The sequence below is a fragment of the Notamacropus eugenii genome, chromosome 2, assembly GCF_028372415.1.
Source record: "Notamacropus eugenii isolate mMacEug1 chromosome 2, mMacEug1.pri_v2, whole genome shotgun sequence".
In the NCBI taxonomy this organism is placed as follows: domain Eukaryota; kingdom Metazoa; phylum Chordata; class Mammalia; order Diprotodontia; family Macropodidae; genus Notamacropus; species Notamacropus eugenii.
This window is the reverse complement of record NC_092873.1, coordinates 280,454,847-280,580,047: the sequence shown is the minus strand read 5'-3', so window position 1 is coordinate 280,580,047 and position 125,201 is coordinate 280,454,847. Positions and strand designations below refer to the sequence as shown.

The following is a 125,201-nucleotide window of genomic DNA, read 5'->3' as shown; positions in this document are numbered from 1 at the left end:
GATGAAAGTGAAAGGTGATTGAAGGGTTCAGAATGAGATGATTGTACATATGGAGGTACATGAAAATGTTGGAACTTGACTTCAGTAAGGGTGATACAAAAAAGAATAAAGTAGAAATGTTCTGGACTTCACAGGAGACAATGAATAGAAAAAAAAGTTAAGGCAGGCCTACACAACCTACAGCCTGCAGCTTATGGCCCTCAGGCCACTTATAGTAAGCAAAAGGATTTCAGGCATCCCATAAAAAGTATAGAGGAAAACATTCTTTGTATGAAGTGGAAAATCCTTTGGTGTCTGCAAAGAACCCACAGCCATAAGCAGGCAGTGAGTTGCAGGTTGTGCAGGTCTGGGGTTAAAGACTCAGACATCTGGACATTCATACCTACAGGATAGGTATGGACTCAGGATACCTGAATCCAAATCCTACCTCATAAATCTACTTACTACCTGACTCTGAACAACTCCTTTAATCTCTATTTTCCTCAGTTTCCTGATTAGTAAAATAAAGGATAATAAAAGCACTTATTTCCCTGGATTGTTGTGAATAACCAAAGATATTTGTAAAACACTTTGCAAACCTTGAAGTAGCATCAGTGCTTATAATTACTGAACCTGGGAATTCACCTCCTGTGGGCCTGTTTCCTCATTTATAAAATGAGAAGATTTACCTACATGATATTCAAGCCCTCTTCTATCTCTAAATCTGTGATCATTTAAATTCAGAGGGCAAGAGAGAAAAGCAAAAAAGGATACCTGGATACAAGACCTTCTAGGAAGTAGGTCGTGATGACACATAAATTTGAGTCTCTAAATGTTAGTCACTGTAGGACCAGAAGCACATAGCATCAACAGGCCAGCTGCTGTATCAGTAAGCACCCCAACATACACAGGGGCAACAGCTACCATAGGTTCTTAGACCAGCATTCATAAAAGGAGAGCCAGCTATTGAGGGGTTAACAATCACTTTAATCAAGCACGTGTATCATTCCTTTAAACAAGTGTATATATTCACATATACATACATACATACATATATATATAAATATATAAAATTCACCTAGTTCTTACCAGAGAGGGAAGCACCAACATGTGAGTTTTCCAAGTCCGGGGGCTCCTTAGCAGTTTCCCAAAGTCCTCATCTGGCCAAACAAACACTTCCAGTCAGTAAGCCCCAAAGTAAAACCTCACCTTAGGAGTATTTATACTTTTTTTAGAGCCAGAGGGCATCCCAACCCTTGAGAACCAGTGCTTATTAACAAAATGTGTGGGGGTTCCTACAAATCTTCCCTAATCAAACTCTCCTTAATGGGAAGGCCCATTAATGTGTGAGAAAGCTCTTTAATCACATTAACAGTACAAATGCACACACTGTTTCTACTTAAAGAAACTCTTGATTGATAAAGTCAAGATTCAGTCAGAGGCATTTGATTATACTAAAACAACAACAGCAAAAAATCCTACTTTGCTTGCCATCACAGTTGCCCACATGCCCACACCAATTTGCTTCATGCAGGAGTATGCCAGTAAGTGTTTGGCAGACAGAGTTTAAAATTGTGCACAAGACACACAAGCTTAATCTACATTAGCATTTTCCCCATCAGTTTCTTAGTCTAGAAGGTAATCAACAAAACAAGCAATCAATCAGAGAGAGGATTTTGTGAAGATGACAGAGTAGGTCAGAAAATTCCAAATTCTCAAGATTGTCCCCCACAAGAGATAAAATAGCACCTTTGGGGGGGGGGGGACAAAATGCTGGTAAAAATAAATAAGAATAGGGGGCACAACCAGGGTCTTCCTGGGACAATTTAAGAAGATCAGAAGAAAAATCCCAGGATGAGGTTTAATCTCTGTGAGGAGTAAACACCTCCATGCTAGGGTCCCCTTTAACAATGAGCAGCAAGCCACTTAAAACAAGAGGCAAGCCCAGGAATTGATTGGTTAGTTGTTTTTAGAGGCTACTTTGGCCCCAGTCACAGGAACTTTTACATCCTGAGACAGTGAGGGGAGTTGGGTGTCTGTGCCCAGGAAATCAAGGGAGCCTCTGCTGACAGGGAACTGTGCTGCAAAGAGCATACAGAAGTATGAGGGCAGAAAGCCCCTGGCTGTGGACATTTCCAGGAGGTTGGAGATTTGGCTTTAGTTACAAGCGAGAGGGAAGAACTGAAGATCTGGGGCAAGAGGCACCATCCCCCATGTCCCAAGTCTAGAGAGGATTATAAAATTTAAGCTATTACTACAAAAAAAAATGAACAGGAAATGGAGAAAGAATCCAACCATAGAAAGTTATTGCCATCTTCCCAGAAGGATAATGAAGTGAAGAAACCCTCTTCTCCCCCAAAGAGTAATGTCAAATGGTCACCTGACCAAAAAGAATTCCTAGAAGATCCTTAAAAAGACTTTAAAAATCAAATCAGAGATGGAGGAAAAACTAAAAAAAAAAAAAAAATTATGGAAGGAAAGTCAACCTATTAGAAAAGGAGATTCAGGATCTTAAGAAGATGACACCTTGAAAATTAGAATTGGACAAGATGGAGCCAGTGAAATTATAAGAGATCAAGAAATATTTAAGCAAATTATGAATAATGAAAATGTAGAAGAGAAAGTGAAACATCTTATATGAAAAACAACAGATATGAAGAATGGATCAAGAAGAGAAAACATAAAAATAGTCAGACTGAAAGCCATGATCAAAATAAGAAATTTGATATAATAGTACAAGAAATATTTTTTAAAATTGTCCTGAAGCATTAGAATAAGGGGGGAAAGTAGAAATAGAAAAAAACAAAGATCATTCACCACTTAAAAGAGATCCTACAAGAAAAACTCATAGGAATATTACAGACAAATTCTGTGTGTGTGTGTGTGTGCGTGCGTGTGTAGGATATCTAGTGTACATGTATATAGTTGTATGTACACATGTATGTATGTGTGTATGCACACGTGTGTATACATGTTTGTTTGTGTATATTGCATATGTTACAGATGTCATAAGTTTTAAAATGATATAAGATCACCGCAAATTAAAACTGATGGGGTAAAATCTGTTTTACTGTTGTTTAGTTCACCTTTCTAATTTGAAAACAGATGCTTACTCTTTTATGTCTCAGAAATAACAATTCCAAAAGCAATTACCAACATGTTTCATATTCTAAGGACATGAAGACATTTGACTAGAATTTCTTTAAGTTACTAACTACAAGATAAATGTCATTCCTTATGCTGATAATCAGGAGAAAGCAAACCTTGTCAACTGATATATATTAAGGGTTGCTAGAATCAGCTCTAACCACTTCTCCCTGATTGTTAAACTTTGAGTATGAGTATTTTCACTTTTGAAATACTCAAATGCTACAAATCAGACCCGATTTATTTGTTGTGTTGATTCAACTTTAATAAGTGATAGGGAAAATATTAATATTTCAAAGTAACTTAAATGTGTCATTTAGTTCCAAACTGGTTGTTAAACAATAATCTATATACCCTTGCATATGTGTGTACATGCATACTGATAATATTTAATATAAATTTTAGACTTTAATAAGGGCCAAAGCTTGAATTAAGAAGAGTCTGGACCTAATAGTCTCCCTTGTTAAGCAAACTCCAAAAATGTCTTTTGTCAGAAAAGCAGATAGAGTTGACTTAGTAACTTCCTTAGGAGACCCTCTCTCCTGGCATCTTAGTGATAAGGAAAAACACAGATGTCCTGAGTTGCAATTTCAATTGAAACTTTGTTTACCCTTTCCTGTGTCAGCTATTTTGAGTACCTGTTTAAGACAGGAAGCCTGGTAAGATCATATGTCACAGAGATATATGTTTACACAGCCTGGAATCTCAAGGCCCAACTGACACTACTTTGTTAATTGTCTTGTCTTACTAAATTTATGATTTGTTCAACTAAGAGAGTTCCTTTCTCACAGCAAAATGCATATAAGCCAGAAGATTTCTGTACTGGGTAGCCAGAATATTTTTCTGGGTCCATAATGCATTATGTTACCATTTTCTTTAATAGGGAATTGATTAATTAAATCACAAAATGTATGCATTTAGCCTGTTGCCTTTTCTTTAACCAGGTTTTCAGGTCAACAAGACATATACATTATATAATTCCATTATATAATTATATTATGTATTTGCAGTACTCAATATCATTGAATTTTCCAAGATAATTTGTCAATTATGGGATCACTGGGAGCAAAACAAAACTTATCAACACTTATTTTACTACTCTATTTCCCATTATATGGTGATATAAACTCCAAATCAAACTCCTGATTTAAAATGTTTTCCCCCTTTCTCTCAATACTATCCATCTCTTAAGTTTCAATTTAACACCTATTTCTCCATGCAAACTTTTGTCATCTATTTGAGGGCACAATAATCTTCTTTGTATTTAAATACTTAAGGCAATTAATCTACAGCTATGTTATATACCTACATGCACACACAGAACATATATATCTGTGATATATATATGTTCATGTATATAAATTAGACACACAGTCATCTCCCATATATGTGATTTTACTGATGTAGGGAATAGCTAGTATGGAAATTCTCTCCACAGTAGCAATTTAGTCATAAAGTTGCCTAGGAACCTTAAAAGTTGTCACTTAACCAAATTCAGGCAGCCGAATTGCATCAGAGGGAGCACTTGACCCTAGATCTTTATTCCAAGGTTAGCCACTATCTATTATGCTAGATCACCTCTCTCTCTTATGTATGTATTCAACCAATGGGAGATATTGTTATCATCATCACATCATTACATACACAAAAAGGAGGACTGTATATAATTAAGTGATAAATTGCAAAAAAAAAAAAATTATACACATACAAACAGAGCAGTTACTAATAAATGGTTAGGAATGTATCAGTAAGCACCCCAACGTGCACAGGGGGGGTCTGCTACCACAGGCTGTTTCATCTGCTTCTCTAAAAAAGAAAGGCAACCTTTAAGCAGTTAACAATCACTTTAATAAAGCACATGTATCATTCAGTTAGTTCAGGGGAAAAAGTCAGCACCCGGAACTTCAGAGGAAATACAGAGAAATCAAAAGTCAACAGACATGCTTCCAAAATGTCTGACCATACATACATCTTTAACATACATACACCTTTACCAGAGAGGGAACATCTGTGTTTCTCAAAGCTAGGGGGGCTCCTTAGCAATTTCCCAGAGTCCTCTTCTGGCCAAACACTTCTAGTCAGTAAGCCCCAAAGTAAAACCTCACCCTCAGAGTATTTATATACTTTTCAGAGCCAGAGGGCATAACCCTCTGACCCAGTGCCTTAACAGAAGAAAACTAAAGGTACTAGGGACCCTCCTAGAAAACAACTCCCCTAATCAAGCTTTCCTCAATGGGCAGGCCCATCAATGGGTGGGGAAGATCTTTAATCACATTATTCAATCAGAGGCATTTTTAGTAAAACAAAAACAGCAAAAGATCCTAATTTGATTGTCATCACAAGTAACCATATTAAAAAGAATCTATTCAAGGCACATGGATGTGATATACAAATACACATACATATATACATGTGTGTATATGTGTATATGCATGTGTATGTGTAGACACATGAATATATACACATATTTCACATGTATATAGATATGCACTCATATATATGCATATAAGCAGCTACATATGCATGTGTATGTATAGGCAAGATTCCTTTCCTTTCTCTGTGCCCTTTGAAATCTGTTCTCTCAGTTCAAGGCTATATGTCATACTCAGCCCAATTTTCCTCTCATCTATTACAAAGTCTTAAGTTAGATTTTTCCCAAAGTTTTCATCACTTCAATCGAAGCATCTAGGTTCTTCCTGTTGGTGAAAAGCAAAACTAGCATAAAATATCACTTTTTGTCACCTCTACCATTTGAGAGATGAAATTGTTAAGTCAAAAAAAGAAGTGATTAGCTGATCTGCCTTTATTACAACAAGAACTCTAACAGATTTCTAGACAATCAACATTCTCTATCACTGCTGGTACAAGCCACGGTTAATCTCATAATCTGTATCCTGAACTTCCCATTTATTTCCATGCTAAGTGCTCCTCAGTATACTCTGAGGACAATTTTGCTTCTTTCTGTATTCAATGATCCACCATGTGTCTTCACTCTGTCTCCTAGATTTTCTTTTGATTCTTCTTTTTCTTATGTACATCTCCATTCTATAACATCCCACCATTCCTGTTTCTTTTGAATAGCTATGTACTTTCAGAACCATAATCCAGTCAAAGGTCTAACCTTACCAAATGATATTTATGAAGTAAAATTTGCCATTTTATGTTAAGATCTTTAGTTTAACTTTCTTGCTAACCTTATCCATGCAAAAACAAAATAACCAAGTTTGTCACTTTGAGAGATTCTTTAGGATTAGAAGTAGAAGAAAAGCTGTGAAAACTACCCACAACTTAGAAGACCTGACTTTGGGCAGATGGATGTAGCCTATTTATAGTGGTAGTAATCATGAACAGGGATAATTTAACAGGATCCTCCACTCCCATTCAGGTGATTGACTTCCCCCACTTTTTCTCTGATCAATCTCCTCCTTCCTTCTGGCTTCTCTTACCTTCCAAGATCTTCCTAATCCTCAAAAACCTCTGTTAAGAGCCTATTATGCCCAGTAGCTAGTAGCTATCATCCTATTTTTTCTCTTGCCCTTGGAATGCCTTGAAAAAAACCCTTCTACATTCAGGGTCTTCACTTCTTCTCTCACTTCTATCCAAAACCCTCTGTAATCTGACTTGTGACTTTGTCATTTCGGTGAGAATTTTCTGAAGTCATCCGCTATCTCTTTATTAAGAAATAGATTTTTCCTCAATGCTGAACTTTCTTGACAGCAGTATTCTCCCACACATCTCTTCCACAAAGAGTTAATAAAAGCACACAAGATCAAATATAGATAGAGAAATACAAGAAAATAGAGATCCCAGCCAAACTCATAATAGGGCATATTTGGCAGGTCAGATAGTTAGAATTCAGTTCTGAGGCACAAATCTACAAGATACTGAGGAGGGGATCTTTATCTAAGGGTGTTATTCTAGGGTGAGGAGCAACCTAGGAGCACTCAGTATATGTACTGAGTGAGGAACAAATGCAGAGGTCAACAATAGCTATGGTGCTCTGATGTCAGAAGTGGAGGAGCATTTCAGCTCCAGCTTCTAATTTAGTCTGACATCAGCAATAAAATAACTAGGGCAGGAAACCTGGATTAAGGGAACCTACAGGTCTATCACTTTGAGTCAGCAGTGGTTTTCAGTGGTTTGATTGTGACTCAGTCCAGCAGCAATCTACTGGAACTTCCAACCAGGGGCAAGACAAAAGTAGTGTGATGGAGACCTAAACCCAGGTCAGAAACTTACAGAGCTCAGACCAGGAGGGCAGTAATCAGGCTTTATACTGGATCAGAATCCTTTGGAAGCAAATGTGTTTCTTGTAAACAACATATTGTAAGATTGTGGTTTTTAAACCATTCTGTTATCTGCTTCTGTTTTATATGTGGGCTCATTCCATTCACGTTTATGGTTATGATAACTAACTCTGTGTTTTCCTCCATGCTGTTTTTCACTTGTTTATCCCCCTCTCTCTCTTACTCCCTACACTTTCCCTCTTCAGGAATGTTTTACCACTGACCAACACCTTCTCCAATATACCTTCCTTTATATCAGTCTCCACCCTCTTTCTGTTACTCACATCTTTTTTTACTTCTTTATAGGGTAAAATAGATTTTTATAAGTAAGTGTGTATAGTATTCCCTCTGTGAACCAATGTTGATTTAGATTCAATTTTGCTGGTAGGCGATTCTTGGTTAAAATCCTAATTCCTTTGCCTTTTGGTGTATCAATGAGAGATTTCATATTTTCTCTACTTTTTTACTTTTTAAATTTTATTTTATCATATCTTGATATCTGATAGACTCATTATAAATTAACTCCACTTGTTATCTTCAGGGAGCATTTGTACTTCCATTTCCATCAGCCAATTCTGTTCTTAGGGAATTATTTTCTTTGGCAATTTCTTAAATATCTTTCCCCATGTTATTTACCCTTTTTCATGATTCCCTTGCAGTACTCTTATTTCTTTTCATAATTTTTATTCTACTTCTCTAATTTACGTTTTAAAACAATTTTTAAGCTCTTCCAGAAATTCTTCTTGGGCCTGAAACCAAATTACATTTTTCTTTGAGGCTTCACATCTAGCCATTTTTACACTATTCTTCTATTCTAAGTTTATGCCTTGATCCTCCCTATCTCTGTAGTAACTTTCTATAGTCAAGATCTTTTTTCATTCTTTTGCTCATTTTTTTTCTACTTTTTTTTTTCTGACTTAGTGTTTTTATGTGAAATTTGTGCTCTAATTCTGCACTCTCTCCAAACCTTTTCTTTTTTTATTTTGTCCTGGGGCTCTGGGTCTTACTGCTGGATTGTACTAGCCCTAACTGCTGGATATTGCTGGTTTACCCCAGGGGTATGACCATGCTGCTGGGTTACTGTGGAAACCGAGTCTCTCTGCTGGTAGACCCTAAGGGAGGCACCTGCTGTTGGCCAGCATTAGAGTGGGGTTTCACTACTAGTTAGCAATGGAATCAAGGCCTTACTGATGGCTTGTGCTGGGAGTGGGGTTACTGGGATGGGGCTTTGCTGCACTGCGCAAACTGCTCACTTGCCTAGAGAGCTGCTGGTTTGCAGGAGGGCGGGGTCTCCCTGGTGGATTGTCCCAGGCTCAGAGACCTGCTGCAGGACCCCTGCTGTGAGGTTGGCTACTGCTCTTGGATCTAGCTCCCCTCCAACCCCAGGGAAAGAGATCTTTCCTGTTCAGTTAGCAAGCTGCTTCTGTGCTCCCAGATCACTTCTGAGGTGGTTTTCTAATTGTTTGGAGGGGAAATTGGGAGGGCTTCAGAAGGTTCCTTCTTCCTGCCACCATCTTGACACTGGAAGTTTTTCCTATAAACTCTTCACATCAAATATTATTTCATTTTTCTCGTTCTTTTGCAATTTCTATTTCTGCATAAGTTTTATAGAACAATACATAACTGTTCAGATAATCATAGATATGTGTATACACACACATATATATATAATTTATTAAATAAGTAGTCAATGGTTATGTTCTCAGAAAAAAATTATTAACAAAACAATTTGTTTTGTTAATTTAGAAGCCACTGATTTAGGAGATCTGATCTGAATTTACCAAAGGGTCTGTTTCCAAAGGTCAATAAGGGGGGCCCACAGAATTGAGCAAGATTTGACAGAGTCTTTGAGAAGCCGTGTGACATAATGGAAAAAGAATAACACTTAGAATCAAATAAGCTGCTTTCAGAGTAGATGACCTCTAAGATCTCTTCCAGCTCTGAATTTATGATCATAGGATTCTATGCTCTGTCAACCTTTGTTGAGTTTGGTTGAATCCTTTTCCTTGCAACTTCCTTTTCTTGTTCAATGGTTTCAGTGATGTGAGACTCTTTATGACCCCATTTGGGTTTTCTTGACAAAGAACCAGACTGCTTTGACATTTCCTTCTCCAGCTCATTTTACAGAGGAGGAAACTGAAGCAAACAAGGCAAAGTGACTTGCCATGGTCACAGAACTAGTAACCTGTCTGAGATAACATTTGAACTCAGCAAGATGAGTCTTCCTGACTCCAAACCTGGCATTCTATATACTCTGCATACCACTCAAGTTTCTTAGCCTGTACCAGACTGTTTGATAATTACTACTTCATAATACAGTTTGAGATCTGGTACAGCTAGATTACCTTCCTTTGCATTTTTATTTTTTTGCTGAATAGCTTGATATCCTTGAGCTTCTGTTATTTCAGATGAATTTTGTTTTTCCCTAACTATAAAATAATTTTTGATAGTTTGATTGGTATGACACTTTATTAATTTAGGTTGAATTGTCATTTTTGTCATATTGGCTCAGCCTACCCTTGAGCAAATAATATTTTTTCAAATTGTTTAGATCTGACTTTATTTGTGTGAAAAGTGTTTTATAGTTGTTTTCATACAGTTCCCGAGTTTCTCTTCACAAGTAGACACCCAAGAATTTTATATTATCTACAGCTATTTTAAATGGAATTTCTCTTTCTATCTTTTGCTGCTGGAATTTGTTGGTAATATATAGAAATGCCAATTATTTATGTGGGTTTATTTTGTATCCTGAAATTTTGCTAAAAGTGTTAATAATTTTAAATTGTTTTTTAGTTGATTCTATACGATTTTCTGAGTATAACATATCATCTGCAAAAGAGTTATAGTTTTGATTTCCCATTGCCTATTCTAAATCCATCAATTTCTTTTTCTTCTCTTATTGCTGAAACTAATATTTCTAGTAAAATATTAAATAATAGAGATGATAATAGACATCCTTACTTCATTCCTGATTGTATTGGGAAGGTTTATATTTTATCTCTTTAAAAGATGAAGTTTGCCAATAGTTTAGTTAAATAGTGCTTACCATTTTAAGGTAAACTCCATTTATTACTATATTCTCTCGTGTTTTTAATGGAAATGGGTCCTGTATTTTATCAGAGGCTTTTTCTGCATCTATTGAGATAATCTTAGGATTTCTGTTGGTTTGATTATTGATATGGTCAGTTATGCTGATAGTTTTTGTAATATTGAACTACTCCTGCATTCCTGGTATAAATCTATTGGTCATAGTGTATGATTCTTATGATACATTGCTGTATCTTTTTTCTAGTATTTTATTTAAAATTTTTATATTAGCACTTATCAGGGAAATTGAAATATACATTTCTTTCTGGTTTGAGTATCAGCACCTCATTTGTGTCATAAAAGGAATTTGGTAGAACTCCACTTATTTTTCTAAATAGATTGAATATTATTGTGATTAATTGTTCTACAAATATTTGGTAGAATTCACTTGTGAATCCAGATGGATATATTCCATCTGGGGAATATATCTGAGGATATCTTCTTAGGAAGTTCATTAATGCCTTGTTCAATTTATTTTTCTAGTATTGAGTTATTTATTTTATTTCTCCTTTTGCTGATTTAGGTAATTTATATTTTTGTAGATATTAATCCATTTCTATTAGATTGTCATATAATTGGTCAAAATAGCTCTTAAAAATTGTCTTAATTTCCTCTTCATTTGTGTTGAATTCACTCCTTTCGTATTTGATAGTAGTAATTTGGATTTATTTCCATTTTTTAGCCAAATTAACCATGTTTTTTTTTTCTATTTTATTGGATTTCTCAATAAAAACAGTTTCTAATTTTATTAGTTCAACAGTTTTCTTGCTTTCAATTTTATTAATCTCTCCTTTGATTTTTCAGGTTTTCCACTTTGGTTTTTAAGTGGGGAATTTCAATTTATTCTTTTTCTAGCCTTTTTTTTTTTTTAGTTCCATAGTCAGTTCATTGATCTGCTTTTTCTCTACTTTACTGAGGTAAGCAATAAGAGATATAATTTTCCCCCTAATTATCTCTTCGGCTACATTCCATACATTTTGGCATGTTGCCTCATTCTCCAACTCATTTTATAGATGAAAAAAGTGAATCAGACAGGGTTAAGTGACTTGCCAGGGATACATTGCTAATGTGAGGCCAGATAAGATCTCAGGCAGATGACTTACTGACTCCAGGCCCAGCACTCTATCCACTATGTTACCCAGCCCTCCTTGCAAGTAGATTCCCTCTAAAAACCTCACTTCCTTCCTTTGTAAAGTGGAGGAGATAATGTCTACACTATCTACTATACAGTTGTAAGGGTCAAATGAAATAATATGTTAACATCCAGATAAATATAAGCTGTTACAGTTTATGTCTCTAAAATCCATGGCTATAACACTGAGCAGTGGTTCCCAAATTGTTCTTTCCAGACTGGCCATTTGTTCTCTAGGAGGATTATTTATAATGTGGAAATAATTTTGTTTTTGGTGTGAATTAATAGTTTACTTATGATAAGTTTGGGGTCAAGATGGTTACCTGTAGACTTCATGAGAGATAGTATAGGCCAGTGCACACATGTGATCAAATACTGGACCCTAATAATATTTTTTAATATTTGATACATAACAAATGATTAATAAGTATTTGTTGATTCATTCATCGTTGATATCACACTTGAGGAATGGATCTTATGATTTTTTTTACTGTTTTCTACCATGTCCTACTCAATAATGTGTATTAGGCAGTTAGACAGTACAATGAATGGAGTTCTGGACTTACAGGAATGAGTTCAAATTTGATTTCAGATATTACCAGCACTGTGACTCTGGACAGGCCACTTAATTTCTATTTGTATCACTTTACTCATCTGGACAATAGGGATAATAATACCATCTAACTCAAAGGGTTAATGTGAGGATAAAATCTGCAAAGTTGTTTAGAAACCCTAAAGCATTAAATACTAGCTATTATTATTACTGACTTAGATGTAGACATAGAAGGCATATTTATTAAATTTACATGTGACTCAAATCTGGAAGTGAGATCTAATACATCTTTGAAAGAAATAAACAGAAGCTAAAAGATCACTTGGGAAAAATTCATGTGTTGCAGAAGAATTTGGATTAGAGAGCTTTCACAATTCCATTGGACATGACGTTCATAAGTTTATACGCTGTTTCATTAAAAGCAGAACCATTCTACCTGTTAATTATAGTAATATCCCTTTGAAGATGCAAATGGAAATAATTACTTTGTATTATTCCCCGATTATACTGATCCATGAAATAAAACAAAATAAAATCCTATGTTTTCCATTAATGAGGAATAAAAACAGAAGAATAACAGAGGATTCATAATAAACTCAGAAATATTTTTGCTGTTCTCTCCATGTAACTTTTAATTGGATCTAATAAAGGATATAATGACTACATTCTAATTATGACATAACATATGCTTTAAATGTTAGGTTTATTTTTACAGTATTTTTTGACATTAGGTAACAGAGAATTTCTTGATTTTTAGAACAGTTGTGTGTCTTAAAAAGGGAATTGATCATCGTGGGATTTGATTTTGCTTATTGTTTCTGGGAATGTTGTTTATCTAGTAATTTCTTATTATTTAGCATTCAGCAGTGTTTCTAATGCTATAGCATGCAAGACCATCACTACCAACATGGATTTCAATTCCTACACAACAGTTGTCACTTTTGTCTCAGAAATGACATCACAGTAGTTTCCAGCAGGAAGACCAGTTTGCAGATTTGATGACAATGCCCTATCAAACAAATGGTAAACCACTCATATAAAGGAAGAATATGAAATGTGTTTTGAAAAACATATAAGCAGAGCCACTGTAGATGCTTAGACTACAAGTATGTCTGTTCCATAAATAAAAATCCCATAAATGGAGAGCTACCAGAATGAGAAATGTTTCTTATGAATCTGGGCAGTCTTCAAACAAGCTACCAGAGAAGGCAGAACTTCTTAGGCAATGGTGAGTGCTTGAAGATGAATATTTGAACAACAAGAATGAAGACCAGAAAATATGTTACAATAGATTTTCATAATGATCTTTTTTGATAAATGGAAACATTTCAAATCTATGCACTAGTAGCTTCCATTCAAGAAAGTCTGATCACTTTCAATAATTTAAATTTGATCATTTTTTAACCTTTTCTTGAGGAAGCAAAATTGTTTTGGATTGAAGGCTAAAAAATCATCAGGTGCTTCATTGACTGAGTGGTACTGTCATCCAATTTTCGATAATGTAGTTAATGGCCAGGATTTTACAACTTAGTGAGATAATGGAAGTAACCAGGTGGCTTTTGGCAGAGGAAATAAAGGATTCATTGTATTTAACAACACTTTTCACACAAATAAAGTCAGATCTAAGCAACTGGAAAAAATATTATTTGCTCAAGGGTAGGCTGAGGCAATATGACAAAATAGCCATCTTCCTATAAACAAAATATATAAAATATTGGTAAATGTATTTGATTTGAGTATTCTTTCTCCCTCCTTTGTGAGGATGTTTGTGTGTATGTATGTATGTAGATATGTACATAGATAATTGCATACAGACCAAAAAAGTGTTTAGGCAGTTTTAAGATATGAAAGTTTAACACTGCACTAAAAATCTTCTGGTTCTTATATAGGATTTAAGAGAATGCTGTCAGACAACTACTACCAAGCTTTCCTTCCTTATTTGATGCTAGCAGTTTTGACAAATCCAGTCTCTGCCACAAGAACCTTCTGCATTGATAATTACTGGTTTAATCATTCCATTGTCACTGGGTGATCCAACCCATTCATTAATATCCTTACTTTGTCAAAACAGAGACATGAGTATCAGTGATTTCATTTGATTCTTTCCCCTTCCTTTCAGATTGCTGAATTTAAGTCCTACTTCTGCTATTTCCAACTCATGTGAACCTGGACAAATCACTCTGGGCCACAATATCATCATTTTCTATCTTCATCCAATTTTGAAGCTCAGTTAAAATGTCACCTCCATCATGAAGCCTTCCCTGGTTCTTCCAGTAAGCTACAGACTTTGTTCTGTTTTAGACCTCACAAAGAACTTAATTTGACTCCCTCTCTCTTATACTTGTTGAGTACAATTTCATTGTATAGTTATCTGTATATTCACTGTGTATATTCTATGATTGGCTTCCATATTTATCTATCATGGAAATTCAGGCTTTGAATATGTTTTAGTAATAAATTCTCTAAGTTAAAATAAGATTTTACACATAAATTGTATAGGTAATAATAAAGAAAGTGAAATTACATCCCCATTATTAAAGTATCTGTCTGATCATTTGAAAGGCAAAAAAGCTCTTGTTATGGTTGAACCCTCATAACTTTTTAAAAAGATTTTTATATTAGGTACTGGACTTAAGTAAGGTAGCAACAACAAATAAACTAAAATTCTCTAAAGTTTCAAAATTGGAGAACTAACTTTATGTGACTGTACTAAAATATATTATGTCAGAATTATCTAGGAACCTCTAGATTTGTAACCAGAGAAGTATAGCCCCTTTTAGAGTTATCCTGAAAATAAACATATTGTCCAAGGGAAGACATATAGGGATCAGATAACTACATGACACGTCTGGGACTCAAAATATGTTGGTTAAATGGACACTAAGAATGGGTTACTAGGGTACATGTAAATCTCCATTCTCAAAAGTAGCCCATTGTGAGCCTTCCAAGTAGTTTGAGCTATACCTGACAATGATACTATGTAATTATAGGAATTGTGAGAAAACTTTATTGCATTGTTTGAACCTAGCCCTACATGGCTGGGAAACTGGTCCATCCCTCTGTGCCGTTTAGAGATCCTTAATCAAGGACCTATGTTATGCTGACCAGAAATTCAGATCAAAGTTTGATATAAGGAATTTTCTCAGAATTGTCAACCCATACGTCTTCTAAGGGCTTTTTGACTGAGAGACCACACTTAAGGACCTAGAAGGCCAATGTGGCTACCCCTGACTCGAGATCACTCCTCTTTAATAATTTTTCTTCACTGTTTCTGATAGACCACAATAATTATTTTTTTTTTGAAACAGTTAAGCCACTGTCTCTTTAGCTACAATAGAAAAGAAGGGATATTCGGTCATTTAAAACCAAACCTCCTCAGTTTCTAGATGAAGAAATCAAGGCCCATAGAAGTTAAATGACAGCCCCAGGTCATGCCAGCAGTAAGGAGTAGAGCCTGCACAGAATATACATCATCTTACTCATTCTAAATCAAGTGCCCCTCTCATTTTTAACTGTCATGGACCTTTTAATAAAGAAGTATCACCCTTTAATGTATCTTTAGATTAGGAAGATAAAGATGGTCCAGATGAAGGATTTGATAGTTTCAGGTGAGGAAACAGATGCCAGAGGTTGAGTGATTTGTCTACAATCCTGGCAGAGTCAGGATTCACACCTAGTTCCTCTCAACTCAAATACAGCAAAATTTCAAACATAGTATGCGCTCTTGATATACGGGAAAAGGAGACTCTTTTAGAGAAATGAAGGGGAAATTGAGTAGATGGACAATGGATTCCATCAAAGGTGGGGTGGGGGGACCAACAAGGGTCAGCACCCTTAAAGAATTTGACATTGCATTCTAATGAAACAATGATGATGATGATAACTATCATTCATATAGTCCATTAAGACTTGCAATACTTTATATATCATCTCATTTGATCCTCACAACTTTATGAGGCAAGTGCTCTTAATATTGTCATTTTACAGGTTAGAAAAATGAGTGTACTAGGAATTAAATGACTTGCCCAGGATTACATAGTAAGTGTCTGAGTAAGCAGTCAAACTCAGCTGTTCTTGTCTATAAGATCTGCAAGCTCTGGGGTGTAGATAGATGCTAAGGCATTTCACACCTAGTTATTTATTACTAAATATGCACAACATAGGTTTGGTGGCATATATCTGTAACCCCTACCACATGGGAGTCTGAAGATGGGGAATTGCTTGAGTTTGGGGGTTCTGAGCTGTCATAAGGGTAAAACCAATCCAGTGTCTGCTCACCAATATGATGAGCACCCAAGAGCATAGGATCTCCAGACTTTCTAAGGAGAGGCAAACAGGTCCCATGTCAGAAAAAAAAAAAAAATGGAGCAGGTCAAAGTTTCCCTTACATATTAGCTTTGGATCAGGCTGGTGAGTGCCTGCTATGTCTCTGGCCATTTTCATACATACATACCTGAATTCATACATACATACATGCATATATATATATATATAGCTTATATACAGACCTTGTGAGTTCTTACAAGACCCTGCAAAAAAAAAGTTAAATAAAAAGAGGTCTGTGTTCAGAAAGTCTATTTTTCTAAATCATCTGACTTCTATAAAATATCCTCCCAGAAAGCAGATATCTTAAACAAGTTTCTCATAATCCTCAGATTGTACTTCTGAAGTCCCTTTCCCATTTTCTTTGTAATCTGCAATACCTGGAATAGTTTCTTGTTCATATAACATTTGCTAATAAACTAAAAAGGACTTTATTTTGTGGGGCTCAGTTTGGGAGAAGGCAGGAGGAGGGGGGAGATGGAAAAAAAGAAAATATAATATTAAAACTTGAATAATCTAATATTGTTCACTAGAGAGCAAAATTTTGGTCACTCACGGTTTTATTAGAGCAATTTGAAAGGTATTAAGTAAACGAAACAGGAAAAAAAATGTCACATCTAAGTCAAGCTTGGCCACTCAATGGATAGAGCATTGAACTTGGAAATAAAATGATTTAAATTTAAATTTGTCCTCAGGCATCTACTATCTCCGTGACTGGAGAAATGTGCCTGTTTCTCTTGGCCCCTGTTTCCTCCTCTGTAAAATAAAGACGATAGCACCTACGTCATAAGTTGTGAGACTCAAATGAGCTACCATATGCAGTGTTTTGTGTTGTAAAAATACTACTTACCATTATAACTAAACAGCACAAAAGGAAGACTCCAGTGTGAATTAAGGATTGATCTTAGTGGTTATTAATATTGTGTGTTTGATTGTGGTATGTGTGTGTGTGTGGGTGTGTGTGCACGTGTGTGTGCATGTCACAGGCCCCTTTGGCAGTCTGGTGAAGCCAGTGAATCCCTTCTCAATAATATTTATTTATGCATAAAATACACAGGGTTACAAAGAAAATCAGTGATATTGAAATAGTTATAAAAAAATGTTTAAAAGAATTAATGGACCTCAGATTAAGAAGCCTATTTGACATAATACATACTATTAATTCAGAATTATTCCTCATCTTCCTTAGAAAATGAATTCTAGTATTCTAAGTTAATAAAAGAAACGTGATCCTCTCTTAGAAGACTGAAGAAAAAGTCAACAAGATAACACAAGATGTTTCTGGGAAACTTACCCTCCCTCACCCTTCCGCCCCAGGAGTATAAATTAGAACAGATAGACTCTTGATCACAGCTCCCTCCCTTAGCCCAGAAATGCCACTTCTTAACATGGTGTTTCTGTCTTCCTCTACTCCACAGCCTGGCTATGTCTTAAGTAAGACTAAGTTACAAAAATCTTTTTTAGTTTACCAATGAATTGCTCATCATTGGGCTGGAAGGATATAGACTGCCAAATTTACCCTTTACCTAGGTGAACACAGGACAGAATGATTATCTTGTCAAACTAGTGATTAGAGATGGGAATGAACTTAATCACTGCTCTTCAGACTTCTTTAGTTAGGCGATAACTTCTTCCCATCCTTTCTACCTTATTTATTGGGAGATTTTCCTGTATTAAAAAAAAAAAAGAACCATTTCATTTCATTAGGATTATAAAATGTGAGTTGCAAGACACTCTAGTCCAATTCTCTTATTTTATAGATCAGGAAATTAAAAGCCCAGAGAGATTAAGTGATGTGCTCACTGTCACACAAGTAATAGTGTCAGTGGCAGGATATAAAGGTTACTCTTCAGGGTTCTAAGTCTTGCACTTTCTCTATTCTGCCAAACTACACCTCTTTAATTCAACATGTACTAATAATGTTTTGAGCTCTTACTATGTGCTAGGCACTCTGATAGATGCTAAGAGTATTAAGACAAAAAGTGAAACACTACCAATCTTCAAGAATGTTACATTCTACTTGTGTCATCAATCCACCTATCAAAAAAAACATTTATTAAGTACCTTCTATGTGCCAGGCATTATGCTAGGCATTTTGACACAAAATAAAATGGAAAATGGTCCCTGCCCCTAGGAAGCTTTCAGTCTAAGCACAGGATAAAACATGTACATCCTACTCTATAATAACTGGTAATTTACTTTATAATACTTCATACACATAGTGCTATTAAAGTTTGTAAAATGCTTGAGGCTGAGCCAAGATGGTGGAGTAAAGGCAGGGAAAGAGCTGAACTCTCCCCCAAACTCCTCCAAATATCTTAAAATAGTGACTCCATACAATTTCTTCAGCAGCAGAACCCATAAAAAGCCAGAATGAAAGAGTTTTCCAGCCCAAAGCAATTGAGAAGGTCAGCAGGAAAAGTTCTGTCACACTTGTGTGAGAGTGGAACACAGGCCAGCACAAGCTACATCAGCACACCCCCAGCCCCAGAAAATCAGGAACAGACAGTGGGGTGACTGAAATGGCAGTAGCAGTGGCAGTTTCCAGACCTCACATCCACATATGCCAAAGAAAACTTAGAAAGTCAGCAGGAAAGGTCTGTCACACCTGTGTGACAGTGAAACAGAGTTCAACCCAGGCTATATCAGCAAAGACCCAGCCCCAGCAAATCAGGAACAGGCCTTGGGGTGACTGAATCAGTGGCAGCAGCAGTGGTGCAGGCCTGGGTTAAGGGCTCAGATATCTGGACATTCATACCTACAGGATAGGTAACAAAGACAAGGAACTAAGGAAGTTAATTTAAGAAATTGAGATAAATGAAAAGTGTGAGACAAGAGTTTCTGGGTAATTAATCATCAATTTATTAATTAGGCTAATGATAATAAATTAATACTTAGTAGATTCTCTAAGTGACCAAAGACAGCTAATGGAAACACTTAATACCTTAAATATTTTTTTGAAAGGAAATGTTCCTAAAAGGAAAAATCAACCCTGTCAGGCCTAGAGGCCTAAGGGCTACCCGAGTCTTTCCTTACCTGTCGCAGGTCTTCGGCTGGCCAAACCGGATAAACGTGTGAGAGAAGAGACTTTCCAGAGTCGAACAAGGGTTAGGCTTTATTCAGGGTCTTGGTTACATGTGCAGGGTGAATTCTTCCTCAGGAGAGAGGAATCCTCTTCCCAAGGAGGCAAAGATCTTACAGTAAGAGAATGGGAGTGGGAGAGGGGAGGGACCTTCCACCCTCTAAGAGCCCTTCAGCGCTGAGCGCCTTCAGGCTTTCCTGACCTTACTTAAGCTCTTCTGCCGCATAGTTTGCACCTGAATACCGTGCCTGCTCTCAGCCCTTAGCTAGACAACAATAGGTGTGCTCAGACCATGGATTAATCTCAAGGGTGGGATGCTCTCCCCAGCAAGTTTCCCACGGGGAAGAGGCGGAAATGCACGAGATAGCCAGGGTCTCACACCTCAATTCCCAGCTGTTCCCTGGGGGGCCTCATGAGAACTCTAAGGTTTAGAAGTCCTCACTTTTACCTGCCTGAGACTGTCCACATGAAACTGAGCTTACACCCCCAACACAACCCTGATTAGTGAACAGTTAAGGAGAGGATAAATCTTTAAATGAGGAGGTGGGGTCTTCAGTCTCTCCCATCTCCAGCAATCTGGACAAAGGAATCCATCTCTACCCAGACCTCTCTGGTTGGTTTTTTCCTCCTGACTTGAGTCACTCTAAACTCCAGTGGAGGGGTGCAAGGGCATAGGCTTAATGCCTTAGGGCTGGAATTCAGCTAGATTAGATTTTATTTACCTCTAAACAAAAATAAAGTCTCCTAGGTGGGTAAAGTCCCATCCAAGTTTGAGGAGCAATTTCCCTAAGGATTTGGGCAATCTCATCTATTATATTGGCTTTGTTCTTCATGAACTAGATCACTGACCTACAGAGTCTAGTCTCCAAATGAGGAAATAAAAAGAAAAAAGCCTTAACCTTGATTTAATAACCAGTTATTAATTTAATTTCTCTCAGAATTAAGGACTTCAGCTTACTATGAAAAACCAGTTCAAGAGAGGCAGTGGTGCTAAGAAGATAGTGTCTTCCCTTCTTCTATTTCCCTAACCTCCCTCAACACCAATCCCTAGGTGGGTGGTACAGTGGGTAGAGTACTAGACCTGCACTCAGGATACCTGAATCCAAATCCTACCTCATAAATCCACTTACTGCCTGATTCCGGACAACTCCTTTAACCTCTGTTTGCCTCAGTTTTCTTATTAGTGAAACAAGGATAATAATAGCACTTCGTTTTCTGGATTACTGTGAATAACCAATGATATTTGTAAAGCACTTTGCAAACCCTGACATAATATAAATGCTTATTATTACAGAACCTGGGACCTCCTGTGGGCCTCAGTTTTCTCATTTATAAAATGAGGGATTGACCTACATGATATTCAAATTCTCTTCTGTCTCTCTAAATCTATGGTCACTTAAATTCAGAGAACAAGAAAGAAAAGCCAAAAATCACACTTGGATAAAAGACCTGATAGGAAGTAGGTAGCAATGACACAAAAACTTGAGTTTCAACATGCCAGAAGCATGTAGTACGAAAGCATGTGGAGGTCAAAGGGCTAGCTGCTACATGGCCAGATCAATTTGCTTCATGTAGGGGTATGCCAGTAAGTGGTTAACAACCAGAGTTTTAAAATGTGCACAAGACATGCAGTTAAGTTGAATCTGCATTAACATTTTCCCCATCCCTTTCTTAGTGTAGAAGACAATCAACAGACAAACAATCAAGTACCGATTTGTAGTATATGGTGATTCCTTAGATATAAATGTTAAATGGAAAATTTTAACAATAGATTCTTCCAACACCTCCAGGATATCCCTGAAGCCTGAAGTCCTAAAGTCAATACATATTTATTAAGCACCTACTACATGTCAGAAACCATGCTAAGCATTGCAAATACAAATACAAAAATAGAGAGACAGCCCCTGCCTTCAAAGAGTTTATCTAATGTAGTGAAAAAACACACAAACAAAAAAACATAGAAAAGAAAGCTGAAAGGGAGAAGCAGGGAGGGAAATGATAGAGCTGGCAAGGTGCCTGACCCAGGCTCACGATGGAAAAGTCAGAGAAATCTGAAAATAATGCAGCCAGATGAGAAATGAAATTTTCTGAACTGAGCTGCCTTTTTAAAAAGAGATTTTGGAGTTCGTTTCCACCCTTGAAACAGAGGGGCAGAAGGTAGGAGACATCAGTAGGCAGAGCTCATTGGATCTTGCAGAATGATGAGGTTTTCTCAGGTGAAAAAATTGGAGAAACACTAAAGCAGTACTGGTGGATGGGAAGTGAGGATGTGCATTTGTCCTTTGCTGAAGAAGACCATGCCATCAGAGAAATAATGACATGACTTGCACTTGACTTTGTTTTGAGTGAGGGAGGGCTGTGCAGGTCACCAGCCTCACTTCTCCTCCAGAGCCATCTGAATCCAGTGACCAGATACTCATCAGGATGACTGGAGATGACCCAGGATGAGGCAATTGGGGTTAAGTGACTTGCCCAAGGTCACACAGCTAGTGCGTGTCAAGTGTCTGAGGTGAGATTTGAACTCAGGTCCACTTGACTCCTGCACTGGTTCTCTATCCACTGGACCACCTAACTGCCCCCCCCCCCCCCTCCCGGGAAGTGAGGATATGTCTGTGCTGAACTGCCTCTTTAAATGAAGATGGTATTGGGGGGGCCCAGATGGTGATAATGAGGTGATGAGACTTTAACCATGAACAAACTTATTGGCAGAGCTTATTCACTGACATAGCCTAGCTACTTGATGTGCTTAGGATTTCGGTGGATTTGAAGAAATACACAGAACTATAGTATCTTAAGAATTCTAAGATATTTTACTTTATATACTACAGCCTATAACTAAAAAAAGGATACCCTTCTTTGTAGGATACCTACAAGTTTCCTACAAGTCATTACTCAACCATCCCTTGTTTGAATAGTTCCTATCATGAACAACCACCTTTGAAGGCAACCCATTTTATTTTTTGGACAGTTGGAATTCTTAGACAATTTTTTCCCTAATCTACCACCTTTTACCATCCATTTATTAACCATAACTCTGTTTTCTAGTATTAAGCAAAATAATCTGTCATGAGTCATAGAAGTTTGTTGTTATTCAGTTATATCCAACTCTTCAGAATGATCCCATGTGAAGTTTTCTTGGCAAAGATGGTTTGCCATTTCCTTCTACAGCTCAATTTATAGATTGAGGAAATTGAAGCCAACAGTTGCTTGCCCAGGGTCACACAGTTAAAAAATATCTGAGGCCAGATTTGAACTCAGGAAAATGAGTCTTCCTGACTTCGGGCACTCTATTCACTGTACCACCTAACTATCCCCAAAGAGAGGGAGAAGATAAAAGCTCTTTGGAGAACATAACTAATTAGGACATCTATTATACATACACACACACATGCATATATATATATATATATATATATATATATATATATATATATATATATATATATATATATATGTATGTATGTATGTATGTATGTATATATGTAAATGTATTTATATATCTATGTATGCATATATACACACTTATATACATGTACATATACACACATACATATACACACATGTGTATGCATGCATACATGTATGTATGTCCTTCCTTCCTTCCTTCCGTCCTTCCTTCCTCCCTCCCTCCCAGTTCACTCTGAAGATCATACATTCAACCACAATGGGTCCCTGGCCAACTTCCACTTAATGGCTGTACTTTGGGCTCTTCAGTCTTTGAGTGAATTTAGAATGAATGTCAATGGTAGCTGTTTCTCTTTGGAACAACAACCCTGAGGGTCTTCCCCTACCAGCTTGATTTTTTGTTTTGTTTTGTTTTCTTCTTAATTAAAGGGGCCAACCCTTAACTCACTTCTTAAAGAGGCGAGGCCTTATTCCCTGAATGAGCATTACCTCACTTTAAGTGAGTACTGGAAAAGATCTTAGCCTAAAAGGGCAAAGGTCTCCCATCGAATCCTGGGCCATCTCCAGGAATCCAGATGAATATCTGGTCACTGGCTCCAGATGGCTCAGGAGGAGAAAGTAAAGCTGGTGACCTTGCACAGCCCTCCCTCACTCAAATCAAAGTCAACTGCAAGTCATGTCATCATTTCCCTGATATCATGGTCCTCTTTGAAAATGAAGGAGAAACACAACGATGTGTATGCATGCACATGTATACATTACAGATGTCATAAATTTTAAAATGATATAAGAACATCACAAATTGAAATTGATGAGGAAAAATCTGTTTTGCTTTTTTTTAGTACTCCATTCTAATTTGAGAACAGATGTTTACTTTTATATCTCAGAAATAACAATTCCAAAAGTAATTACCAACATGCTTCATATTCTAAGGACATAAAGATATCTGACTAGAATTCCTCTAAGTTATTAATTATAAAACAAGATAAATGTCATTCCTTATGTTGATAATCAGGAGAAAGTAAACCTTATCAGCTGGTAGATATTAAGGATTGCTAGAATCAACTCTAAGTACTTCTCCCTGATTGTTAAATTTTGAGTATGAGCACTTTCTCTTTAGAAATACTCAAATGTTACAAATAAGACCTTGATTTATTTGTTTTGTTGATTATACTTTAAAGAGTGGTGGAGAAAATATTAATAATGCAAAGTAACCTAAATGTGTCATTTCTACTTTTATCCCCAAACTGGTTGTTAAACAGTAATCTACACACTGCTGCAAATAAATTTCATTATATTGTGGAATTGCAGCACTTGTTATCGTTGATTTTTCCAAGGTAATTTGTGAATTACCAGGTTACTGAGAGCAAACCAAAACTTATCACTAGTTATTTTACTACTTTATTTCCTGTTACTTAGCAAGAAAAACCTCAAATCAAACTCCTGATTTGGAATGTTTCCCCCCTTCTCTCAATACTATCCATCTCTTAAGTTTCAATTATACACTTATTTCTCTGTGAAAACTTCCATCATCTACCTGAGGGCACAATAATCTTCCTTGTATTTAAATATTTATGGCAGGGACAGAGCCAAGATGGTGGCATGAGAGAACAGACTCACCTTAGCTCTACCACAAATTCCTTCAGATAACTTTAACAAGAGAATCTGAACAAATTTTATAGTGGCAGAATCCACTAGGAGTTAGTGTGACATATTTCCAGCCCAAGACAGCCTGGAAGGTCTATAGGAAGGATCTGTTACACGGGACTGGGAGAGCACAGAGTATACAGGCTCTATCAGTGCAGATTTCACCATAGTGGAGCAAAGCAGGAACTGCCAGAGGGAGCAAAGCAGGAACTGCGAGAGTGGACTGAATCAGAAGCAGCAGTGTGGCTTCTCAAACATATTAGCACAGGATGGAAGTCCAGCAGAACTGAGTGAGAGAGAAGTACAGGGCCTGGTAACAGCAGCAGCCACTCCTGAGACTATTAGCCCACAGATTAAACGTTTGAAAGTCCTGTACTTGAACTTCCAGAAGCCAATATGGCAAAGTAAACTGTAAGTACTCTCTCCATTCTCTTGTTGGCATTAAAAAACCTAGAGAATACTGCCCCAGGAAAAATCCTGGAATAATGGGATCAGCTGAAAGGGTAAACAGTCTCTCAAATCAGGAGGTTAAGGAGATTGCCAAGGAGAGTCCCTCTTGCTGTGGCTGAAGGGGACCAGTGCAGGACCGGAGCTGTCCCAAACATCCCTACCTCAGCAAACAAGGGGGAGATCCAGTGTCCCAGAAGGGAAGAGCTCGAAAGCACCAACACCAGGATGCCTTAGCACAGCCAGGGGAATTGGACAGACACCAGTGCAGAAGGGGTTTACCAATCACTGAGTCTGCTTTCGCTCTAGCTCAGGGGAGGAGGAAACCTCCAGGGGCCAGATCACCCCTCCCCCACACCTCATGCAGTGAACTTCAGGCTAACCCTTGGGAAACTTAGAAAGACTTCATCTGACCTCTTTTTTGGCACACCAGCCAGCTCAGCACCAGCTAAGCTGCAGCTTAGAAGCTGCCATTATAGCTTCTAGCTGAAAGAACCAGAGGCCACAACACACAAAGCCTTAAGTTCTCAGCACAAGAGATGCAGAACAGAGCCCCCGTGCCCTAGAAGCAGAGATCCACTTTAAAAGTCAGGGAAAAGGCAATCGTGATGAGCAAGAAGCAAATGAGAAAAGCAAAGAACATAAAATCTTACTCTGGGGACAAAGACCAAAATACAAATACTGAAAAGGTCAGCATTGAAACTGTACTCACATCTGAAACCTCAGAAGGGAATATGAACTGGTCTCAAGCCCAAAAAGCATTCTTGGAAGAGCTCAAGAAGGATTTTAAAAGCCAAATTAGAGAGGTAGAAGAAAAATTAACCAATGATTTTAAAAATATGAAAAAACAATTCACTGAAGAATTGAAAAGGAAAATTAGGCAAATGTATAAGGGGACACAAAACCTACCTGGAATAATTGGGCACATGGGAAAGGAGATGCAAAAGTTAACCGAAGGAAACAATCTATTAAATATTAGAATTGGGCAAGTAGAAGCTAATGACTCTAGGAGACATCAAGAATCAGTCAAATAGAATCTAAGGAATGAAAAAACCGAAGAAAATGTAAAATATCTTATTGGAAAAACAACTGTCCTGGAAAACAGATCCAGGAGAGAAAATCTAAGAATTATTGCCACGATGAAAAAACGAGCTTGGACAATATCTTCCAAGAAATCATCAAAGAAAACTGCTCTGAGGTCCTAGATCCAGAGGGCAAAAAGACATTGAAAGAATCCCTTGATCACCTCCTTAAAGATATCCCAAGCTCCCTGCCCAGACCCTGGGCTAGCTGTCCAGCATCTTCTTCCCTCCCGGCTCTTGGCCTTGTCTTGTCCCTCCTGGGCCTCTCTGGGCTGGACGGAGGCTCTGGGCTTGGGTCCTAGATGGTGCAAGGACCTGGGGGGTAGGGGTGGGGCCAGGGGCTTTTGGCGTTGGTCTGCACCCAGTAGGTCTGCACACAGCTGAGGGCCATGAGCATGCTGGTCCTCTGGTCCACACCCACCTCACTGTCTCAGCGCTTCTTTTGGCCTCTGCTCCCCAAGATGCGGTGACCGACTCCCTGGGCCCCGCCCGCGGCCTGGGGTGCTCCCGCAGTCACGTCGACTTCGTTGCTGTGCTGCGCCGGCAGATGAAGAACATCATGCACAACTATTCGAAGGGGGACATCAAGGTGCGCAAGGCCACCAGCAATGACTCCTGGGGACCCTCGAGCTCCCTCATGTCCGAGATCACTGACCTCACCTACAACCTGGTCGCCTTCTTGGAGATCATGAGCATGATCTGGAAGCGGCTCAATAACCACGGCAAGGACACGTCTCTCATGGAGTACCTGATCAAGACTGGCTCCGAGAGCGTGTCCCAGCAGTGCAAGGAGAACATGTACGGGGTGCAGACCCTGAAGGACTTCCAGTACGTGGACAGGGACGGCAAGGACCAGGGCGTCAACGTGCAGGAGAAGACCAAGCAGCTGGTGGCCCTGCTGAGGGACGAGAACTGCCTGCGGGAAGAGAGGGCCCACGCCCTCAAGACCAAGGGGAAGCTGGCCCAGATGGCCACAGCATCCTCAGCAGCCGTGGGGTCCGGGGCGCCCCCAGAGGCAGAGCAGGTCTGGCCCCAGAGTAGTGGGGGGAAGGAGCTACAGCTGCAGCTGGCCCTGGCCATGAGCAAGGAAGAGGCTGACCAGACCCCATCCTGTGGCCCTGAGGATGACGTCCAGCTCCAGCTGACCCTTAGTTTGAGCTGGGAGAAGCATGACAAGGAGGAGCAGATTCGTTGGGGCGATGACCTGAGACTGCAGATGGCCATTGAGGAAAGCAAGAGAGAGACTATGGGCAAGGAGGAGTCGTCTCTCATGGATCTGGCTGATGTCTTCACAGCCCCAGCCCCCCCCCTCCCCCCCCCCCCGATCCCTGGGGCGGTCCTGTACTTGCAGCTGTCCTCTGATCCCTGCCCCCAGGACCCCCTGTTTCACCCTCAGCTGACCCCTGGGGGGGGGGGGTCTGGCTCCCACACCTGCCTCTGTGGACCCCTGGAGACCCACTCTACCCCAGGCCCTGCAGCTGATTCCTGCTGGAAAGAGGGGGACCCCAGACCCCGGGGTGGGGAGCTGATGGCCCAAGTGGGGCACCAGTCAGCGGCCCATCCACCACCGCTGACCCATGGACACCAGCGCCATCCTTCTCAGACCTGTGGGGAAGTTCCCCAGCCAAGCCCAACACTAATGACACCCCAGTGACTGGAGGCTTCGATGCAGAGCCAGATGAATTCTCTGACTTTAATTGCCTTCGGACAGCACTGCCTACCTCAGGCAGCAGCACCAGGGAACTGGAGCCTCTGGCCAGAGAGGTCCCTGCACGAAGCCCCGGAGCATTTGACCTCAGTGGGGTTGGGGGCTCCCTGGCAGAGGCCATGGGGAACCCCGACTTACAGTGCTACCAGCCCCCATGCCCCCGACATGGAAAACGCCAGAATCTTTCCTGGGACCCAATGCTGCCCTCCTGGACCTGGACTCTTTGGTGACTCAGCCAGAGCCTGCCCCCCCCAGGACCCAAGGCCTCCAACCCCTTCCTGCCAATTGGAGCACCTGGCACAACCCCTGGTCCATCCCTCGCCAATCCTTTCCAGCCTCTACCTCCAGCCACTCACTCTGAACCAGCTACATCTCAGCCCTGTGCCCCCTGGTCCTGGGGCCCCACTGGCCTTCATCTCACCCCTAGGTGGGGGGCCTTGTCTGCCTCCCATGATGCCCCCAGGACCCTCACCCCCTAACACTAACTCCTTCCTCTTATAACCTGGCAGGGGGGGGAGGGGATGCCCCCCCTCCTCTCACCCTCCAAGAGATCAGTATTGTGAGTACATGTGAAAGAGGGGGGGACCCTTCCTCCCCTTCCCCTCAGCCTTAGCACCGACCTGACCCAGTCATACTACACCCTCTACCCAGCCTCCTTCTAAAATTGGAAACAGGAGAGAGCCTTGACAGGCAAGCAGACCCCCTGGGGCATGTGGGCACCCCCTCCCTGATTCTCCCCAGCCTTGAATCCCTACTCTCCAATCAGTGTTGGAGCCCTGATCTCCCCCTCCCCCCACAGTGACTGTCCCTGGTGATCACTCTTCTGACCTCTGTAATAAATGACATTTCTGATGGGCAAAAAAAAAACAAAACAAAAAAAAAACATATCCCAAATTGAAAATGCCAAGGAATATTGTTGCCAAATTCCAGAACTATCAAGTACAGGATAAAATACCACAAGCAGCCAGAAAGAAACAATTCAAATATCAAGGAACTACAATCAGGATCACACAGGACCTTGCAGTTTCTACGTTAAAAGATCAGAGGGATTGGAATATGATATGCCATAAGGCAAAGGAGCTGGAACTACAACCAAGAATCAATTACTCAGCAAATCTGAGCATAATATTTCAGGTAAGGAGAGGCATATTCAATGAAATAAGGGATTTCCAGACCTTCCTGATGAAAAGGACAGATCTCACTAGAAATTTTGGTCTTCAAACACAAGACTCAAGAGAGGCAAAAAAAGGTAAACGGGGGGAAAAAGAAACCCCAAAATAAACTTGTTATTCAATATGGGCAAACTGTTTACATCACTAAAAGGGAGGATGATACTTGTTAATCTTGAGAATTGTATATTTATTATGGCATTTAAAAGGAATAGATAGAGGAAGTGGATATAAATTAACTGATGTGATGATAAAAAATGTGATTTAAGGGTGCAAAAGCATCATAATGGGAGAAGAGAAAAAGAGATAGAAAAAGGTAAATTACATCCCAGGGAAAGGCACAAAAACATGTAGTAGAGGGAAAGAGGGGAGGGAGATGAGCACTATTTAAGATTTACTCTCATGTGATTTGGTTCCAGGAAGGTATAACATACTGAGTTAAATATAGAAATCTAACTTGCCCTATATGCAGTGGAACAGGAAAGGGGAAAGAAAAGGGAGGGAAGGTTAATAGGGAGGGAAGAAGTAGTAAGGGAAAAGGGAAATAAAAGGGAGGGGGGATGATAGAAGGCAGGGAAGACTGAAGGAGGCGGTTATCAAAAATAAAACTTGTGGAGGGGAAGGGAGAAGGGAGAACTAAAAGCATAAATGGAGGGGGAATAGGATGAAGGGAAAGACACAGTAATCATAAATGTGAATGGGATGAACTCTTCTATAAAACGGAGGCAGATAGCAAAATTGATTAAAAACCATAAACCTAGAATATGTTATTTACAAGAAACACATTCACAAGAAACAGGGGGATACACACAGGATAAAGATAAAAGGTTGGAGCAGATTATGCTTCAGCTGATGTAAAAAAAGCAGAGGTAGCAATCCTAATTTCAAACAAAGCAAAAGCAGAAATAGATCTAATCAAAAGAGATAAGGAAGGAAACTATATCCTGCCAGAAGGTACCATAGACCACCAAGCAATTTCATTACTAAATACTTATGCACCAAGTGGTATAACATCCATGTTCTTAGAGGAGACGTTAAGGGAGTTACAGAAAGAGATAGACAGCAAAACTATACTAGTGGGGGACCTCAAACCATTCCCCCCCCCCCCCTCTGAACTTGATAAATCCAACCTCAAAATAAAGAAGAAGGAAGTTAAGGAGGTGAATAGAACTCTGGATAAGGTAGATAAGATAGATGACTGAAGAAAATTGAATGGGGATAGAAAGGAATATACCTTTTTCTTTTTTTATGTTGCCATTACCATATACAGTGTTCTCCTGGTTCTGCTCACTTTCCTCAGCATCAGTTCATATAAATCTTTCCACGTTTTTTCTGAAATCTGCCTGCTTATCATTTCCTTCCTTCCTTCCTTCCTTCCTTCCTTCCTTCCTTCCTTCCTTCCTTCCTTCCTTCCTTCCTTTCTTTCTCTTTCTCTCTCTCTCTCTTTGTCTCTCTCTCTCTCTCTCTCTCTCTCTCTCTCTCTCTCTCTCTCTCTCTTTCTCTCTCTCCAGGGAATTCTATCAAACATTTAAAGAACAATTAATTCTAATAATATAGAGACTATTTGGGAAAATTAGCACAGAAAGAGTCCTACCAATTTCTTTTTATGATACAACTATGGTTCTGATACCTAAACCTGGAAGAGCCAAAATAGAGAAAAAAAATTATATACAATTTCCCTAATGAATATAGATGCAAAAATTTTAAATAACATTAACAAAAAGATTACAGCAGCTTATCATGAAAATAATAATTATGATCAGGTAGGATTTATACCAGGAATGTAGGGCTTGTTCAATATTAGGAAAACTATCAGCATTATTAATCATATCAGCAACAAAACTAACAGAAACCATGTGATTATCTAAATAGATGCAGAAAAAGTTTTTGACAAAATACAACACCTATTCCTATCAAAAACACCGGAGAGCATAGGAATAAATGGAACCTTCCTTAAAATTATAAGGAGTATCTACCTAAAACCATCAGCAAGTATTATATGCAATGGGGAAAGGCTAGATGCATTTTCAGTAAGATCAGGGGTGAAACAAAGATGTCCACTATCACCACTGTTATTCAATATGATACTAGAAATATTATCTTTAGTAATGAGAAGAAAAAGAAATTGAAGGAATTAGAACAGGCAAAAAAGAAGGTAAATTATCACTCTTTGCAGATGATATGATGATATACTTAGAGAATCCTAGAGAATCAAGTAAAAAAAAACTATTTGAAATAATAAACAACTTTGGCAAAGTTGCAGGATAAAAAATAAACCCACATAAATCATTAGCATTTCTATATATTACTAACAAAGTCCAACAGCAAGAGATAGAAAGAAAAATCCCACTTAAAGTTACTGTAGACGCTATATCTGGGAGCCAAAACAAACCCAAGGACTATATGAACACAATTGCAAAACATTTTTCACACAAAAAAAGTCAGATCTAAATAATTAGAGAAACATCAGTTGCTCATGGATAGACCCAAATAATATAATAAAAATGACAATTCTACCTAAATTAATTTATTTATACAGTGCCATATCAAACTACCAAAAAGTTATTTTCTAGAGCTAGAAAAAATAATATTAAAATTCATTTGGAAGAACAAAAGGTCTAGAATATCAAGGGAAATAATGAAAAGAAATGCTGGGGAAGGGAGCCTACTCCTGCCAGATCTCAAATTGTATTATAAAGCAGCAATCATCCAAACCACTTGGTACTGGCTAAGAAACAAAAGGGTAGATCAGTGGAATAGGGTAGGTACTTAAGACACAGTAATCAATGAATATAGCAGTCTCCTGTTTGATAAACCCAAGGATCCCAGGTTCTGGGATTTGTTTGACAGAAACTGCTGGGATAATTGAATAGGGTGGCAGAAACTGGGCATAGAACAATGCCTGACACTGTACACAAGAATAAAGTCCAAATGCTGACATGATCTAGGTATAAAGGCTGATACTATACACAAATTAGGGGAGCAAGGGATAGTGTATTTGTCAGATTTTTAGAGAATGGAGAAATTTATGACCAAAGAAGAGATAGAGAACATTGCGAAGTACGAAATGGATAATTTTGATTACATTAAATTGAAAAGTTTTTAAACAAACAAAGCCAATGCAACCAAGATTAGGAGGGAAGCAGGAAAGAGGAAAGAATCTTTACAACTAGTGTCTGTGATAAAGGCCTCCTTTCTAAAATATATAGAGAACTGAGTCAAATTTACAAGAATACAAGTCATTCCCCAATTGATAAATGTTCAAAGGATATGGACACGCAGTTTTCAGAGGAAGAAATTAAAGCTGTATAGTCATATAAAAAAAATGCTCTAAATCATTATCGATTAGAGAGATGCAAATCAAAACAACTCTGAGGTACCATGTCACACATATCAGACTGGCTAACATGACAAAACATGAAGATGACAAATGTTGGAGAAGATGTGGGAGATTTGGAACACATTCATTGTTGGTGGAACTGTGAGCTGATTCAACCATTTTGGAGAGCAATTTGGAACTATGCCCAAAAGGCTACAAAAATGTGTATACCCTTTGACCTGGCAATATCCCTTCCAGGACTGTATCCCAAAGAGATCTTAAAAAAGGGAAAAGATCCCACATGTACAAAAATATTTATAGCAGCTCTCTTTGTGGTGGCCAAATACTAGAAACAGAGGCAATGGTCATCAATTGGGGAATGACTGAAGAAACTGTGGTATATGCATGTAATAGAATACTATTTTGCTATCAGAAATGATGAACAGGACTTCAGAAAAGCCTGAAAAGACTTATATGAATTGACACTAAGTTAAATGAGTGGAACCAGGAGAATTATGCACAGTAACAGCCACAGTGTGCAAGGACTGTTTCTGATAGACTTAGCCCTTCAAAGCAAGGCAAGGACCTAAAACATTCCCAAAGGACTTCTGAGGCAAAATGCCATCCACATCCAGAGAAAGGACTATGGAATCAGAATACAGAATTAAGCAGACTATTTTTTTCTTGTTTTATATTTTGCTTTGGTTTTTCTCATGGTTTCTCTCATTCATTTTATGTCTTCTATGCAACATGACTAATGTGAAAATATGTTTAATATGATTGTATGTGTAGAACCCATATAAGATTGCATGCCATCTTGGGGAGGAAGGAGAGAAGGAGGGGGAGAAAATTTTAGACTTATGGAAGTGATTGCTGAAAACTGAAAACAAATAAATTAATTTTATTAGCAATTAATTTTATTAAATTATTTTATTAAAATTAAATTAATTTATTAATGAAATTTTAAATACTTATGGTAAAATCTACAACTACATTATATACCTATATGCATACACACATAGATGCACAAACACACATACATATAATACATCTGTGATATATATGTGCATGTACATATATATATAATATATATAATATAACATAACATATATATATATATATATTAGAGACCTACATCCATCTCCCCTAAATGTGATTTCACTGATGTAAGGAAGAGCTAGCATGGACATTCTCTCCACAGTAGCAATTCACTGTTGTAGAGAGAGAGTTGCTTAGGGACCTGAGAAATTGTCACTTGCCCATGGTCAAGTAGCTGAATCGTATCAAATGAAGTACTTGAGAGTAGGTTTTCTTTATTCCAAGCTAACCTCTATCTACTTTGCTAGATCACTCGCTTGCTTATGTATGTATACAAACAATGGGAACTATTATTATCATCATCACATCATTACATATGCAAAATGGAGGACTGTATATAATCAAGTGACAAATTGTAAAATATATATATATGTGTGTGTGTATGTGTATGCACACACACATACATACATACAAAAACACACTGGAGTTACTAGTAAATAGTTAGCAACTAGATTTAAAAGAATCTACTGAAGGCACATGGATGTATCCCTAATATATACACACATATATTGCATGTGTTACACACACACGCACACACACATATGTTCATAAGAAGCTATATATGGATGTGTATGTAGATTCTTTTCCTTTATCTGAGTCTTTTGAAATCTATTCTCCTAATTCAAGGCTATATATCACACACAGCCCAATTTTCCTCTCCTCTATTATCAACTCTAAGATGGAATGGTCAGTTTTCTGCAGTTTTCATCATTTCGGCCTAAGCAATTAGATCCTGTTGGTGAAAAGGAGACCCAGCATAAAATATTGCTGTTTGTCCTCTCTGCCTTTTGAAAGATGAAATTGTTATCAAGTGAAATAAAGAAGTGACTAGTTGATCTGCCTTTATTACAACAAGAACTCTAACAGATGTCTGGACAATTAACATTCCCCATGCCAGTGTTAGGCTCATAATTGATATCCTGAACTTCTCATTTATTTCCATGCTAAATGCTCTTCAGTATACTCTTATGACAATATTGTTTCTTTCTATATCCAATGATCCACCATGTGTCTTCATTCTGTCTCCCAGATTGTATATCTCCACTCTATAATACCCTACCATTCGTCTTTCTTTTGAATAGGTATATACTTTCAAAGCCATATTCCAGCCAAAGGTCTAACCTTCCAAGTGATAATTACGAGGTAATATTTGCCATTTTGTGTTAAAATCTTTTGTTTAACTTGCTTGTGGCCCATACCTGTACAAAAACAAAATAACCAAGTTTGTCACTTTTAGAGGTTTTTAAAAAGGATTAGAAGTGAAAGAAAAATTGTGAAAACTACTCACAACTTAGAAGATTTAACTTTGGGCAGATAGGTATGGCCTATTTATAGTAGTGGTAATCATAAACAAAAATAATTTAATAGGATCCTCCTCTTCCACTCATGAAGGATGGAATGAAACTAGAGAAAATTACAAAACTAGGTTGACTGGGTCTATTAAAAATGAATGCTAGTTAATCTTAACTGGGCTGTCTACATTTAGGAAGTCCTGATTTGCTATCTCACTCACCATAGCATCTGTTTGAAATTGTCTCTTTGTTCCTGCTTCCCATGTTACCCTAAGCACCCTCTCCTCCCCCATCATTAGCTGAAGAGCTTGCATCATCCTTCACTGAAAATAACTGAGACAGTTTGCCAGCACTCCTGCTTCTCCTACCCTCCTCTTCATCTAACTTTACTGATATCACCCCCCTATTATTTCCTTCACTGTGGTCTCATTACCTTCTAGTTTCTCCAGCAAACTTCCCCCCCCACTGTCATCCTCACTTTCTCTCTGATCAACCTTCTCCTACTTACTGGCTCCTCTTATATATCAAAGTCTTCCTCATCCTCAAAAATCTCTCTCAAGAGCCTGTCATGTCCAGTAGCTATCATCCTATATTTCTCTTGCCCTTGGAATACCTTGAAAAACCCTTTTAATCTAGCTTCTGACTTCATCATTTATTTGAGACCCCTTTTTATGAAGCCACCAAAGATCTCTTTATTAACAAATAGATTTTTCCTCAATCCTCAAACCTTCTTGACGGAAGAATTCTCCCACACGCCTGTTCCACAAAGATTAAAAAAAAAAAAACACACGAGATCAAATATGGATAGAGAAATAAAATAAAAAAATATTTTTTGCAGTCCAGGTCAGCATAGGGAGATGGAGAGGTTTGAGGATACTAGAGAATAGATCTGCCAGAGGCAGGCAGTGTTCTAGCACACAAGAACTAAAAGAGGACTGAAGTTATTCCCCAAAGCAAGAAGAGATCCCAGCCAGACTCATAACAGTGCACAACAGGGAGGTCAGTTACTTATGACTCAGTGCTGGGTCACAAATCTAAAAGATACTGAGGAGGGATCTTTGTCTAAGGATGTCATTCTAGGGTGAAGAGTACCCTAGGAGCATCCAGTACATGTAATGAGGAACAAATTCTGATGTCACCAATAGCTGTGTTGCTCTGACACCAGAAGTGCAGCAGTATTTCAGCTCTAGCTTCTAGTTCAGTCTGAAATCAGCAGTAAAAACCCAGGGTATGAAATTGGGATCAAGGGAACCTACAATTCTATCTGAATCAGCAGTGCTTTCCAGCTGGTTGACTGTGACTCAGACCAGCAGCAGTCTACTGGAACTTCCAACCAGGGGCAAGACAAAAGTAATGTAATGGAGACCTAAACCCAGGTCAGGAACTTATATAGCTCAGACCAGGAGGGGAGTGACCAGGCTTTTTGCTGGATCAAAACACTTTGGGAGTATTGAAAATTCACAGGGCCTCCATCCAAGTTATCTCCAAGATATTAGGATCAATACTCAACACCCCAAGAAAACAGTAGAAGCACCCAAGAGGATAAAAGCTAAATTGAGAAATTCCCCTCAGAATTTTGGAGAGCCTGACCCAATATAAAGTTTAGGGGCAGGAAGTAAACTGGAAGAATTGGGGGGAAATAATCTATCGTAAAGAGGTATTATGGTAACAGATATGCTCAAGAAAAAGAGAATGATTGAAAAATATCTATAAGCAAATATATATGTATGTATGTATGTATATCCATCTCTCTCTCTCTCTCTCTCTCTCTCTCTCTCTCTCTCTCTCTCTCTCCTCCCTCCCTCCCTCCCTCCCTCCCTCCCTCCCTCCCTCCCCAAAAGTTTGGATAGAATTCCAACCAAATTGCTAGAAGAAAGCAAGAGTTAAAAGGGAAAAAAAGCTAAAATTTTTTTTGAAGCCAAATGATGGCTAAGGGGGAAAATAAGAAAAGAAATAAGAACCATGGAAGAAAAATTAAAAAAAAAAATTTAACATCTTGGAACAAAAGGTACAGAAGGTCATCCATGACTTCACGAGATAAAAAGAAAAACAGTCTGAAAAATAGAAGAAAATATTTCATAGTAAAAATATTTCATAGTAAAAAAAATTCATACAGAAAAGAGATTAAGACAAGGTAATTTAAAAATCATTAGCCTATCTGAAAGTTATGACCAAAAAGAGGTAGATACTAAATTTGAAGAAATCTTAAGAGAAAACTGCCTGGATCTCTTAGAAACAAGACGCAAAAAAGAAATTCAAAGAATCTACCAGTAACCTTCTGAAAGTAACTCCCAAATAAAAACTCTCAGTAATATCTTATAAACAATTCATACAGTCAGAAAGTTAGAATTCTAGTACTAAAGAACCACAGTCAATCACACAAGATTCAGTAGCCACTATTATGAAGACAATTTTGGAATGATATACCACAAGGCAAAAGATCTAAGCTTAAACCCAAGACTAATTTATCCAGTGAAATGAAGTAGAATCTTATAGAAGAAAAAAAAAAACTTTAATGAAAGTCTAAGAGTCAAGAGAAATGTAAACAAATAATTATAAGAGATTAAAGAAGGGCAAACTATTCTATAGGCAGCTAGGTGGTGCAGTGGATAAAGAGTGGGGCTCAAAGTCAGGAAAACTCATTTTACTGAGTTCAAATCTGCCCTCAGAAATTTACAAGCTGTGTGACCCTGGGCAAATCACATAATCCTATTTGCCTGTCTCCTCATCTGTAAAATGAGCTTTTAAAAAATCTGTAAAAGGAGGAGAAATGACAAACTACTTCAGTGTCTTTGCCAGGAAAACCCCTAATGAAGAGTTGGACATGATGGAAATTACAACAAAAATTTATATTCTAATGGGTGGAAATGATACATGTATCCCTTCACAACTCTATTATCATCTAGGGTCATAGAGGGAATCTAATTAGACAGAGGGCTTGGGAATGGTTCTGTTATGTTTTGATAATTTTGAAAGAAAAATGGAAGCAGAAGGGAAAAGAAATACACTCAGTGTGGGGTGGGGGGGGGAAGAAGAGATGAAGGACAGGGAAAATTGTCTCAATTTGGTGCACAAAGAGAGAACTAAATAAACAAGGAGGAATGGATAGGAGTGGTGACACTTAAACTCCACTTTCATCTGAACTAGAGGGAGGAATACACACATATATTATTTCTAAATTCTAGAGAGATATTAGTCTTAAGAAACAATAAATCAGAAAAGGTTCTCTGAATCTTTTTATCCTGTATTTTTCATAACATTTTATTTACACATTTTAAAATAAAAACGAGTGGCCATAATAATAAAATGAATCATTTTTCTGTGATAAGCTTATAGTAAGATTTTCTGAGATTTTCTTTAAAAAATATATAATAAAGGCCTGGTTTATTGTAATTATTATATATATATAGTGACAATATTATTATTTCAATAACATAAAAATGACCTTTACTTAATAGATATTTGATAATAGAAAATATCAAAAGGGAACATCAACATAAGGTTCAAAAATCATTTAAAAATTAAATGACAGCACAAATATTTAATATTTTAAAGTGATCATTCTTAAAAATGAAATATTAAGCTTACTAATTTTTATAAGGACTGTTGCCTAAAGTGAATATTCAAACACGGAAATACACCAGCAAATATTATTAGGAAGTATTCAAATAAGTTAACATTTAGATATGCTAGCAAGGTTAACAGCACCACACAGAATCACATTAAACTTGACCATTTAAGGAATTATTTTACCTCTTTAACTTGGAATACCACTCACAGTATTGGTAAATTTACAAATTCTATGAGTGGTATTCCAAGTTAAAAAGGAAAAATTTTATATATATGTATATATATATATATATATATATATATATATATATATATATATATATATATATATACATGTACATATATAAAATTATTAGTATTTATGTGCAAGAATAATTCATTTTTACCAGTATATGAGATTGCAAATACATACTTATAACATGGTAACAAACATGATCAAGGCTGACTGATTAGAGACTGTGACCACCTCTTTTCCTATATGCTTCTTTCTTTGATCCTGGGAATGTTGACCTTAACCTTTGACTCTATGTGTTTTCTGCTCGTTTTCAACTCCATGTCAGTGGATTTCCCTGAAACAGTAATGTTTCTATGTTGATTGCTATAAGCTTTAATTCTCAGAGGAGAACTACCGTACTTTTTTGCTGATTTTCTTAACTGATTTTTCTTGAGATTTGATATTTAGAAAAAACCATTAACAACAACCATACATTTCCTGTGAAATACTGGGATGAATTCTCACAAGGAACACTCACAATTGAGGACAGAAATACATTTCACTCACTAGGGAAACATTAATGGAAGAGGAGGTGAGGAGAGGGAGGGGAAGTTAACAGAGAGATTTAGTCTTAAGCAAAACAAATTCATAAAGGATGTTGGGGAACAAAAGTTAAGAAAAGTATAAGAATAGGAAGGAGGAAAACACATACTTAACAGTTATATTATCTATGAATGTGAATGGGGTGAACTCACTCATAAAATGTAAGATAGCAGAACAGATTAAAAGGCAGAATCCAACAATATACTGCTTACACAAACACACTCAAAACAGACATAATTAAAATAACAGAATGGAGCAAAATCTTTTATGGTTCCAATGAAGTAAAATAAAAAGCAAGGGTAGATGTTGTGATCATGATCTTAGTCAAAAGCAAAAACATAAAAAGACTAAAAGACATAAATATGAAACTACATTTTGCTGAAAATCAGACAATGAATATAAAAATAGAACCTGCTAAAAGAACTATCTGTAGTAATAGAGGCTTTCTCAAATTATTATACTGCTTGAAATTCCATTAATTGCAGATTCATATGGCAAGAAGGGAGTTTGGTTTACATGACCAACTCTAGCCCTGTTCATGTAGCAGCTTCTATTTTCCATATAAATCAAGTCGCTCTTCCCCCAAACATTTAGCCATGAGCACACAAAGGGGAATAAATGAACAAAGCTACCATTGTCTGTTCACCTGACATTTTGACTTGCCTTGATTTTCCTGAGTCAGCCTCCAATTTCTAAAACATGTTACACATGCAACAAACAAGTTAACATTCACTCAAGGAATTCTGCTTAGTACTTTATATACTGGGGTATTCTGAATCTACAATGGGCCAGTAGCTAATTGCTAATATGCATACTTGTTCTGGTTGAGTCTAATTGGGCCAGCGTCAAGTGACTCCTTTCTCTGACCCTGATGGAAATAGACCAAAACTCTGCAGCCAAAAGTCTTGGAAATAGCTGTACTTCTAGCCCAGTGTCTGCAGTCATCATTCTAGAAATGTGGAGATGCAGCCTGGCAACTGTTTCTCAGGTGCTGTCACATCTTCTCAAACCCCATAAAAGAAAGTTCTTATCACTAGTCACTGTGAAATGACTAAACATCAGAAACTGATATGATTTTATCTGTGGGAATATATTAAGAAGAGATATTACTGTTCTATTTTGCTACTGCATTCTAAGAACCATGAGACGTTTACATTTGAAACTGAAGCCTTCCATGTTACCTACCTCATTAGAATGTGAGCTCAACAGTAGGGACTTCTTGTTTTCCTTAATGTATACTTAGTCCTTTGCATGTAGCTGATAGTTTGATATATGCTTCATTCATTCATTCATTCACTTTGTAACTAGACATTCCAGTGGACCAGACTTCCACTCCCAAGACATATGTATGCATTTTCTAATGAGCAGTATCAATGCATTTACATTCATAAAGAATGGCAATTCCAAAACTCCTAGAGTGAACGTATCCTTGTAAACATTTTGTGAAGGGTGATAACCACAAATTAGATTTTATGAAATGAATTGTAGTAGGCAAGTTCATCCAGCTGTTTCTAACAGATTATTGCATGAAAAGGATAGCTTTTTTTCTACCTCATACACTTCATGGTATTGTGTTTCTAGGAATAAGAACTCCAGCTAGTACTATTAATTCAGTTACATTAATAGGATTAGACTGGTTAGACTGGAAATTGAGCAGGACACATTTCTTTAAAAAATGTATTCTCATTCCCAAATAATTTCAGTTTAGATATCCCTGCTTATACCTCACATGGGATTTTATTTTGGACCTCTCAGATGCATGTAATTTGTATTACAGTTATATAGGTAACTGAATGTGGTTTATAACTGTACTAGAATGTAATCTTGAGGGCTTGAACCACATTTTATCTAGGTTTTTCTAGTTCCTTCACTATATATAGGACAGTGGTCTACACACCAGGTGTTTAATACTTGTTGAACAATTCCATGCAACAAGCTTTCTTAATGATTTATTTGTACCTTATTTTTTAATGTCATTTTCTGCTCTCCAAAACTGAACCTACTTTTGTAATCAATAAAAAACTGTTAGTATAAAGGAAAAACAACTACTAGTATAAAACTGTAAGACAAAATATGCAAATACTGTTTCCTCTCATAATTATACTGCTTCCTTCACAAATTTCAAAAAAGGTTTCTTTATCTGTTTTATGGGACCAAGTTTGGTCCCACTTTTGCTACCTTTTAGTATTATTGTAATTCTTGGGTTTTCTCTTAATTTTATTTCACTCTACATCAGTTCCTATAAGTTTTCCCATGCTTCTCTGAAATCTATTCAGCATTTCTTATAATAAAATGATTCCATTACATTTGCATACCATAAGATGTTCAGCCTTCCCTAGCTGATGATCATCCACTTTTTGTAGTTCTGCTTTCTACTTATCTTTTGGTATATAAGGAACTTTCATTTTTTTTACCTGAATAGTATTTTTTTTCTGCAGAAGTCCAAATTGTTATACAGAATGGGTGAATGAGTTCACAGATCCACCAATAGTGAAAGTGTACCATTTTCCCAGTGTCTATGCTCTAATCTCCATTTTTTCCACCTGTCTGTGATGTTTTTTTGGGTGTTTTGAAAATCTTATTCATATCCTTTGATGTCTTCTCTACTGGGAAATGGTTTTTGGCCGTATACAGGAATAGGAACTGGTCCTTTGATTTTACTGGTATAGGAATTGCAAGGTGAAGAAGTTCCTAATTAAGTCAGCACCTTCTAGTCTTAAAAAAAAAACAAAACAAAAACATGCCTACGGTCCTACGATGTTAAGTAATTTGCCCAAATTTTACTGGTTATACTCAATGCAAAACTTTTCCCATTTAAAAGTTTTCCTTATTATTCAACATGCATTGCTTTTATTCCTATGAAATCATTGTAATCAAAACTGTCTTTCATCTTTTACAAAACCTTCTATCCTGTTTACTTTTGATCATATTAAAGGAGATCTTAATTAGAAAAAGGATTTTCAAAATTTCACCAAGGATCATGGAGGAGCAGTTACACAGGTGATGGTAAGATGTACGGGTGTAATATGATCATCTTTGAGTGTACCTAAGGGAAAAGAGAAGCTGTAGTTTAGAAAATAGGGGGTAGAGACAAGCTGTAGGAGTTTAGGAAGCAGATGATCTCAAATGCCAATGTACTTCAAGAGGCATAAATGTATTATATACTGGTCACCCAGTATAAGTGCAGGGATTGGATTGGAGAAAAACAATAACTTAGATGACAGATACGGACAGTTGGAATTATCCCCAGAGGAGTTTGCTGAGCAACGGTAGAAGGTGGAAGGTCTGGAAGTAGCAGAGGGAAGAAAAGAGCATACCAAATATACCAATTATATGCCCAGAGTAGCAGGGAATGAGTAAATTGCAAACTAGCACTGGAGTGGGTGTGGTTTCTCAGGGGGTGTCAATTTTCTTTTGACACAAGAAAATGAGAAATTTTAAGAACTCCAACTTTGAAGGGGAGTTAGGTAATAATGGAGTAGGGATTCCATACCCCACAATGGAAAAGGAAGGCAGCAGGTGATGGGACTGTGTGGTAAAAGAGAGGTGACTAACTAAAATGAAATACAAGAGAAAAAGGATAGGAAAAGGGGTTTCTGCCTATCGTTCGAGCTCTAGGCCTGGTATTTCAGGTCCAAACTCAGGATATTAAGCCTTTGCCTGTGGTCCCTGTCTTTTTGACTCTAGATATACTACAACAAAGGGGCAGGGAGGGACAAGTAGGGATGATCTACAGAAACAAGTTCCCAGAGGAGACTGAATACAGAATCAAGATCACAAATGGAGAAGAGAATAGGAAATGATGTGTTTTGAAGTATAAAGGAGCCTTTATTTTCTCAGTAGCAAGCAAGGTAGTCTGAGAAAAAGGAGATAGAGGACTTGGAGTGGAAGGATTTAGAAGAAGAAATCAAACAGATACTGAGAGGAATAAATATTTTGCTACTCAACAGTAAAGACCTAGCTGAAATACAAAAAATTTTCTCTCTTGCACTATGGAATCAGGAAGACCCGTATTCAAACTCTGCCTTAGACATTAGCTAGGTGCCTCTTGCCAAATCAACTAATTTGCCTGTGCCTCAGTTTTCTTATTGGTTAAAATTCTGAGGTCTTAGTAACTTGAAATCTAAACTCTTTATCTACTTTTGACCACTGGATTTTTCTAACATGATTTCAAGTAATTCTGACAAAACTTGAGAGGTAACTTCTCACTATTACCTTCTCTTGAAGTCCTCCAATCTACTGCCTCTAGTTTATATAATGCTCATGCCAGATTTATATCTGCACTCACTCACTGACCCAAACTATTTTGCCTACTTAGTCAAAGGATTTTCTAGAGCTTATCACTATTTCCATAATATTTCACAATCTTGAGCAGCTTGTTATCTGCAAACAAACAAGGGAATTTTCTAACAATTCAAAATATGACTTGTTCTAACAAACTCTCATTTCCCTCTTAGAAAAAGCACTTATAAAAAGGATCTTTGTGTTCTTTCCTTTAGTTTCTATATAATCTAGTTTCCTAACAACCCACTGAGAATCTTAACTAATATTTTTCCCCAAAATTTTTTTGGTATGGGACATTATAGGATACTCCCTTACTACTCTTACTCACAAAGGCCACCCTATCACTCCTGCATTCCAGTCCCAGAGAATTAAATGCGATCACAAGACATCTTTACCTGGATGTCAAATTGGGACCTCAGACTTACCATGTCTAAAAACTAAACTCATCGTTATCCCCAACCTGCTACTCCTTATTTCTCTAATGGGACATCAAATAGTAGCCCCAAGGAATTCAATATCTTTTGCTTCTTCTCCCTCACATCCTTTCCTATCCTCATGCCTATTTTGGGCTCGACTTACCATTATTCTATATTTACTACTATTCATTCTTACATACACATACATTTGCTTATTACCATTCCTCTAATAGCACCATTCTTAGACCTTTTGCTTATAGAATTTCCTTTAATCTTTCAAAAGATAACCGGAAAACCAGCACATAAAAATTTTAGACAGTAAGGAAATTTGGTAGGAAACTCAACATTCCATTAGGGCAAGTGTTCAAATTCCCAAGCTGAAATAAGAGTTTGTGAAAAACCTCTAATAGGTTATTTTTTTCTTTAAATAGGTACCTAAATATTTTAGTAACCATGTAAAAATGACAAATTGAAAAATCTATAATAGAAGAGATCTGACTTTAGTGTCAGAAGATCTGGATTGAAGTCTTAATTCTGACACAAAATAGCTATATGACTCTGGGCAAACTATTTATGATTTTGCTTCCCAGTGCCCCAGGAAACTCTCTAAAGGCTATAAGTTGCAGAGCTGGTGTTAATCTGCATTTGTAGAAGGAGTTTCCATAATGTGATTTCCCTATAATAGTAAAGACTGACAGATTCAGTTAAAAAAAAAAAGCACAAAAAATCAAGACACATTAATGGAAAGAAAATAATTTATTGGAGGTATAGAAAGTTGACTAAAACAAATCTGCTGCATATCTTCCAATAAGATTTAAATGCATTTATTTCATTTAGTTTTTAAATTTATTCTTAAAGCTATTATGCACAATTCAAGAGTCCAGATGTTCAAGTTTCTTCTTCTCAAAGCTGGAGAATGCTTGAAAGATATGGAATTCAAAAGGAACCTAAAACACCATAAAAGCCCATCAAAAATGAAAATTATTTTAGTAGGAATATATTTTTATATATTATAAATGTAATAGACTGCTAAAATTTCAGTATTTAGAAAATTAGTGAATCATGTCAATTTGACAGTATAATTTGATTTTTATGGGTATTCATAGTTTATATGAACTAAAATTGAATCAAAGTACCAAAATTAAATATTTCCCATAAAGCAATGTAAATAAATATCATCAATTCAATTTACTCTATTGGTTTTTTTTTTTTTTACTTTATATACAAGTGTTAATGACAACTAATTAACTACAATCTAGACTGTTTATGGAAGTTATGAAGTTATCAAATGAAAAAGTTTGGTTTGATAAGAGCATTAACAATATTTTTAAGAGGTTGATGATGGAAAAAAGTGGGTTTTACTCAATAAACATTTATTAAGCAGTGTACAACAATACACTGTGCCAATCAAAACAATATGCATTTTATTAAGTGCACACTTTGTGCCAGACTGGTGCAAGGAAGGATTATACACACACCTTCTATTTGACCAGTTTTTAAGAGGTTGAGGTGATGAGGTGAAGTGTTTTGGAAACCAATAGGTTATTATACACTATGTTTTGGCAGTCATACTGGTGACATTAATCGACACAAGCAAATTAACTATATTATTTCTTTCAACAATGTATCCACTATAGAAGAATTTGGTGTTTCCAATGGTCTCTTATCCTAAGAAAGAATAATTCTACTTGCTGCCTACTTCAGAAGGGATTTAAAAAATTTAATACTCTGGGTTTGAGGTGATGAACAATCAAGACTGTCATCTGGTATTTATGTCACTAAGAAAACCATTAAGAAGACAATCTTTAGAAATCAACTTGTTTGGATTTTCTATGATATCTTTTAAAAGAATATTCCCATTCAAGTAGTACTGATATACTGCCTATACTACACTACACAAAAATATTAAGACACCAAACAGGTATTTTAAAACCACCAAGTCCATAAATTACAAAAAATAAATTTCTCAAAGAAGATAAATATAAAGAGTTAAGATCAAATTCTGAGTGAAAGCAACTGTCAGCATCTGTTTAGTAAATTTAATGACCTGATTCACTAACTTTCCCTGGAATGAATTTTCTAAAAGTACATTATAGACAAATTTAAGCAAATCTTGAAGGAACATCAAATTTTCTTCAACCTAACATCAAACAATTTTGAAAATATATTATTTCTAGAATGAAAAGTTAATCTCCAATCTACATTAGGGAAAAAAAAAAATTCTACAGAAAAGCACTGCCCCAAAAAGGATACAACAAGAAAGGATACACTTTGCATGACAGTATTACTGCAGTATTTACGCAGGAATGCTTCTAAAGAAGAACAGCAGAATGTAGTTTAATTTTCCTTATTTTTTCAGCATAAGTTTATAAAGAATTGATATTCTATCATAAATGAATATGCTTTGACTGCTAAAAGCTTAATCCCTTCACTTTAGGGTATCTGAAAATCTTCCGATTACCACAAAATTGGGATAGTAATGAAATACAAATGTTAAAGGCATTTTACTGTTATTATTAAGTAATGTTATAATTTTCATTTATTTCAGTTGAAAGCTTGGATCATTTTGGCCCATCGTTTAGTCTCCTCTTCAATCCACAAAAACAGGGTTGGTTTTTTTGCTTTGTTTTTAAAAACAAACAAAAGAACTACATTTCAATTCAGTGTTAATACTTCTAACATTTTTTCGCATTGAAAGATCAAGCAGGAAACCACTGAAATTTTCTAATTAAAAATGCTTGATGCTATTATTGAGGTAATTTTTAAAAATCTTTTATAAACCATTTTCATTCTTATTTTACTAAAATACATAAAAGTACCATGGAAGTATGAGCTTGATATATGTAAGGTTATTTTTATCAATCCCTAAATTATATCTTTCATTTTGTCAAATATTCATAATTATTTTCCACACATGACTTATTCAACTTTTTTTTTTTTTTTTACAGTGTTTTAACTGCTAGGCTCAGTGAACCTGGTTTTCTATTGGGCTACTATATGAGGTCTTAACTTGTCATTATGTAGAGAAACAATTTGCAAGAGTTCTTCACTGTGAAATTTGTTTTTGAATCTTTTCCCCTGAAAACATGTTTTCATACATGATTCTATAATTATTATTTCAAAATCAATAGTAACAGTTCTTTTCCCCCTCCCTCACAAAAAAGGTCTTTAAAAACTTGAGATACTTTAATTGCCACTCTAACATGCACATTCCCTTTATTTTGCCTTTAAACAACGATGATTTCCCTATGCTACATAAAAGATCATACTTACCTTGAGCAGTTATCTATCTTTTCCTTTTTCCATCTTTAGCATCCTGTTTTGGTCTAGCAGATCGAGCAAATTGCTAAGAGTATATTAAGGATTTCTTGGGGAAAAAACAAAAGTTACATTTGCTAATGATGTAAGTTCTATGTTCTTTGGACTATACATTCATCCAATTCTTATAAAATTGCAGCAGCAACTCTGTATTAGAGTAAGGCTGTTTCTTCCTACTTCCCCTTACAAATCATATTATTCCTTGGCCATGCCTCTCATGTTGTTTTTTTTTTGTTTTTTCCAAATCCAATTATACCATATGCTGTAGGAGGGACTGGGGATATTTAGCCTGGAGAAGAGTAAGATGGCCTGGATTCAAATCTTGATTGTTACTTAGCAATTGTGGCAACCTTAGGCAAATTACTTCATCTCCTTAGGCCTGTTTTCTCATATAAAAAAAATATAAAGGTTGAACTAGATTAAGTGTTGGCCTGAGGTTCATCAAGTTGGTTTAATATCTTGATAATGTTAACGTATATTTAAGAACACTATTCTGATACATGGCATACAATATCCCTGGATTAGTATTATTAGCATCAGTCCAAGGCTTGGACTAAATTACAGACACCTAAAGTTCCTTCTAGCTCTAAATCCCACAATCTTAGTAAGTGTTGACTTAAAAAGCAGTGATTTCTAGTATTATGATAGTTCCTCATTTTCTGTTTATAACTTTTCCCAGTCTAACACATACATGTTTTAACAGCTGAATTACCTGATAAAAGACAATGCTATACACATAACACTTTCTGCAGAATTACCCTCAACAATTTTAAGAAATATGTACTTCACTTCTACTTCAATTCTCCTACTCTCAAAAACATAAGGACTAAGGAATGGAAGGAAAATGTAAGCTCTATGCACAGTATTTCAATGGCTGTTGCCAATGTTTAGTTATGCTCCAAGAAAGAACTATACTAATTCAATAAAATAAGGTCTAAAATTCTTCAAGTTTATCCTGTTATCAGGAACACATGTAATGGAAAGAACTTTGAAGCTGTTAATTATATATTGCATCTCCAGTTATCATGCACACCAGGCGGGGATTGCTTTATCTTTCTTTGTATCCCTGGCATTTAGTACAATGCTAGGCACATAAGAGCCCTTAATATAGTTTTGACTGAATGATCCCAGCGATTCCTACTTTACTGTAGAAGCCAACATCAGTTCTATAACCTAGCACAACATGAGGAACCTGTGGCCTTTGTGCCAAAATGTGGCCTTTGGCAGAATACAAACTCCACAGATTTATTAAAATGTTAAAAGGATTCAGGATTAAAAGTTAAAAGGATTAAAATGGATTCAGAGACTGTGAATCCAATGGCTGTGGACCCAGAGGGCCACATGTGGCCTCGAGGCTGTAGGTTCCCTACCTCTGACCTAGCATATTCAGGAAATAAATGATATTTTATTGGTTATATCTATCATACAAATTATATCTAGATTAGCAGTCTGGTCACACATAAAACTAATCTTTCTCTGAGAAGTGACTGGTCTGATATTATCCTTACTATATACACCAGAGGTCACTTTAAAAAAAGAATAAATCTTAAACAGCAATTTTTTTTTCACTTTTGTCCCATGATAGAGTACCAGAGATACAACTACATAGTATCTGACCATACATTTTGACTATACTACACAAATTGGTGCCTAAACAACAAAATGTACAAAACTTTAAAAAGGATACCACCACCATGGGCTTTCCAAAAAGTACATATCCGTTAGCTTCTTTTAAAGCTTTAGCTGCAGCCTTTTCATCTGGAAACCCAATAAAAGCTTGGCCTTTCATGCGACCTTCTTTCATTAAGCGTATGTCAAACCTAGAAAAATTTATGAAGAATGTACTTTTGTTTCTAATTAACATCAACCAAAATTGTTCAATTAACTGAATTACATGGTAAAGATTCTGTTATCAACCAGCCACCCCAATAGTTCATTATCTAAAACCATATATTTATACTCCGTTCTAAAAAAGATCTTTAAAGAGAGCTAATCTAAATTTATTAGACTTTCTAAAGATTAGGAATACACGTGGAACTTTAGAAGCTATAAAAATAGTAACTAAAATGGAATGCATATGTTGTAAATGTTTTGACCCATTTTAGCAGTTTTCCATTACTAAAGTAAATGAGGTTAGATTGCTCTGATCAAGAGAGGAAACAACCTCATGCCCAAGGCAATGGGATAATGAATTTCTTAGAAGAAGGTAAGAGCCATAAAAGTACTGTATTGGATGAGACCTTACAGAGATTTAGTCTTCTTACTAAACGACTAAGGGAACAGGTTCATTAGTTAAGTAATATTCTTTTCCCAGTATCACAAGCTGGTTCCCTTGCAAATCCAATGTTTAGTTCTTGAAATTCAGTGTTCAAAATGATAATGTTAAATTCACTGAGAAGTATAGGATACTGGAAAACAGTAAAAAACTGAACTGTTATAACTCTTGGTACACATGCAAAAACTTAGCACTGCAAGTGTCTGTATTACTGTGCACTCAAGTAATACACACGTTTATATCACTGTTAAGAAAGCTGGCCTTCAGTATTATTTCAAGGATAGTAATGAAGTAAAGAGGTTGAGGTTATGTACTTTGAGAGCAAATGAGCATTTAAAACTAACTATACTGGCACAAAATCATTTCTGACACTGAGAATAAAAACCAAATTTTAACACTACATTAGCTGAGCATGTAATATCTGCTTGTGGATTCCTCCTCATTTCCTCTCTTCAGTATTACAAAGGATTATGTTTTTCTTAAGTAATATAATCATTTTTTCCCTTCTTCCTTGAAAAGAAACTGCTATCACTAGAATAGATCTCTCAAAGCAGGATTTCCTTTTTCTCCAGTTCAGATGAAATAAAGAGGGGTCAAGTTAGAAGAACAGAACAAATATTCCTTAATCTCAACAACTTCTCCCTAAATGTATCTCATAACCTCCTCCTTTTCCTTAATCCTGCCTTCTTACTACTCCAAAAGTTGGAATGTGGGGCTAATGGCCACTTGAAGGTTTCTTTCCCTGGACCAAAGAGCTTAAGTCTTAAATGTTAAACTTTAACATTGTGCAAGGTTTCATAGAAATTATGTTTCTTAACAAACACATTTATGCTTAAAAACAATTTTCTGGTAAGCCAAAAGGGCTTGCTAAGGAAATAACAGAATGTTAAATCTAGATTCCAATTAACTATGCAACTAATTTTTAAAACTTCTGGGAGTACAGTTCTTAAGTTGAAAGAAAGCTGCTTATGGTAGCAAGGGATCATGATCTCCATGGCTTGTTTGTTATACAATCCTCACTTTGTTTTAGAGGGAAATTATTAGGGAAGAAATGAGGACAAATGCAATGTAAAACCTTGCTTACAATTTACTTACATGATTCGTTCTGTTTGTGATGAAAAGTCAACATATCTTCCAAAAATAAACTTAAGGTCCTAGAATTTCATCAAAAAGGAAAAAAAGAAAAATCACAAGGAAGCCAAAAGAAAAAATTTTTAAAAGATTAACTCAGGGAATTATACTTACATTTTCTTCAACTTGCTTTGCTAAGTTCTTTACGTAAATCCTACAATTTGGATCTCCTGGTTCATAACTTTTGAAAACTGATAGTGTTTCCATTTCTTAGAGCAATGAATAAAAAAGAAAGGGGAAATTATAATGTTTTAACCAATTTCAAAACATGAATGTAACAAGTCATAAAAGAGAACTAATTCCTAGCATTCAATATTCAGTTGGAAATGTATAGTATATAGAAACTATAAAGTGTATATGGATTAGGGTGCTAGGCCTGCAGTCAAGAAAACCCGTGTTCAAATCTATCCTCAGACGTTTATTACATGTGTGACCCTGGGCAAGTCACTTAAACTGTCTGCCTCAGTTTCATCATATGTACAATAGGGATAATAACAGTATCTACTTTCCAGTATTGTTGTGAGAATTAAATGAGGTAATAACTGTAAAAGCACAGTGTCTAGAACCTAGTAATTCCTATGTAAATGTTAACTATTATTAAACTGCAGGAAATACTATGAAGTTTTAATTACTCAATATTTGAGTTTTTGTTTGTAGCTAATTCTTCTAGAACTAACTCAAAATGGGCCAATAGTGATTAAAAGATGCTGTTAAATGAAATACTTTATGAAAGAAGGTTAAGATAATTAGCAAGTCAACTATTTTTGTAAAAAAATGTATTTGAAAGCTTGCCCTCTTAGTATTGTAGACATTTCCATTGTGATCTCCTTTTTTAGTTTAGTAACTGTTAACCACATGCCAAACATTGTGATCAGCAATTCTGGCTTCATTCACAGTAATATGATCAAGAAATGAAAAAGTTTAAATGACTTGAAGGGAATGGTTCAGAGCTTCAACTACTAGCACTTCACTGCTTAACCCAATATAGTAGAGTCAAGACTTTATAATATGATTTCTTAATTTTGCTTAAAGTATATCCCCAGTATAAGTATGTATATATCATATTCAAGTTTAAGAATGTCACTGTTTCACTGAAATGATGGACTTGGGTGATTACCGATTTGGACAAACAAGTTCAAATTCACTTCCATGAACGTAAATAGCTTCATCACTGTCAAAATAAAAAATAGGCAATAATATTTTATGGAAGACTAAATAATTACCTTCTTTAGAAATTCTGCCTTTTTCCAACTCTTTTCTAGAGACAAATTCTGCTGGTATCTCATCTGAGTCTTCCTGAACCTCCTGTTTGTCATTCAGAATGGGAGCTGGAAAGATCTTTCCAAATCCTTCGTTGGTTGTATCTCCAGGAGCAGACAAATCTAAAGTAGTTTAGTATTACTATTATTCATGTAAATGCCTAATTTAGAAAAATTTCAAGTTTTAAGAGGAAAAGTGTACAGTAACATATATATGGTACCATTATCAAGCTAAATTCTAGTTCTAGATTTGTCACTGATAAAAGTTATATAAACCTGGTAAATCATTTAATATTTCTAGACCTCTATCCTTTCTGTAAAATGAATGAGAATACAGCTAATGTCCTTCAGGTGGAAAAATGGTCATTCAATGAGATAGAGAACTTTGAAGCATTCTTGATGAAAAGACCAGAGCTGAACAGAAAATCTGACTTTCAAATACAAGACTCAAGAGAAACAAAAAAAGGTAAACAGCAAAAGGAAATCATAAGGGACTTAAGGTTAAACTATTTACATTCCTACATGGAAAGAAGATATTTGTAACTCATAAGACTTTTCTCACTATTAGGGTAGTGAAAAGGAGTATATATAGAGGACATTGGTATGAGTTGGATATGAAGGGATGATATATTAAAATTAAGGAGTGAGAGGAATGCACTGGAATAAAGAAAAAGGGAGAGGTAGAATGGTGTAAATTATCTTACATAAAAAGGCAAGAAAAAGCTTTTACAGTGGAGGGGAAGGGGGGGGTGACAGTGGTAAAGGAGAGTGAACTCATCAGAACTCATCATTATTCTCATTAGAACTGGCTCAAAGAGGAAATGAGATACACAAGCAATGGAATATAGAATTCTATCTTGCCCTGCAGGAGAGCAGCAGGGGAAGGGGATAAGAAAATGGAATAGGGTGATAGAAGGGAGGGCAAATTAGGGAAAGGAGTAGTCAGAAGCAAAACACTTTTGAGGATGGACAGGGTAAAAAGAGAAAGAGAACAGGATAAATGGGGATGGGGGAACAGGATGGAGAGAAAAACAGCGAAAGTAACTGTGAAAAAAAATATTTTTGAAGCAAGTATCTCTGATAAAGGCCTCATTTCTCTAATATAGAGAACTGTGCCAAATTTATAAAAATAAGAGCCACTCCCCAATTAGTGAATGATAAAAAGATATAATGAGTTTTCAGATGAAGTAATTAAAGCGATCTACAGGCATATGAAAAAAATACTCTAATGTACTACTGACTGGATAAACACAAATTAAAAAAATTCTCAAGTGCTAACTCATACCTAGTAGATTGGCTAATAGGACGGAAAAGGTAAATGACAAATGTTGGAAGGGATGTAGGGAACACGAGACTAATGCCCTCTTTGAGTTGTGAACTGATTCAACCATTTGAGAGAGCAATGTCAAACTATGCCCAAACTATGCATACCCTTTGACATAGTAATACCGTTACTAGGTCTGTATCTCGAAAGACATAAAAAAATAAAAAAGGAAAAGGACCTATGTGTATAAAAATATTTATGCCAGCTCTTTTCTGGAGGTAAAGAATTAGAAACTGAGGAGATGTTCATTAATTGCGGAATCACTGAACAAGTTGTGAAATGTAATGCTGATGGAATACTATTGTACTATAAGAAATGATGAGCAGGATGCTCTCAGAAAAACTTGGAAAGACTTGTATGAGCTGATGCAAAGTGAAATGTACTGTGTACAAAGTAACAGCAATACTGTAGCACGATCAGTTGTGAACTTAGCTGTTCTTGCAATACAACAATCTAAGACAACTCTGAAGGACTTAGGATGAAAAACGCTATCCATCTCCAAAGAAAGAACTGATGGTGTCTGAATATTGACAGACGCATACTTTTTTTTTTACTTTGTTTTTCTTGAGGTTTTTTGTTTTTGGTCTGATTCCTTCACATCATGACCATTTTGGATATGTTTTGAATGACTACACATATATAACCTATAAGGAATTGCTTGCCTTCTCAATATGGAGGGAGGGAAGAAGAGAGTGTGAGAATTTGGAACTCAAAAGTTTTAAAAACAAATGTGAAAAATTATTTTTACATGTAACTGGATTAAAATTAAATAATAAATACAAAAAAGAAGAAAAATGACATGAATTAAAAAATAAGGAATATATCTAATGATTCTTCCAGCTCTACAATATTTTGAGTCTGTGACCTAGATGCCTAGGACTAAATATTAGCTTTAGGTGGCTTGACAATATCAGCATTCAAATCAATCTCTAGATTTGGCAGAAAGTTACGTTATACAGTTTAATGAAAAACACCAAATTATGCATATACAATACATCTTAAGTATAATAAAACATTAAGACATATATATGTATACACATTTTATCTTTCACTAAATAAAACATGTTAAAAAGAAATGTAACTTGATTTTGCATTATCATATTATATAAAAGAACTGTAAAATCTCCTTACCACTATTTTTTTCTCCCTCTAAATCTTTTACAAATGCAGCAGGTATCCCAGAAGATATGTTGAATTCTATTTTTTTATGCTCTACAGGTTGTGGCTGCTCAAACACATCTGAAGGCAATAGCGCAGGGTGTAAATTACTGTTTAAAAATAACATCAGATTAGTTTTACCGAAGTGGGGACAAGCAATTCTTCCAGTTAGTGAGGTATGATTATGCCACAGAAAAAGTCTGCCTAACTACTGATTTCTGCTATCATTTTAATTAAGATCGCACTGTACTTATTTTGGGTATTTTAAAATCAGCACTATGAAGGTTAAATAACTTCTCATATATTATTGATACTTAAGGGGAATTAAAAATGGGGGCAGAATTTCAAAGACTTATAAAGACATATAAAACATGACAACAGGATAACTTTAAGCATCAAACAAAATAAAGTTATATTTTTGAAAACAGGATTATCAAGACCTTTCCCGAACAGTAAGTATTTCTCAAACCTGCTTACTTACTTCTTTGGGGGGAATTCTAATGGAAAATTAAAACATTTAAATAAAACTTTTAGGTGAGTTAACCTAACAGAAAGGGGAAGTCTATATGAAGTGATGGAGCAATGAAGGTGTGGGGAAAAAAAGGAAAATACAACTTTTTGTCTTCACTTAAAAAAAAAGTCTTAAGAATTAAAAAATAAAAAATTACTCTGAAACCTAAACATTTCTGAATCACATTCTATTACCAACATAATGAAAAATCTAGAGTGCAATATCACAGTTTAACCAACTTTAATGAAATTTCCCTACAAAAGAATTTCATGGCTGTTTCAAGTTTAGAAGATATAACTCATATTTCATAATGCTACTTCATAACTTAAAAACTGATGAAATCACAAGTCTAAATTGAAAAACAACAAATAAAAGCTAGAAATCCTTGGAATTACCTATGAGAAGTAGATGCAGGCATATTCAACAGGTCCTTTATCTTTTGCCTTTTCCTTACTCGGCGCTGCTTTGCAGTTGTTGGTCTTTTGGGTTGAAAATTAGCTAATTCCATCAGTTTTGTCATCCTAAATTAGAAAATAATATATCTTCCTTATCTAAGACTTATTTACAAATCGTTTATAAAATGTTTAAAATTGTTCCTTCAAGATAAAACTTAAGAAAATCCCAACTAAAAATTATGCATACTATAAAAAAGTATAATTAAGTTTCCTACAATTTCAAAAGAAATTCTAATCTAAGCATTTTTTTTTTTTTTGGCAATGGCTTCAATCAGATACTTTTGTAAATCAAAAGGCAGTCCCTGCTCTCCAAGAGCTACAGTCTAAACAGGGAGACAACATGAAGGTAACTACATATAAACACACTCTCCTCTCACACTTTCCACACACACACACACACACACACACGCACGCACACACGCACACACACACACACACACACACACACACACACACATACACACGGAAGATTAGCATTAACAGGGATTAGGAAAAGCTCTTTGTAGAGGGTGAAAGATTTTAAATGGGACTTAAAGAAAGTCTGGAAAGCTAAGAGATGGAGATGAGGAAGAACAGCATGGGGGACTAAGCAGTGAAAATGCCTAACGTCGGAATATAAGAGTATTATGTTCAACAAATAGCAAGAAAATCATTATTACTGGATTGTAGAGTATGTGTGGGTGAGTAAGATGTAAGAAGACTGGAGAGGTAGGAAAGTAACAGACTATGAAGGGTTCTGTTCATCAAACAAGCTTTTATATTTCATCCTGGAGGTGACAGGGAGGTGATTAGGGTAGTGATGCCATGCTCAAATCTGTATTTTAGGAAAAATAACTTGACAAATGAGTGGAAGATGGACTGGAGTAGGCAGACCAAACCGCAGACTACTGCACAAATGCAAGAATAAAGTGATGAAGCCCACATCAGGGTGTTGACAATGTCAGAGAAGGGGACATATATGATAAATCTAAAGGATCTGGCAACAGACTGAATATGAAGAATGAGAATGAAGAGGTAAGGATAACATCTAGGTTATAAGCCTAGGTAATTGGAAAGAGAGTGTACTCTCCATAGCAACAAGATGACTTGGAAAGGGACAGGTTTGTGGGGAAAGATGAGTTCAGTTTTGAACATTCTGAGTTTAAGATGTATCTGGGACATCCAGTTTGAGATGTAGAACAGATGCTTAGGGATACAAATCTAGCTGTTTGAAGAAAGATTAGAGCAGCTAGATGCATTTCAACAAGACTGGGGATAAACAAGGATGTCCATTATCACCACTGTCATTCAATATGGTACTAGAAATGTTAGCTTTAGCAGTAAGAAAAGAAAAAGAAATTGGAAAGAATTAGAATAGGCAAAGAAGAAACTAAGTTATCACTCTTTGCAGATATGATGATATACTTAGAGAATCCTAGAGAATCAAGTAAAAAAACTATTTGAAATAATAAACAACTTTGGCAAAGTTGCAGGATAAAAAAATAAACCAACATAAATCACCTCCATTTTTATGTATTACTAACAAAGCCCAAAAGTAAGAGATAGCAAAAGAAATCTCATTTAAAAGTACTGTAGACACTATAAAATATTTGGGAGTCTACCTGCCAAAACAAACCCAGGGACTATATGAACACCATTACAAAACACTTTTCACAAGAAAAAAGTCAGATCTAAATAACTGGAAAAACATCAGTTGCTCATGGTTAGGCCCAACTAATACAATAAAAATGACAATTCTACTTAAATTAATTTACTTATACAGTGCCATACCAATCAAACTACCACAAAATTATTTTAAGGAGCTAGAAAAAAATATCAAAATTCATCTCAAAGAAGAAAAGGTCCAGAATATCAAGGGAATTAAAGAAAATGTTAGGGAAGGTAGCCTAGCCATACCAGATGTTAAATTGTATTATAAAGCAGTAATCACTTGGTACTGGCTAAGAAAGAGAGGGGGAAGAGCAGTGGAATATGTTAGGTATACAAGACACAGTAGTCAAAGATTACAGCAGTCTACTATCTCATAAACTCAAGGACCCAGCTTCTGGAATAAGAATTCATTGTTTGACAAAAACTGCTGGGAAAACTGCAAAATAGTGTGGCAGAAACTGGGTACAGACCAATGCCTGACACCACAGACAAGAATCATCAGTACACGATCCAGGTTTTTGTAAAGGCTGATACTATAAAAAAATTAGGGAAGCAAGGAATAGTTTATTTGTCAGTTTTATGAAGAATGGTGGAATTTATGACCAAACGAGATACAGAACATTATGAAATGCAAAACGGATAATTTTGATTACATTAAAGTTTTTGCAGAAACAAAGCCAATGCAACCAAGATTAGGAGGGAAGCAGAAAACTGGGAAAGAATCTTTATAAGTAGTGTCTGTGATAAAGCCTTATTTCTAAAATACATAAAGAAACGAGACAAATTTACAAGAATACAAGTCATTCCCCAATTGATAAATGGTCAAAGGATATGAACAGGCAGTTTTCAGAGGAAGAAATTAAAGCTATCTATAGTCATATAAAAAATGCTCTAAATCACTACTGATTAGAGAGATGCAAATCAAACAACTCTGAGGTACCATGTCATACCTATCAGATTGGCTAACAAGACAAAACAGGAAGATGATAAATGTTGGCAAAGATGTGGGAGAGTTGGAACACTAATTCATTGTTTGTGGAGCTGTGACCTGATCCATCCATTCTGGAGAGCAATTTGGAACTATGCCCAAAGGGTTATAAAAATGTGCATACCTTTTGACCCAGTAATATATAGGGCTGTATCCCAAAGTGATCATAAAAATGGGAAAAAGATACACATGTACAAAAATATTTGTATTAGCTCTTTTTGTGGTGGCCAAGAACTGGAAATCGAGGAGAGAATCAACTGGAGAATGGCTGAACAAGTTGTGGTACATGAATGTAATGGAATACTACTGTGCTAATAAGAAAAGACAAACAGGCAAACTTCAGAAAAACCTGGACTTATTTGAAGTGATGCTGAGTGAAGTGAGCAGAACCAGGAGAACATTATACACAGTAAGAGCCACAATGTTTGAGGACTGTTTCTGATAGATTTAGAGCCCTTCACAGCAATGAAAGGACCTAAAACATTTCCAAAAGACTCATGATGACAAAATGTCATCCACATTCAGAGAAAGAACTAGAGTCAGAACACAGAGTAAAGACTATTTTCTCTTTTGTTATGTTTTGTTTTGTTTTCTCTCATAGTTTCTCCCATTCACTTTAATTCTTCTATGCAACATGACTAATGTGAAAATGTGTTTAATAAGAACGTATGTGTAGAAACCATATAAAATTACATGCTTTTTTGGGGAGGGAGTGGGGAAGAAGCGGGAGAAAATTCAAAACTTACAGAAGTGACTGCTGAAAACAAAAAACAAACTAATTTAAAAAAAGAAAGACTAGAGCAGGACAAGTAGATCTAAGTATCATCAGCAAAAAAGATGATAATGAAATCCCTGGAGCTAATGAATGAAAAACATAATGAACCAAGTGAAACAGTACAGACAGAAAACAGGTCACGTGATAAGAGTCCTGGGGAACTACCACTGTTGACAGGAGTGACCTGGACAAAGTTTTAGTAAAGGAGACTGAGGAGCCTTGCTCAGACAAGCAGGAAAATCAGGATATAGTCACAGAAACTCAGAGACAACAGAATGTGAAGAAGAGGGTGAGTGACAGTATCAGAAGTGACAGAGTGATCAAGAATGAAGACTGAGAAAAGGCCATTTAGTTTAGCAATTAGTTTATCAATGGTAACTTGGGAAAGAACTGTTAAGGTTAAGTAAAGCTGAAAGCCAGACTGTAGAAAGTTAAGAAAGAGAAGAAAGCAAGTAGAGATACTGATTATAGATTAGGTCACAAAATGGAGAGAGTTAATTAGATGACAGCTAGCAGGTGTCAGGGATCAAGTGATGATTTTTTGAGGATGGGATACATGAGTATCGATACAAGGGGAGAGACTGAAGATAAATGAGGCAGTGGGGGTATGACAATTTGCTAGAGAAGACAGAATAGAGAGGGATTATGTGCATGTAGAGGAGTTTGCTTTGGCAAGAAAGGTCACATCATTACATGAGATAGGGTTGTGAAGGAATTTACAGTAGAAGAAAGCATCTAAGCAATGTGAAACAAGGAAGAGGGGAGAAGAGGAAGCTCTAAGGGATTTGCCTCAATTTTTTCACTGAAATATGAGGAAAAGTTCTCAGCTAAGTTAGTGGGGACAGGGGAAGGTTTGAGGGAGGAAAAGCTTTTCACAGAGTGGGATAGTGAATCAATTAGGGAGATATAAAAGAACAGCTTTGCTATTGAGATTATGTAACATAAATTCATACTAGATCCAGCCAAGTTTACCTTTCTTCAGTAGCATTTGAATAGGAATGAAGGCAAAAGATAGGCAAGAGTAATCAAGCAAGATAGGCTTGACAAGTCATTTGATAAGAGGGTAAAGTACTGGAATGAAGAATTTAGAATTGAAATAATTCACTAGAAGGTCAAAATGAGGAAGAGAAGTCAGTGGAGACAGTAGGTAATGGCCCAGGAGAAAAAAATAAACAAACAAAACTAGTAGTTATGGTAAAGACAAAGACTGGGTTTGAGGGAATGACCACAGAATAGGGAGACATAAGGGAACTGTAGAGTTCAAGAGGGAAGTGATGCATACATGGGTAATGGCAATGCAAAGGACATGACTGTGTATAGCTGGGGTGGGGTAGAGGACTGGGTTATAGGAAATGATTAAGTTGAAAAATTAGGTTAGGCTGTTTCAGGGAGTTTAATATCTGTTGAAATTTCTTCTTACGAGGTCAGGAGCTTAAGGAGAAAGACCATAAGCCAGATACTGAACTCACTGAAGAAAGAGTAGCATACTGGGGGGTCTGTAGACAATTTCCACACTATAGTCACTTTTGCTGTTGGTTCTTAATGAGTAATGTCTAAAGCTCTCATAATTATTAGTCTCTCCATAAAACTGTGTTTTAATTCTTTCTATCTAGTTACTACAGACTGAGATCCCAGACTCTTACTACCCAAGTTAACTGGCCTAGCAAACCGATCTCTATCTATTCTGACCCTATTTCAAGTCTGTCTAATTATAGTCCACAGTAGCCATCTGCTCAGGCACATGCCACTCTTATGCTACTCTCTAACCACGAATTCACTGCCTGGAATCCTAGTACTCACACATCTTTCCCTCTGTGCTATGACTGACTCCCTGTTATCCATACCCTGGATCGTGTCTGGTATAACAGCATTCCTTGTTGCTGCTTTATTCAGTTTGCCCCATTTGTTCCCACCCAACTGTTAACTTTGATACTTTTAAAAATCAAAATCAAAAATACCAAGATTTAAGTGTTTCAGTTAAAATTAGCTGAACCTTAGAGTCTTTTTTATCCTTGAATTCCTTGTCCTATCCTTTTAGAAACCCCACTCTTAGATTATTCTCACATGTTTTCTCCAGTCCTACTTACAAACTGCTAAAAACAATGGAGGAAAGTCAGATAGATAATGTGATGACTTTGTCTGCTAGAAATGTATGTTAATCGCAACTGGATCCTTATTATTACATTAATTCCTTTTGGTCCTCCTATGTTGATCCCAAATTGTGTTCTCAAGTGTCAGTTCCAAACTTTCTGTTCTTAAGCCATCTACACCAACCACTCACTCTTAACAGAGGATTTAGATGTTTTTTTAAACAGGAAAACTGAGGCTCTGTCAGAAGCTTCTCCTTTCCAATTTTTTTCTGGAGACTGGGTCTCCTTATCTCACTGAAGTTACAAGTACAGTGGACACTCGCAGGCCCAACCCAAATGATGGGACTTGCTTTGTTTTTGACCTAAACCAGTATGTCCCTCCTTAGGCAGCCTAAAAGGCTCTCTATTTCCAAAGGATCACTATGTTGGCAACAGACTTAGTATGGCCACTCCACTGGCTTCAGTCCTATTGAAGCTTAGAATTCCTTAACTCAAGCAATATACCAGCCTTAGCTGCTCCTTGTAGCACTGAATCTCTAATGCTCATCTTTCTCTATTCTCTCTTCCTTTGTGCAAATCTCAGAAGGAAGGGTCCTTCTCCTTAACTAGGTCAACTATTCTTTCTGTACCCCATATCTCATTCCCTACCACCTCCATAAGCCTTCCCCTTTGATCATGCTCTTCAAATCTACACTCAAGATTTAACATATTTAAATTTTAATTGGTCTTTTGCAACCTAAGACCTTCCTAATTTTCTAGTCTTCTTAAACTTTTCTCCCTTTCACATACCTCATGTTCCAGCTACTCTAGTTTACTTTTAGTTACTCACACATGGTACTCCACCTCTAATCTCCATGTGGCTATCCTCCATACCTGGAATGTTCTACCTCTACTTCATGATTTCCATGGCTTCCTTTTTAAGACTCAGCTCAAATGCTATCTTCTACAGGCCTTTTACAGTCTCCTCAGCTGCTGGTGTCCTCCCTTCTGATATTACTTCCCCCCCTCCAATATGTATGTACTTAACTTGTTTCTTCATTAGAATATAAGTCCCTCAAGGGCAGGTAATGCTTTTGTCTTTCTCTGTATTGTCAGCACTTAGCACAATGACTGGCACAGAGTAAGTGCTTAATAAAAACTTAGTGACTAAATGATCCTACTAGTTCCAATCAGTGACATATTTTTATAAACAAAGTAAAAATCTGAAAGGAAAAAGAATCACCTATTTCACATTTCTTATACCTAAAGCTACTTCTTTATTACAAACCTCTCACGGGCTTCATCATCACCACTTTCGTATTCTGATTCTTCTCCACTAGATCCTTCACCTTCTTCTGGCACAGGAGGTTCTTCAGGTGGCAAAGGAGGTACAGGGGGAAGAGGCACATGCACTGGCATATACTCTTCATACTAACCAAAAGAACCAATAAGTACTGTAGGTAATAAACACGTGAATTATAAATTCAACTAGAAAAGACATTGATTTCTCTATGAACTATGTCTAACAATCTCCTGCAAAAGTCCTACACCAATAGCTCTTCTTGATGTGGAAATGGCCGTGTGTTCTCACAGACTGTGCTGACAGGATGCAAACTCTGGAAGAGTCTATCAAGATGGAAAGATTTTGAGTATAGTCTCCACTGTCCAAGGATTGACCTAGATAAGCACAAAGACACTAATCACCAATAGACTGGCAACTAGTTTGTGCTCTTTCTGATCAGAGCGATCCACAAAACAAAGATAAACAGAAAATGGTCTTCAGTATTAGAGAAGTCAATCCTCAAATTATTTCTTTAACATAATGGCAAAGCAGTGGAAAAGGGAGTAATGTGTCCAAAGAAGTGTTTTTAGGTGATATATAAAGTTCAATTAATTGTAGGAACTCTAAATGTGATAACTCTGCTCAGTAACCAAGGAGTTGATGTATCACTAGAGGAAGAGCAACTAGGTCTTAAATTAGTTTGAATAATGAATCCTCTGAAGTGGTCCCACTATTTGAATTCATATTACATATTTCCATTATGCTGGAAACAATTACTATAGTTTGCATAATTAAAATTTCAGATGAATTCAAATACATAGGACTACTTCAAGGGATTCATTATTCACACTAATCAGGATATACATCAACATTGACATTCTGAGTACAAATGAAACCAGAAGACACAGATAATTTGCAAGCTTGGGAAAAGCATATTTGAAAAGTTCTGCTTGTAGAAGCAAACAGATTGGGCAAAGTTAGATTCCATCACGTACCAAAAGATAATAAGAAATATCAATTACTGACATGGTCATCTTGTCTGTAGTGCTCACAATAAATGCTGACAAGGGAACCATCATGCATATAGTTGTAAAGGATGAAGAGGTAGAGAAATTGACAACTGTTGAGTTTAATAGGTAAATGGGTTCAGATGACGGGGATAACTGAGTTGTTAGAAAGTGCCAGAGTTTGTGTTCTGTAAGCATAGTCTTTGAAAACCCAAGCTAACTCAAAATTCACAAATGCAAAAGAACTCAGAATTATGTTCTGTACTAGAAAAAAGTAGCTATTTTCTTTAGGAAAATTTTCTATTTAGAGCTTAGTAACTAAAACCTGTTGTTTTGTCTACAAAAGTATTGTTGTAATGGAAAAAATTCCTAAAATTCTTAAAACTAAAAGATGGGTTTGAAATCAGAGGATGTGGTTTCAGCTCCTAGGTCTACAACTTTTTATTTGAATGACTAAGTTATTTAACCACTCTAAGCTTCAGTTTCCTTATCTATAAAATTAGGAGATTGGATTAGACAACCTTTAAGGTCTCTTCCAGCTTTAAATTTATAATTCTATGATATAGCTTGTTTCATTACCTAGTTACAGATGAATATGGTATTTTAACACCTTAAACATATTCCAGAAATAAAACTGTCTACCACAAAACCATCACAAAATGAGAATAATAAACTCTTTAGATATTCATATATAGTAGAAAAGTATTTATTAAATGCCAAGAGAAGCAACAAATGAGTATTATTTATCATTGGTGAAATCTACTAATTTGTTTTTTTCCTCTTGCTTTTCATCATAAAATCTGGATATTATCTTTCATTTACTTTTTTACTTTACTTTTCTGTCTTTTTGAAATCTTAGGTCTTTTAGTGGCACCTATTAGCATTACTTAACTTCAACAGATACACTCGAGAGAAAAGTTGGTGATCTTTGCCCTAATTATAATAATATAAAATATTTAAGATTATAAATAGTAGAAAGATATTCTTACCATGGGAGGTCGGGCAGTAATTGGTCCAAAAGGTGTGGGTAAGTTCATTTTATTCATAAGATGAAGCACCTTAAAAACAAAACACTTTTCTAAATGATGTGCAATTAAAATGATTATTTAGAAAGCAAATACATCTTTAACCCCAACCTCATTCAGAGTTTAGTTTCTGAGGTATTGAAGAATTTTACTATAATACACAGAAGATAATCTGAGAAGGAAATTTTAATGTATTTCTAATAACATACATATCCATTAAATTTTTATTAATTTGGCCTGCTTTTGGGATTACATAAAGAATTCAATTGTAAATGGGTATTTTGTTTTTTTAGTATTTGCTGAATGAAACATACTTTAAGTGTTGTTTTTTAAAGTAGTGCTAATGTAGTAGGCACATTAAAATTAGTAGATGACACCGCTTTATTAATTCATGTCAGAAAATAGTTTAAGAAAAAATCACAAAAAGATAATAAAGCCCAACACCTTATAGTCTCACATTAAATTTTACTGCTATTCTAAATGTGGCAAGTGAAAATTTCCATGTAATTCATAAAATGAGGCTAGTTCTTTCTCTTGGTGACTAAAAAGACCCTTCATGGAGTTTCTTGAAAGCTTTTGAAAAAGGGGGTTCACTTGAGGTTGGAAATCAACTCTTAATTGGTTAGCAAAGAATGAGAAAATATTATAATTAGAAGTGGGCTTATTCTAACGAGGGAGTGAGGGACATGACTAATCTCTGATCACTCAGTCTTGGACATAGATTTATCTTTACCAAATCACCCCGAAACCATGGCAATCTAGACAAAGGGGGTCCATCACCACTTATACCTGTCCTAGACTACAATCTCTTTACCTTCAGATCACAGCTAAGCTTTCCCATTTGGATAAGTCTTGTCCATTTCTTCATTAGCACTGACTTTTAGAGAACTAACCTTTGACCTAATCTTCAGATGAGGAAATAGGAAGAGAAAAAATCCTGGATCTCTCCAATATTAACAACTGGCTATTTAATAATCATTTCTCTTGTAAAGGAACTGATACATTAAAGTTAATTAATTCCAAATTTAAGGCAGTTAAAATAGTAACGAAATTCTGCTTAAATAAAAAAAAGATAGGAAAAAATCTCTCTGAAAGGTAACTCAGTACCTCTAAGGCAACATATTCTATCTTTAGATAGTGCTAACAGGGAATTGTTTTCCCCCTATTTCAAATCTAAATTGGTTTTTTTGCAACTTCTACCCATTATTCTTAGTTCCCTCTCTGGGGTCATCTTTAGCAGTCTATTCTTTACCATGTGACAGTCCTTTACATAACCAGAAACAGCCATCATGTCTACTACTTCAAGTCTTTTCTAGACTATAAGTTCTCAGCCCTCTTAACTGATTTTCCCATGTTATATTCCTGAAGCTCTCCATCTTAAGACTGCCCTCTGATCTCCAGGTGATCAATGGACTTCTCAAAGTGTGGTGGCCAGAATCAAATCTCCAGATGTGGTCTGATGTGGGCAGAATACAGTAAGACTATCAACTTCCCTAGTCTAATACACCTGTATGTCAATGCATCCTAGATTGAATTAAGCTTTCTGGGCTGCCATTTCATATTATTATTCATATTCATTATTCCCGTAGACCCTTAATTCTTAGATTTTTAAGGATTAATGTTACACAGTGTCATTACAGGCTGGATTAAATAGCAGCATGCAAAATTAGCATTCAATTTCAAAAGTATAAATTTCCTCCACTTGCCTGTACATAGAACTTAGGCACACTTGCCAAGGCACTTGCTATGTTGGCTAATATTGTGCTTGAAGGTGGTGGATACAGGTATTTGAGGCACGAATTCAAAGGAAAAGTTAACCTACAAAAAAAATTAAATTATTAACAAATTTTAATGTAAATTATGCAATATTACACATTTTCCAAAAAAATGAAAACAAAGTTATTCAAGCCTTTTCTGCAATAAATGGTAAAATAGACAATTTTAGAAAAATAAAATAAGCATCCATTTGAAAATGTTCAAAATCACTAACAATCAAAGAAAAATCCATTAAAACAACGATTATGGTATTACCTCTATCAAATTGGTAAAAAAGGAAAAAAACTCAATATTGGGAGGGTTGAGAAAACAGGCAGTAACTCAGTAGTGAAATGAGATTTATTCTGATCATTTTAGAAGATAATAAGAAATCATGTGGCTAAGAATACATTACTCACCTCACAACACTGTTGTTAAGTGTTTTGCGAAATTAAAACACTATATAGTTATTATTACGTAAGATTCGGCAATTTTGTTTATTTTTCCAACTAAATTTATTTTACAGCTTCAGCCTATTTTTGAGCCAATACGGTGGAACACTTCAAAAAATATATTTCTCTTCCGTTAGACTTGATTTAATTTTAAAACATCAAAATCCTACCACTTCCTCTACAGTAACATAGAACCGTTTTAGTGGATGTTTATCTGAAAAAATTCGTTGTTAATTAAGTTGGCTACTCTCAAAGTTCAATCAGTTTTTAAATTCAACTATATTTTGTTTTCAGTTCTGAATTCTTTTTCTCTACTTCTCCCTTTGTCAGCTATTGAGGCAAGAAAATACAAAATCCATTAAAAAATCAGTATAGTTGAACAAAATAAACTATCGCATTAGCCATATGGAGAATAAAAGGAAAAAAAGAAAAGTTTTGACCTGTATTTTAAGACTATTAATTATCTATTTGGAGACAGACAGCATATTTCTTTATGAGTCGTTGGAATGGTGGTTAATCATTGTGTTGATCAAAATGCTTAAGTTTTGCAAAGTTGCCCAGTTTTACAATATTGTTATTGTATAAACTGCTCTCTTGGTTCTACTCACTTCACTTTGAATCAGTTCATGTTCACACGCATACACCATAACCTGTTCAGCCAGTCCCCAACTGATCAGCACCCCCCTCAGATTCCAATTCTTTGTCAAAACAAAAAAAAAATTACTATAAATACTCTTGTTACATAAATCCTTTTCCTCTTTCTTTGATCTCTCTGGGGTATAGACCTAGTAGTGGTATCACTAGCACAGTTATATGCATAGTTTAATAATAGCTTTTGAGGTAGGGTTCCAAATTGTTTTACAAAATAGCTGGACCGATTCAGAGATCTACCAACAAAATATTAATGTACTTGTTTTCCCACATCCTCTCCACTATTTGTAATTTTCATTTTATATCAACTTTGCCAATCTGATGGATGTGAGGTGGTATCAGAGTTACTTTAATTTACATTTCTCCAATTATTACATCAATGTACTTTTAATATATACTCATTACAGATATATCCATTAGATATGTTACATAGCACTGAAGTCAAATCTCTAACTTCAAAACTATTTTACTTTCATTGAATCTCATAAAAAGAACGAAACTGTTAAAAAGAAAAAAAGGAAAAAGAAAAGTGAAAGAAGAATGCTAACCCATGATTTGGTGCAATTCCATTTTCTATGATCAAACAACTTGGTTCTTTTTTTTCTTTATCTTCTTCTAAAGGTTCATCAGACCTAGAAATGAAAAGATCTTTTAAAATTTTATCAAGAAAATATATGCAGCAGTAAATTGTGATACATGAAGCTAATTCATCTAACAAACAACAAAAGTGTGCTTTGCTGGATGCTGCAGAAAATACAAAAAAAAAAAAAAGGCATAGCTGTCTTTAAGATTTTTATACAACTATTATCTTACAATGTAGCAGTAAGAAGACCTGGACTCCTAAACTAAGCAGCACAGTTGAAACAACACTGGACTTGGCTGGCATGCACACTTGGGTCAGTCATCTACCTCTTTTCATCTTCAAATTCATCACATGTGAAAAGGAAATAACAGTACCTACCTTATAGAATTGTTGCAAGGAATAAAAAAAAAAGTGTGATTTTTCCAAATCTTAAAGGACTATATAAATGCTATTACTATTAGCTATTAAGTTGGGATAGCTAGGTGGCAAAGTGGATAGAATACCAAGTCCAGAGTCAGGAAGAATCATCTTCCTGAGTTCAAATCTAGCCTCAGATATTTACTAGTTGCGTGACTCTGGGCAAATCACTTAACTCTGTTAGTTCCTCATCTGTAAAATGAGCTGCAGAAGAAAATGGCAAACCAATTAACAAATAAAGTAGAATTTAATAAGTGCTTAAGGCACTGGGATGCTAGATATTATAAGTTAGGAATATAAATAAAAACTCCCTCCTCTCAAAGAGCTTTTGTTTTAAGTGGGGGAGACATACACACAACTAATAAACATAAAATAATTCAGGAAAGAGGGCACTAGCAATTGGAAAGTTCAGGAGACTTCATGGAGAAGGTGGTACTTGAATTGAGTATTACTGAAGAAAGAGAGGGGATCTATGAAATGGAGGCAAGGATGGAGTACATAGTAAGTTTGGAGGATAATCAGTGTAATGTCTCTGATTGAAGAAGGAATGTTGTAAGGAGCAGAGATAAGGCCAGTTTGGTTGGGTCTTAGAATGTGGAAAGAGCAATAGCATATAACAAAGCTAGAAAGACTGACTACAGTCTTTTTGTAAAGGGTTTTAAAAGTGAGACAAAGGAATTTATATTTTATTCCCAGAAAAATAGGTAGCTGGTGTTGTTTATTTAATGGGGTGTAACACAGTCAGATTAACACTTATAGGAAAAAAAACATCACTGGCAACTATATGAGAAACATATGGCAGGGAGATCAATGAGGAACTAATGCAAAAATCTAAGTGAGAGGTAATAAGGGCCTGAAGTAAGGGTTGTGACTATATCAGTAGAGAAGGGGTAAAATGCAAAAGAAATGTTATGGAGGCAGCAACAGCAAAATATGGTATCACCGAAGAGTCTAGATATGTCCATTAGATGTGTTACAGGCCAGAGAGACTGGGTGAGTTTTCAGGGAAAGATACAAAGTTCTGTTTTAAACATAATGAGTTTGAGATCTCTACAGGATATTCATTCTGAAATGTCTGATTAACAGTTAACACAAGACTGAAGCTCAGGGGAGAAAATGGGGGTGGATATATAGAACTGTCAATCATCTGCAGGAAGAAGTTAAATCCATGGATGCTAACAAAGTCATCGAGAGAGAGAGTAAAGACAGAAAGCAGTGATCTGACAGAGAGGAGAAAAAAAAGAATGGTTATCATGAGAACCCAAAAAAGAATGTTCAGGAGCAAAGGTTAGCGAGTGGTGTCAAAATCATCAGAAAACTCAAGGATGAAGACTGACAAAAGGTAGTCACATTCAAAAATTAAGAGATAACTGGTAACTCTGGAGAGCATAGTTTCAGTTGAATGATGAATCAGAAGCCAAACTGCAATGCACTGAGTAAATGGGAAAAGAGGGAATAGAAATAATGAGTATATACAGTTTTTTTCTTTAAAGACTCTGGCTAGAAAAAGATATAGGATGATAGTCTGAGCAGGCTGTTGGGCTTCAGGAATTTTTTAAGAATGGTAAAGACTTAGCCATGTTTAAAAGTAGTAAGGAAAGAACTAGTAGATAGGGAGAAGCTGAAGATTTAGATAATGATGTTACTGAGGGTATCATTTTCTGGAGATCAGAAAGGATGAGATCAAGAGCAAACACAGAGTTGGCTAGAAGATCCATTTCATAATCAAAGACTAGGAAAAATGAATGGAAGGTGAGATCAAGGAGTTCTAAAATGAAAAGAAGGGGTGAAGAGGGAGTTCATGTTGAATGATCTCAATTTTTTCAGTAAAGTAAGAGGTGAAGTCTTTAAGCTAAGAGATTAAGGGCTGATGATAGAGGTGTAGGGTGGGAGTCTGGGAAACTATGAGAACATTTGGGATAGCTTGTGTTGGAGTAAGACAAGGAGAAAATCAGGGAAGAATAATGGATTGACTACAGAAATGATGGCTTGATGAGAGTTCGAAACCATGAATTTATCAGGTATTCACTAAGGCCCTGGAGCTCTAGTCAAAAGGATGTACCCAAGAGAGAAAAAGGTAGATGAAGGAGATAAATCCAGGATTGGTGCTTGGCAAGAAACAAGCAGCAATAGAACAGAGGCTAAAGGTTTGACAGTTGATTACAGGGTGGAAAAGGATAAAAATAAAATCACTAAAATTCTGGCGCTATCACTTACTAGTCATGAAAATTTGATCAAGTAACTTAATCTCTTTTGTTTTCAATTTCCTTATTTCTAGAAAAACAAGTTAGACTTGATCACCTTTATGGTCCCCTCTAATGACAAGATTCTAAGTCAAATATTTTTCAGTGAATGCCATCATAGCCCCTAACTTATAAACAAGCTTTGATATAGTTTGTTTGTAACTTCACTGTTTGATTTCTGCTGTACTTCCTATAAAGTTATTTGTTAGTTTTCCAACCCAACATACAAAAATCACCCAGAATTTAATGGCAAAACAGGAAGCTAGCCTTATATAATGGGTAACTATTTCCACAGGAAAAATTCATTCAGTTTCAACTTGGAATACTAGGAGAGGCCTACACAACATAGAGTCTACCAAAGGATGCATGAAATCCTTTGGCAGACTGCAAGCAGCCCTCAGTGATGGAGTCTAAAAGAGCTGCCCCTAGCCCCAATAGTCTAACTTCATTCAGGCCCACAATACCTATCTGAAATGCCCGCCCCCACCCTCCCCGCCCCGCTCAATGTCCTAACTTACATACATGCCTCACTGATCATTAAAACAATAAGTGTGTCTCTGAAACTCAGAGTTCACACAGAAACAGCAGGTGTGGGAACCCAACCACTGCCTCTACCCAGCTATGACTCCCAGACCCATTCCCACAGAAACAAATGTGTTCTTACAGTCGATCACAATCACATCATACATCTAGCCTAAGACAGGACCACGATACCTAACTATCTATCTTGACCAGACAGGACCACAAGAGCTAGCCAACTGGAGGTGGCATGGCCAGAATGTTTAACCACCATATCATAGACAGGCCCTCATCTCCATTACTTAATCCCTTAACAAACTCCTCCTACTTTTTAAAATATTAACCATATTCCTATATTCTATGTAAATTTCTGTTATGTATTTGCATCTTCACCCTATAAGAATCCATCTTGCTTTCTCTGAAGTTTCTGGTTCCTCTTGGAACTTAGCCAGCTTCATGAGAGGTGTCAATCTCAATAAATGTCTACACCTGGATGAGAGGTGGCCTGACCGAATTCTTTGACACTATTCCACTACAACATAGCATAAAACCTCAACACTTGGGTTGTATGTTGTGAAGAGCTGTGTTAGGATCATTATCTTTTTCCTTTCCCCATCTCCACAACCCCCACAACCACATACCTCTGTGAAGCAGGAATGGAGACTTCTTCCTCTCTCCAAGAAATCTAACACTGAAGGAAATCACATAGCCAGGACAACTCAATCTATTAGAAATATATGCTATTTACTCTGAATAAGACCCTCACTGCTACACAGAAACCCTTTTATTCTTCCCTGATTGATTCCCAACAGCATTCTCCACAGCAGCTATTCCAAATTCACTCTTCTTTTCTCAAAAGACCAAATACCCCCCCCCCACACACACACACACACCTCTTCTAGGACAAGGTCCTCAACTTAACTCCCTCTCTCTAAATGAGCTTATTGAGAATAAATTTTCTTTTTTCTTCAGTGCTGTGCCTCAAATATGCCAAACGAATGTTTGAATTGAAATAATAAATTTTTAAATGTGTTCATTAGCATAATATTTCACAAAAATGAGTCCTCTTTATTTACTGGTTTCAAGAGCTACAAGCTTTACTCAGCAATTTTTTCCCCCAAAACATAATTTCCTATTCTAAAGTAACTTTTAAAATGTGAGGAAAAAACAAACAAATCTAATAACCACATACCTTTTCTTTTTCTCTGAATATGGAGTCTGACAGAGGGAGGAAGCTTGATCTTGTTCTTTTGCAAATTCAACAACTAATGTGTGACCTAAAACTTTCAGTTGATGAAGTCTTGATAAAGCCTTCAAATAACACAAAACAAAAAAAAGCTAAATTTGATAAATGTATTAAAGATTTAAACTTCTCTTATTAGCAACACATTTGAAATTAATTTTCTCCATCCCAAATGCTCTAACACCTAAGTTCACAAGTCATGATTCCTGAAACAGACCAAAATTTTAAATATGTGGTCATTCTAAAAAAAAGTCTTTAAGGTAGTAACAAGGATGAGAGAAAAATCTAACATCCGACTCAAATATTTAACTTATTACAACTAAAATTAAGAAAAATATATTTCAACATTAGTGAAAATACCAGTTATTTAAATCCAATCTTATAATAATGGTTTGTTTTATCCATGTGGCTGCTTTGTCAAGAATTACTTACATATTTAGTTTTTATTTTTATTGGTGGAATTTGAAAAATATCATCAATGACACTCAAGAAATATTTATTGGATAGCTATGTGGATCAGCTAGAATTGCCACTACCAAATTCACTACCTGAAGCACAATAACTTCATATCAAAAACTATTACTAATTCCATTACTGCACTTTGGTTTCTCAAAATCTCTCATTTCCTCCAAGCTAGCTCAAGCGTACCTTCTGTAGGTCTTTTCCTATGCTGCCACTGGTTAACATTTTTCTTTCAAAACCACCTTATATATTTTACTTATACTTAGCTGTGTCCATGGTGTGTTCCCCAACTAGACTATTAGTTCCTTAAAAGCAGGGGATTGTTTTTTCCTTTGTGTCTTTAGGGCTTAGTACAGTGCCTAGCACCCTACTACATGCTTCATAGTGGCATATATCACAAGAGCATGTACAATACAGCATCACATGTACAATACAGGTACAAAGCTTAACTTTAGCTCAAATTCTGGCTTACATTCAATGCTAATAAATAGATTAAACCTTCTACCTTGGGCAACATGAATCACCACAAGCAGATCTACTATACAATTTCAGGACGACAAAACCTTCTGGGGGAAAGAAAGGGAACTGAAAATGTTCCAACTTGTTCTTTTTTCTTTCTTGTTCAGAAGCCTCAGTGCACACAAGCAAGGTCTAATAACTTTTTTTTAGTTCAATTTAAATATTTGCTGAAACAGTTCAATTCCTGTACTTCAAATAGTTAACTACTTGAAAATGTTTATTATTAGGTATGCCCAGTAGGTATTTCTATACCCTTAGGGAGGAAAGAGGGAAGGAATGAAAGGGTAGCATAAAGAAGTCAAGAGTATATGTCAATAGGCTTCAGCCCAGTAGTCCAAATTTGACAAACATAGATAAAATGTTTAGTATCAAGAATATCACATACCTTTATTGCTGCTTTTTCATTAGGGAAAGTAGCAAAAGCAGTGTGTTTCTGAAAGATAATCATAATATACATAACTTTGAATAACACCAGAGTATACTGAAAAGCAAGAGTTATACCCATGGTTAAAAGACACAAAATCACCAAATGCAGAGAAATCTGAGAGGATCATCTACTAAACTACATCAAAGAAATACAAATCCATCGTATTTTAATGCCTCTCTTAACTTTTATAATCCCCAATGCAAAGCATAACAGTTTTCATTAGTAGGAAAATCATTCCTTATATTGTACTTAAATATATCCCTTTTACCCTGTCTTCATGAGAAAATTCTACTCTAAAATTCTAAAAATTATAGTTTAAAAGAAATATTAAAAAGCAGCAAAAAGGAAAAGTTGTTGTTGTGTTTGTCCTTCACTGGCGAAGAAGACCATGCCATCAGAGAAATGATAACATGACTTGCACTTGACTGTTTTGAGTGAGGGAGGGCTGACCAAAAGTTACTGTATGTTACGCCCATGAACAAAGATCTTGTCTTTGGAAAATGGAGCTCTGTGTTTTTAGACAACACAGATCAGCCTAATACTAAATTAAATGAGTTTCAACTGAAATACTTCAGTTGAATTTTAAAAACCTATTTATATCATTTTTCTTACTTATATGGAAAACATAACACTGACATAGAATCACATAAGGAGTGTGGTCTAATAGAGAAAGCACTAAGATTTAAAGTTGGAGAAGATATGGAGATACATTTCACTGGATTACGAGATCAAAAACTGGAAGTTAGAACCCTTCATTTGACATATGAGAAAATTGAGGCAGAGAGTGGCAGACGCTTGCCCAGGGTTCACTTTACTACTTAACAACTGGCAACACCAAGATTCTTCTACAGGTAGAGTTAAGGCTGGTTTTGGAACCAAGACTAGAATTAAAGCTTCTGCCTCACAGTGTTGCTGTTAAATTCAAATGAGATAATGTGTGTGAAATGGTATGGAACCAGCCTGGGTCCTCTGACGCTCAAACCTGTGCACTAACATCCCCGTTTCCGGCCTCAAAATGGCCAATTCAGCAACATCAAGGGATTCCAAGGGGATGAGGAGGGTATGGAACAGTAAAAATAAACTGCTTAATTAAAAAGACATTTTAGTGCTGCACACGGAGCTAGGTTTGGAGTGAGAGCACCTGTGTTTTAATAATTCAGGCTCTACCATTTAACTTGCTCATTAATGCATTTCTTCATTAAAGCCTCACCAAGAACCCCGGGGGCTGGGGGCTTCAGTAGATAAATATTCACCCCCCCTCCCCTTTTAAAGAGGAAGAGACTGAGCGTAGGAGAGATTAAAAGGCTTGCCAAGGGTTGTTTTGCTTTTGCTTGTCGCCCCACCTCCACCCCCACCCCTAGACCTCTCTGGGTCTAGTCGACATGACTCCAAAGCTTCTTTCCGGCCCCAGATTCCGGGACGAATTCACTGGTTCCGAGGCACGCGCATTCTCCGCCGTCTCCGGCACAGTTATGCAGCTTAGAGCCAGGACAAGGGCGGCGGGCCTCCCACTCGGGTCTCTCCGCTGCCCTCACCCCGCCCTAACCAAGCCCCCTGTCTTCACCGCAGCCCCGCCAGACTCGGATCGAGCCCTGCGGGAGCTCTGGTTCTGCCCGCGCTGGCCCTTCCTTACCAAGCGGCCCTTGTCGGACAGGACCCGCACGGCCTGGGCACCGAAGTGCTTCAGGAGATGCTCCTTCTCCTCGGCCGTCAGCTCGGCCGGCAAGTGCCGCACCAGAAGGGTCCTGTTGGCCCGCGGCAGCGGCGGCGTGGAGGAGCCCTGACAGCCCCGCGACAGCGGGACCTGCTCTGGCGCAGCCATGTCCCGGCAGGGCGCCGCCACCTCCGGGGGAAGCTGCGGTGACAAGAACCGGAGAGGACAAGCCCGGAAGGCGGCCCCAGACGACGACCGGAAGCGCAGCCTCGGCCAAAACAACGCGAGAACTGGAGAGAGATCCTCGCGGACTAGCACGCTGCGCATGTGCGATAAAAGGGTTCCCTGCTCCCGGTGGCTGATTGTGACCAAAACATGGCCAGAAAGCAAAAAGTGAAGCTCTGAGTCTCCAGCCCAACCTAAGCTTGACGTGCCTTTTCGAAAACGCCGTAGGTTTATGAGATCTGGAGGGGAAAAAAGCGAGAGTTGTGCTTTCATTAAAAAGTGGAGGGTGACGGGGCCTTCTTGCAATGCCCCTTTCCTTGTGGGCTGGACTGGATCCTTGCGCACGCGCAGTGCTATATGAGTCTCTCGCTCGGGAGTTATTTCTAATATTCTGCAGTTGGCCTTTAATGAGCCTTCAGGGTTATTTAGAGCTCTTGTAGTGTGGACTCTTGAGTTTTGCATATTAGAAATCCAGGCCCAAAAAAGCGTTTGAAGTGACTAGATGTCTTTTTAGATAGTGTTCTGAATGTGGAAGACGAATTAAAATCCTGCCTCAGACTTAGCTAAGTGAACTGAGACACGTTGAACCTCGGTGCCTTAGTATTTTCATTTGTAAAAAGAGAAACTCAGTGACTGCTAAAGTCCCTTCCAGCCTTCATCTCTGGACCTCTGAGGCTTTTATATTTCTCAGGCAAAAATCAAGTGAGGCAAGCCACCACCTCTGAGTCAGAAAGACCTCAGTTCAAATGCTGCCTGGCTTTGTGAATCTGGGAAAGTCTCTTAATCTCTCCTATTCTCACTTACTTTATCAATAAAATAGGAATAATAAGGATCAAACGAATTAGCACAAGTAATGTGCTTTGAAAACCTTAAAGCAATCAAAGTTTATTAGAAGCCATTAAAATTCCATCTCCCATATCTGAAATGGACTTGCCATTGTCCACTAAGCTCTTTTCTATTAAAGTTCCTCCCCTTTGAAGACTTAAAACTAAAAATCTTTACCACCTCTGCTTTGAAAGCTTCCTTGTTCCCCTACCTGACAAAATGAAAATTCTCATGGCATTTTGCCAGGACCTTTGTGCATGTTACATACTGCATATACTATGTAGTCATTGAGAAGCAGAGTTTTTAGAGGGACCTTGGTTACTGTCTAGTGCTCTCTATCCCTGAAATATTCAGTTCGGCTTGAAGACCTTCAGGACGTAGAAACTTATCACCACTCCAGGCATCCCATTCCACATTTGTTGAGTTTTACATAACTTTGGATATTTTTGTTGATGTCAAAACTAAATTCTCTTTACCACTTGTACCCTTGCTTCTAGTTCTTCCTTCTGGGGCCAGACTGATCAAATATGATCACCCTTCAAAATGAAATTCTTTTCACTACTTGAATATAGCTGTCTTGCTCCTTCTCAACTTGAGGGTAAACTTTCTCAACTTTACCCTCAACCTTCTCAGCTTGAGGGTAAAAATTCATGGTTCCTTGTGTCGGAATCCCCATTCCAAGACCACACCTCTCTTTACTATTAGGAGACGCCCTGTTTTTCAGAGATAAGGTCCAGCAAGCAAGTTGTGCTCAGAGTTTGGTATAACAGCAATTTTTTTTGCTCACCCTCTGGATGAAGTCTGCCACAGCAAAATCCCAGAATTATTTCTGCAGGTGATCATGATGCGGTTTATGGGTTGCTGGGAACCCTGAAATGTCAGGCTACAGGGAGGCATCTGCCTGGAATGAATTCATGCACTCAAACCTTCCAGTCAGAGTGTCAAGGTTTATTATAACTCCAATACTGAGGGCAAGATTCCTGGTGAATCTGCAATTTGATGGGGGTAAGACTGATACTTACATACAAAAAAGGAACAGTGAAAAGATCTGGATGGCATTAAGGAGTGGCAAATAGTCAGTGGTGGGCCAGGTACAACAGTGAAAAGGGTATCAAGGGGTCTGGAGTCGATCAAAAGCTGCTGTGAAAGGACAGTCAAGTATCTAGGTGGACTGGGATGGGCCAGATGCCTTGACTGAGATGCCAGTGATCTGGGCTGCTGAAATGTGTGGGAAATTTCAGGGACTGGGTTACTTTCAAAAACATGGATTTTCCTTTTAGGGGTCCAGGTCCCATTACCCCATTAGTCCCTGAGCTCAGACAAACCCCTGCAGGAACTGTATTATGGTCATGAAGCCCTGCTAAGAATCAAACTTGTCTCAATGTTGCTGTTAGCTCTCATTGTCATGGCTCCCCCTTACTGTGTAGCCAATGCTGTATGTATTAAGATTTGGCTTCACTAAAGCCTATCTCCTCCTAGAGAAGACCCTGGCACGTGTATCTAGTTTCCTTCCTCCAGCAGAATTAAGAAAACTTTTTGCTTATGACCACTGTTACTTCTTTTGGTTTTATTTTATTTCTTAGAGTTAACTGTGGTTGTGGTAACTTGTGTGAGCTCTGGTATTTTCAGGGTTAACAGTAGTTGTGTAACCTCTGTAACTCTTTGGTCATTTATTTTCAATTTACGCTTCAAGAGATTCTCATATGATGTAGATTTAAGATTCTTCATTATACTGGTTCTCCTTTCCCCCCGCCCCCCACCACTGAACATTCTCCAGCTTATCAAAAATAATGAACTTCTTAAAATATAATATACATCCCCAAGTTAGGTGGTACAGTGGATGCAATGTTGGACCTGGAGTCAGGAAGGACTGAGTTCAAATGTAGCTTCAGACACCTATTGGGTATGTTAACCATAAACAAATCACTTAAGCTAAATTTAGAGGAAATTTTTCAGTTTCCTCATCTGTAAAATGGAGATAATACCTACCTCCCATTGTCGTAAGAAAAAAATGAGATAATATTTGTAAAACATTCTAAAGTAGCTATATGAATGGTGGGAGCTAGTATTGTTATTGTTACTCTGAACTGATGTAACAGCAAGGACCTGCTGTACAGGTTCTTAGATACGCTTTTCTAAAAGAATGGCAACTTTTGAGGGGTCAGCAATCTACATTAATCAAGTACTTATATCATTCACTTGGTTAAGGGGAAAAAGTCAGCATCCTGAACTTCAGAGAAAATACAGAGAAATAAAAACCAACAGACAAAACTTCCAACTATCTGACCATAAGCAATACATATATAACAGATCAACAGACAGATCCAACTGTCTGACCATACATACATAGTTACCAGAGAGAGAAGCACCAAAATCTGGGTTTTCAAAGTGAGGGGGAGAGGCCTTAGCAGCTACCCAGAGTCTCCTCTGGCCAAACAAACACTTCCAGTGAGTAAACCCCCAAACAAAACCTTACCTCAGAGTATATATACACTTTTCAGAGCCAGAGGGCATCACCACCCTTGAGAACCAGTGCCTCATTTGAAATTAACGCAAGGTGTGGGCTTTCCTACCAAACAAATCTCCCCTAATCAAACTTCCCTTAATGGGCAGACCCATTAATGGGTGGAAAAGATCTTTAGCACTCATAATTACCGTTACAACTGACTACAATACCCTAAATATGATGTGACCAGGATGCAGTACAAGAGAAACTATTACTCTTCCTTTCTCAGAGCAGACTAAGATTCCTTTCGAAATTGAGAGAACATTTGTCTTTTTCTCATCTGAACTTAGTGGTGGCATAAAGGATTGAGAACTAACCTGAAAGCCAGCAAGATGAAGAATGTGGAAGTCTGCCCTCACTCCTCAGGCATAGAACAGTTCTGTGACTCTGGACAAGTCATTTAATCTCCCAGTGCTCCAGGCAACATTCTAAGATTAAGATACAGAGAAGATGCCAATTTGTATTGGTAGATGATTTCCTCATCTGGGAATCCCCTTTATCGATGAAATCATAGGTCTAGTCTCAGTCTTTAATCTTGTGATACATTTATCGTTTTTCACAACCTTAGAAATATTACAGTTACTCAGCAATTATATCTACCATTTCTTTCTGAGCATATCTGAGGATATAGATCATCTGAGACAAGTGATTGGCAACTCTGTGTTCCTATTCTGAGCTTTGGTATCAATACTCTCAGTTGCTGGTATCCTTTCATTGTCAGAGATTTCCCTAGGGAAAATGTAATCAAAATCAGAATTCTGTTTGTTGTACCCAGTGCTTATTCTTCCTACACCAAACAAAGGTTCTGTCCCTTCTTTGATCTTTTGTTATTGTTGCTTTGTTTTCCCCTACTCTAGTGAATGTGCCCTGTTCTCTCCCTGGCCCTAGCTAGCCACATCTGCCCCTCAGAGTTCCAGGGCAAACTGAGAGCTTGGTTGAGAGCTTTTGCAAAGGGATATTTGCTTTGAAAAGATTTAGGAAGAATAAAATAAAAGTTCTCCCCAAATCTCAGGAAGGAAAGTACACTCAATTTATTTCAGCTCAGCTCCACCAGGTTCTTGTAAAATAGAGGCTTTGCTGCAGGATGTGTCCAGCTACATCTGAGCTAGGTTCCAGAGATCACCTGGGAATGTCATTCCTTGTTCCTCAGGGGCTCTGATGCTGTTCTCTCTACAAACTCTAGACTCTAGCTGGAAGATGCAAATGTGCCTCCAGGCCATTCCCATTCACAAGATTGGAGATTCCACTCCTTTCACCAGTCCCTTAGAGTGATAGGTCAAGGAGCACAGAAGCCACGCTGAAACCAACATACCTTTTGAATTTCTCTATCAATCAGTGAAAAACAAACCACCTCTTGCCCGCAAGGATAGCTGGCCAAAACCACTTATAGAAAGTGCCCATGTGCTCCACAGTTTCTTCTGGGCATTTCTATTCCAGGTCATATGAAAGCATGAAGCACCTTCCCCAGAATCTCTACTTAGGGACCTGTTATTAGAAGCATACTGAGTATCTGCCAGACTCCTATTACACCAAGATAACTAAAAACAACCTCTTTTTCTCATCTTTCACCAGCCATAGGTAATTTTGAGTTTTAGCATTACCGATGCTTTTTTACCAGACTGTACCATGCTCTTACATTCATTCTGTTTAATATGTGCCCTTGCTTCCTTAATCAAAATTGGTTTCTAAGTATAAGGTCCTGCTTGGGGAAAAGCCATAAAAACTTAAATTCTGTGACAGATAGAAGCCCGATCATGGTGAGCTTTAACTTAGATACTGAATACACTGAGTTATAACTTAAGATACTATGACCTATGAAAGCCATGACAAGAATATCATGACCTATGCATAATCAGTACACAAACTTATTTTTGGGCATAGCATTGGCTTAACACCTAAGCTCATTACTAAGCAGAAAACCCCAAATATCCACCAATCAGTATTGATGAACTCTCTAGCTCCTTCTCCCTTTGTCCATCTTCTATAATTACCAGAGAAATTTTTGGGGTTGTTGGCAGGGATCCACTGAACTGTCTTTCCACTGCTGCAGACCTGTTTGTAAGTATTCATAATGATTAATTAAGCTACTACGAATTGACTTGGTTTGAGATGCTAGGAATTCTGAGAATGTCAGGGTACAAGGCAGACTTGCCTGGAATGAATTCACACCTCACATGGTCCCTTAGTCAAGTGGCAAAATTTATTGTGATGTTAATAGAAGTGTGTATTTCAGGTTCCCAAGGAACCTGCCACATGATAGAAGTAATGTAAATTATCATTAAAGCAAGTCACAAAATTATTATGTGCTTTCATTTTGACAAAGCTCCAGCAGAGCCCTATCTGGATAGCTGAAGTCCCTATCACTACTATATCATGACTCTGGACAAGGCTTGTGATATGTTTCCCAGGCTCCTCATGTTTCTTCTTTATATTCAGATTGTATGTAGTATACTTCAATTAATAAACTACTTTTCTTTTTCCCTGTGTTCACCTTCATACAAATGCTTTCTCCAAAATCCTTGCCTCTGGTTCATGGATTTTTTTCACGATGGAAAGTACCTTCTTAATGTACAATGTTTTCCCTTTTTCCCACCTCATTTTACCTATCCTGAAGTTTCTTTTGACTAAGGTATACCCATCTAGAGCCACATTTCCAGTCATGAGTTTCATACCACCTAGTCTCTAATACATATAGAATCCAATTTTCTTCCTTGCGTTAAGGCCTCTCATTCATTCCTTTTGCTTATTATCGAAATTCTGGAGATTTGTGAATTGATATTTGAGGCCCTAGTTTTTACTACTGGTTCTTTTCTTGGATGTTTTCTCCTGTGAACTCCTGAGTGTCTCACCTGCTATTCTTCTTTCATTGTAGCTACTTTCCATTTTACTTACCTATGAATCTTTTTCTTCTCCATTTTTTTTTTTTAGTTTAAACCCATTTTGATTAGATAATTAATAATAGGTAGTTGTATGGAACTTGGGCAAGTCACTTAACCCTGTTTCCTCAGTTCCTCTTCTGTAAAATGAACTGGAGAAGGAAATGGCAAACCATTCTAGTGTCTTTGCCAAGAAAACCCCAAATGGGATCATTAAGAGTCAGTCTCAGAAAAATGGCTAAACAACAAAACACAGCTATTATTAATATAGCACTTTAAGGTTTACAACATGCTTAGCATAAGTTATTTCAATTTATCCTAACAAAAATCTTGTTATTATTATCCCCATTTTACAGATAAGGGAACTGAAGTTGAGTGAGGTAAGATGACTTGCTCAGGGTCACACAGCAAGTAAGTGTGTGAAGTAGAATTTGTACTGAGATGTCCTTTACTACCAGTCCAGCGCTTTGTCCCCTTTACTACTTGACTGCTTAGATATGCAAAACATCTGATATACACATTCTTACCAGAGGCACCCTCACTTATAGGTACTAATAGGTTCTGAACAGTCTTTTCTCTGGTCCAGTGCTTAGGGTTTTTCTTCGTTCACTGGTCCTATGGAATATGGGCGCTCAGCCCAAAATTTAACTTGCAAAGGAAAAATTTTGTATTAGGACCCAGGCATGGGCTCTCAATTCCTCATTGCCACCAGTCTCTACCACTTTTAATATGTAAGTATTTTCTTCCTCTTTCCAAAGCTAGGACCTTTCAGGAAGTCCCCTCTACATGAAAAATCCATATTCTTTCTGATTTTTGCTGACTGTGGCAGAGGTACCATACCTGTATTTATTCATCTATAAACATGTTGTATGTTCCTAGTACAATGTAAGCTCTTTGAGGTCAGGGAAAGTCTAATTGGTTTATTTGTATCCCTACTGCAAAACACAATACCTAGAACATAGCAAATATTATTGGTTGATTAACTGAGGGAGAAAGAGGAAGGCTACAAGTACAATCATCAGATCTCAGGATCAATGGGTATAAAAAGTTAGTAAATTTTTAAAGACTATTTCTGGAACAGCTGGCTCAATTCACAACTCCACCAACACTACAGTAGTGTGACTATCTTTCAAGAGTTACTGCAACATTGACTATTTCCATTTTCTGCTCTTGTCTGGTTTAATGGTTGTGAAATGGTACTTTAGTGTTATAAAATTTGAATTTCTCTTATTTTAATGTTTGGAAGCATTTTTAATACTTTTTGCATTTTGTCTTTTGAAAACTATTACTGTCTGGCCACATAATCTGCTAAAGTATAACTTTTATTTTTAAGAAGTTTTCTAAATATTGTTTGTGGTTTGTCCTACATTCTCAAAGAAGACCAATGACATCAGGAGGGTGATGTCCTGACTTGTAAGTGAATTGGATTTAAGTGAGGCAGGGCTGTACAAAGTCATCAACTTCACTCTCTCCTCTAGTCATTGGAGTCCACTGGCAAGAAATAGATAAGGACAACTGGAGATGGCCCTGGACACAGTGGGAAACACTGACCTTTTAAAGCTAAAGGCCTTCCCAGGTCTCAGTTTGTCTGTGGCAACACACACTCAGTGATTAAAGACTAGGTAAGAACTGATTCAAAAGATAGTCTAATTTGCCTTTACAAAAGAATCAGTATGGCTCAAGTACTTCCATGTCCTGTATGTGCCATGTTCAGTGGGAAGTATTGATGCTTAGAAACTGGTAAGATCAGAGCAACCTGGAGTCTGGCAACATAGAGGGCAATATGACTATAACCATTTCTCCCCTATCTCAAGCTTAAAACTCTTTATGCAGTCTAGTGTCCATACAATCCATATAATATCACTACACTTATTCTGTGTCAGCCTGGGAGGTCCAGAAGACTAATTGGTGTTTAGGTAAACTACAAATAGCTCTAGTAAGTTCTTAATAAATGCTTTTTGATCACATTAAGAAAAGACTCTTCTAAAATCTATCCTTTCTTTAAATGTTTTAATATGAATAAATATTTTATTTTGCCAGAGACTTTTTCTGCATCTATTGATAAAATTTTGTAACTTTTAATGTAGTTTATTTGTTTCTTTATGATTAATTATGCTGATTATTTTCTCTGCTTTGAGATTGGGGTTCTTGAAGGCTAAGCTAACAAATGCAAGATTTATTGTTTTCTCTCATGTTAGAAAGACTTCAAGCATGAACCTGATAACAGACTAGATATCTATTAACAATAGTGTCACATGGTGAGGAGAGATCAAGAAAAAAAGAATACTGAGAAAAAGTCATTAGATTTTTTCACTTGAGAGAAAGAATATTGATAACTTTCAAGAGAACATTTTCAGTTGAATGATGATACCAGAAGCCAGATTTTAGAGGGTTTAGAAGAGAGTAAGGTGAGAAAGTGGATGCGTCCAGTACAGACAACTTTCTAACACAGTGCAGTTGTAAATGGGAAGAGAGAATAGTAGGAGGGATAGTCCCATCAATTAAGGAGATTTTAAGGATGGAAAATGGGAATATTTTTGAGCATCTAGGAAGAAGTCACTAGAAAGAATAGATTACAGAGAAAGAGTTGGAATGATGGTGACAGCAATCTACCAGGAAAGATGGGAAATATTAGGTACCTACAGCAATGAGAAGGGACCACACTGACAGAATTATACATTTTATAAATGTTTTAGCCAAGGACTAGATTTTGAAAAATAATTTTTAAAAGGATCTATTCCTGCAAACCGAATACACAAGGGAGTTTTGAAATAATGAGAAGAGAAGACTAAGAAGAGTTTGGTTTCAGAATACCAGGCTGAGGAAGGGATGTTGACAGTTTAGAGTCTAGCTGCTGTTTGAGAGGGAAGGAGTCAGAATCCTATGCTACCACTTGTCAGTCTACAAAAATGTTTTCTCTACAATTATTGTTCCCCAAAGTAGGACAAAAAGATAATTGGAAGTCTTAGATATGGTTTATAAGAAAGAGAAAAATGTTAAAAAGTAGAAAGATAGTAAAGTAATAAGTAGACAAAATCAAGGCAAATTGTACTCAGCAATAATAATAGCTAATGTTCTTTAATGTGCACACAACATACACATTTCATTTACTCTTCATTACTCTAACCTATGGTTATCCTCATTTTACGGAGGAGAAAACTGAGCTTGAAAGATTATGTGATTTAGTCATACGATATGTACCTGAAACAAGATTTAAGCTGTTTTTTCTAGCTTTGGCTCCAACACTTGATTATGATACATATTCTCCTAATAGAAAGGAAGCATGTATATAGTGGAATGCCTCTAACATTACCCTTTTAAAGTGGAGTGGGATTGGGGATAAGATATTTATAAAAATTAACCAACTATTTCTCATCTTAAATCTCTTCTCTCTTTTCTTCCATTTTCTGAAATTCACTGACATCCTGCTCCGTCCTGATAACATGACTTTCTTAGCACCCTTTTCAGTACTGGCTGTGCTTTCTTTCACACACTAAGTCTACACCAAGTACTTACTTACTACTCTTGATTGGAGAGTCAATATCCTTCCTTCCTATTTCCACTTACAGACTATCTTTTAACAACTTTTTTCCAAATGTATCATTCAATACCGATGCCAGTACTGGTGCTAGGAGTGGCCATTATCTACTGACCTCTATTCCCCTTGACATTCTTCCCCCCTTTTCTATGAGTTTGGTGCCCAGTACACATTCTCTACCTTAATTTCTGTCTTCATACTAGAGGATTTCAACATACATATTGACGTGCCCAGTTCTTCAGTGTCATGCCCTACTCTACAATTCACCTCAGATATAATAAACAGGGAAGATCTTTTCCATAATCTTGCAACCATGTTCCATGTCTATTTTCATAAATTCCTAGGAGGTAGCTAGGTGGCACTTTGTTTGAATTCAAGAGCACTCATTTTCTTCAGTTAAGCAAAACAGATCAATATATGATAAAATCTGATATTATATGCTATGTTTTATACTTGCTGACATTTCTACAAAGGAACAAGGGGAAATATCTTTTCATTTCTCTTTTTCTTTATAGTTTAGCCATAGTTTTCAATTGTTGTGTAATGCTTGTTCTTTCCATTTATATTGATGTAGTCAAGTGTGTCATTTTTCTTGCTCTGCTTATTTTATTTTGCATTTGTTTATGTAAGTATTTCCATGCTTTTCTGTGTTCATCATATTTGTTGTCACCACAATAATGTTCCATTACATTCATGCACTGTGGTTTGTTTAGTCATCCCCCAATTGATGGGCTTCTCCTCTTTTTTTTTTTTACATCCCGTTCTTTGCTTCCACAAAAAGGGCCACTATAAATACTTTAGTATAATTTAAAAAGGCTTTCTTTTTATCGGTGATCTTTTTTGGATATGTACCTACCACTGTAATCTCTGGGACAAAGGGCATGGGTAGTATAGACACTTTATTTGCATAATTCCTATTTGCATAATTCCAAATCACTTTCTAGAATGATTAGACTAATTCTCAGCTTCATCAACAAATCATTGTTGTACCTTTCTTTCCATACCATCTTCAATATTAAATATTCTCATTTTTGTCATGTGCCAATTTTATAGGTTGGGAGATTGTTTTGATTTGCATTTTTCTTATTATTAATGATTTGGAGCATTTAAAAAATATGGTTCTTAATAGTTTGTCATTACTCTTGAGAATCATTTGTTCATATTCTGTGATTTCTTAAGTGAGGGTCAAAGTGAATAAAAATGAACTTCATACTCTTAAAAAATCTGTATTAATTTAAGTTGAAGGAGAAAATATTATTTATATTGTAAAAAACAATAATTAAACCTTAATAATGGCAGGCATCTCAACTTCTGAAGTAATGGCAAAACAGCTGCCAGCAGGGAGCAGCATAGGCTTTCTAAATGCATGCAAAATGACTACTAATGGGATTTGCGGTTAATTGACTGCCTAAAATTTCTTTTTTGAAAAAGCTTATTCCCATAAGAGAAAAATGGCACAGTGTACAAACTCCAGGCTCTATTTCTGGAATCCATGAAGCTATATACAGTCTGAAGGAGATCAGATTGTAGTTCATAGATTCAGAGCTAGAAGGGACTTTAGGGGCATCTAGCCCAACCCCTTCATTTTACAGATGAGAAAAATGAAGTTCAAAGAGTTTCTGACTTCTGCAAGGTCACACAGTTGATGAGTGACTTAGGTGAATCCTAGAAATGCCAGAGGATTTTGGCTCTACCCAAAAAGAGGTTTCTTTAGTTCAGAATGGGGAGAAACTTTTATAGCTATTTAGATTTTTAAAAATATCCTTTTAATAACTTATATAGCATGACTCATGAAGGTATGGGGTGCCTCCAAAGCTCTCACACTGGACTTGTGGAGCTGGAATTCATTCTGGGTGAGCTAGAACCCAAAGAGAAAATTCAGACTTTTATCTTCTCTGGGAAGGTATAACAAACCAGAAGAGAAAGAGATAAAAGTGTGACCTTTCTTTTTGTGTTGTAGCTCATCGAGAATGAATTTTGACCCCACCTCAGCTCTGAATCTATAACCTCCAGCCTAAAATATGCAGAAAGAAGATAAAGTTGCCACCATTCCCCTGAGGCTGATCTCACACACCTTTCAGTATCGACAGTGGGTAGTGAGTGATTCTTTCTTTGAGGGATGTAACTTTTATTAGCTGTGCCCTTTTTTAAACTTTGCTTGTCCTCCATTGAAGATAAATATGTTTCTGCTTCATGCTAGAATCCTATCAGTTCAGTTGTGTTAGTTGCTGAAGTGGGCTGTACCTCTGCCTCATCCCAGCTCACTTTCTTCATCTGCAATATTGCCAAGATTATGAGAATCACAAATGACTTCCTTGTCCTGACTTCCCGTTAGCTATGCAAGCATAGAGGTCAGTATTAGTCTATAGATCCAGATGCAACTGCAACACAGATGCAAGGATTGATGATTGAATCTTTGTGGAATAGAAATCTCTGGAATTTTCCTGCTATATATTTTACTATTTTATTGAATTTCATGTTACCTTGCATATTAAATACATTTTACGTTATCTCTTGTTAATTATATTTTTGAGAGATCATCAGAAATGAAATAATCATTTTATTAAGTGGTGCTGTCAACATCATCTGTACATGAACCAGATATTCACTCAAAAAGTATTTGTTGAGCTTCCACTGACACTTTGTTAGAGATTATTTCGAATATAAAATTATAGTTATTTGTATACTTATGGTAACCCTTCTCCCTCCTCTGGAATAAGCACCTTCTGGGTTGGTACTGTGTCATTGATGAATTATCCTCTCTTCCCCTGAATTCCCAGTACCTAACATATTGTTATTACTTGTTAAATGAAAGGATGAGTACATAACCATATCTCTGCTTATATAGATCTTATAGTTCTAGTCCATTGCATTTAGACTAGTGATCTTGGGCTGGAAATAGAAAATATCGCCTTTCTTTATTAGGGTCAGGGAAACCGATGAATCATGGCCTGAAATTTATAAACAACAGATCATGATACTACAGTTCCCTGGAGGAAAACTCTACCTTTCATCATTGCCTCCCAGGGGACAGCTACCCCAAGTTCAAAATGCATTATGAATCTATACTCCTAAAAAGAATACCCCATAAACTAAATTGAACGTTACAACCTTGGCCTGACACTCATGTTTTATCCTCTAGAGTCTTCTCAAAACTGATTTACCAAATTTTCATCAAGTCAGAAAAAAGGTCAGGGAAATAATAATCTTAAGCGGTTACAGAAGAAGGGTACCTGTTCTTAACCTTCTTTCAATTATAATAATGGTCCTGGGTAATTAATTGGTTCTTCAGGGTAGAGTCTATGTCCTAGTTATCTTTGTATTGCCCATAATGCCTAGCTGTTAGATGGTAAAAAAAAAAAAAAAGGAATATATATTGAATGAATGAATGAATAGGTGAATAGTGTGTATTTGTGTGCTTATGTAGTACTAGCAGGAATTTAGATATTAAGCTACTTCATCTATCCAGAAATTAGCAACAAAACAAAACAAAAACAGATTCAAAACTATCTTTTGGCAATCAGACTAGACCATGACATCTGTCCATGTGCTATACTCACCAGGGAGTACCTCAGGCTTGAAAAACATGGTGACACTTTTATTAATGAGAATAGTGTACCCTGCTGTCAATATACTCCTCTTTCTAGCAGGTAAGAATATTTTTATGGAACAATTTGATGATAAAATATGAAGCTAAGGGACAAGTACAAATTTTTTATGCTACTAGACAGAATTATAACTACTTGGTATTTGAAAAACTTAAAGAATTTTATTCTTTCTTGTACCTTAGTCACCTGTGACAGTTAAGTTAAATGCATAAAAAAATAGACAACTCTTTCATGCCAGTAAGATCTCATTAAGTGCATGACTATTACTAAAGTTATTATGTTACTCTTAATGCCTCATTTATCTCCCGAGAAGAAACTAATTTAATATTTACATGTAAACTGAAAAGGAGTCAGGATAGCATCCTAAGTAAAGTTTTAAGTATTTTTAAAAATTTGCTTTTAAGTCCTTGTACCTATGAGAGAAAGTAATAATTTATTTGGCAATGGTCTGGATAAAAAAAGAACTAGATGTGTGCATAGGAGACAGCAGTGGACAAAGGTACCTCTACGTGATATTGAAATACTTTTAAAATTGTATGATATTATTAATAGATTTTTCAAAGATATCATCTCATTGATCTGTACAGTCCAAAAGAATGTAAGCTCCTTGATGACAAGAAGAGTTTCATTTTTTTCCCTATCCTGAGTACTTAGCACCTTCTACATTGTAGTCACTTAATAAATGTTTGTTGAATCTAATAGAACCTATACAAGCCATAATACACCAAGTATTATTAATTGCTTCTAGAGAAACACAATGCCAGGCAAAGCAATGAATGGGGGATAATTAGTGCTTCAGAAACAATGATATAAATGAGAAATACCCAGTTCATTGAGGAAATTTTCCACAGGCATATATTTCCAAGCACTAGCGTACCATATTTCTTTTAAAACTATGACATGACTTAACACTTCATGTCCCAAGTTCCTCTGAGCAGTTCTTCTCCCATATTAACACAATGCTCCAGTCTGCCTCCTATTACTCCATAATTCCAATTATCTGGTTATACTGCCCATGAATTCCTGAACCCCCTATTTCTCTCAAAGATTCTAATATTTTTCCAGTCTCTCAAGTTCTTAACCTTTATGTCCTCCTTGATTCTGAACTCTCTTTCATCAACATATCCATTAAATCTTATTTCTACTTCTCAACATCTCTCATATCTTACCCCTTCTCTGTGTTCAAATAGCTACTATCTTAGTTCAGGCCTTCATCACCTTTTGTGTAGATTATTGCAATATCTTTCTAAGTAATTTCTCTATCTTAAATTTCTTCCCATTTCAGTCCATCTTCCAGATAGCTACAAGTCATTTTCAACTGCAGATCTGACCATGTCACTCTCCAATTCAGTAAACAATACTATCTTCTTCCAGCCTCTAGGATCAAATACATACTCCCCTGTTAGCATTTAAAATTTTCCCAGCCTAGTTGCAGTATATATTTCCAGACTTCTTGTACATTACTCCCCCTTATAGTCTCTGTGATCCAGCCAAACTATCCTTTTTTCTTTTCTTTCTTTCTCCCTTTTCTAGCTCCAGACCTAACTCTCCAAACTTCACCACCACACCTCAGCTACCTTCTCATCCTGAAAGATCCTTGCACTTCTGTCCCCACTTCCTCCAATTGATAGTATGTTCATTCTTTGTTTCAGAAGAAGGCCATGACATCAGAGAAATGATAACATGACTTGCACTTGATTTTGTTTTGAGTGAGGGAGGGCTGTGCAAGGTCATCAGCCTCACTCTCTTCCTGAGTCATCTGGATTCAGTGACCAGATATTCATCAGGATGACTGGAGACGGCCCAGGATGCAATGGGAGACCTTGGCCTTTTTAGGCTAGACCTTTTGACTAACTCACTTTGAGGAAAGTAATGTCTATTGAGTATGAATAGGCATCTTTAAGAAGTAGTCGGGGAATGGCTCTTTTAATGAGCAAAAGAAAAAAAAATAATTAAATCAAACTGGGAGGGAAAGAGAAACTGTTACTATTGATAATCACTCCAAGCCAGCCATTAAGTGGAGGTTGGGCAGGAACTTGTTGTTCAACCTGTGGGCTTCAGAGTGCACTGGGTTTAAGGTTTTGGAAAGAAGAAAGGAAAGAAGGAAGGAAGAAAGGAAAGAAGGAAGGAAGGAAGGAAGGAAACAAGGAAGGAAGGAAGGAAACAAAGAAGGAAGGAAGGAAATCTAGCCAGTAAACCCTAAAGGAAGGGAAGAAGGAGACAGAAGGGAGAGGATGAGCTGATTTACCCAGCTAGCTGGGTCCCTACTCAGGCAGCTCATTCTGCTCACAGATTATGTTCGTCCTTCATTTTTGAAGAAGACCATGACATCAGAGAAATGATTCCAATTGATTAGTTCTTCATGGAACCACAATTTTGAGGAAGTTCCTAGACCAGCCATCCTTGACTCTATCTGTTCTACTCCTGATTTTCTAGACTGTGCCTCCATGGCCCTGGGTGGGTATCATCTCTTTCCTCTTACTCCCCCAACCCATCTTTAACTTTTTTAATGTACTGTCTTTCTCCATTAGAATGTTAGCTCTTTGAAGACAGAGACAGTCTTTCTTTTTTTGCTATTTGAATTTCCAGTGCTTAGTACAGTACCTGATACAAAGTACTTAGTAAATTCTAGCTGACTTGATTTGTTCCTCATGTATTATATTCTGTCTCCCATCTCCTTATCTTTTCACTGTACCTCATACCTGACATGTACTTCTTCTCTACTTCTGATTCATAGAATCCTTATCTTCCTTCAAGATTGAGCTCAAGCAGCACCTTTAACATAAAACCTATCCTGATCCCTCCACCTATTAGTGCTTTCTTTTCCAAACTACCTTAGATTTTCTTGTTTTATATTTATTCTCTTTATGATTAAATGTGTTGTTGTCTCTTTCATTAAAATGCATGCTTCTTCAGGGTATATACATACATACATATGTAGAATAGGGGGTTGTTTCATTGTTTGTTTTTGCATCCCAAGTGCCTATCACAATGCTAGGTACATGGTAGTCCATTAATAATGTTTGTTGACTGATGGATCTATTGATTCTGATTATATGTATCTGTATCTAGGCCTATCCAAGGTGATTCATCCATACTTTCCTAGAATCCTGTGGTCAGAGAATATATTTAAAGGAGCCTGATGGAGTAAACATAACTGGCCAGAGCATATTAATGGAGGACACATATGTATTGTTTAGGCATATATGGAGTTAGAGAAACTAATGTCCCTTATGTTATAAAGCTGTCAGTATGCTTTATTGATGTCATCATAGCTCCCTCTGCCAGGCAATGTGTTTATGCCAACTGCTGGATGTTATGTCACTTCTGCTGGAATTTGAATCTCCCTAATATCTGCTAGACATAGAACTAGAAGGCTTAATCATAGAACTAAATGACTTCGGTGTTAACTGACCTCTTTATGGTCATTTCCTGGGGGAAAGATGAACCTTCTAAGGGAGGAATGAAGGTCTTCTGGGCAGTGTAGAAAGAAGGGGAAGAGAAGGGAATAAGCATTTATATAGTTCTTCCTACATTTCAGGTACTGTGCTAAGCACTTTATAAATATTATCTCAGTTGATCCTTAGAATAACACTGCCATTGTTATCTCTATTTTACAGTAGAGAAAATTGAGGAAGAGAGAAGTTAAGTGACTTGCTCAGGGCCACACAAGTATTTACTACTAGTACTTAGACCAGATTTGAAATCAGGTCTTCCTGATTCTAGGCCCAGTGCTCTGTCCACTATGCCAACTAACTGCCTCTGTAGACCAGGATCTATATATTAAAGCCGTTTCCCCAGGGATCTCTATCGGATAGTATGGCACTGAAAATGGTGCTGGTTGTGCAATCAGATGACTGGCACCATTTCAGAAACATTCTGTAATTCAAATTATGCTAATTTACCATGGCCTCACAGATGGCAAAAGCCAGTGATAGGAGCTCTCTGTCAAAGATTTGATGATTCTTTTGATTAACACTTTTCTGGCTGCTGCTTAAAGTCCTTTGACACAGCTTTTGATCTTACTTGAAGTTAAAAAATTTTGTTTAGTCTTTGTCAAGCCTATAATTGTCCGTCTCTGTCCCATCAAACTATTTTGGAGACACTAGACCAAAGAACCTCATAAAACTGCATTGAACTTCTGGGACAAGGCTTCCTTCAGCACCATCCAAATAATGACCATCCAAGTAAATCCAGGAACAAGAAGAGCCTCCTTCACAGACACATTTGTTTTTGTTTTTTCCTTAAATTCAACTTTTATTGTACATATGTGCCAACAATAAAATTGATTGTTTTTATTTAGGATGCCTTCTGGGGACAAACTTTCAAATCTTGTTAATTTCCCCAAACATGTAATATGTTATTTTATCCTCACAACCTCACAACCCTATGATACAAATACTGTAGATATTCTTTTCTCCATTTTACGTATGAGAACATTAAGGCTGAAAGAAATTAGTTTACTTGCCTATGCTCACATAGCTGCTAAGTGTTGACACAGGATTCAAATCTAGGGCATCCTGAGTCCAATTCTAGAACTCTATCTCCTATACCAGGCTATCTCTAGTAGCAGAGTTGTTTGGGATGAGGACCCCTGAAAAAGACTGAGCTGCTCTTGTGCAATAGGCTAAACAATAAGCAGTATTACAGAAGGTTTTTGGGACCTTACGTTTAGTTTTGATAAATATCCATTAGCGATGCTATTGCAAAATGAGTTTGGCCAAAGTAGTTATTATGCAGGATGTTCCTGTATAACAATCTGTAGGAGGCTAATTTTTATTTCACAGGTGGTAACACTGAGACATAGGGAGAATTTTAACTTCACAAGATTTAATCTGAACTCTTTTTTTCTCCTGAATATGTTACAAAGTCTATGAAAGTTGCAAGTTCAAGTTATGTATTCTAAACTTTTTTTTCACACAGGCAAGATTTTTCTTGCTGTTGTTATATAGTGTTTTTTTTTAATTTTTTAATTTAATTTTTTATTTTTAACACAGTTTATAACAGATAAAGCAATTCAGACTTTTGGTCAGGTGATATATCTTTTTAAAGCATTTACAATATAGACCACAAAAGAATTTTTTTTTAAACATTAACCAACTGAGACACAGATAAAATTTATGTTGCTAACTTCACAAACTCTTGACTTAATTGTCTCCACAGTATTACTAAGAATTAAAGGACCCTAACTTGATGTTGTTGGTCTAAAGTCCTGTGCCTAATAGCTTAATTTTAGACAACCTCGGATGTTCCCCTATCCATAATCTATAATTGAATAGGTCTGGTATTAAGTGTGCAAACCTTTTGACTATAGGAAATTGCCATCAATAGTAAGGACATTGCAGGGATACATTATCGCCCCAACTTCATGTCAGTTCCACACAGGATTAGATTATCCATTTGCATTCAGTCAGGCTTGAAGTCTACCAGGTGTCAGTGGGGAAACTGAGTCAGGAGAATCCTACCTCAGCCCATGCTGAACAGGCACTCTCCCACCCTTCCCTTGAGATCACCTATGAAGTTCATACCAGTATCTCATCAGTTTACTGGCATCATGTACTGGAGGCTCAGATCGCCTTTCTTGCTACCCATACCTGGACTTAGACTCAGAAGAATATTTACTTAATAGTCCCATAGCATCTAAAAATGGCAAGTTCCAATAACCAGGTTTCATATATGATTATAATTTTCACTTTGGCTAAGGAACATCTTTTGAGGCAAGTCTTAAGTGGCTTACATATCTTTCTATACATGTTCTAGTTCCTGGTTGAATGGCAATCATAAAATCAAATTTACCATTAAAACCTTGACTTTTCCATCAATGCCAAATTTTACCCAAGGTTACCTTCCTCTAGGAAATTTAGACTAAAATTCTTTTCTCCATACTAAAGATGTCATTGATTTATTCTCAGTAATTAATTCAGTCTATTGTTTTAATATTAATTGCTTTTACCTCACTGTTACATGTCCAATTTTTCTCCATATCACTCCTCTCCCCCCTTTTCCTAATACCTTGCATTCTGATTGCTCCTTCCCTCAATGTACCCTCCCCTCCAACACACCCCACCCTTCTCCTATCCCCATCTTCTCTCTTTTCTTGCAGGGCAAGATAAATTTCCATACCCCTATCCCTATAGTTCCTGTTTCCTGATTAGATGCAATAAAAATTCTCAACATTAATTTCTAATACTTTGAATTCCAACTTCTCTCCCTCCCCCCCTCCCTCCCCAGCCCCACTGAGAAGGGAAGCAATTCAGTACAGACTAAATATGTGTTGTTTTGCAAAAGACTTCCATAGTAATCCTGTTGTGTAATACTAATTATATTGTCCTCTGACCTACCCTATCCCCCCCTTATTTTTCCCCCTTACAATTGACCTTGTCCCTTCTCTAAAGTGTTTATTTCTAGTGACTCCCTTTTCCCATTTGCCCTCCCTTCTAACATTCCCCTTGCTCCACTTGTCACCTCCTCTCCTACTTTCTTCTGGTGTATATAAATTTTCATATCAAATTTAGTGAGCATGTTATTCCCTCCTTCAGCCACATGTGGAGAGAGCAGCTTTATTCCCGCCCCCTCCCCTTCTCCCTTATCTCCTCCATTGAATAAGATTTTTATTATCTCTTTTATGGGTTATATCCTACTCCATTCCATTACTCCCTTTCTCTTCCCAGAATTTTCCTCCTTCATCCCTTAATTTTTATTTCATTTTATTTTATTTTATTTTTTTGTGTGTATGGATATCATCTCTTCTGATATAACACACCCTATACTCTCTATCTGTCTATATGTATGTGTATGTGTGTGTGTGTGTGTGTGTGTGTGTGTGTGTATGTACAGTCTCTCCAACTACCCAAATACTGAGAAAAGATTCAAGAATTAAAAATATTTTCTTTCCATGTACTAATGTAACCAGTTCAGCTCTAGAGAGTCTTTTATGATTTTTCTTTTCTGTTTACCTTTTCATGCTTCTCTTGATTCTTGTCTTGGGAAGTCAAATTTTTAAATACAGATCTGGTTTTTTCCTCAATATGAAATCTTGAAATTTGTCTGTATCACTGAATGACCAAAAAATCCTTGAAGTATTGTACTCAGATTTGCTGGGTAGGTGATTCTTGGCTTCAATCCCAGTTCCTTTGACTTCTGAAATATCCCACTCCAAGCCCTTCGATCAGTTAATGTTGAAGCTGCCAGATCCTGTGTTATCCTGATTGTATTTCCACAGTACTCAAATTGTTTCTTTCTAGCTCCTTGCAATATTTTTTCCTTGATCTGGGAACTCTGAAATTTGTCCACAGTATTCCTAAGAGTTTCTCTCTATGGATTTCTTTCAGGAGGTGACCAATGAATTCTTTCAATATCCATTTTGCCCTCTGATTCTATAACATCAGGGCAGTTTTCCTTGAGAAATTCATGGAAGATAATGTCTAGGCTCTTTTTTTGATCATGGATTTCAGGTAGTCCAGTAATTTTTAAATTATTTCTCCTGGATCTATTTTCCAGGTCAGTTGTTTTTCCAATGAGTTGTTTAACCTTATCTTCTATTTTTTCAAATTTTTGATTTTGTTTACTAACTTCTTGGCTTAACTCATAGTCATTTGTTTCCCTGGACTCAATTTTCTGTTTCAACGAATTATTTTGTTCATTGAGCTTTTGAACCTTCTCCTCCATTTGGCTAATTCTGCTTTTTAAAACCTCCTTCTCCTCATTGGCTTTTTGGACCTCTTTTTTCCAACTGAGTTAGCCTCTTTTTAAAGCTGCTATTTTCCTCAGCGTTTTTTTTGGTTCTCCTTTAGTAAGCTGCTAACTTGTTTTTTAAGGTCTTCTATTGCCTGAGCCAAGTTTAAGTCCCCTTTGGAGGCAGGACCCTTGACTTCCTCTGACAGTATGCCTTGTTCTTCCTCATCCAAAAGGATAGGGGGAGACACCTGTTCCCCAAGAAAGTAACCTTCTATGGTCTTACTTTTTTTTTCCCTTTTCTGGGCATTTTCCCAGCCAGTTACTTGACTTCTGAGTTTCCTCTCCAGTTCCACTCAGCCAGCGCTTGGGGGCTGAGATTCAAATGCTGCTTCCTAGACTCAGGGTTTTGGGGTGGGGGTGGGGCTACTATTCAGTGTGAGATTAAGTTCAGCTGCTCAGATGGGGGCAGGGCTTAGTTCCCTCAGGGGGTTTATGAGGAGACCTTCAACAATCGGCCACTGCCTACTTTGGGAGCCTCTGTCCACTGCTGTGTCTGCTGCTGCCTCCTGAGGGGGCCTGAGTTATGGGGACATCCCCTCCCCTCTCAGCCAGCCGAAAAGACCCTCTCACTGACCTTTGGTGCCTGTGGGTTGAGGGACCTGCACTGCCACTGGAGATTCTGCCCCTGAAGCCTGCTCAAATCAGCTCCTCTTGGTGCCATGTGGTCAAGGCAGGGCTGGGCTCTGCCCGGCATCTGGTGGGACAGACCTTTCCTGTCAGTTTTTCAGATCTCTCTGGAATAGAAATCTTGTCTGCTCTGTTGTTCTGTGGCTTCTGCTGCTCTAGAATTTGTTGAGAGTTCTTCTTTACAGATATTTTATGGGCTGTCGTTATATAGTGTTTTTGAAATATATATGCATATATAAACAGTATGTAATTTGAAAGAAGTCAGAGCAGTAGGTTTTTACATAGCTTTTTTTTTTTAATTAGAAATAGATTGGCAGTCTATTACTGATTATGGCTATTTTCCTTGTTTTGTCAAAGGTGGAAAGATTGTCCATAGCTTCTGTTAGATTACACTCAGAGTCTTCAAAAGGCTTTTCATTTCAGCTGGTCATTTTTGGTTTCACTAAACCAGTCATTTGCAGAACAAGATATGAATCTCCATGACTATTTGGTCCTCCCAGTTCATTTCTAAGTGGCCTCTAATTTAGATAAAGCTGCAAAGACTAGAGACGGGTAGAGGAAACTTTCATTATCATTATCACCCCATTCCTTCCAATTCTTCATTATGTCCTTCCTCAAGTACTACTGATTCCTTCCTGAGCTTCTTTTTCCTTCCCTTTCTAGTCTTAGACAGCCAAATTAGCTATTATCCATTTTATTCTATCACTGTCAGTGCAGAGATCATTTCCTTGTCTCCTCTCAACCCCCCTCCCCCTAAAAAAATTAGGAGATGAGAAGGTATTATTTCTTTTTTTTTATTGTCTCCTACCCCTTTCAGTCATGGCAGCTAGCAATAGAACTACTTATCTAGAAGGAGATACTTCATCCAGAAATTCAGTCCTGGGTTGCATAGTTTAAGAAGGATAGTGATAAGTTCAAGAGTGACCAGACGTAGGCAACCAAGATGGTGAAGGAACTTGAGTTCATGTTTTAGGAGTATTAGTTGAAGAAATTGGAGATGTTTATCTTGGAAAAAAAAAAAAAAGAAGACTGAAGAGGGATGTGATGGCCATCTTCACCTGTTTGATAGGTATCTTCACCTATTTGTTACATGGAGGAGGAATTAAACTGTTAATTTTATATATATATATATATATATATATATATATATATATATATATATATATATGTGTGTGTGTGTGTGTGTGTGTGTGTGTGTGTGTGTGTGTGTGTGTATAAATATATGTGTGTGTATATACTTGTATACAGAAGGTGTCCCAGAAGTCTCAGTGCTATTTTACGCTTTAATAGCTTAAAACTCTTGACTTTTATAACACTATGTATACTTATAAAGCCCCAATGGACAAAAAAAGACCAATGAGTAGAAATGACAGGGAATTAGATTTCAGATCAATGTTAGGAAGAAGTTCCAAGCAATTACAGCCTTCCAAAAGGGCTGCCCCAGGATGTTGTGAGTTCTCCACTATAGCTCTTCAGTCATACAACAGATGAACTAAAAAACATATTCACTTTGATTTCAAGAGAAACCGAAGTTCTAATTCACCTCTGATCCTTACTGTGTAAATACTAGCTAGTCCCTTAACTTTTTTCTGCTTCAGTTTCCTCTTTTATAAAATGTAAGAGTTTGACTAGATGATGTCTGAGATTCAGACTTGATGCTTACTTAACTCTTACCTACACTGACAGGCCCCAAAACTTCAGTTATAGTCTTTGATCTAGCTCTCAGAGGGACACAGAAACATTTGGCAGGAGAATGGAGGTGGGAGTGGCACTTCTTACGAATCATCATCTATGGAGGGAGTAATTCTTTTCCTGGAGAGGAAGAGAAATTTGACTCCAAATATGTAAGAGGAAGACTCCTTTCTGGGCCCATTCCCCAGACATAGGAGCTTCAAGAAGAATACACGGTAGCAGTTCCCATTAGTCAAGGCATTTACGCAGCCATGTTTCATCAGAATAGTTTCTTTTGCTCTGATGACTTCCAGATGTTCACATGAGCCTCTGACCCATTTTCTGTTTGGCAGACCATTTGGACAATTTGGCTTAAGAGATGTCTGTTTACACATTCACAACTGGAGACCATTAATTCAGAGGTGGGCTAACTAGAAAAACAACAGTGAACTGATACATTATTTCTGATGGAGTGAAATTTAAGGATGTATAGACCAAATTCATTTTACTTATTTACTTTCTTAGCTTTACATACTCAATGGCTTGTAAATATACACTATCATTTGAAGTTCTTCTAAGGCATCAATCACTGTGGCTCATTGATTGCATTAAATAGAGAAGGGAGGGTGATGAATTCCTCACATTTACCTCTGCAAATAACTTTTATAGATTGAAGGTGGGTGTTGGATCCTCATATATACGGCAAAGGAAGAAATACCCTTCTTTCCTCATCCAATATTGTCAATCATAACCAAAATGCGAAGCATTTTGCTGTCTTATTCCTTACCAGTTATTTTCAGCTTACCCCTTTCCTTTGTCCCAGTGTCATTAGTCACAGAATTGTTCCCTGTCATTCCTCCATAGTGACTTACATCCAACTACTCCTCCTCATTTCTACAGTTATGAGCCTTGTTTGAACTCATTCCAGGATTACTGTAATAATCCCCTTGCCAATTTCTCTGCCTCTGACTTCTTCCCAGGCTAGTTTATTTTGTACAATACCAGGACAATCTTTCTCAAAACAACAATTTTTAGTATCTAAGAATTTAGAACTTTAATAGACCTAAAAACTATATGATCCAAAACCTTTATTTTTCAAATAAGGAAATTGAGGACCAGGGAGGCTAAATGATTTGCTCAAGGTCAACCAGGTGGTCAATAATTTAACCAGGATAAAAGCCCAATTCTTTTGACTATACCTCAAGTTCTCTTCCTACTGTGCTAGGCTGTTCTCAGTTCTTTGTACTACTTCCCCTCAAAGTCAGAGGTGATGTCCAGGTCCAGAGAGAGAAGTGGAAGAATAGAACTGAAAGTGATTCTAGAACAATGTCTAGGTATAACTTTCCAGTTTATTCTAATAATTACAGAATCAAGTACATACTGTTTATGTGTAGGGGTATGGTGCATGCACAGACCCCATTACCTCTCTTGACTTATGCAACCCTTCAACATGGAAGGTGTTAGGGAACTTGCTTCTGGTAGTATCACAATAACATGTAAAAGAAATGTCTTGGAGATACTGTGGATTATATGTAGGCATTCTGTAACTTGTTCCGTATGTCTAACTACATAGTCAAAGCTCTTTGATTAGCTTTGGAAATATTGAAAAGATCTCTTAGCATTAGCTACCTCCTTTTCTGTAGAGACCATGCTATAAGAGAAATGGCCTTAGAACTTTTTACTTTCTGTGGCCATGTTACACTGAGAAATAAGCCTTAGTTACTGGGCTTTTTATTTGTTCTTCTTTGTTTTAGATGGGGGAACTAGGTACAGCGAAGCCTCATGACTAGTGAATTTGAAAAGTTGTCAGGAAAGCACCTATAGAATTTTGGTGGGCACCCAGGGAGTGGGTCATAATTTTTGGGAGTAACTTTTGGGACCCTAGACCAATGGAATAACTTATATAGCAATCATATTGCATCTTGGCATGAAATTGGTGGGACAAATGCTACATGCGACTTTAGCTAAGTTTTGAGCCTACTCTCCCAGAAACCAAGTGCCATAGGGAAAAGAATGGAAGGCATGAGGGAAAATGCTTATGCATTGTTTTTTTCTATATATTGGAAGTAAACATAGATTTGTAAATGTTAGTTAGTTTTAAGTGGTTAAAAGGAGCTAGGGGTAGGGGTAGTCATAGCCCCCTAATAATATGAGGAACATAGCTGGTGGACTCTTCAACCAATGGAAATAGAGAAGACATTCCTTGCCACCTTCCAACCCCTTAAGATTACTCCCCTGAAACCTTGAGAGGCAGATGTAACAGCCTAGCTCTGGGAGGAAGGGCCAGAATACATACACATTGCACTAATTGTTATGAAGAAAAAGTACATCTTATTTATGCAACCTGACCTTGGCTTACTTTCTCCTACATTTATACATTTGGAATGACTAATAAACTAAAACATATGGAGTATTGTCCGAGTAGGACCAAATAAGAGAGGATAGAACTTCTGGCATTTGTAAATTTGGAGTCTCTATCTTAGCTTGGACCTCCACTCCTTATTCCTTACTCCTAGCCAATCTCCTCTATCTTTCTACAGGGTTCTTTACTATCTACATTTGTAAATTAAAGTTAGATAAGACTTTAAAATATAGATTGTTAGAGCTATATTAGAGTGGGAAAAGGCCTCTTATATCACTTATTGGCTCAAGTACTTGTAATGAGTACTTTATAAAATGAAGAGTTTGGATTTGATGGCATTTAGAGGTAGGCAACTGGAGGGGTAATGGACAGGAAGATCAATTAAGGATTCCAAGGGGACATGGTATCTTTCTTAAAATACTTGAAGTATTGTCATGTGGAAGAGAAATTAAATTTGATCATCTTCCACTGGAATTCAAACTCTACCCTATCCCTGGATCTTGCTGCTTTGCAAGTACCCTTTTCACCTTCTACTCCTAACAATTTTTGAATACTTGATGCCTTGTATGCATAGTCATTCCCTAATAGAATGGGCATTCCTTGAAAAAGACATTTGTATTAATATCCCCAATTCTTAGCACACTAAGTACTAAGGACAAAGTAAGTGCTTAATTATGCTTTTCATTCAGTTATTCATTTGACTTCAGAGGGCAGAACTAGGAGTAGCATTTGGATATTGCAAAATGGCGGATTTAAGTTCAACAAAAATTTCCTAACACTTGGAGCTGTCCAAAAGCAGAATGGGTTACTTTGGAACATAGAGGGTTCCCTCTTGCTGGAGGCCTTCATGCAAAGGTTGGATTGCCACTAGTCAGGTGTATTGTAGATGGATGGAATAGATAGTCTTCAAAGTCCTTTCTGTCTCTGATCTTGTATAATTCAGAAATTTTCAGCCAACCCTTCTTAAGATTTTCCACTGGGGGACAGAGACAAAATGGCAGAGTAGAAAGAAGGACGTGCTATAGCTCTCCCCCAATAGCCCATAAAATACCTGTAAAAAATGACTCTAAACAAATTCTAGAGCAGCAGAAGCCACAAACTGAGAGAGTGAAACAGATTTCCAGGCCAAGACAGCCTGGAAGGCCAACAGGAAAGGTCTATTGCACCAGGCTTGGAGCGCAGCCCAGTCTTGGCCACGTGATGAGGACAGGACTGGAGCAGGCTTCAGGGTGCAGAATCATAGGTAGCAGTAGCAGTTCCCAGATTTCTCAACCCACAAACCCCAAAGATAGCTTCAAAGGTCAGTGAGAAAGCTCTTTCACCTGGATGAGATGGGAGTTGGTTAGGCCCCATCCCTGGACCCAGGGCAGCAGCAGACACTGCAGCAGCAAAGTCCACTTTTGGAACCCCGGCCTAAAGACCCTGGGAAATTGAGCAGCTGATCTGGGTCTCAGTTCTGAGTGGCAGTCCTGGGGTGAGGAGGAGTGCTGGTGTGGTGAAGCTGGTAGTAGCTATGGAGAGGGAACCCTACACCCACTTCCAGGGCAGAAAAGAGTGCTCATGGTTGCTCACAGATCAGAGTGCAGGCCTGCACTCCTCTAGCTTGATTATGCCACCTTGGAGGAACTGAGAACTTATAGGTCCCTAGAGTATACCCTCCACTTGACAAAGGGCTCAAAAGTCAAGTACTTGACTGGGAAAATGCCCAAAAAAGGGAAAAAATTATTATAGAAGGTTACTTTCTTGATGAAAAGGTATTTTCTTCTATCCATTTTGGCACCAGAAGACCTCAGAACATTATTTTCATATTTATTTGCTAACAATATGGGGTACCCTCATTTTAGAGGCAAGATGGAAAAATCACTTTATTTGGAATCAGAATACATGAGTTGAAATTCTACCTCACTTTAGACAAGTGATTTAATTTCCCTATGCCTTGATTTCTTCATCTTTAAGATGGGGGAGTTGGACTTTTAGCTCTAATTTTGTTAATTTGATTCTACCCAGGAGTTTTCTGGGAACTTAATTTAGATATGGTCTTCTATGCAATAGGTGGTGATGGTAGTGGCAGTATTGTGGTATATGTGTGGATGTGTTTATTAGTGTGTGTTGGGTAGAATAGGGGATATGAAGAAGGATATGAAGTTGCTTCCAAGTCCCTGGAATATATGTTTAAAAACTGCTGATTGGAAATGATAGATTTGACATTTTAAAGCTTGGGAAGGCAACCTTTGGGATATATACATTTCTTCCTGAACTAAGGGAATGATAACAATCCTGAACCTAGCCTCATTCCATAGCAGTAGAAAACATAGAAAGATCTGAATGTATGATTCTTCATCGTAGCATTTTCTTAAGATAACTGTTACTAGAAAAGTCACAGAGCATCATATTACTACTTTACTACAAAACTTAGCAGGGATACTGTGAAAAAAGGCCATCAAGAGACACAGGCAATAGTAGCTTTGGGAAAAATAATATTCTTATATGTTTGATTAATGTTATACATTTTTACAGAATCACAGAGGCTGAGTTGGATGAGATAATATGCAATTAACTGGCTCAGCTCTAGAGTTATGAGTCTATGATCTCCTGCTACTTACAAGACATGCCCATGAGCATTTTAAACTGAACATATCCAAGATTGAACTCTTTTCTCCTAAAACACTTTATATATATATATATATATATATATGTATATATATATATATAAAGTGTATATATATACATATAGATAGATAGATATAGATATAGATAGATATAGATATTTATAGATATAGATTTGTTTCAGCCCTCAGCTGTCCACTAACTCTATTAAGTATGGAGTATTTTAATTTGATAATATCATTATTTACCAAATATTCTCCATACCCCCTTGACAAGCTTCTCATATTCCCAGGGGGTACACATACTCCAGGTTGGAAAGTCCTAAACAAGGCAAAAGAAGAAATATAAACAATTGAGATGAGCCATGGTATCCACCTGCATGAAGCTTCCAGTCTAGTAGGGAAATAAGAAATAATCACAGTCCAACATAATACACAGTAAGTACCTTAAAGGAGTAGGGATGGTATAAACTAAGATAATGAAGGAAGACAGATTGATGAGCCATTATAGAACAGAGGTTCTTAATCTTTTCTGCATATACACACACACACACACACACACACACACACACACACAGACATACACACACACAGTAAAATATTTTATTATTAATACATGTAGCATAACTATAACCATTCATTCAGGCACTCATGACCATTCATTCAGTTACCTTGTAGCTGTTTCTTACTCTTTCCTTTACCTGTCTGTTCATAATCAGTTATAAAAACCCATCAACTTCATTTATGTAATAACATTCACACCCACTCCCTTCTCTCTTTATCTGTAGCCACCACCCAAATACAGACTCTCATTATCATAATAACACCCACCTCCCAGGGTTGTTGTGGAAATCAAAAGATAATAGTTCTAAGGCACATAATATAGTGCCTAGAGAAATATAGTAAGTACTATTATAAATGTTAGATATTATTATTATTATTATGTTATTATAGGCTATCTTATCCCTTCAACCACAAAAGAATAAGAATTCCCTTTATAACACAACCCCTTTGCCTGAACAAATAGTTGTGCAGCTTCTACATGAAGACAACCCAGGAAGATCGCAATAACTCTTGAAGCAGCACATTCAGCATTGAATAGCTCTAATTGTTAGAAGGTTATTTGTAACATCAAACCTAATTCTATTTCTCTGTAGTTACCTTTTTCCTCCTAATTATGTCCTGTGAAGCCCAACAAGACTATCACTCCTCTCATTGTCCTCCTAATGGATCCCATGTAGCTAGTGCTATAACTAATACCTAGGATGTTCAGAAGGAGTTTGCAGTTCATCAGAACTAATAGATATTTTTCACAATATCTATTTCTAGCCACATCCTATATTTGTGAAGTTGATTTTTTGAACCTGTTTAACTTTCCACTCTGGCTTCATGATCCTGTGGCCAAAGTCATACAACTAATTTCAGAAAGAGTAGTCAAATCTCAGTTTTCTAAGTCCTTAAAGCTTTGGACTCTTTTTTTAAAGGAGACTTCTCCTGTCCTGATTAGACAAGGAGTCATGGAGACAAAGTAATTATCAGGGAACCGCTAAATTTTATAGAGTTATTAAGTTTTAGGTAGTAGACTAACTTATCACTATTTTGCCATCAACTGCTTAATTTGAAAATTTATTTGCAATTTGCAATTTATAAAGCACTTACTATGTACCAAGCACACAGGGGATACAAAGGAAAAACAAACAGTCCCTGCAGTGACAGAGCTTGCATTCTAATGGAGGATACAATGTCTAAATTTGTAGTTAATGGGCAAAAGGAAGCCTTGAAATTGTTGAGGTTTAGCGATTCTTGGGACCCTAAAATACTGACATATCAGGTCTTGCCCAAATGAAATTGACTCAAGCTGTCTTTTAGCCAAAGAAAAACAAAGTTTATTAAAGATCCACCATATTGGCCAGACTCTTAAGAAATCTCACAATTAACTAGACTCTTAAGAAATCTGAGCATTTGTGATGTTATATTGACTAGGGGGCCAGATAAAATCTGAGGTAGATTGAATCTTAGCTAGATTGAAATCTGAGCACCCTCATGGAAATGGGATGGGTCTTATATACAGAAGGATTGTGGGAAGGAATCTAGGAGTGGTCTAGTAGTCTGGGAGGAGAGGTCTAGAGAGAGTCTTGAGGAGGAATCTAAGGAGGATCTTGATGGGACCTGGTGACTAGAGGTCAGACTCCAGGAGCCATGAAAATTGGATTAAGGGTGGGAAGTAGCTGAAGGCTACCTAAAGCTAACTGACAATGGAGAGCTAGGCTAGTTTGAGGATAGCAGATTTGGGCATAGATATTTTGATGGGATCAAGGTTGGGAAATAGCTGGAGGCAATTGGACAAACATATAATGAAAGGCTTATCAGCCTCAGGCAAATGCCAAGCTAAGTGGGAGGCTTCAAGAAGTTTCAAGGGGGTTCTGAGAGCCTGTATCCCAACAATTACCCTTACTCCCTGATATCTATTCTTTGATCCAATAACACTGACCTCCTAGCTGTTCCAGAACAAGACACTTCATATCCTAGCATTTTCTCTACAGTCTCCCATGCCTGGAATGCATTTACCTCCTCTACTCTATCTACACTCTTCCTTGACTTCCTTTAAGTTTCAAACTAAAAGCCTATCTTTTCCTGGAATCTTCCTTCAACCTCTCTTAATTCTAATGTCTTCCCTCTATTATCTACTATTTATTCTGAGTATATCTTGGTTATTATATATTCATTTGAATGCTATTGCACCCATTAGATTGTAAATTACTTGAGGTCTGATATTTCGCAATCCCACCCTCATCACCATTTGTAGCACCAATGTGATATTCACAGTGCCTATGATAGCCATGAATATGGAGGTGCAATTCTGAATCATGAAATACAACTGCCTCTCCACATGGAAGACAGAACCAAAATATTTATTCAGACACCAGAAAGCCAAATCCATCATAATCTATACACAATAACAATGCAGAGGGCAACACCAGCTCCAAACCTTCCCTCTGTTAGGTTTCCCACAGCAAGCTCCCTTAAATCACAAACAGGTTCCCTTAAACAAAATGCCCATTCACTCACAGCCAGCTGCTTGCTTGCCTGCATCCTTCAGTTCTGACTGCTCTCACCAGTTTTTTTCTTAGCTCTGTTCTATTTCTGCCTCTTCCTATTCTACCCGTTCATCAAACTCCTCCCACCATAGTCTCTATGTGACTCAGACTTCCATGTGACCCGTAGGTCACATAGACCTATTAATGAATGGGAAATATCTGCCCATTTAAATTACCATTACAGTACTGAAAACAACAGCATGTGAACTGCCATTAGTGTCTTTATTTTTTTACTAGCTATCCAGAAAATACATAAGTTTAAAACAAATTACATTCAGTCAAGCAGTATAGCAATTAAAGTGATGATAAAACAACCCCCTCATTTCACATGAGCTATGCTTTCTCATAGGTTACTATACCAGTAGTTTTTGTGCATGAATGTAGAAAAGAAAGAGGGAAGTATACACACAGGGAATATGTGTGACCAAGTAACAGATATTTAGGTCACAAATGTGGCCTGGGAATGTGCATGAGGAGGCACATCATCAATCACCAAACTTGTATTAAGTGTCTTTTTTGTGGCAGACACAGTGACAAGCACTTTACAAATATCTCATTTGATCTTTACAACAACCCTCTGAAATAGGTGCTGTTATTATCCCCATTTTATAGGTTAAGATCAGTTCTTTTCTTTGGAAAGCCTGTATGTGATTCCAGACAACTATCTGACTTAGTATTAGACATTTATTGTAAAATCCAATTCAGGGGATTAAAAAAAAAAACACAACTAAAAACACCTCAGTATAATAAGAGCTATGTAGAGCCTTGTGAAGAGGGGAATGCAATCTGCTTTGCTTCTCTTATCTTCTTTGACAAGCATGAAAATGGGGTTGAGTAAGGGGCAAAAAAGATATTGAAAAAAGGTTTATATCTTCTTGAACCACATTCCTCCCCCCACGTTTTATTTTTATCTTTACATTTTGTATAATTTTCACTAACAAAACTGTAGTGTGAGTGCAATATTCATAGTGCCTATGGCAGCCATGAATATCCTGGCACAATTCTGAATCACAAAATCCAACAGACTCTCCTCATGGGAGACAGAACCAAAACATTTATTCAGACACCAGAAAGCTAAATCCATAATAGTAGCAAAAATCTATATACAATAACAATGCAGAGAACAACACTATCACCAAGCCTTCCCCCTGCTAGGTTTCCCAAAAACCAGCTTAATTAAACAAATCACAAGCAGGCCCCCTTATATAAAATTACAAACAAGCTCTCTCACTCTAGCCAGCTGCCTGCTTGCCTACATCCTTCCCAGCTAAGACTGCTCTCTGATCGATTTCCTCTCAGCCCTGCTCTAGCTCCACCTTTTTCTGTTCCACCCCTTCAGCAAAGGTCCTCACACCATAGGCTCCACCTGATTCAGGCTTCCATGAGCCTATTAATGAATGGGAAAGATTTAAATTTAAATTACCAATACAAAAACAAACCTGGTTTTTGCACTATATTCTAGACAACATTTAATCTCACTGTCTCCCCATGTGACAAACACGTGTAATGTATTTATTAAACACATCTTTACATTTAAAAAAATATTCCTGAACCAGAAAGCACAGCACTGTTTGGATAATGGATTCTGAAAATGATCAGGCTATTACTTTCTTACAGTTCTGGTATACACTCCATATATGGTGTTTGTAATTTGTCATAAAATCCAATTAATCAGCAAAAAGAAATTATGATTCTAGAACACATAAAGAACAGTTCACAAGAAATAAAACAGAAACTGTCAGTTAATTCACATTAAGTTGCCATAAAAGATTTTTTTTTTCTTTTTGTAAAGTTTTGCTATTTGTGTGACACCTCCCTGCAAACCTTTAGAATCATTTAAACCTAGAAACAGACTGGATAAAAATACTAATATTTTAATCCCTGCTCTTCTCATCACCAAAATTAAATTCTACCTCTAGAGAAAAGAATCTAGAGTTCCTCTTTCCTTCAAATTTGCCCATTCATAGGTGTGTGGTCAAATCACAATGACACAGAATTTCAGATGTCAAACTTTATCATTACTGTTGTATGTGCCATCTTCCTTCTAGTCACCCAGTTTAGTAACATCAGGATCATCATGCACACTTCAGCAGCACGTATACTAACATTGGAACAATATGAAGAGGATTAGCATGACCCCTTGGCAAGGATGACATGAAAATTTGTGAAGCATTCCATATTGTTATGATTTTGATTACATTATGTTGACAAGTTTTTGCACAAACAAAACCAATGCAGCCAATACTAGAAGGGAAGTAGAAAACTGTAAAGAATTTTTACAGCCAGTATCTCTGATAAAGGCTTCGTTTCTAAAATATATAGAGGACTGAGTCAAATTTACAAGAATACAAGTCATTCTCCAATTGATAAATGGTCAAAGAATATGAACAGGCAGTTTTCAGAGGAAGAAATTAAAGCTATCTATTATAGTCATATAAAAAAATGATCTACATCACTATTCATTAGAGAAATGCAAATCAAAGCAACCTATCAGATTGACTAACATGACGAAACAGAAAAATGATAAATGTTGGAGAAGATTTGGGAAAAGTAGAACACTAATGCAGTGTTGGTGTAGTTGTGAACTGATCCAACCATTCTGGAGAGCAATTCGGAACTATGCCCAAAGGGCCATAAGACTGTGCTTACCCTTTTATCCAACAATACCATTTATAGGTCTGTATCCCAAATAGATCATAAGAAAGGAAAAAGGACCCACTTGTACAAAAATATTTATAGGAGCTCTTTTTGTGGTGGCAAAGAATTGGAAATTGAGGGAATGTCCATCAATTGGGGAATGGCTAAACAAGTTGTGGTATATGAATGTGATGGAATACTACTGTATTATAAGAAATGATGAGCAGGTAGACTTCAGAAAAACCTGGAAAGGCTTATATGAACTGATGCTGAGTGAACTGAACAGAACCAAGAGAACATTGCAAACAGTACAGACTTAGCTCTTCTCAGAAATGCAAGGATCTAAGACAACTCCAGAACATTAATAATGAAAAATTCTATTCATACCCATAGAAAGAACTTTGGAGTCTGAATACAGATGGAAGCATACTATTTGCTCTCCTTTTCTTTTGTTGTTTTGTTTTTGTTTCTTCTTTCTCATGGTCCCTTACATTTGTTTTTATTCTTCTTTACATCATGACTAATGGGAAAATATGTTTAATATACACATTTAAGTAGACCCTATATCAAATTGCATGCTATCTTGGGGAAGGGGAAGGAGAGGGAGGGAGAGAAAATTTAAAACTTAAAATCTTATGGAAATGAATGTTGAAAACTAACAATAAATAAAATAATTATATAAAAAATGTAGCTTTCACCATGTATAAACCTATAAAAAATTAAGTTTTTTTTAAAAAAAAATCAGTATTATTGTTGGCTCTTTATTTGCCCTACATATTCAGTTAGTTTTGTGGTTTCTAACTATACAGCATCTCTTAAATGTGTTTCCTTTTCTCCATTCACAAAATCACCATCTTAGTTCAAGCCCTGATTACCTCTTGCCTGGAATATTGCAATAGTTCTAATTGGTTTCCATGAACCCTGGCTTTCTCTAATCCAATAGATTATCCATATAGCTATCAAAGGTAGGATTTTATATTATAGGTCTGACCAAAGCACACCCCACCTCCCTCACTAAATAAATTGTACTGGTTCCCTGTTACTTTTAGGGTCAAATATAAACTCCTCTATTTAACATTTAAAGGCCTTCAGCATCTGACACCTTTCTCTCATTCCAGTTTTTTCATGCATTATCTACTCCAGTCGATCCATACTCATCTATCTTCTTGCTATTCCTTGTGCACAATATTACATCTCCTATCTCTGTGTCTTTGCACTGGCTGTCCTTTATGCTTACAGTCCTCTCTCTTTCCTTGTTTCCACCTCTTAGTATCTTTGTATTTCTTCAGTACAATTCGAATGCCTTCTTCCTTATAAGGTCTTTCTTGATTTCCCCAGTCAATAGTGCTTTTCTCCTAAAGGTAGCATCCTGATGACTTTGAAGTTATTTAAAGGACTTTGCTGCTATATACAATGCATCAGATCCTTACTTTTGAAAGCAGTACTTGAACCTCAGTATTCAGACTGCAATAAAAGAAATACTAATAGAAGGAAAGTAGAAAATGGAACCAGAGGAACCATGAGGTACACAAGACAAGATGAACAAGTGTTAGAGGACAGTACAGGGAATGTAAATTATATCCACCTAATACTTCCTTACTGACAAATCCAGTGTAAACAGTAATAATAAAATGAGGAAAGTAAGCATTCTTTGTCATTCTTCTAATCCAAATACAGACTCTTTCTGGGTGAATACATCATCTAGAGCTTCAAACAGGCTTTTTAAAATCACAACTCCAAAAATTCTGTATAGATTTTTTAAAAAGCCTTAACTTTAGCTCCCCCCACCATATACCCTCTCCCCTCCTCCTCCCGTGATCCCTTCATGTGTGCTTTTACCTTTAAACTACTCAGGACCCAATGCTGACCTTTGTATCCTCAAGGACATAAAATTGCCATTGATATTTTTGGAAAATAAGTACTGAAGGAAATTCTAGCCAAGAAGAGAGAATGGAGCATGCATTTGAACTGAATCTTTCATTTCCTGTATTATGTTCATAAAGTAAATACATGTGGCTTTGGTATTTAATTTAAGGCAAGTCCATTTAAAACATCATTAAAGCTACAGTGAGAATGTTGTTCACCTTTTAACAGTATCCTGGGACAGCTAATGGTTTGTGATTTCAGAGTACAACATGAAAATTTTACAGCACTATATTTTTTTATAGGATAAAATAAGATGCATTTACTTATACCAATTTTGGTATTGAATTGCTGCCTGGCAGAGTTGTTTAATCATCAATCCCAAACTAAGAAGTGGTTGAAAAGATAAACATTTAAGTCAACAGGCCTTCTTAGTACAATGTTATTACTTACATATTCACTAAAATGTAAAAAGTTTCTAGTGATTTCATATCTCTCTACATTATCTAACTCAATTAGGGTTTAGACTATAATTTTTCTTAATTCCTAAACAAAAAGACATCAGAAAGATCAGCATACTCTTGTTGAAACAATTTGGGGTACTTATCTTGGAGAAGAGAAAACTTAAGAGAGACAAGACATCTGTCTTCAACATGTGAAAGGCTGTCACATAGACATTTACCAATCTTTATAAAAGGTTTTCCCACCTACCAACCTGTTATTACAATAACTTTGGAAGGATACTAGTACTGGGTCAAGAATTAGGGTCACCATGAGTATGGAGTATGAAAATTTAAAGCAAAAGTTAAACTACAGAAGAGATAAAGATACTTCTTTCTGTGAGCATTTATAGACTTCTTTTTAAGAAAGTGGAATAAGATAATGAAAGAGTAATTTTGAAAGACTCAGCTTGCAGCAATACACAGGATTGACCAAAGTGAGAGAACCTGAAGGTCAGAAGGCTGCTTCAATAATTCAGTTTTAAAGTATTAAGGGGTATAAAAGGAATGGAGAAAAGGGAAAGAATCCTAGAGATACTGTGAAAGACTGGGACTCAGGAAGTTATTTGATATGGGACTTGATGTTTTAAGTTCAGATGACAATAATGCAGTCTGTTTTCTTCTTGGAACATGAATCCAAGTAGAGCAGGAGGGAGAAACTCTGAAAACTTGGCAATAGCTACTACCCATTGTAGCTTACTCACATGGGCATATAGAATTTTGCCAACAGTCTAGAAAGCATTGCCCCACTGTGAAATCTTAGTAGAGACTTATTCCTAAGATCTTAGATTTAGAATTTGAAGGCATTGTAGAAGCCTTCACTTTAGACCTCTCAATGTAAGCAAAAAAAAGAGAAATTGAGGCCCACAGAGGTAAAATGACTTGCCAGTATTACACAGGTGGTAAACAAGAGAGGCAAGATTTAAATCCAGGTCCTCTGTCTTCAAAGTCCAGTGATCTTGCCACTGTCATGTAGGCACAGATAATATCTTCAGGGCTTCAAAAGATAAAGGTAGATTTGAGACATGAATAACTGGTTAGAAAGATGGTATTTTCCTAAGGAGGAAGATGATATTCTGGGAATTCACTTCATTTCCTACTCAGCTGATTTCCTAGATTTCATGATCTCCAGAAATTCATTCTGCAAGATGAAATCAACTCTGAAATTCACTCCCCTAGTCACCCCTGAACGTGGGGCCCCGTACCTCCCTCTCTTTGAAGAGGGTGGACATTGGAGATCTCCCAGATCCTCTACCTTTTAAGGAGGGCTCTCCAAGAATTCACTTCATCAGGCTATTCTCCTAAATTTCATGATCTCTAGAAATTCACCATTCAGCAAGATAAATACAACTGTATACCTCTGTTAAAGTGACTAAAAATGCTTTGATCCAGAGATTCCATGGCCAAGCTTATACCCCAATAAGGTCATTGATAAGAAAATCCTAACGTATACCAAACTATTTTTATCAAAGCTTTTCATGGTAGCATAGAAATGGACATAAAGTCAATGTTCCTTGATTGGGGAATGACTACAAACTGGTACATAAATTTAATGGGATACTAGTGAAGTAAATAATGAATATGATGATTATAGAGAAGCATAAAAGGAATTTCATGAACTGATACAGAGTGAAGTAAGTAGAGACAGTAAAACAAGATACCCAATGACTACAATTAATCAACATTTCTTAATCACTTATTATATGCCTACAGCAATATAAACAGAAAGAACAATCACACAAACACAAATCAAAAGTTAATGTTGCAAAATTTAAAAGAACAAGTTTGACCCCTAGAAAGAATTAAGGAAAAAAAAACTTCTCCTGTAACTCCTTTGCAGAAGTGGGAGGTCCATGACATATACTTTCATTGTTTTCAGTATATTACATGAAATATCTTTTGTGAAGAAAATGGGAGAGGAAAATTTAGGCAATGAAAACAGTCAATAAAATATTCCCTAAAAAGATACAACAGATATTATTCAGTATTGTTCAATGACATTCTGATAACTATCAGGTGAACAATAAAAGAGAAGAAGTTAGTTGGAGTGAGCTCTACTCTAATGGAGGAGATTTAGCTTGAACTTCAAGTTGAAGAAATATTCTCTATGGAAAGATAGATCCTTCAGATACTCCTTTTGTGGATGATATCAGGTCTTCAAACATTGTAGAAACTCAGAAGTAATCCATAACCATTTAATGTAGTGTGCAAATAATATTTATTTGAGGGATAATCAAAACAGTTAGATGGATCTCTAGAGCTTGTAAGTACTGGAATTCTTAATCTAGAGGGTCAGAGAAGAGACCATCTGATCTGTTGGAAGTTCTAAAGCTACTTTACCAAATATCTCAGAAACAAGATCCTATCCTTTTTAATACCAGTGAAATCCTTAGGACCTACTAGACAGCTTAACATAGGCTCATCCCGCCTGCCCCCAATATAGCCCAGGACTGCTGGCTGCATTTAAAATAATAAGATTGATTCTGTATCTTTTAAAAATTGATGGTATTAGAAAGTTACCTACTTGAATTTCCAGGAGCCAAGCTGGTAGAGTAAACTGTAAGGGCTCTCACGCTCCCTTTGTTGACCTTGAGAATTCCAGAGAATATTTCCCCCGGAAAAGTCCTGGAGTAGTGTGATCAGCAGAAGGGGCACAGCAATCTCTCAGCTTGGGAGGAGAGTCCCTCTTGCTGTGATTGAAGGGGACCTGCAGATCTGGAGATATCTCAGACAGCCCCACCTCAGAGAACCAGGATATCCTGAGCCCCATGGTGGGGTGGAACCTGTAAGCACCAACACCAGGACCCAGGCATGCCTTAGCATGACCAAGAAAATTGGGCAGACACCAGCACACATGGGGACTCATCAACCATTGAGCCTACCTGTGCTCTAGATCAGGGAAGGAGGAGACCTCCTGTGACCAAACCAACTCTCCCCCAAACCTCACTCTGTGAGCTTCAGGATAACCCCAGGAAAACTCAGAAAGACTTCAAATGGCTTCAGTCTTGGCACAGATGGACTTACAAATGAATTCTCTCAAACATTTAAAGAATAATTAATTCCAATACTATATAGACTATTTGAGAAAATTGGTAAAGAAGTCCTATCAAATTCTTTTTATGATACAAATATGGTTCTGATATCTAAGCCAGGAAGAGCCAAAACAGAGAAAGAAAATTATAGACCAATTTTCCTAATGAACATAGATGCAAAAATTTTAAATAAAATATTAGCAAAAAGATTACAGCAAATTGTCATGAGAATAATACATTATGGTCAGGTAGGATTCATACCAGGAATGTAAGGTTGGCTCAATATTAGAAAAATCATCAGCATCATTGATCATGTCAACAACAAAACTAACAGAAAGCATATGATTATCTCAATAGATGAAGAAAAAATAGACACTAGAGCATAGGAATAAATGAATCCTTCCTTAAAATAATAAGTAATATCTACTTAAAACCATCAACAAGCATTATATGTACTTGTTGTGTTGGTCCTTCATTCTTGAAGAGGACCATGACATCAAGATGATGACATGACTTGCAGTTGGCTTTGATTTGAGTTAAGGGAGGGATGTGCAAAGTCACCAGCCTCACTTTCTTCTCCTGAGCTATCTGGGTCCAATGTCCTGATATTCATCAATAAGACTGGAGATGGCCCAGGATGCAATGTGAGACCCTACCCTTTTCAGGCTAAGGTCTTATTCTCACTTTGTGTGAGATACACACATTAAATGAATAGGTTACTTTAAGTAGTTACTCAAGGAATGGCCCTTTTAATTAAAAAAAAAATCAAACTTGTAGGGGAAGATCCTCAGAGTTCCTGGGTAAAAGGGAAACAATTACTATGTAGTAATTATATGTAATGGGGTCAAGCTAGATGTATTTCCAACAAGGATGTCCATTATCACCACTGTTATTCAATATGGTACCAGAAATGTTAGCTGTAGCAATAAGAGAAGAAAAAGAAATGGAAGGAATTAGAATAGGTGAAGAAGAAACTGAGTTACCATTCTTTGCAGATGATATGATGATATACTTAGAGAATCCTAGAGAATCAAGTAAAAAAATCTATTTGAAATAATAAACAACTTTGGCAAAGTTGTAGGTTACAAAATAAACCCATGTAAATCATCTGCATTTCCATATATTACTAACAAAGCCCAAAAGCAAGAGAAAGAAAGAGAAATCCCATTTAAAGTTACTGTAGACACTATAAAATATTTGGGACTCTACCTGCCAAAACAAATACAGGAACTATATGAACACAATTACAAAACACTTTTTGCACATATAAAGTCAGATCTAAATAATTGGAAAACACATCAATTGTTTGAGGGTAGGCTGAGCTAATAGAATAAAAATGACAGTTCTACCCAATTAACTTATTCACTGCCATACCAATAAAACTACCAGAAAATTACTTTCTAGAGCAAGAAAAAAATATCAAAATTCATCTGGAAGAACAAAAGGTCCAGAATATCAAGGGAATTAATGAAAACAAATGCTAGGGAAGGTTGCCTAGCCACACCAGATCTTAAATTTTGTTATAAAGCAGCAGTCATCAAAACCAGTTGGTACTAGCTAAGCAATAGAGGGCTAGAGCAGTGGAATAAGTTAGGTACACAAGACACAGTGGTCAATGATTAAAATAGTCTACTGTTTGACAAACCCAAGGATCACAGCTTCTGGGATAAGAACTCACTATGTGACAAAAACTGCTGGGAAAAATGGATAATAGTGTGGTGGAAACTGGGAATAGACCAATGCCTGACACTGTATACAAGAATGGGTACATGATATAGATATAAAGGTATAAACAAATTAGGGGAGCAAGGGATAGTTTATTTTTTTGATTTATGGAGAGTGGTGGAATTTATGACCATATAAGTGATAGAGAACATTATGAAATACAAAATGGATAATTTTGATTACATTAAGTTGAAAAGTTTTTGCACAAACAAAGCCAATGCAACCAAGATTAGGAAGGGAGCACAAAACTGGGAAACATTTTTTATAATTAATGTTTTTGATAAAGACCAAATTTCTTAAATATGTAGAGAACTGACTCAAATTTACAAGAATATAAGTCATTCCCCAGTTGATAAATGGTCAAAGGATATGAACAGGCAGTTTTCAGAGGAAGAAATTAAAACTGTCTATAGTCATATGAACAAATGCTGTATATCACTGTTGGTTAGAGGGATAGAAATCAAAACAACTCTGAGGCACCATGTCACACCTATCAGATTGGCTAACATGACAAAACCGGAAGATGACTAATGTTGGAGAAGATGTGGTAGAGTTGGAATACTAGTTCATTGCTGGTGGAGCTGTGAGCTGATCCAATCATTCTGGAGAGCCATTTGGAACTATGCCCAAAGAGTTATAAAAATGTGCATACACTTTGACCCAGCAATACCAGAGGTATCTAGGACTGTATCCAAAAGATGTCATAAAAATGGGAAAAGGTCCCACATGTACAAAAAATATTTATAGCAGCTCTTTTTGTAGTGGCCAAGAACTGGAAATTGAGGGAATGCCCATCAATTAGGGAATGGCTGAACATGTTTTGGTATATGAATGTATTGGAATATTACTGTGCTAAATGAAGAACACTTGCACTTGAGAAAAACCTGAAAAAATTTATATGAAATGATGCTTAGTGAAATGAGCAGAATCAGGAAAACATTATACACAGTAACAGCCACAGCGTACAAGAACTGTTTCTGATAGACCTAGCCCTTCACAGCAATGCAAGGACCTAAAATATTCCCAAAGGTCTTGAGGCACAATGCCATCCACATCCAGAGAAAGAACTATGAAATTGGAACACAAAATAAAGCAGACTGTTTTCTCTTTCTTTATGCTTTGTTTTGTTTTTTCTCATGGTTTCTCCTATTAGTTTTAATTCACTCTTCTATGCAACATGACTAATGTGAAAATGTGTTTAATAAGAATGTATGTGTAGAACTGATTTAAGGCTACATGCCATGTAGGGGAGAGAGAGGAGGAGAAAATTAAAACTTATGGAAGTGACTGTTGAAAACTGAAAACAAATGAGTTAATTTAAAAGTTGATGCTGTTTACAATTCATTGATTTTGTCACAGAACTGCCTAAACCATGATTGTCTCTAAACTTAGTTCAGAATTTTAGCTGCCCTATAATGAGTTAAGTTTAGAAATCCAGTTCTCTTGTTAATCACTGCTCTATTCTTGTGCCAAGGAAATATGTTATCCTTGAAGGGGGTAGGGAAACCATGAGTGTGATCTAGTGTCTTTACATCACTTAGCTATCCTTAAGGATGTCTTGTTTGTTATCCAAAGAAGTCTAATCCACCATATTCAACCTTGCAGGGGGACTTCAACAATAAACATTTTTCAGTCATAAAAAGAAAGCAGTTGTTGCTAGTCTCTCATTCCCAATTTCTAACCAATCATGTCCCCATCCCCATGATGCTATTTTCTCTGGAACCAATAAGATTGTTTTCCTCACCTACCCAACTCTGCACTTTGTTCTCTTGTATTTCCCAAAACTTTATGAAAGCTAGTAAGCCCTACCTCATTGTCTTTGGTCACTGAGAGAACAATTGATCCAATTTATTAGTTTCTGCTAACCTAACTAATGAATTGATCATGTTCAAAAAGACTGTCTCTCATTTTACCTTTAATTTTCAAAACTAACATATTGGTTCACAATTGTCCCTTTTCCCTGTTATTTTGAGGAAACTAAATAAGTTGATTATTCATGGAAATCAATAAACTCAGATCTCCTATATTAGAGAAGAAATATTTTTCTTTCCCTAACCACTTAGCAGGGAGTTGACACTCTATAGTAACCCTTGAAAAATTCCCTCTTTTCAGTGCATTCCTTCTTTTTACCTACATCCTCTATAGCAAACTCTCAGAATACGATAAAATTAACATATCTTTGTCTGGATTCAAAGCTCTTCAAAGTATAAACAACAAGTAGAAAAGACTTAAATGAGCAGGAAACTCCAAAAGGTAATGGTAGTTCACCAAGATGAAGGGAGACAGGAGGGGAATAAGGAATGCATAAATTTACTAGATTTTACCATTACTTGGAGGTAGACACAGGAAAATAATTTCTATGCCAGCAGTTCTAGATGCTCCCAATTTTGGATTACAATTAGTCCTGGGTAGTTCTTTCCTTTATTTGTGCCCAGCTCCCATGATTCTAGTATATCATCCACAGCCATTCAGCTCCCTGTTCTTTCTCCACTTCTGAACTGTGACTATTTCTATACAATGAAAGGCAAAATAGAAAGGACAATGCATGCTGAAGAACAAATTGCCTGCTTCTATTGCTGCTTCTGTCTGAGGAAGTCATTGAAGCTGCTTCTTCCTGATTGGTGTGTCAAGAGCCAAGTCTTGTGGCCTTTCCAAATCTTACTCTGCTGGGCACAGGAAATTGCGGTAGCACTAAACCCATATCCTATGTGGTTATATGTGGCAATGAGTCATGGTAAGTTATAGACTCCAAGAAATAAAAGTAAATATCACACACAGGGAAATAGAGAGGCTCAGGATAAATGTGAGTATATTACAAGCAAGAAGTCTAAAGAATTGGAATAAAAGATATCATCAGGGAAATCTACGAGTAATAAAGAAGATGAGCTGGTTGCATGGTCACATTATGCTCATCACATAAGAGATAAGCAGTGGACAGCCCAAACACTTCACTCATATCCTCATGATGTCAGAGATGAGGAAGCCTAATACCATGGGAAGTGGACCCCCATGGTAAACTTGTAGGAGGACATGGATAAGAGTCTCAAAGGATGGGAGGAATGGAAAGTTTGCTAACATCACCTATGATAAGAACATATGCATTGATCAGGCGACAGAGCATTTGAGAGGTTTTAGAAATAAATATACAAAAGAGAAAAAATATCTGATATTAATTTTATATTTAAAGAAGGTAAATTTTTTTGGAAGACAAATGAAAGGTAGTTACACACTGAATTTAGAAGTTAGAGTAAGTACATTAGCCCTTGTTTTCTTTTTCTTGAGTTTCTCCCCATATTCACTATTTGAAATGAGATTGTTGACATTTATGATACATAGATTTTCTAATGCTGATACCTTTATTTTTGGAAATTATACATTTGTTCAGTCACAGTTATATGTAGTGACAGATTATAAGATCATAGACCTAGAGTTGAAGGGACATCATAGGCCATTTAGTCTAACAACCTCATTTTACAAATCAGGAAACTGAGGCCCAGAGAGGCTAAGTAGCTTCCCTAAGGTTACACAGGGAGTAAATTTCAGAGACTAGATTTAGATATTGGTCCCTTGATTCCAGGTCAACTAGGTACTGCATAGAATAGAGTGCTTGGCCTAGCCTAGAGTCAGAAGACTCATCTTCCTGAGATCAAATCTGGCCTCAGACACTTACTAGTTGTGTGACTCTGGGTAAGCCACTTAACTCTGTTGACCTCTGTTTTTTCATCTGTAAAATGAGCTGGATAAGGAAAAGGCAAAATATTGCAGTATTTCTGCCAAGAATACCCCAAGTGGGGTCATAAAGAGTTGGACACAATTGAAAACCAACTGAACAGCAATAATAACAAGTTCTGACTCTAGAATCAGTGTTTTTTCTAGTTACATATGCTTTGTAATAAAGTAGACGCGTCAATCTTCATTTTCATTATGGCTAATGTCACTGAGATGATTTACTTTTTTCTAATATGGCATAGTTTATTATGATAACATATTAAGCTGATAAATTTTTTATATTTAATCCTGAATTTATTTTCCTCTTCATTTGGTTCTTGATTTCTGTTTTCTTCCTTGCATTTCTTTTGTCTTGCTACTTTAAAAGTTTGTTTGTTTAAATGTCATGATAAAATAGCCAAGTGATCCAAGGAAGCATTCTCTATTTTCCAAAGGAAATATGCAGCTTCGGTAGTTCTGAGACAGTAATTTACCTCTGCAGTACAAATCAGAATACAATCATTGGATGATCAGGTTATAAATTGTTGGACTTTGTTTTTGTACCCCATGGATTGTCTTGTTTAAAATAGAATACATCATGGATTTTAATTATTATACCCAATTTAACCATAAAGGACTCATGGAGAAAGATAGTATCTGCATCCAGAGAAAGAACTGACAAATAGAAGTATGTATAATAATTTACATACACACATTTTATACACATACACATATACAAACACCTTTTTTGTCTAATGGTAGTCATCTCTAGGCTGGGGGAAGGAGCAGAGATAGAAGAAAAAAAGGGAAAAAAAAATCTACCTAATAATTTTGTTGTATATTTGAAAGGAATAACAAGTTAGATATGCAGCTTAATGAACAGTCCTCTTTTTTATTGTATTATGCTATAGAAATGCTTTTTATTCCATAAATTAAACATAAATTTTAAAAAGTCACAGGACAAAATTTTTGCCTATGCATCCGATAAGAAGGTATTTCAGATATGCCATACAGTACTGCGTTCATCCTGAAGGCTACATTGTGGAAAGGCTTGAATACTGTTCTCAGAGTCAGATTAACTTAGGTTCATATCTTGCCTTCAACACTCTCTAGGTAATCAATTAATCAGTAAGTATTTTGCTAAACCCTAGGAACACAAAGTAAGGCAAAATCATGGGCAAATCTCTTAACCTCTACCTGCCTCAGGCAAATTCCAATTTTCTGTCTATTAAGTAGTAGCAAGATGAAATCACAGACATTGGAGGTTTGTCTCTTAGTGAGAGTTTTTGGTTTTTTGCCTTTTCTAGAAAAAGTAATGGCAGAGAATGTGATTCTCCCCTTCCCTTTTATCTATTTTATTTTGATCCTTAAAAAGGGTACAGGATTACAAAATGAGAATTAAAAATGAAATATCTAAGCAATGCATTTGTTAAGTTATGCCCATGGGAACAAAATGAGGACTTTGTTTTCCTTCTTTCCAACTAGTGATCAACTTAATTCCTGGTATATGATGATGGATTGACTATATTTATCCCTTCAGTATAACTGCATGTTACTGTTCTTCTTAATCATCTAGATGTCTAATCCAATTCTGAAATCTATCAGACACTAGGATTTCATAATAGCCAATGAGTACTACCAATTTATTACACACATAGTATAGAAATCCACTTTGGTTCATTTGAATAGCTTTTAGTTATACAAATACCACAATGATACTTCTTGCCGATTCCATTTATTTAGCACTTAATCATTTATTGTTTTGTATTCTTCACTTCTTTAATATAACTTAATTCACTCCTTTAATATTATGTCTCTCCAGTTATATTTTAAAGCTACCAGAGGACAGGGGCCATATAACAAATATTACTACCCTACCTCTAGCTTCTTCTTCTAAGGCAATAATTGAGAGTGGTTAAAATGCTTGACTTGGAGTTCCTAGACCAAACAGGAACCAGAGCCTAGGAGCAAATGGTAGTTACAACATAGAGGAGCCAACACAAACCTTGACTTTCATTGGTACTGAAAAGTTACGTAGACCATTCAGATTCTTGGGAGCTATCTCTGTGGGTATACTATAAAGATACTGAATTTTTTTCCTATCAGGGGTTCCCCATCCAGGATATATTGGAAGTAATGCATAGATCCCCTCACTGTAAGTGAAGGTTGCTTGACATTCTTGCGTCTCTAGTTCCTTCCCTTGGTGAGGTGTTCAAGGCGGGAGGAATAAGAAGGATCTGCAGTACAAATGTACGTATAAATACAAAGGGCCATGAGGAATTGGGACTTCCTAAAGAGAGCATTGCTTAAACTGTTAATCTCACCATAAGAGGAAAGAAATATGCTGACTCTTCATAAGCTTGGATATGAGGCCACACAATTGAACTGTAGGGTGGGATCTGAGAAAGTGTAGTTGCAGTGTTAAGAAAGTCCACCGGGATTTCTGTGTGGGTGTAAGCTACCACAGGAACAGTTGCTAATATAGAGAGACTGAGCCCTATGGTTCTTTAGATGAATAATGAGAGATGAAAGGAGAAAAAGCAATGAAGTTGGGCAGAGCTCTTGTAACAAAGTAGTGCAGGTGCTGTTATACTGTATCAAAAGACTTGCGTGCATTTGGATAGAATTTTGGTACACTACCTATTCTTGGAAGGTGTATGTTGTGTAGATTTTTCTTCGGATGTCTTATGGATAGGTTGCCATGTTGTTGAACTACCCCATAGACCTGAAATAGTTAACACCATTTAAGGGGTTGGTCTGTGATTATTATATGCTTTTGAGACTTAGTGGAAGTTGTGTAACTTCCTAAGTACCTTCAGAGACTACTTTCTTCCTTTCAGTTGTATCTAGTAGAGATTAGAGAGCGATACTTTCAGTATCCCACAATGTTTGAAGCCAAAGTGAATTGAAGCAAAATACTAACAAGGTGGAGAGTAAACATTGGAGATATCTCAAATCTTTTACCATTTATACAGAAGATACCCAGGGCAGTCACCTCATCATTTCCCTTTCAGCTACTCCCCTATGCATCATCATCATCTCTAGACACTGATCATTCTGTAAGCTGAAACCAATTCTATAACCTATCAAGTGCTCACATCATTTCCCACCCTGGCTGCAGAACTTTACCGTTCCCCTGCACCAAATATCTTCTCCCTTTCTTCCTTTTTAACTTTTTCTTATGCGTTGTTTTCTACTTTTAGAATGTGAGAGGAGGGGCTATCTTATACCTTTCTTTTTATTTCTAGCACTCATAGTGCCTGGCACATGGTAGATGCTTAAAAAATATGTATGCTCTCAAATATACTTTCCCCTTTTGAAACTGACACCTAAATGTTTGCCTAATTGCACAATTTTCTCTTTTTATCAAAACTTGCATATTTTCTTTTCTTTTTTTAGGTCTTCCAAGGTTTTTTTTTAATATCTCATATGTATTAATTTGCCACTCAGACCATTGGATGCATTTTTTCCTATCTATTTATTTCTTTATTCATGCCATTCATTTTTTTTTTTTTTAATTTGAGTTACTGATCTCTACTGTGGCTAAGAGCCTTCTGCTGGCTTGCCCAGACACCTTCTGTGCTCAACTGCACTCCCTTTTTACTCAAGTGAGAAAGACTGTTCCTGAAGTCCTTCTAAGTTATCTTAAGCTGGAAAATTGTTTCACTCCTTTTGTGGATTCTGATGCTGCAGAATCTGTTTAGAGGTTGATTTGATTTAATATTGTTTCTGGGGGAAACTAGGGAGAGCTCAGACAACTTCCTGGCTTCTATCTACTATCTATCCACCATCTATCCACCATGGAACCATCATGGTTCCACCTTCCACAATATTTTTTAAACTTGTTTTTTGTCTGTTTTCTTTTGCAACCTGAGCAATATGGCGATATGCTTTGTATAACTGCACACATATATACCAAATTGTTTGTCTTCTGAAAAAGGAAAGAGAGGGACAGATTTGGACATTTTTTAAAAATTAATCTTAAAAATTTATATGTAGTTGAGAAAAAAATAAGAAACAAAAAATCTATAATGTAAAAATTTAGTACAATATATGAAAAGGTATAGTATAAAACAATATAAAAAGATATAATATAAAAAATAAAAAGTAAGAGAGAAAAATATATTAAAAAATACAATATAAAAAAGGTACATATAAACATATTTAAAAATATCCCAGGCATTTTGTGAATAAAACATTGCAATCTGTATTTGGAAATATCTGATAAGTTAATTTCTTATTCATTATTTAACATGGTTGTTATGTAGATACAGTGTTAAAATGTGAATATTTGTATTAACGTGATCTCATATAGAAAAAAATGAGTAAGAAGTACTTTCTAGCGACATTCCCTTTAGTTTTGTAAGGACATGTATTACACATGGTCCTCCAAAGATTCTGTAATGAGAGAACATTGGCTGAGAATTTCACTGCTGCTTTTGCCTCCTGCTATCTAGTCTACATAAAGAATGTGGCAGAACTTAAAAGAACAAATACTTTGACCATGACCCAAGCTATCTGCACCACTCTTCCAATCTAATTCTTTTGAGACTTATTTTGTTACTACCAGAATTTCCTAACTCTTTCCTCAGGGTCAAACCTGAGCCAACTGTTTAGCAACAATATTCTTTTGTTTTTACATGGATGAAATCATGAAACATCAAATCTCTGGAAAATCATAATTTCCTATGACTAGAAAGGTAGTTGTGGCAATAAAATTTTCACAACATGTTATCCATTAATGCACACAAGAAGTGGCATAAAACATATTATCTAAGAAATAGACAATCAGAAATGGAGGGAGAAGATGATCATGTATCAAGATGGAGGCATAATAGATGGATCATTCAAGTTCCACACTGGTACTCAGAGAATGTTAAAAACACAGAAGACCTTTGATTTTTTGTATAGGTCCTCCATTAAGGTTGCTTCTGAAGATATGGATAAGTATTTTGAAAAATCAAATGGCATGGATAGATCACAATCTGAATAGTCAGAATTATGAACATTAATAATATCATAGATCCATTGAAGTATAGTATGTATATTTAAATATTTATTT

The 125,201-nt window shown here is 36.7% G+C and overlaps 1 protein-coding gene, 1 non-coding gene and 1 pseudogene across 3 annotated transcripts; 2 read left to right on the top strand and 1 right to left on the bottom strand.

Annotated features, from left to right (window-relative positions):
• The first annotated feature begins 26,748 nt into the window (after positions 1 to 26,748).
• Positions 26,749 to 28,737, top strand: LOC140527314 (epsin-1 pseudogene; annotated as a pseudogene).
• Positions 28,738 to 44,580: 15,843 nt separating this feature from the next.
• Positions 44,581 to 75,546, bottom strand: RNPC3 (RNA binding region (RNP1, RRM) containing 3). 2 transcript variants are annotated; one of them, XM_072644162.1, is made up of 15 exons: positions 74,975 to 75,546; positions 73,300 to 73,347; positions 71,883 to 72,001; positions 67,477 to 67,560; positions 65,777 to 65,888; positions 64,035 to 64,103; positions 62,045 to 62,187; positions 55,215 to 55,340; positions 54,282 to 54,418; positions 51,791 to 51,949; positions 50,682 to 50,776; positions 50,532 to 50,590; positions 48,849 to 48,981; positions 47,117 to 47,189; positions 44,581 to 46,155 (listed from the first exon to the last, which is right to left on the bottom strand). In XM_072644162.1, the coding sequence occupies exons 1-14, from the start codon at positions 75,491 to 75,493 to the stop codon at positions 47,130 to 47,132; spliced, it is 1,863 nt and encodes a 620-aa protein (XP_072500263.1). In that variant the 5' UTR covers positions 75,494 to 75,546; the 3' UTR covers positions 44,581 to 46,155; positions 47,117 to 47,129. The 2 variants fall into 2 exon arrangements, with proteins under 2 accessions (XP_072500263.1, XP_072500264.1); XM_072644163.1 differs by having other exon boundaries at positions 44,581 to 44,790.
• A 33,207-nt stretch (positions 75,547 to 108,753) lies between these two features.
• LOC140530546 (U6 spliceosomal RNA) lies at positions 108,754 to 108,858 on the top strand. Its single transcript, XR_011975982.1, has one exon. It is a non-coding gene; the product is annotated as a U6 spliceosomal RNA (small nuclear RNA).
• Positions 108,859 to 125,201: the final 16,343 nt, after the last annotated feature.

What these genes read in the sequence shown, in the direction of transcription:
- RNPC3 (XM_072644162.1), bottom strand. Translation starts at nt 75,493, where the DNA reads ATGAAAGCACAACTCTCGCTTTTTTCCCCTCCAGATCTCATAAACCTA. An exon ending in TATTCAGAGAAAAAGAAAAG is followed by an intron (nt 67,561 to 71,882) that starts GTATGTGGTTAT and finishes TTTCATTTCTAG; the next exon opens with GTCTGATGAACCTTTAGAAG. An exon ending in TGCCTAAGTTCTATGTACAG is followed by an intron (nt 64,104 to 65,776) that starts GCAAGTGGAGGA and finishes TTTGTTTTTAAG; the next exon opens with GTGCTTCATCTTATGAATAA.